We start from the raw sequence: 110,000 nt of genomic DNA, 5'->3' as shown, positions 1-110,000 counted from the left end.
TTCTGCTTAAATTCAGGTGGTCCTTGACTTATGATAATTGAGCCCAACATTTCTGTCACTAAGCAAGACAGCTGTGCGGTGAATTTTGCCCCATTCTGCAATCTTTCTTTGCCACCGTTGTTAAGTGAATCACTATGTCAGTAAGTGAATCTGGCTTGCTCATTGACTTTCCTTGTCAGGAGGTCTCAAAATCAGATCACACCACAACTGTCGTAAACACAAGTCAGTTGCCAGGCATCCAAATGTCGATGTCGTGACCACAGGGGAACGGTAGAATGGTCGCAAGTGTGGGATAGGGAAAAAAAACATGCTCCCAAGTCACTTTTTTTTTCCCCCAGGGCCATTGTAACTTCAAACGATCACTAAACGAACCGTTATAAGTCAAGGACTACCTCTATAGGTTCCCTCTTGGGTGGACCCGAGCCAATATTAAAAAACCACACAGGGTTGAAGCCGGTTCGATCTGGAGAGAGAAAGGATATCAAGAGAGCTAGGGTGGCACGTCGAGGGCTACCCACCTGCAGTGACCCACTTAACGACCAACAGACGTTTCTTTGGCCGTCGTAAATCAAGGATTGCCTCTTTTTTTTTTGCAAAAATGCACAAAAAAAACCTACAGATTAACGTTACCTTCATTCCTCTTTGCAAACTAGTGGCTTTTCCTAATAACAGGAAACCGCATCCTTGAATTCCTGAGAATCCGGTGAAAAACCTGGAGCCGTTCAATCTCGTTCGGTTCAAATCGAGGTTATTCAAAGCAGCCAATTTTCTCCAAGGGTCACCACCGTAGGCTGCCAAAAAAAAAAAAAAAAAGAAAAAAGAAAAGGACATTTTTCAAACGATTCTCATTTCTCCGCCTCCATTTCCTGCTTCAATAAAACAATACGGTGATTTATCACGACAGAAAAAAGCCAAACCCTCCAGGCTTGGTTTTTTTTTCAGCCGCAACAAAGCGTACATTGTTGAATTTTTTTTCTCTCTCCATAATTTGGATTTTTGCCTGAGAAGCAAAGAAACCTTTCGACGCCAGGCTACAAATGGGCAGGTTGTTTTTTTTTTTAAACTTCCAGCCACAATCTTATTTATTTTATCTATTTCTCGCAACTGTTCAGCTCTTGCCTCATCGACACTATCACCCATTTTTTTTTAATCAACTTTTCATTTACTCTGGAACCCTTGCGCAATATTTATCTGCTGGAGTCACTTGCCCCGTGAGGAAGGAAAATACGGGAAAGTGATCCAGATTGAGTTGGAAGGGACCTTGTAGGTCATCTAGTCCAACACCACTGGCCAAGCAGGAAACGCCACACCATTTCTGACAAATGGCAGTCCAATCTTTTCTTGAAAGTCTCAAGTGATAAAGCTCCCACAACTTCCGAGGGCAACCTTCTGTTCCATTGGTTGATGATTCTCACTGTCAGGAAATTCCTAATTATTTCTAGGTTGAATCTCTCTCCTTGTTCAATTTGCATCCATTATTCCTTGTCTGGCCTTTGGGTGCTTTAAAAAATAGCTTGACCCCCTTCCTCCTCCCTGGGGCAGCCCCTCAAGTATTGGAAGACTACTATCCTGTCTCCCCAGTCTGTTTGTTCATTAAAATCAGATTAAAGTCAGATTAACAGAGTTGGAAGGGACCTTGTAGGTCATCTAGTCCAACCCCCCACCCTCAAATGCTGGAAGACTGCCACCCTGTCTCCCCTGGTCCTTCTCTTCCCTAGACTAACCAGGCCCAGTTCCTGCAACTGTTCATCATATGTTTTAGTCTCCAGTCCCCTTATCATCCTGGTTGCTCTTCTCTGTACTTTTTCTAGAGCCTCAACATCTTTATTATAGTGTGGTGACCAAAACTGGATGCAATACTCCAGGTGTGGCTTTACTAAGGCTTTATAGAGTGGTATTATTACCTCCTTTGATCTCAATTGTATCCCTGTGTTAACTCAGTTTAGGATTGCATTAGCTTTTGGGGCAGCTGCTGCACACGGCTGGCTCCTATTTAGCTGGTTGTCCACTAAGACTCCAAGATCCTTCTCACAGTTCCTGCTATTGAGCCTGGTTTCACGCAGTCTATACGGGTACTTTTGGGTTTCTTTTTGCCTAAGTGCAAGACTTGACTTTTCTCTACACTGAATTTGATTTTGTTAGATAGAGGGCCCAGGGTTCTAATCTGTCAGGGGACTGGAAGCTAAAATATACGATGAATAGTTGCAGGAAGAGGGAAGAGAAAGACCAGGGGAGACACTGTATTCAGGGACCGTTCAAAGCTGCAACAGCACTAAATAATAATAATAATAATAATAATAATAATAATAATAATAATAATAATAATGGACCGTTCTTCACCCTTATGACCTTTGCGGCATGCCTGGAGGTTACAACGATCCAACGTGTGCAAACTGACTCATATTTATGATGGTCCCAGTGTGGTTCCGGGGGCCTTTGCCCTTGGGACATACCACCCCACCCCCCACGTCAATGGAAAAGATGGATTCACTTAGCAGTGAAACTTTCAGGAAGAGACTGGACTGCCCTCTGTCAGAAATGGGGTGGGGTCTCCTGCTTGGGCGGGGGGGTTGGGCTAGATGACCTCCTAGGTCCCTTCCTAATCTGTTAAGGATGGATCTTGTTGTCCATGGAGGTTGTGGGAGCTTCATCCCTGGAGGATTTCAAGAAGAGACTGGACTGCCCTCTGTGAGAAATCGGGGAGGGGGGGACTCCTGCTTGGGCAGGGGGCTTGGGCTAGATCAGCGGTCGCCAACCGGTAGGCTGCGGCCCTCTGGTAGGCCACGAGAAAATTTTGGTGGGCCGCAGAGAAATCTCACCCCCAAAGCAATTAATCCTGGCTGCGTGGGAACACAAGGCTGCACCGCCCACATGGCTGCGGGAACCTTCCCCGCCCACTCACTCCTTACTGGGCAAACTTGCCTGCTAAATTGCTATTTTTCCTACCATCATCTGTTTTGCTCTGCTGGGAGATTCAGATTAGATAAGAAGCAGGAAATGGTTGGATTCTTGCTTTCTAGTAATCTAGATCTTGGGCTCTGCTTTTTTTTCCCCTTAGGACTGAAGGTTCTATTATTCAGTGCAGACTCAGGGCAAGCAAATTTTATGTGGCAGACTGAGCTAGCCGATGGCAGATAGATAGATCACTGAATGATTCTGTGAGCAACTCAACCCGCCTGCCTGCTTTGCCTGATTTTGGGTCAAAGTTGCTTTTATTTTTAACAAAAAATTCAATATTTACATACATGGTTGTGTTGTGAGTTAATTTTGGGAGTTTGCTTGCAAGCAAATTTCATGTGACAGACTGAGCTAGCCAATGGCAGATAGATTTCCGAATGAATCTGTGATTCTGTGAGCAACTCAATCTGCCTGCCTGCTTTGTCTGATTTTGGGTAAAAGTTGCTCTTTTTTTATAAAAAATTCAATATTTATATAGATATTTATAATATTTACATACAAGCTATGCACAGCCAGTCACATGACCACCAAACTACACCCACAAATTAAGCCATGCCCAGAGAACCGGTTAGTGGTCCCTGGGATCTCAAATTATGAGCTTGGTGGTCCCTGAGGTCCAAAAAGTTGGTGACCCCTGGGCTAGATGACCTACAAGGTCGCTTCCGACTCTGTTAATCTAGCAATCGAACAACTGCGGCACGAAAAGTTTTAGCAATGAGGGTGGAGAAATTCACAGAAAGTTAGGGCTCCATCGGGGTTGTATGTCAAGGACTTACGTGTATTTGCCAAACTTCAATTCCTATTGAATTTAATAAGACTGAGGCTGCAAATTCTTAAAAAGCTTTCAAATGTTTTTCTTTTTTCTTTTGCAATCTAAGCTGGCTGGAATCATTGGTTTCTCTGGAAAAATTCTCCACCCAGTTCTGCAGAATGCGGTCATTGTTTTTAACCATAATCCTCTTCCTGATTTCAGATTTTAACCTCCTTTTATACACTAGAATAAGAATCGCAGAGTTGGAAGGGACCTTGGAGGTCATCTAGCCCAACCCCCTTCTCAGGCAGGCACGCCCTACTCCCCACCTACCCCTTCAGACAAACGGTTGTCCAATCTCTTCTTCAAAGCTTCCAGGGTTGTGAGCATTGACCATTGAACTTGATTTTAAGCCATTCTTCTGAGTGGCCAAAAGAACTTTCCAAAAATGAAAGCAAATTCAACCTCCAGTTTTGTTTTGTTTTTTGGGGACGGGAGTGGTACATAATGTCAACACAATTTCAGGCCGAAAAAATATCCTATCCACCCAATAAAATTGTGCAGCTCAACAAAGCTGGACAAAGAGGAACTCTCCGAAGAAGAAAGTTGGTTTAAATCCAAGTCAAACCGAGTTATGTTGGTTCAGGCTAGGCCAGTGACCTCTTGAAATTGCAGGCCAATAAAAAAAAAAATCTCTGAAAATATCTTTTTTTTCCTTCTCTTTTAATTGTCATATGCTTCTGGAAAGCTCAAGGCCGTTGCGAACAGCCCTGAACTTGTAAACCATTTCCAGGTTATAATGGCACAGAGAAAAAGGGGGACTTACTTGCACTTGCGAATCACTCACGATATCTCTACAGTCAGGGGGATCCACATTTGGGCATTTGTATTTACAATAGCCCCAGGGTCATGTGATCAGCCATTTGTGGCCATCCCAGCAGGCTGTAGGGGGAAGCTGGATTCACTTAATGAACCGTATGATTCACTTAACAACTGCACAGATTTATTTAACAATAATAGCCACACACACACACAAAGGTCATAAAATCGGGTGCGATGTGCTGAACGACTGGCATTGCTTAGCCATGGAATATTATTAACGCTCCCAGTTGTGGTTGTAAGTCGAGGACTGCTTTGCAAGCTATCTAAACAGTCAGGATTTCCTCTGTTTAAAACCCTGGAAGCTTTTTTTAAGAAGGTATTGGATGACCATCTGTCTGAAGTGGTGTAGGGTTTCCTGCCTAAGCAGGGGGTTGGACTAGAAGACCTCCAAGGTCCCTTCCAACTCTGTGATTCTATTCTGTTCTGTTCCAATCCGTTTCAGTCCAGTCCAGTCCAGTCCATATTTTATTTTATTTTATTTTATTTTATTTTATTTTATTTTATTTTATTTTATTTTATTTTATTTTATTATTTTATTTTATTTTATTATTTTATTTTATTTTATTTTATTTTATTTTTTATTTTATTTTATTTATTATTTTATTTTATTTTATTTTATTTATTATTTTATTTTATTTTATTTTATTTTATTTTATTTTATTTTATTTTATTTTATTTTATTTATTTTATTTTATTTATTTATTTTATTTTATTATTTTATTTTATTATTTTATTTATTTTATTTTATTTTTCTTTTCTTTTCTGTTCTATTCTATTCTATTCCTATTCCATTCCATATTTTCTATTCTATTCTATTCTATTCTATTCTATTCTATTCTATTCTATTCTATTTCTATTTCTATTTCTATTGTAGGAAGTTAGCACCAACCCCTTTCCTAGAAAATTGAAATACCCTAGGAAATATTAAAAAGGCAGAATATTTCCCCTAAAAAAAAGAGTAAAGTAGAAACTCAGAGAGGCAGAAGCTCAGCCCCTCCCCCCCCTTGTTAATGGGTGGTCCATTAAGGCCTGGGCCAGAATACTTTACATAACAAAGATCTCCAGGCAAAGGTATAGCAATTGCCCGAAGCCCTTTCGGTGCATCATCATCCAGCAAGGCTCAACCAAGCCTGGAACTCAGGACAGACTACAAAGTTAGCTAAGACCACCACCACCCCCGCCCCTGGAAGTCTGACAGCCAATGGGATCCACTTCTTGCACAGCAACAGGGAACACTTCTATAAGCATCTTGGTCGCCCTTTCTTGATTTTTTTCCCTTTATCTTGAAGCACGTGGTCGTCCTTTTCACTTTGGAGCTCCAAAGCTACGTGGTCCCGCTGCCCGCCATCAAACCGTCTTTCCTAACAGCCTCCAGGTTTCCAGTACCTTTTTCCCCCACTTGGAACTGAATCCGGAAAGGATATTTCTTCCAACACTATGATTCTGTAAGGGTCTCCTGATTGAACAGGGGGGTTGGACTAGATGACCTCCAAGGTGCCCTTCCAACTCTGTTAATCGATGATTCTGTAAGGGTCTCCTGCTTGAGCAAGGGATTGGACTAGATGACCTCCAAGGTCCCTTCTGTGTTAATCTATGATTCTATTCCATTCCATTCCATTTTTTCTTTTCTATTTTTCTTTTCTATTCGATTCCATTTCTCTTTCTATTCTAAATCTCTCTCTCTCTTTTTTAACCTTTCTTCCACGAATATACAAGCAGTGTGCCGGTTGGTTTACAATTTTTTTTGTGCATCCATTTCATAGTCATCAATTACAGTTACATTGCATAATAACTCATATTCTCAATCAGAAATTAAATACCCTAGTATCATTATTATTCAATCATTTGACAATAATTTTATTCATTCATATTTTGCGAGATAACTATAATTTACTTAGTATCATTTTGTAACAATTCATATAATCTTCCCAAATCTATCCTAAAAAAATTTTTATATAGTAAAAAAGAAAAAAAAGTACATTTTTATATATTTATTATTTTCTAAGATTCTAGATGTTTCATTATTGTATTTTGTTATCTAACCATTGATAAAAAAAAGGTCCCAAATTTTATAAAATTGTTTATCCTCTTGCTCTCTAATTTCAAATGTCAATCTACTGTCTAAATCTCTTAATTTGTTACTGTAAGAACGTCACAGGAATACAATGTTTGGATTTTACTCTTGTGTTTGAATTGTGACTGCGAGAACAAATAGCTCGGAGAGATTGCAAAGCTATCAGCAGCCAGGAATTCCATGACTAAAAAACCTTTGGTATGTTAGCAGGTTTTAAAATCAATACAGGCAGTCGGTCCTCAACGTACGACCAAAGAAGGAAAAGTGCAAAGTAGAGCGACGATTAAAAGCCTGGAGACAAAAACACATGAAGCATTGAGGTCATCCAATCCACCCAACACTCCAGGTTTAATCAATTCACCAGAATTAACCAGTGGAACTACCTGCTATCAGAAGTTGTAAGTGCTCCATCATTCGGGGGGTTTTAAGGAGAGATTGGACAGTCATTTGTCTGAGATTGTATAGGTTCTCCTGCTTGTGCAGGGGGCTGGACTAGAAGACCTCAAGGTCCCTTCCAGCGCTAGTCCAATTGATGATTGATTGATTGACCACAATTGAGCCAAAAGGTTCTCTTATGAAGCAAGACTATTCTTAAGTGAGTTTTATCCCATTTTATGACCTTTCTTGCCACTGCTGCTAAGTCAATCACTGCAGTTGTTAAGTGAGTCACACAGTCGTTAAGCAATTCGGCCTTCCCTCATTGACTCTGCTTGTCAGAAGGTCGCAAAACGGGGTCACGTGACCCTTGCAACCGTCATAAACAGAAGTCAGTGGCCAAGCGTCTGAATTTTGATCAAGCGTGCAACAATCGTTAAGTGTGAAACATGATCATAACTCACTGTATTCAGTGCTGTTATGATTTCCAACGGTCACTAAATGAATGGCTGTAACTCAAGGACTATTTGAAATAAGAAGATGAAGATGTTAACCAAAAACAAAGGAAATTGAGAGATTTTAAAAGAAACAGGGGGAAAAAAAACTACATTTCGGCTTGAGAAAAATGTAAAATTCTCGGATTTTACTATAGCAAATACTAATATAAAAGCGAAAGGCTCCTCATGCATCATCACAACATGTTCAGATCTTTAAAGACTATAAACTTGAAATTTGGCACATGTGTTCTTCTTAGCTTCTAGGGGTTCATCAATAGAAAGGATTTTTCCAAATGATCCTCTGAGCATTTAGAGCATTTCCTGTATTATTATTATTATTATTATTATTATTATTATTATTATTATTATTATTATTATTACCATCATTATCATTATCAAAACACTCTGATGCTAAAGAATTCTACTCCCCCTCCCCACCTGAAAAAAGGAAATCGCTTCCAAATGCAAAACACACGCAGAGGAGTTTCAGTTTCACAGCACCAAGCAGTTTTAATACAGAATAGTTGAGCTAAACCACGCCCAGGCTCCTTGTTGTCTCCTTCTTGCTCACACAGCAAATACTCTTTCAGTTTCCAAACAGCCCTCAACTCTCTCACACCCTGACAGGATGCTAGCCAGAGGTATACCGATGGATGCTGGTAGGCAGAGGCACAATTTTTTTCTCCTTATTTTCCTCGTCAAAAACTAAGCCCGCACCACATAGTTTCATAGCAAAGCACGGGTATCAAACTAGTTTGAATTAAGATGAAGATGTTAACAAGAAAGAAAGAAAGGAAGGAAGGGAGGAAAGAAGGAAGGAAGGAAGGAAGGAAGGAAGGAAGGAAGGAAGGAAGGAAGGAAGGAAGGAAAGAAAGAAAGAAAGAAAGAAAGAAAGAAAGAAAGAAAGAAAGAAAGAAAGAAAGAAAGAAAGAAGAAAGAAAGAAAGAAAGAAAGAAAGAAAGAAAGGAAATCGAGAGATTTAAAAAGAACTGGGGGGAAAAACCCTACTTTTCAGCTTGAGAAAAATGTAAAATTCTCGAGTTTTACTATAGCAAATACCAATTGTATATTATTTTGAAATAACACTGATAAGAAATGAAAGGAAATGAAGAGGGATACGTTAATGCAGGGGAAAAAATAAAATTTAACATGGTTGGGGAGAACCCCATGACCAATTTGGGGACATCCTGAACAAATGTTTCACTTAACCACACAAATATTGGGCTGCATGGCGGTCGTAAGTCGGTCGAAGAATCAGAAAAACCTTTCTTACCTTGGACGGAATTTTGCGTCAAAATTTGACGGCCGCTCCGGAGAACTGTCCAAGATTTCTGCATCGCTTTGAACTGCATTTTGGGGGCAATTTAGGGCAATTCAATAAGGAGCTGACATTCCTAAAAAGACAAAAAACATCCCAGAGGGAATTTAAAAAAAAAAAATTCTTCCAATGTTCAAATGCCAGCATTAAAATTGCAAAAAGATATTTATTTTTTTCCCCAGTGAGAACCATCAACCCATAGAACAGAAGTTGCCCTCAGAAGTTGTGGGAGCTTCATCCCTGGAGGCTTTCAAGAAGAGACTGGACTGTCCATTTCTCAGAAATGGTGGTAGGGTCTCTCCTGCTTGGGATGAAGGGGGTTGGACTAGATGACCTCCAAGGTCCCTTCCAACTCTGTTAATTCCCCCAGTGAGAACAATCAACCGATGGAACAGAAGTTGCCTTCAGAAGTTGTCATAGCTTCATCCCTGGAAGCTTTCAAGAAGAGACTCAACTGTGCTCTGTCAGAAATGGCGTAGGATCTCCTGCTTGGGTGGGGGGTTGGACTAGATGACCTACAAGGTCCCTTCCAATCCTTATGCTAACCAGGGATGACCTGCTCAGGTTATCGGTGTCGAAGTCCTGCTCCTCACATCCAAGTCGATTGCGAGTCCCTTTCCCGATACACCTGTCAATCCTCCTTTTTGGGGGACAAGGGTTTTCGGGGGGTCTTCCGACAGCCGGACGGAGGAAGGGACCATTTAGACAGAGAGAAAGCGAAACCGAGTGCTAATCCTGCTTTAGGCATGAAAGCCAGCTGGGTGACTTTGGGCCAGGGCTCTGACATTTTTGGGGGAAATAAAAGCTGCCAAGAAAACTGCCCAGACTTGTTTACCTCCGTCGCCAGGGGCCAATTCTGACTTTAGGCACATATATCTATACCTACATACGTTTGAGTTACTCATGTTATAACTGAGTTTTGCAACATTTTATAAGTCATATACCTTATCTGAGTTTTGCAAGTGTTTGTGTGTGTGTGTGTATCTCATCTGCCAACATCAGGCTTCTGATGTCTTTAAAAGCACAACTCTAATGATGTGGGAAAATACCCGAACAAAGCTGAATGCCATACATGTAAGTACCCGCGGTACTTACATGTATGGCATGTATGGCATGTAAGTACCCGCGGTATATTCTTAAGTTTTAGGCAGTGCCACATGTAACAGTCAGCTTTGTTCGGGTATTTCCATCATTATAGTTGTGCTTTTAAAGATGTAGCAGAGAATCTACATAACGTTTCGGCAGAATCTCATCTGCCATCATCAGGCTTCTGTATAGGAACATATATACAAAGCTATACAGAAGCCTGATGATGGCAGCTGAGATTCTGCCGAAACGCTGCTACAACTTTAAAAGCACAACTATAATGATGTGGGAAAATACCCGAACAAAGCTGAATACCATACATACATACATACATACATACATACAAAAATACATCTGTTTTGCAACATTTTATAACTCATAAATCTGACTTTTCCAACAATGTATGTATGCATGTGTGTGTGTGTGAGAGAGAGAGTGATAGAGAGTTTTGCAACATTTTATACCTCATATATCTGAGTTTTGCATATATTTTGCATTATACACACATACACACACACACACACATAAAATATATCTGAGTTTTGCAGCATTTTATAACTAATGCACCTGAATTTTGCAAACAAATAATTCCCTCAACACTGTTCAACTATTTACAAAGTGTACACTACTATTACAGTTAATCTTCTCACCACTCCTTATCACCCATCCCCTCCCACTTGACTGTTTCCAAGTATGATTTGATCGTTGATTGCACCCTATGACTGTCATTAAGTGTTGTACGTTGTGATTCTTGATTCTTAATGAATGTACCTTTTCTTTATGTACATTGAGAGTATTTACACCAAGACAAATTCCTTGTGTGTCCAATCACACTTGGCCAATAAAGTATTCTATTCTCTTCTATTATATATATATATATATATATATATATATATATATATATATATATATATATGTATATGTATATGTATATGTATATGTATATGTATATGTATATGTATATGTATATATATATATATATATAGACATACATACATATATATAGACATACATACATATATAGACATACATACATACATACACACACATACATATATATATATATATATATATATATATATATATATATATATATATATATATATATATAGACATACATACACATACACACATATAATATCTGAGTTTTGCAATGTTTTATATACATATATACATAAACATACATACATACATATACTGGTATATATACATATATATTGCTAAGCTCAATTGTACTGTTGTAGCACTCAAAACAGCGATAAAAAAAAATCCAGTTAGTATTCGATATGCAGCCATTCATTTAGTGGCTGTTCAAAATTAAGACGGCACTGAAAACAGTGACTCAATTACCGTTTTTCACACTCAACGACTGCTGCAGCATCCCCACTGTCCCGGGGTCGAAATTCAGACCCTCAGCAAATGACTCCTACTTACGTCGGTCGCAACGTCCCCGGGGTTAGGAGATCCCCATTTAGCAACCCTCTGACCAGCGCACCGGATTCACTTAACAACCAGGCGACTAGCTGAATGATGGCCAGGGTTCACTTAATGACAGAGGTCATAAAACGGGGCAGAAGTCATATAAGAAGACTTTCAACTGAGCAGCGTAAATGGTTGGGCTCAGTTCCGTTCCTTTATTGGAGTAGGAAACTTACTCACCTGTCTGGGGTTTCTCCTCTTCTGCTTCGCTTCCCTTAAATTGAACAGGACTCCAAGTCCCGAGAGACGTACAAGCCTGGAGGAGGGAGGGAATAGAGAGTTACAAATCCCATGCGTCGCAGCCCCTTAATGATTCAGGGCTCCCCAGCCGCTTCTCCAACGTGGCGCCTCTTTGCCCTGCCTAGGTGGACAAGACTGGCCGATCCTACAGCGGGGAGGAAGAGAAGGAGGAAGAAAGGTGCAAAGCAGCCCCCCACACACACTTTCAACCTCCCTCCCCTGCGCGATCTCTTGCGAAGCTTGGATCGGGCTGCGCGCAGGAACAAAACTCCGCCTTGCCTGGTTCTTTTTCCGCGGGCGCCCGGCGAGGGGAGGAGACACCGGACAGGAGGCTCCCCCAGACGGGCAAAGCGATCCGGAGATGCTCGCGTCCCCGGGCAGCTGCAAATCTAGCCAGCCCGCCCGCCCGCCCGCCCGTTGGCTCTGCGGTTCTGGGAGGCCCCAGAAGCCGCGACGGAGCTCCACCTGGGAAGGGCGGGCCGCCTCCGCCTCCGCCTCCGCCGCCCCCGGAGGCCCAGCCACCCGGAGTGCCTGCCCGCCCGGCCGAAAGCAGCTGGGCGCCCGATCCTGCCTCGCCCGCGCCCCAGGCAGCGCGATCCGGCAGAGGCTCAGCGGCAGATGGGAAGGAGGAGGGAGGGAGGGAGGGAGGGAGGAAGGATGGGTGCCTCCTCTTCCTCCCCTTCCCTTCTCTGCAAACCTCACTCCTCGTAGCACTGATGATGTTCCTTAGTTGGGTCGTGAAACGTCTGGAAGAAAATCACCCAGCTCAAAAAGCACCATGGATTCTATAGTCCTTTTTCTCGTCCTCCTCCTCCCAAACTCCAGTTCCTTTAAGCACTGATGCTGTTCCCTAGTTGGGTCATGAAACGTCATCAAGCAAACCTCCCAGCTCAGTGAGCACCATGGACCCTACAGTTCTTTTCTTCCTCCTCGTCCTCGTCCTCCCTTCACTCTATAAACTCCCCTCCTTCTGGCACAGATGATGTTCCCTAGTTGGGTCATGAAACGCCTGCAAAAAAATCTACCCAGCTCAGAGACCACCAAGGACCCCACAGTCCTCCTCCTCTTTCTCTTTCTTCCTTCCTCCCTTCCTTCCTCCTCCTCCTCTTCCCTGCCTTTTTGAGAGCTCATGGGAAAATTGGAGGCAGAAATTATCTTGCGGGGCATTGTGATAAAAAGTGATTTGGGTGCCTGCCAGGAAACTGCCGTTTCCCAAATCAAACATTTCACCATTGGATAAATATATACAGTAATCAAAAATGCCAAGAGAGACTTTAACCTCTTGAATAATCTGTAACTGATTTCTTCCGATTTCTCTTTGAAGTTGGCCCCTTAAGATGTTTTATTCAGTTTTATTCGTGGCAGGTGAATCCTGCTGTTGTCCTGCCTTTAAAATCCACATCGCATGTATTATTTAACAAGAGAATATTTGTAGCTCAGGGTGGAATTGTGAACTCGGTATTTAATCTATTTAGTTTTATTTTCCAAAGCCAGAACATCTGGCGTGAAAGAGAGAAAAATACAATATTCAAAATTGGTATGGTTATCTAAATAAAAGTAAGCCTTGATGTACAACCAGAATTGAGCCCAGTTGCTAAGTGAGCAAGAATTTTGCCCCGTTCCATGACTTTTCTTGCCATCGCCGCTAAGTGAATCACTGCTGTTGTTAAGTGAGTCACACAGTTGTTAAGTCAAAAGGTCGCAAAAGGGGATAAGGGATACTGCAACCATCATAAATATGAGTCAGTTTCCCAGGGTCTGAATTTGGATTCCACAACTGCGGCAATGTGTGTCGTAAGTGTGAAAAATTGCCCTTTTTTTCAGCGCCGTCGTAACTTTGAACGGTCACTGAGTGAACTGTTGCATGTCGAGGACTACCTGTAAGGAAACTTTCAATAACTATATTACAAATATAATTAAAACACAGAAGGAATTTAAAACCCTGAGTTGTTTTCTTGCAGACGTTTCATGACCCAACTAGTTAACATCATCAGTGCTGGAAATGTAATCCCCATTCCCTATGTAGCACTGATGATGTTACCCAGTTGGGTCATGAAACGTCTGCAAGAATTCCACCATGCTCAGAGGGCCCCAAGGACCCCTGAGTCCTGCACTTGTCCTCCTCGTCCTCCTCCTCCTTACAATTCTCCTCTCTTCTAGCTCTGATTATGTTACCTAGTTGGGTCATGAAACGTCTGGAAGAAAACAACTCAGTTCAGAGAGCACTCAAGACCCCAAAGTTGTCATCGTCATTGTCGTTGTTGTTGTCCTCTTCCTCCTCCTCCACAAATTCCATTCCCTTCTAGCACTGATGATGTTACCTACCGTGTTCCTCCAACAATACGGCCTCCACCAATAGGAAGACCCAGCATGTGTTCTAGGCATAAAATCAAATTAAGCCCCTTCCCCCAAATTTAGGCCTAGTTTAAAACATGCAAAATGGGGGGAAGGGCGGGGGGACTTGCCGGTAGGACCGTCCTACGGGCAGCAATTCCTCTCCACCAGCCGCTCCTAACAGGTGATCATGGCGAAGCGCAGAGAGATCCCTACTCCCGCGAAAAACCTTTGCTGCAGACCCAAGACCTTTGGCACCCGCCGCTGTTGGTTTTCCTTCTGCCCATTCCGCTGCCATGTTTGGAGCTGCCGCTTCCGTGTTTGGAGCTGCCGCTGCCATTTGGAGCTGCCACCACCGTTTGGAGCTGCCGCCGCTGTTTGGAGCTGCCCCCGCCGTTTGGAGCTGCCGCCGCTGTTTGGAGCTGCCCCCGCCGTTTGGAGCTGCCCCCGCCGGCTTGGAGCTGCCACCGCTGTTTGGAGCTGCCGTCGCTGTTTGGAGTGCTGCCGCCACGTTTGGAGCTGCCACCGCCGTTTGGAGTGCCATCCACCACATTTGGAGCTGCCGTTGCCGTTTGGAGCTGCCGCTTCCGTGTTTGGAGCACCACCGCCATTTGGAGCACCGCTGCCACTCCAAACACGGTGGCAGCTCCAAACATGGAAGCGGCAGCTCCAAACGGCGGCGGCAGCAGCTCCAAACGCAGCGGCGGCACTCCAAACAGCGGTGGCAGCTCCAAACGGCAGCGGTAGCTCCAAACACAGAAGCGGCAGCTCCAAACGTGGTGGCGGAATAGGCAGAAGGGAAAGCAACAGCGGCTGGTGGCGAGGCTGCCCGCGGGGCGCTCTAGATGAGGATGAAAGCGGGGGGAATTAAGTCACCCCCCGAAAAGACGGCCTAGCCATTTTTTCAGGGCTCCAAAAAAAAAACAAGGCCCGGCCTTATTATATGAGAAACACGGTAGTTGGGTCATGAAACATCTGCAAGAAATCCACCAAGTTCAGAGAGCACCAAGGACTCCAATTTGATCTATTTATTCAGCTACCAAATCTGTCAAATATCATGTACTGCCCATCGCAGCTGTGTGACGCTTTGTGGTTTACAAATAAACCTATAGAAAAAGTGTAAAAGCCATCTTTGACAACGCATTCCAGTAATTTGTAATGTAATCTGAAGTAACAGTTTCCGTCACTGCATTGATTTCCGTGGACCTTGCATCATACTTAATGTCAACTCATAAACTATTTCTGTGGTCTTTTTAGAGTTGCTAGCAGAAAGGGAGGAGGAGAAATGGGTTTGAAAGAGCAATGCAGCAGCTCGGAAACTGAAAGCGCATTCCATAAATAGTTTTTCAAAGATAGTAACTAGGTGACTGAAGTTTCTGCCATGCAAAATTCTAACCGAAGAGCATGATTGATGACTCTGGGCTATGGAGGTGTCCTGTTGGAGAATATGAATTACGATACACTCAGGGGGTGGGGGAAAACCAGGGTCAAGGCTGACAATGAATTCTGTGTTTCACAGTTGGCTACACCCAGGTAGTGCCAGACATGTTAACTCCCCGTTTGGAAGTTTTGGAAGTTTGGCTCTGGAGTCATGCATTAATTGAGGGTAACTGCCGGAATCCTGACATTGAAATGGTTACCCGTTTCGCCAAAAATACAACCTACCCTGAAAGTAAGTCCTAGCTTGGTTTTTTTTACACATGCACCCAATATAAGCCCTAATTAAGATCCTGCCTATTCCAGACTGGACAGGTAAAAATTAAGCTCAGGTGGGGATGCAGAGGTGGAGCTGCCCTACTATTTACCTTGGCACAGTTGTAGTCAGAGGTTAGTCAGTGGATGACATCCCCTGAAAATAAGACCTAGTGCCTTTTTTTTTTTTGGTGGCAAAAGAAAATGAAAATAAGACGGGGTCTTATTTTTGGGAAAACACTGTAATAGAGGGGGTGTGCATAAGTGCACTAGTGTGCCTATCGCCCCCATCATTGTATTTTTATTCTTTTAGTCTTGTTTCTCATTTACGTTTGACAAATTTGAATAAATATATCAATAAAATAAATACATTTGGGAGTAATGTGTGCCTGTTGGTATCTTCACGCAACTCATGGCTTTCACACACACGCACACACACACACACCACAAATTTTTTCTTGTTGCAGAAGAATAACAGCTGAATATGGCTTCTACAAGCTCAACAGGCTTCGCAGAACTACCTTTTATCATGTCATAACAGGGTAAATTATTTGAGTAGATTGTGGGTATGTGGTCGGCATAACATCTCATTTATTTATTTTATTTTGACACCTTCCTGGCATGTGTCTCCGCCATGCTTCCTTCTGCCGACCAGCCAGTAAGATTTCATGATGCCGCATGATTAGCCTCATGTCCCACCCAAACTATCATGGCTAAGTGTCAAAAAGCTGCTCATTCTTGGTTTGTTAACAGCCTCTCCCATCTTTGCAACCAGCCATCAGGGTTTTTTTATTGCAATTATGTGGTTTCTGACCTTCACCCACGGGATGGTTTTGATTGGCTAGCTTTCAGCTCAGGGTGAAGGCTGCGTTTTGGGGAAAATCAAAGTTTCATTTTTTCCCCCAGCCTGAGCACAAAGTCCAGAAGCGGTTTCCAAGTTTTTTTTTTTAAAAAAAGTAATTACGTGGTTTTGTTGTTGTTGCTGTTGTTGATCAAACCAATCAATTTAACCCTCTTTGCTAATTTCATCAATTTTTGCATCCCCACGGTGGGAATCAAAATGAGTGGGATTCTAGCAGTTTGGACTCGTTCTATAAAACCAGTTACTACGATTCTGAGCAGTTTGGAGAACCGGCGAATCATTCCCCTGGCTGGCCCTGCCTCTCCCTGCCCAGTCAGTCCTTATCGTGCATGCACGACATTTCTAACTGGGTTTTTCCCGGCCCAGTCACTCCTCAAAGTATTTCGTATTTTTTCTTTTCTCCCAACAATCAGCTGTTCTTTCCTCCCAACGATCAGCTGTTCTTTCCTCCCAATGATCAGCTGTTCTTTCCGCCCAATGATCAGCTGTTCTTTCCGCCCAACGATCAGCTGTTCTTTCCTCCTAACAATCAGCTGTTCTTTCCTCCCAACGATCAGCTGTTCTTTCCTCCTAACAATCAGCTGTTCTTTCCTCCCAACGATCAGCTGTTCTTTCCTCCCAACGATCAGCTGTTCTTTCCTCCCAACGATCAGCTGTTCTTTCCGCCCAATGATCAGCTGTTCTTTCCGCCTAACGATCAGCTGTTCTTTCCTCCTAACAATCAGCTGTTCTTTCCTCCCAACGATCAGCTGTTCTTTCCTCCTAACAATCAGCTGTTCTTTCCTCCCAACGATCAGCTGTTCTTTCCTCCCAATGATCAGCTGTTCTTTCCTCCCAACGATCAGCTGTTCTTTCCTCCCAATGATCAGCTGTTCTTTCCGCCAAACGATCAGCTGTTCTTTCCTCCTAACAATCAGCTGTTCTTTCCTCCCAACGATCAGCTGTTCTTTCCTCCCAATGATCAGCTGTTCTTTCCTCCCAACGATCAGCTGTTCTTTCCTCCCAACGATCAGCTGTTCTTTCCTCCCAACGATCAGCTGTTCTTTCCGCCCAATGATCAGCTGTTCTTTCCGCCAAACGATCAGCTGTTCTTTCCTCCTAACAATCAGCTGTTCTTTCCTCCCAACGATCAGCTGTTCTTTCCTCCCAATGATCAGCTGTTCTTTCCTCCCAACGATCAGCTGTTCTTTCCTCCCAATGATCAGCTGTTCTTTCCTCCCAACGATCAGCTGTTCTTTCCTCCCAATGATCAGCTGTTCTGACAATCAGCTGTACAGGGATCCCCTCACTGTCTTACTGCTTTCCTAAGGTCCAGGAGGCCAAAAATGGAGTGCCAGCTGGGGGGAGATTGCTGCAAAAAAAAAAAAAAGCCATGCCCACCCAGTCACATGGCCATGCCCACCTAGCCATGCTCACTTAGCCATGTCCACAGAACTGGGTAGTAAAAATATTTGCATCCCACCCCTGCGGCCTGTCCTAAAGTAAGACCAGATCGCAGGTGCAAGAAGGTGGAGGTGGTTGAAGTAAAGAGAGAGAGAGAGAGAGAGAGAGGGAGGGAGAGAAGGATGATTGGCAGATTGCAAAGCCCTTTTCACTCATAGGTCAGGTGGAATCTGTGGAACTCACCGCCACAAGATGCGCTGCTTTGCTTGTAAGGGCCTGAGAATGCAGAGAGAGGGGAAACTTCTACTCATGCATAGAGGAATGCAGATTTCCAAATGGTTAATTCCAGCCCTCCATCTATAGAGGCAGTCCTCGGTTTACGACCACGATTGGGACCGGATGAGGTTGTTAAGTGAGATTTTTCTAGCTTTTTATTTATTTTTGCTGCAGTTGTAAAGCAACATTTTTGAGAGGGGTGTGAAGAGAATCACTGCAGTTGTTAAATTTAACTAGCATTTAACTAGTCAAGCGAATCATGCTACCCTCCCCCCCATTTGCTTGTGGAAAGGTGACACAGGTAGTCCTCAACTTACGACCATGGGTGAACTCAACGTTTCTGTTGCTAAGCGAGACATTTGTTGAGTGAGTTTTGCCCCGTTTGGTGACCTCTCTTGCCACCGTTGTTAAGTAAATCCCTGCAGTCATTCAGTGAGTCACATGGCTGTTAAGTGAATCCGGCTTCCTCATTGTCAGAAGGTCACAAAAGAGGATCATGTAACCTCAGGACACTGCGACTGTCATGAATACGAGTCAGTTGCGATGATCCTAAGTGTGAAAAATAGTCCTATGTCCCTTGTTTCCATGCCATTGTAACTTCAAACAGTCACTAAATGAACGGTTGTAAGTTGAGGACTGCTTGGAAAGGGCGATCACATGACTCTGAGATGCTGCCTTCCCCCCGTGTTGTACATCCAGTTGCCAAAGAACCTGGATTGCAATCTGCGGGGATCTGCCTTGTGACGGTAATATGTGAGAGGACCGTAAGCCCCCTTCGAGAGCGCTGTCGTAATTCCAAACGGTCGCTAAATGCACTATCGTAAGTCGAGGACTGCCTGTACTAGCTTTGCTTTTCTGCGGGGAACGAGGCGATGGTCACAAGTGTGAGGACCATAAGTTCCTATCAAGAATACCGTCTCAATTTCAAATGGTTGTTAAACACATTATCGTAAGTCGAGGACTGCCAGTAGTAGCTTTTGCTTTTCTGCGGGGAATGAGTTGACCGTTATAAGTGAGAGGACCGTAACTCCCTATCCAGAGCACCGTCGCAATTCCAAACAGTCGTTTAACGCATCATTGTAAGTTGAAGACTGTCTGTACTAGCTTTGCTTTTCTGCTGGGGCGAGGTGACGGTTGCAAGTGTGAGGACCATAAGTCTCTTTTTAGAGTTCCGTCGCAATTCCAAACGATCGTTAAACTCTCCCACTTGCCTCAAACCACAAGGCAGGCGGCCCAAATAAATTCGTTAGTAATAATTAAAAAATCATCATCATCCTGGTTTGTTTCCCAACTGGAAAAAAATTACCAAGCGTCCCGCTTTAATTGAGATTTGTGTCTGGTATCTCACCCGTTTTTGGCAGTGCCGCGGACGCTCCCGGCTTTCGAAAGTTAGGCGGGACATCCCCAACCTTGGGAATCCGTACGATGGGTTCCCAACCCCATCATCCACTGCCAGTCTGACTTTTCGCTGCTTTGCCTGGAGTGGTGGTGTGTGTGTTGGAGCTCAAGGTATTCAGAAAATACGGGCAGGTGCAGAGGCAAAAAATACAAATGTGGTTGGAAAAGCTGAGATTGATTTAAAACCCAAAATATTTTGTGTTGGGGATTTTGCCCGAAATTCACAATAAAAGAAATGCATATTTTATCATACATGTATTAATTGCAGCTGGAATTATATTTGCACAAAATTGGAAAAGTGATGAGATCCCTACGGATCAGAATGTGATTAGGAAAATATTATTATTATTATTATTATTATTATTATTATTATTATTATTATTATTATTATTATTATTATTATTATCATCATCATAATTATTATTTGCAATACATTTTTTATTTTTTTGTTTCAAGTTATCACTGTGTGAATAGTGTGGTTCCGGAGTGTCTTACATTTTAAAACAAATCTGACAAGTTTTCATCTCTGATACAGTTGACCTTCTTATAAAATTTGATATTAATACACATATTTTCTTAAATTGTCAATCTTAATTATTCAATATTACGGCATGTTATTTTATGTCAATCTCTATATTCTTAATATCGCTCCTTTTACTACTGATGCTATATGAACAAGCATATCTGCAGTATTTAACAAATTGTATGATTCTAATAACAATTCACAAATTCAAATTAATGTATGTTTTTCCATTGTTTATCCCCTTTTTAATTCTTAATTGTGCCACTATTATATTTAAGCGAAAGGCCCCTCACGCATCATCACAAAATCTGCAGAACTGTGAAGTTTACAAACTTGAAATTCGGCACGTAGGTTCCTCTTAGCTTTTAGGGGCTCACTAGCCCCTCACATTTTGAAATGACCATCAGAACATAAAGAGTATTTCCTATATTATTATTATTATTGTTGTTGTTGTTGTCAACTCTGATGCCAAGGAATTCCACTACCCCTCCCCACCTGAAAACAAATCTTTTTCAAATTAAGAAAACACAAGCAGAGGAGAGGACTTTCAGTTTCACAGCACCAAACAGCTTTAGTCCAGAACAGTTGAGCTAAGCCACGCCCAGGCTCCTTGCTGTCTCCTTCTTGCTCACACAGCAAATACTGTTTCAATTTCCACACAGCCCTCAACTCTCTCACACACTGACAGGACCCTAGCCAGATGAATACCTACAGACACTGATAGGCAGAGGCAGAATTTCCCCCCCCACAAAAAGCCCGACCACATAGTTTTGTAGTAAAGCATGGATATCCAGCTAGTAATGTTGTTGATGATTGTAAGATTAGAGAATTATTATCAATGTAATGAATATTGTAAATTTTGACTGTAATGGCTTAGAGACACTTGTACACAGATGACACGAAGTTTAATGGAAGATGATATGTTCAAGTTGAAAAAATAAAAAAACTTATTAAAAAAAAATAAGTCTCCAACTTATGACTGCCGTGGCAAGCCCCAAATTTGCGTTGCTAAACCCAACCGTTGCTCAGTGAATTGGGCCCCCTTTTACAGCCTGCCTTGCCGCAGTCATTAAGTGAACGCACTGTGGTTAAATGAAACTGGATTCCTTCTTGATTTTGCCGACACCCAAGATGCCAGATTTGGATCACCACGACCGTTGGGGGTGTTATAACGGTCATAAGTGCGGGAAAAATGGCTGTAAGTCTCACTTATTTTCCATGCCACTGTCGCTTTAAATGGTCGCTAAGTGAACTCTTGCAAGTTGATCGTTATCTGTAGATTTCTCTTGGTTGGGAGAAGAATAGCATAGCATAGCATAGCATAGCATACAATAGAATAGAATAGAATAGAATAGAATAGAATAGAAAGAATAGAATAGAATAGAATAGAATAGAATAGAATAGAATAGAATAGAATAGAATAGAATAGAATAGAATTCTTCATTGGCCAAGTGTGGTTGGACACACAAGGAATTTGTCTTGGTGCAAATGCTCTCAGTGTACATAAAAGAAAAGATACATTCGTCAAGAGTCAAGGATCATCAGGTGCAACACTTAATAATAGTCATAGGGTATAATAAGCAATCAAACTAGGAAACTGCCAATATGAATCGAAAGGATACAAGCGACAAAGTTACAGTCACGCAGTCACAAGTGGGAGGGGATGGATGATAAGGAGTGATGAGAATAATAGTGATAGTAACACAGACTTAGTAAGTTGGACAGTGTTGTGGGAATTATTTGTGATGGCGTTTGGGGAAAAAATCTGTCTGTGTGTAGTTGTTCTGGTGTGCAGTGCTCTATAGCGTCGTTTTGAGGGTAGGAGTTGAAACAGTTTATGTCCAGGATGTGAGGGGTCTGTAAATATTTTCACAGCCCTCTTTTTGACTCGTGCAGTATACAGGTCCTCGATGGAAGGTAGGTTGGTAGTAATTGTTTTTTCTGCAGTCCTAATTACTCTCTGGAGTCTGTGTCTGTCCTGCTGGGTTGCAGAACCAGACCAGACAGTGATAGAGGTGCAGATGACAGACGCAATAATTCCTCTGTAGAACTGGATCAGCACCTCCTTGGGCGGTTTGAGCTTTCTGAGTTGGCGCAGTTGCTTTTTTGATGATGTTTTTGATGTTAGGTGTCCATTTTAAGTCATGTGATATAATAGAACCTAGAAATTTGAAGGTCTCTACTGTTGATACTGTCTTGTCTAGTATTGTATGAAGAGAAGGTAGAATTGTTGTGCATGATGTGCTACCCACCAACACATCAAAAGACCAGCTCAGGATCCAAAAAGATCTCGACCATTAGCGGTATGCTACTGGTTCGGACTGGTTTGACAGAACCAGTTGAGAAAAGAAGCTGGAACTGGTGATAAAACAATTTGAATCCCACCACTGATCTCAACAAAACTTGAACAACAGGCTCCTTTCCAACAAGATGAATTTTAACATGGAGAAAAGTAAAGTTTTACATTTAGGATTTAAGAAAAATCAAATGTGTAAATAGAGACTAGGAGAAACCTGGCTCGGAAAACAGTCACGGTTGAGATAGATATTGGAGCCCTAGAAGTGGACGTTCATTTAAACACAAGCTAATTTTGGTCCCCTCACATTACCAAAAAAAAGAGGTTGAGACTTTGGGAAAAGTGCAGAGAAGAGCAACTAAGAGGATTAAAGGCCTGGAGACTAAAATATATGAAGAACAGTTGCAGGATTTGGGTTTGGCTAGCCTGGAGAAAAGAAGGATTGTGGGGGGACGTGATTGTTGTAATGACGAGGCAGTTGAGGTGTTTGATCATAATCAACTGAATCATGATGAACTTTATTGGAGTCTAGTCTTGCATCTATACACATTTTTAGTAATCCTCTAACATTGGTTAACTTTGGTTTCTGCTCAACTATCGTTACTCTTTAGCATAGTAATTAACACAATTAATTATCTCTAGTTAAAGTCTAACATATGTTTACTTCCTCTCTCTAATCCTTCTTTACATTAGTGACTTTGTTTGCCTGAGTTGTATTTGCTTTGCAAACATTCTTTATCCGAGGTTTGCCATCCGAGATAGGAACATTCCTGCAATTACAGCTCTACATATCCTCGTTTTTTATTTTAAATGGAGGATTCTAAGATTTATGAATGTCTCGCAATTGTAGAGGAGTAAGAGAGGGGGAAGTAGGATGAAACAATGCGAATAAATTTGGAATACATTGAATAAAACAACAGGTTACAATTAGTACAATAATAATAATTATAACATAAAAGAAAAACTGTCTGAGCCAAGACCAATCAGGGAGCCAATTGGTTGGCCACTCAAAAGGTGAGTAATGAGCATGGATATTATTTTGAATGTATGATTGTAAATTGGCAAGCTCATCCTCAATAGTTTTATTCAGAGAATGAAAAATTCTGAGGGTGAACACTAGTAGCATATTTATCAAAAAAGAACCACATATTAGGATTCTTAAGCTGCCAACCAGTGCATATCGATCCTGTATTAGATTGATCAGAGGCATTAAAAATAGGAAAATTGTCAGGATACATATCAGGAGCTATATTAAGTCCATACAAAGAAGAACTAAGGTACCTGACAACCAATAGTAGTTAGAACAATAATTCCCTAGCTTTTTTAATATGTGCTGAGCAGCATCATAATCAGACCAATTATGAAGCCAAGTGTGTTTAGCGTGACAAAAGAAACACAGACCCCTTGTAAATTGACTAACTTTCAAGTAATGCCAATGGACAGAATTCAACTGCATAGGGGGGTGTAGAAAATAGCCAGGAGTGTGAAATAGATTGTAGTTGTGAGACAATAAATGTAGAAGGCATGATCAAGTTAGGGTTAAAAGAAATTTGACCAAATGCCATTGGGGGCTCATAGTATAAAGTAATATTTATGCCATTGGTCATAAACATGTATTGGGCATGATGAACCCACAAATTAGGGTTAAGAGGAACCACAGAAGTGTCATTTTGAGCAGAAACCCTGTTAACCATAAACAAGAAAATACAAAGTAAAATTGTAACAGAATTAGCAGTAATAATAGCAAAAACAGCAGCAACAAGATTTTCAGGAGTCTGAGGTAATGTGGCCTGTTGCAGTTGTTGTTGAGTTTGATATGTAGTAGATTTAACCTGGCCCCAAGTGATGGGTTGTGGGCGCGTTGACCTTGGAAGACAGACTTCTGTGTTCAGATGAAGATTGAAATCCGGAATTGGGTTGTGAAGGCCCTGATGCCATGCCATGCCATGGACGAACACAGCACACTGGAACCCACACTGCTTGTCGAGTAGAATGATCTTCCACGGCACCGTAACCACGACCCCAGGTGATCAGCGATGTAGGGCCTTTCCAGGTTGGATCTGGAGCTCGGCGATATTTAACCAAAGGCCTTGCTAAAGATTTAGTAGTTCGAAAATGCAAATTAACAGGTGAGTCTGCAGGAGAATCTAAAAAGGTTAAATAATTCCAAGTATATAATGCTACAGCAATGAGATTTTGAATCTTTCGCAGATGGTAAGGGCCAGACTCAGTTTGTAATTGTTTCTGAAGCAATGCCTTAAAAGTACGATGAGCTCGCTCAACTATAGCTTGACCCTGAGAGTTGTAAGGAATTCTGTGCACTAAAGTAATATTCCATTTCTGACAAAAGGTTTGAAATTCCTTACTTATATAAGCAGGGCCATTGTCAATTTTCAACTGAGAAGGCCGACCCAATACAGCAAAAGAGGATAGGCAACGAGAAATAACATCCTTTAAGGATTCATCTGCCTTCTGATTTCCTTCAGTCAAGGCATTAGTAAAAGGAGTATGACTCCAAATGTGTTCTACATACAAAGAATACAAGCGAGTTTCCAAACTATTCTTTAAAGATAAAAACAAGGATAACAAATTCTTATCCAAAGAGAGAGCACAATAAGAAAAAGGAAGAGGTTGCATAGCTAAATACACATATTGAGTATCAACAATCAAGTTAATAGGTTGGTCATTGAACAATTGTAAAGCCAAAATCACAGCAGCCGGCTCAGCACGTTGAGCTGAAGTCTGCATGGCAGTAAATTTAGAATACCATTGTTGTTGAATCTGCCAGACAACCACACCCCTTGTAGGTGATCCATTAGTAAAGACTGTAAGAGCTTTAGAAATAGGATTTCGCACAAAAAATGGAAGAAAAGGCAGGATTTAAAGTAGTAGTAACCACTATTCTAGGATCCTTGGGTAAGGAATACAACAAGTTTCCCACATATTGAGAAAAGGCTATCTGATATGATTCTGAAATCATCATCAAATGCTCATGTTCAACTTTTGTACGAGTAAAAGCTAGGCTAATGAGATCCTGTCCTGTAAGATGTAAGGCTCGTTTAATAATCAAATCCTCTAATGCTGACTGATAAGGATAAATGTTTCTAGGCGGAGTAGCTGACAAATTAATCCATTCATGAATGTTGACTGCTTGTGGAGAGGCATTAGAATAAAGACATCCTGTGGGTAAGGGTGCAGAAGGAAGAATAGTTAAACAAAGTCCTATTGTTAAGGATGTTATCCTGTCCACATATCAATGCTTAAACTTATTCAATATTTCTTGAAGGCATGTTCTTTGAAGATCAGTTAATACAACTAGATCTCCTGGTGATTGTGCACCCTTCAAAGACTGAAATAAGGGCAACATATCACCAGTTGTAATGTAGAAGAATGGGTGTGCCCAATTAATAGTGCCAAGTAATTTTTGCCACTGTACTAATGTATATGATTTCTGTACTTGTAATTCAGGAAGAATTGGAATGGAGAAATTGTGCAACATTCTATGTCCTAAGTAGGTACAAGGTTCTACCTTTTGAATTTTGTCTGAGGCTATATACAATCCCTGTTGTGCCACAATATCCATTAACTCTTTTAACAATTTAGATTCATCAAAATCTGGGGCTGCTATCAATATATCATCCATATAATGGTAGACTAAATAGGAAGGAAATTTATTCCTAAAGGGTTGAAGAGCATTATCCACGAAATATTGACAAAGTGTAGGAGAACTAAATGATATTGTTTTGTGGCATGCTATTATTAAAAACTTGGACAGTAAATGCAAATTTTTCTTTGTCTTGAGGCCGCAAAGGTATAGTAAAAAAGCAGTCTTTAAGATCAACTACCAATACTTTATAAAAATTAGGAAATAAGTTAGGATTTGGTAGACCACATTGTAAGGGACCCATGGGTTGGATATATTTATTAATTTCTTGTAAATTCTGCAAGAGGCGAAATTTCCCATTTTTCTTTTTTATAACAAAAACAGGAGTATTCCAAGGACTAGTAGAAGGTTCTATATGACCAGCAGCCAATTGTTCTTGAACCAATTGTTGTAAAGCAGCAAGTTTTTCCCTTGATAATGGCCATTGTTCCACCCAAACCAGCATAAAACAGAGACATTTAAGAGGAAGAGCCATCATCAAGAATCAAATGAGCATTAAGAAGAGAAAGGATATCATGGTTCCAAGTATTAGTATGAATATCTAAAATGTATGGTTGTAGGAAAAAAGACTTACCAGCAGATGTTTGTAACATCTGCCAAGCAGCTGTAGAACCTCCTATTCCCCACAATGAAGAAACTGTTGTTTTTGCCACTGTACTGGCCACTGTAAAGAGGAGATGACAGTAACATCAGCTCCAGTATCCAATAACCCTTGAAATGGTTATGTATTTAGGAAGAGTGTTAACAAAGGATGAGAGGAGTTCAGCTGATGAAGTAGGCCTACAGATAAAAAAGTTGATCCAAATCCTGCATCCACACGATTACCTATACCAGGAGATGGATTTTCATATAGAAGAAGAAACAATTGAACAACAGAAGGATTACAAGGAAGAACTTGAGGAAGATTCACCCAAATCTGAATCATAATGATACCAGTGTAATCTGAATCTATTACACCAGGCACAACAAAACAGCCCTTTTTGTGTGCAGAAGAACGAGGCAAAATTAATCCAACTAATCCTGAAGGAAGAGGTCCTTTAAATTGAGATGGAACTATTTTAACTTCCAAGGGAAATTTAAACTCAATTTCCTCTTGAGTGATTAAATCAGTCCCAGCGCTACCAGCTGTGGCTGGGGAGGATTGAGATAGACTGCTGGAGGAGTCAAGTAATATTTGCTTCCAATCTTCAGGAATCATTGTATAGCCATTTTTTATTCCTTCTACAAGTCTTCTTGCAAAATTTCCACTAATCCCATAGTCTGTAACTTCCTTTTTTAACTCTCTTAAGATCTGAGAAGGCAGACCCTCCCATTCTGCTACTTGCAGTCCAAGCTGTGGCCCCTGACCAGGACGATGTTGTACTGGACAAACAGACAGTAATTCTGCAAGTTCTGTTCCTGAGACAGAAGCATCCTTTCTACAATTCTCTACCATTTTTTGAAAAGAAGACTGAACAATATAGTCACGAGGCTTTTTCCCTGTATCTGCAAGAGCTGAGAGAATCGAAGACATATATTCAGGTGAAGAAGGAGGATAAATGACAGCATTAGTATAACGTGAAGGTAGAGGTATTAAAAGAGAAAGTTCATTGTGACCAAATTTTTCAATTGCATGCCTACATAAATGCCACACCTGCAAAACTTCTATTTCTGCTCTAGGTTCAGTATGCAATGTTTTCCCAATACGTTCCCAATCAGTTAATTTTAAAGAGCCCTCTTCTGGATACCATAAGCACTGAGCTGCAATCTCCTGGACCAGCCTTAAGAGATTTCTCTGTGGTACCTCAGTATTATTGTTCTTCAACAAATAGCCTAATTTATCTACATGCTTCCTTTGTTCCTCAGAAAGCGAAGACCCCATACTTACAGAAACCAAAAAATGTTGAAGAAACCACAAAGGGTTGAAGGTGCACCAAATCCTTGCCGGATGAAGTAAATGGGTTCCTGTTCAGGCGCCATTTGTTGTAATAACGAGGCAGTTGAGGTGTTTGATCATGATCAAATGAATCATGATGAACTTTATTGGAGTCTAGTCTTGCATTTATACACATTTTTAGTAATCCTCTAACATTGGTTAACTTTGGTTTCTGCTCAGCTTTCGTTACTGTTTAGCATAGTAGTTACAATTAATTATCTCTAGTTAAAGTCTAACGTATGTTTTACTTCCTCTCTCTAATCCTCCTTTACATTAGTGACTTTGTTTGCCTGAGTTGTATTTGCTTTGCAAACCTTCATTACCTGAGGTTTGCCATCCAGATAAGAACATTCCTGCAATTACAACTCTACACATGATAGCAGTCTTCCAATATTTGAGGGGCTGCCTCGAAGAAGAGGAGGAAGTCAAGCTATTCTCCAAAGCATTTGAAGGAAGGAGAAGACGCCACAGATGGAGACACTCATCAAAGAGAGAAGCAACATGGAATTAAGGAGAAACTTCCTATCAAGGAGGACAATTCGCCAATGGAACTGCTTGCCACCAGAAGTTGTGGGTGCTCCATCATTGGAGCAAGCTCCAAGGTCCCCTTCATAGCTCAATTCTATTTCTAAGGTGTACGGCGCGCTAGCCGCAGCCGAGCCTCCGTAGTCAGGGGCAGTCTATCTGAACCCAAGCAGATATGATCACCTGGCTTTCCCTTGAACGATTCGAGGCCTCCCAAAACTTCTCCTCGGGCAAAGAAACCTAAACTAAAACAAACACCAACACACCCCGTTGCCCAAGAGAATGTTGTCATCTCTTCCTTGTTACATACGCGACTTCGCAACTCCTCTTTCCTTGTCAGACAAGCGATAGGGAGGATAAGAGGATGGCGGAAGAGATCGTTCAAACTGATAAAGTTCCTTTGAATCCGAGTTTTGCTTCAGAGACCCGGGGTGATGGGTTGTTGTGGCGCGTACACAACGTCACCAAGAAGTCTTAGCCAGATTCTCCAGTTGGCACAGGTTTTATTGGTGCTCCGAAACAGAAATAAAATTCAGAGGGAAATAAAAAGTGATGGAAAACTAGGGTGGGTGTGGAAGAAGAAAGGAAAGGGAAGAAAGTGTAGGATGGAGGAGGGAAAAAAAGAATGGGGAGTGTTCCTTTTGACACAGCAAAAAATAATAACATTACGGGTCGTCCTCAACTCACACAGAGTGGAGATTTGGGGAGGGTGAAAAAGGGGCACCCCAGAGAGACCCCAGAATTCAGGGAGGGCAAAAATGCCCCCCCCTGCCCCCCGCAGCCCATTTTTGCAACCAGGGTGGTGCAGGAGGCTGAATAGGCCTTACCCAGCACGTAGACGCTCACCCAGCAACTGGGCAGAGAACTGGTTGTTAAATACTTTGAAGCTCATTCCTGGACTCAGGACTGGTTTTTCCCCAGTTTCAACCTTCCCAGCCTCGCCGGGGTCACACGATCCAAATTGAGAGACTTGGCAACTGACATGTACTTAAGATGGTTTGCAGCGTCCAGGGGCTGTTTTTTTTTTTTTTTCCCCTTTGGCCACCTTCTGACACACAATCTCAATGAGGAAGCTGGATTCACTTAACGACCGTGTTGCAAACTGAACTGCCTGAGTGATTTGCTGAACTTGTAAAACAGGGCCAAGCTCGCTGCACACGTGTCTCGCTTAATGGCAGAGCGTTTGGGGCTCGATTGTGGGCGTAAGGCAAGGAACGCCTTGTGCAACCTTCACGTTTTTACTTTTACACAATAATATACACTACATACTGTTTCTGCAGCAACAAGCTTACCCAAACTTATCAAAGTTTCATATATATATATGTGTGTGTGTGTGTGTGTGTAAGTTTAGTTTTGTTTACTTTTTTGTCCTTGCACCTCGTACAACAAAATCAAGCAGCATCTCCAGTGCACATCATGACCCTGAAAATGACACAAACCTACGTCCTTCATTCTCCACACATTGAACCGAAAAGCCACAACACTGAACAGAATCCAACAGAGCTCCTGCCCTGGGATAGAAGCTGTTTTTCAGCCTATTTGTTCTAGTTTTTATTATCCTGTACCGTCTGCCAGATGATAATAGTTCAAAACAAGGGTGCCCAGGATGAGATAAATCTTTGAGAACGTTTTGAACTTTCTTAAGGCAGCTGGGGTGATAAAACTCATCCAAAGAGGGGAGAGGGCAGCCCATGATCCTCTGGGCAATGACATTAACCCCCCCGGAATGCTTTCCTATCTGACATTAAACCCCACCACCACCACCCCCAGTGCTTTCCTATCTGCCCCTGTGCGATTGGCAAACCACACACAGGTGCAGGAAGTTAAGATACTTTCTATGATGCAGCGGTAGAAGGTCACCAGCAGTTTTCCATTCAGTTGTTGTTTTCTGAGAAGCCTCAGGTAGTCTAATCTCTGCTGGGCCCTTTTGACCAGGGCTGCAATGTGAGCCCCCCAGGTCAGGTCCTCTTTTAGGGTAACACCCAGAAACTTAAAACTGGCCACTTGCTCCCCTCGGTCTCCATTGATAAGGAAGGGCTAGATGTCTGGTCTGTTCCTTCTATAGTCCACTATCAGCTCCTTGGTCTTATTGGTGTTGAGGACCAAGTCATTGTCTCCACACCACGAAAGCAACCGGTCCACCTCATTTCGGTAGGCAGACTCATCCCCGGTTGTCCCACCACTGTTGTATCATCTGCAAATTTAGCAATAGTATTACTAGTGTGCGTGGGAATGCAGTCATGCCCCTAAAGAGTATAGAGTAAAGGACTCAACACGCAACCCTGTGGTGTACCAGTGTTAAGAATAAGGGCTGAAGAGGTATGATTACCTAATCTGACCCTCTGTGAGAGGCCAGACAGGAAACCCATACTCCAAAGGCAGATTGAATGAGACAGCCCAAGGTCCAGAAGCTTAGACACTAGTCTACGTGGAAGAATTGTGTTAAACGCAGAACTAAAATCTACAGAAAGCATCCTCACATAGCCCCCTTGCTGTTCTAGATGAGTCAGAGCAGTGTGAAGAGTGATGGCTATAGCATCCTCTGTAGATCTATTTCTTCTGTATGCAAACTGGTGTTTATCAAATGTATACGGAAGACCAGAAATTGATGGGTTTCAAAGACCAGTGATTGTGCAGGGTGCCAAGATGTCTGATTGCCTGGGCAGCGTTTATTCTTTTATACCATTTTTACAAGCAAGGAAGAGTAACGTAGATACAGCATCCAGATTGGAGAATAGATCCCATATGGGTGAAAGCTCCCAACCACATTGGTGCAACCTCCCAACCAATCCTTAGGAATAGCGGTGATGTTAGTAAAATGAGATCGCCTAAGTCCCAGACTTTCCACCTTCACCAAGATAGGGAATGAGAATGAGATCATGCAAGTAGCCAAGAGGCCCCATATAGGTTTTAAACACTGCAGTTTGCTGCTAGCACCAGCGCCATCTATAGGATCTCAGTAGCTTCTACAAGAAATGATGTGCCGGCAGACCAATTTCTCAAAGCACTTCATAATGATAGGAGTGAGTGCCACTGGTCTGTAATCGTTGAGGTTATTGATAGGGAATTTCTTTGGCACCGGAACAATGGTGGAAGCCTTCAAACAAGATGGAATAGTGGCCTGGGATAGAAACCAATTGAAGATCCTGGTAAAGACTCCAGCCAACTGATCAGCACAGTCTTTAAGCACTTGGCCAGAGATACCGTCAGGACCGGCAGCCTTTCTAGGGTCCACAGCCCTCAGAATGCTCCTCACCTCCTGTTCCTCCACAATGAGGTGGAGGCTACAATTGGCTGGTGGTTGTGTTTTATCTGTCTCTGATGTCTCCAAAGCGAGCAAAGAAATGATTTGGTTCCTCTGCCAATGAAGCATTCCCCTCAACAGGGATGACATTGGTCGGTTGATGGTTTGTAATTTGTTGAATCCCTCGCCACACCTGCCTCATGGTATAAAAATTATCCTTAATCTTCCTCTTATAATCAGTCTTGGCCTTCCAAATACCTTTCTTCAGATTAGCTCTGGCAGCACTGTATCTTGCCCCATCACTGGACCTAAAGGCCTTGGTCCTGTCACACAAGAGGCACTGGACTTCCTTGGTCATCCAGGGTTTCTGATTGGGATAAATCCTAATACGTTTATCCACAGTGATAGTATCTGTGCATATCATGTAGCATAGAACAGTTGCAACGTGCACCTCTAGGTCAGGGTGGTAAAAGATATCCCAATTTGTGTTCTCAAAACAATCCTGAAGCTGTTGGGAAGCATCTTCCGGCCAAGATTTCACTGTCTTTATTATAGGCAGAGCCCGTCTCCTAAGATGGATGTACGCTGGTGCTAAAAGCAGTGACATATGGTCTGATTGTCCCAAGTGTGGTAATTGTATAACCTTATGTTTGATGTTGGTATATACTTTGTCCAATATGTTTGCTTCTCTAACATGCTGATAGAATTTAGGGACCACTTCTTTTAAATCAGCTTGATTAAAGCCCCCCGCTATGATATGCATAGCATCAGGATACTTATTCTGCTGATTACTAACAATGTTATACAAGAATCCCAAAGCTATGGTAGTATTGGCATCAGGTGCGATATAGATTGCAGTAATCAAAACCACGCTGAATTCCCGTGGAAGATATATGGGTCTAATATATGAAAGCATGAATAGAAGAGATGATTCCACCAGACTGTAAATTATTTGGAAGCCTGCACTCACCAACAAAAAAATCTCCACACCACTAGCCAGGCAAACACCTGGGCACAAACAGATCCCCCCCCCATACCTCCAGCTCAAACACACCCCAACCAGGCACCCAGGCGAAACCTAGCTTCCTAACAAATGATAGCTGTCCATTTACTCGGAGCCAAGTTGCACTAAAAGCCTCCAATACAGGAACACAATGTTGCCAGCCAATCAAGGCACAAAAAGAGCCACAAAACAGACAGAAGATATTAGAACCCCAATCAAGCAGAACACAGCAAACTCCAAGACCAATAAACACAGACCAAGACTCCCAACCAATCAGGATGAAGAAAAAACTATTCTGGCACAGCAGTAGGCTAGCCCCAAATTTAAAACTGAAACGGCTGTGAAAGTCTGACTCACAGATGAACACAATACAGAAGCCTGATGATGGCAGATGAGACTCTGCCGAAATGTTGCTACAACTTTAAAAGCACAACTACAATGATTGGGAAAATATCTGAACAAAGCTGAATGCCATACATGTAAGTACCTGCGAAAACTTAAGAAAACAAATATACGTATGTATGTATGTATGTATGTATGTATGTATGTATATACATACATACATATATATACTGTATATATATACACACACACACACACACACAGTATATATATACTGTGTGTGTGTGTGTATATATATATGTATGTGTATGTATGTATGTGTGTGTGTATATGTGTGTGTGTGTGTGTATGTATGTATGTATATATATATATATATATATATATGGATCTTTGGTTGTTTGGGTTTTCTCCCGCGTAAGATTCGAAGTATCTAGGCAACGTTTCGATGAAGTCTCATTCATCATCTTCAGGCTTCTGTCTTCGGCTCTTGCTTCTCAGAGTGAGTCAGACTTTCACAGACGAACACAATACAGAAGCCTGATGATGGCAGATGAGATTCTGCCAAAACGTTGCTACAACTTTAAAAGCACAACTACAATGACGTGGGAAAATACCCGAACAAAGCTGAATGCCATACATGTAAGTACCCGCGAAAACTTAAGAAAACTAAGAAAGGATTTATTATTATTAGTAGTAGTAGTAGTAGTAGTATGCTCTGATGTTAAGGAGTTCGACTCCCCCTCCCCACCTGAAAAGAAATCTCTTCCAAATGCAAAACACAAGCAAAGGAGAAGAGTTTCTGTTTTAGTTTCAGAGCACCAAGCAGCTTCAGTACAGAACAGTTGAGCTAAGCCACGCCCAGGCTCCTTGCTGTCTCCTTCTTGCTCACACAGCAAATACTGTTTCAGTTTCCAAACAGCCCTCAACTCTCCCCCTCACCAACAGGATGCTAGCCAGCTGAATACCGATGGATGCTGGTAGGCAGAGGCAGAATTTTTCCCCCTTATTTTCCTCCCAAAAAACTAAGACCAGCCACATAGTTTCACAGGAAAGCATGGGTATCGAGCTATATATATATATATATATATTTCCCCATAGCAAGGACAAAATCCAGAAGCGATTTCCTAATATAAAACAAAATTAAATATATTCTCTTCTTTGGATAAAGGAACCCATTTAATCAATCTCTGCTTGTCTTTGCTGTGGGAAAAAATAAACATTTCTATTACTCATTCGTCTTTCATTTAGTCTATGGAGATTCTCAATCCTCCAGGTCCTTTTCTCCCAAAAGCAACTGGACTTTCTTGTTTTTTTTCTTGAAGACTTTTTCCTTCTTGCCTAGAAGCTTCCTCAGTTCTGAGACTCCCGATTCGTCAATTGTAAGTCGAGGACAATCCATAGCTGAAGCTTAGAACCAACTTCCAGCAGAGATAGGTGAGTTTATCATCCTTAACTAAGTTTAAACAAGCTTGGGACAAACACATGTCCATCACCTGACAAAAAATAAAATAAATACCACTACTGATAAAAAAAAAAAAAAAAACTTGCAAGGGTAGACTTGACGGAGAAAGTTTTCTATGTTTCTATATATTTATTCGCAGGAACTGTCTTTCGTAGTTTTTGACCTAGAAATATTTGAACCAAGCTGCTAAATGTTGGCAACTTATACAAAGATGTTATTTATTCTTCTTGGAACAAAGCCATAATTGGAATTATTTTATTCAGCAGCTGCAGAATATCCCACTGGATTGTTTTAACATTGGAAACAAATGCAGTTATTTCTGCTTTTTCATTTTCTTATACAGATATTTCTCACTCTCTCTCTCTCTTGATTTTTCTTATCCAAATAAAACAACAACAACAACAATAATAATCTAGAAATTAAAATTTGGAAAATTTGACAACCAAATTTTAATTTGCAGGGTAACTTTTAAAATCATGCTTAGCTGGAAATGGGTAGCTTCCGCATGCATTTTAAAAAAAGTCACTTGGTAATCTAAATCCTGATTTAGATAATTCTGTCAACTGTAGAGATGACTAAGATCTCCGGTGAAAAGCTAGAGGAGGTTTGAAGGTAGAGGAATATTGGTATATGTTGGTAAATTAGTATATTTGTAGCTCATCATCTCTCTCTCTCTCTTTCTCTCTCTGTTTATGTGTGTGTGTATGGCTATATATATATAAAATCAAATGAAATTTTGACATATGAGAATCATTTGCAGGAAGTGACTGAAACAATTTTAGAATGAGGTTTTCACAAGTAAATGAATGACTTCATAGTATGTCCTCTGCTGTACCTTATGAACTAGTGGGGTTATTACAGATTGCATTCTGGGTTTGCACAAGAGGCAAAAATATGAATTACGGTAACTAGAATTCCTCCCTCTCTCCCTTCTTCCTCTTCCTCCGCCTGCTTGCAAACCCCGATCTCTTCTAGCTCTAATGATGTTCTTAGATGGGACATGAAATGTCTGCAAGAAAGCCATCAAGCTCAGAGACCACCAAGAACCCCACATTCCTCCTCCTTTTCCTCCTCCTCCTCCCTGTAAAACCCACTCCCTCCTAGCACTGATGATGTTACTTAGTTCGCTAATAAAATGTCTGCAAGAAAGCCATCAAGCTCAGAGAGCACCAAGGACCCCACAGCTGCCACCTCCTCCTTTCTACAGAACTCCCTCCCTTCTAGCACTGATGGTGTTCCCTAGCTGGGTCATGAAATGTCTGCAAGAAACTACCAAGCTCAGAGACTACCAAGGCCTCCTTCTCCTCCCCTTCTCCTTCTTTCCACAAACCTTTCTCCCTTCTAGCACTGATGGTGTTCTCTAGCTGGGTCATGAAATGTCTGCAAGAAAACTGCCAAGCTCACTGTGAACACCCAGTGACAAATATTCTCTTCTCCAAGCATTCATGCATGTATGTGATTTCTACAACCTCCCATCTTGAGGATGTTGTGCAAAATGCAGGCCATGCCAGGGGGATAGAGAGAAAGAAAAAAGAGCCTGCCAGGGAATTGGACTGTTGTGGCCCACCAGCGACCAGCAGAGCTGGCAGCAGACTCCGACAGTGAGGAGGTTGGGGAGGAACCTGGACCAGTCCTGGAGGTTGAGGAGGGCTCGGACGAGGGCTCTGTGTGGAGGCAGAGATGGGGCTGGGGCCGTCTAACAGTCATCAGCTGCTGTCGGAGTTGGAGATCAGTGGGGAAGAAGAACAGCTGGAGCCTGTTCCCAGTGTGAGCATGCACAGAGCTGCAAGAAGAATGGAACTGCTACAGAACAAGGATCGACTCGGGAATAAAGCCACAGGTGGACAATGAATTGCCCCTCCCCAGGGATTAAAAGAGAAGCAAAAGGGGAGGGGGCTTTTACAGGAAACAATTCCTTTGTTCATTGCCGCAGTGGGAAGATCTGCCTGTGCATCTCAGGGACTCCGTGCCGAGCCCTTCCTTGTCAGCACTGTGTTTGGAAATATTTGCTTGGCAACTCTCCAAGCTAGATAAGGTCTGTGCTCCTAATTAGACCCTTGAAAGACTGTTTGCCAGGCCTTTGGCTGAAGGTGAATGCAAGAAATTCACCTTTGTTTAATAAAAGTGGTTTTGCCAGGACAAAAATTCTGCTTAGTGCTTTTTGGGGAAGACAACGACAGAACATGTGTCCTGACTTGGTGCCAAATGAGGAAAGACACACAGCCTCTTCCGTCTGCAAACCCACTTCCTTGTTCCTTCTAAAGAAAGTAGTTAAAACCAGAGGCCAGTTTGGTTCACGAAGCCAAATGTTTATTCTTATGCACGTTCTGTCATGTCATTAAACATCATCCTGGCGACGGGATCAGAAAGCCATGGAAAATTTAAGGAGCACTAGGAAAAGGAGGCAGCTGTGGCTTGGCTTCGCAGGAAAACAAGCCAGAATTATAAATGCACGTAGGAAAACAATGCAGAATTAGAAATGCGTGCAGGAAAACAATGCAGAATTAGAAACGCGTGCAGGAAAACAAGCCAGAATTAGAAACGCATGCAGGAAAACAAGCCAGAATTAGAAATGGATGCAGGAAAACAAGCCAGAATTAGAAACGCATGCAGGAAAACAATGCAGAATTAGAAATGCACGTAGGAAAACAAGCCAGAATTAGAAACGCATGCAGGAAAACAAGCCAGAATTAGAAATGCACGCAGGAAAACAAGCCCGAATTATAAATGAACGCAGGAAAACAAGCCGGAATTATAAATGCACGTAGGAAAACAATGCAGAATTAGAAACGCGTGCAGGAAAACAAGCCAGAATTATAAATGCACGTAGGAAAACAATGCAGAATTAGAAACGCATGCAGGAAAACAAGCCAGAATTAGAAATGCATGCAGGAAAACAAGCCAGAATTAGAAATGCACATAGGAAAACAATGCAGAATTAGAAACGCATGCAGGAAAACAAGCCAGAATTAGAAATGCATGCAGGAAAACAAGCCCGAATTAGAAATGCATGCAGGAAAACAAGCCCGAATTATAAATGCACGCAGGAAAACAAGCCCGAATTATAAATGCACACAGGAAAACAAGCCGGAATTATAAATGCATGCAGAAAAACAAGCCAGGATTATGCATGTAGGAAAACAAGCTGGAATTATAAATGCAGTGCAACAAAACAAGCCAGAATTATAAATGACTTCAGCAAAGTCATTTATTATTGTAATATTGTCTTCAGCAAAGTGGGGAAAAAAAGCCGGCGGGGGAATTCTGGGAGTTGAAGTCCACACGTCTTATATCAGGAGTCTCCAACCTTGGCTACTTTAAGACTTGTGGACTTCAATTCCCAGAATTCCCCAGCCATCCATGGAGGGGAACTTTCTTAATAGACGGTGGGAATGCAAGTGTAATATATCTTGACTTCGGCAAAGTGGCGGGGGAAAGAGCTGGCTGGGGGATTCTGGGAGGTGAAGTCCCTACATCTTAAAGTTGCCAAGGTTGGTGTGAAAGCAATGCATAATGTACAGAAAACCCTTGAAATCCATTTAAGTGTCTCTATCATGATTGTGTAATGCGATTGTGGGTCGTTTCGGAGAAGGGAAAACACACCTATTTTTGCTCAATTTTGGAGTAATTTACCCAAGTTTGCAAAACAAGACAACTGCAAAGTAATTTTTCGGGTTTGGGCGTTCTTAACTCTTGTCATAGTCTGGAAAGACGGGTCAACACACACACACACACACACAGAGAGAGAGAGAGAGAGAGAGAGAGAGAGAGAGAGAGAGATGAAAAAACAACAACTTGAATTTCAGCATTTCTTTGAAAGGAAAATTCGAAAGTTGCTTAAAACAGGATTTATTTTGGTAGCGGAAAAATATCAGGCGCTCTTGACATGTCTGGTTGCAAAAAGACCATTTGGTCCCCCAATTAGTTACTGCAAAATTGCTCAGTCAGCTTCCCTGAATTCACAGAAGGGATCTGCGGCTAGTCCTCGACCTACGACCGTTCGTTTAGCAGATCTAAAAGATCTAAAATAGAGAATCAGAGTTGGAAGGGACCTTGTAGGTCATCTAGTCCAACCCCCCCCCCCCAAGCGGGAGACCCTACACCAAAGCAACCAAAGTTACAATGGCACTGACAAAAAAAGGGACCTCGGATCGTGTTTCATGCTTAACGACCTTTGCCTCCTCCTGAGGGAAGCCGGATTCACTTAACGACCGGGTCGCTAAGTTAATCAACTGCAGGGATTTGCTTCACAACTGAGGCGAGAAAAGTCATAACGTTGAGGGTGGGTGGGGGAATTCCCTTTGGAGAAAAAAAGTCTCGCTTAGGAACAGGACCATTGGGCTCACTTTCGGTCGTACGTCGAGGACTAAGCTGTACAATGATATCCGTGATAGTTTTCTCCTTTGCCTCTTCTGTTGCCCTGGAGGGTTTCCCAGAAGTGGAATTTGGACATTTCTGGTGCTAAAATGCTTTTCATATCCTCGAAGACGAAAAAAAAAAAAAAAAAAAGGAGCGGGGAGCCTCGTTGAGGACTAGCAACATGCGCGGGCTGAGCGAGGCAGCGTCCTTAGATGGTCGTGCTGTTTTCTATGTTGGGGGGGTAGAGGTAAGTGTAAGGCAGCCTGAGGGTTTGGTTCCGGCTGTCGATGGCCGAGGTGATGCGCCGGAGACACTCCTGGAAACCGCTGATGAGCCGCTTTGGAGCTTCCTCCACGAAGTGCTCTTCGTCGTAGTAGCCCAGCGGTTTCTGCAGAAGCGGGAGAGAATAGACAGGAGTTGGCCAGGGCCCTCGGAGGTCATCTAGTCTAACCCACCCACCCCCAGCCCACCCCCTGTACCATTTTTCAGACAAAGGGCTGTCCAATCTCCTAGAAACCTCCCATTGTCGGAGTGTTTACCGTTTCTGGACAAAAGTTATTGAGAATAGCGGAATAGCAGAGTTGGAAGGGACCTTAGAGGCCATCTAGTCCAACCACCACCACCACCCCCACTCAAGCAGGAAGACCCTGTATCATTCTGGATAAATGGCTATCCAAACGCCTCTTAAAAAGTTCCAGTCTTAGAGCATTCACAGCTTCTGGTGGCAAGCTATTGAGAATAACGGAATAGCCATTGGAAGGGGTCATCTAGTCCAGCCCCCCACCGCTCAAGCAGGTGTACTGATACCATTTCAAACCAACAGCTGTCCAATCTCCTCTTAAAAACCTCCAGTGTTACAGCATTCACCACTTCTGGAGGAAAACTATGGAGAATAATGGAATAACAGAGTCGGAAAGTTCCTCGGAGGTCATTTAGACCAACCCCACCGTGCTCAAGCAAATTAAAGATTAAATCATTGCCATTGTTAAATGAAGGAGACCCCACACCATTTCAAACAAATTTTTCCAGTCTCTTCTAAAAGACTTCCCAATGTTGGAGCACCCATAACTTCTTGTGGCAAGCTGTTCCACTGTTTAATTGTCCTCCTTAGTTCTAGGTTGCTTCTCTCCTTGATGAGTTTCCAACCGTTGTTTTCTTTCTCCTGCCTTCAGGGGCTTTGGAGAATAACTTGACCCCTCCCCTCTCTTCTTTGGGGCAGCTCCCCACCCCCCCACGAGGTCATCTGGAAGGTTGCTCTCGTGTACATTTGAAAAAAAAAAAACGTTGAAAAACGGGAATTGCTCAAGAAGGTTGAATGCTGGCCGTGATGCAACACCCGAAAGGATGCACGTCCTGGAGAGAATGCAAAGCTCAGACCGCAAACGGTGCCTGCAATTAACCTCCCAGAAAAAGCAGAAGGACGTGTGTATGTGTGTGTGTGTGTGTGCGTGCGTGCGTGCGCGTCTGTCTGTCTGCGCCTGCTGGAGTCACCATCGCCATTCTCTTCCACCACATCTGGCCCCTGGCAGTGGCATAGTCTCAACCCTGCTTTCGTCCCCCCTGGCCTGGTCCATGGAGAGACCAAGTGGCTGTGGGGTCACGGGAGTCCGACGTGCTTCTAAGTGAGGAGAGGCAGAGGGGGGGGGGGAGAAGGTAGGGGGTGTTGAGCGCAAGGGGGGAGTAGCAAAGAGGCCGGGTGCTGAAGGGAGGGAGGGAGGGAGGAAGGGAGAAAGAAAGGAAGGAAGGAAGGAAGGAAGGAAGGAAGGAAGGAAGGAAGGAAGGAAGGCAAGAAAGAAAGAAAGAAAGAAAGAAAGAAAGAAAGAAAGAAAGAAAGAAAGAAAGAAAGAAAGAAAGAAAGAAAGAAAGAAAGAAAGAAAGAAAGAAAGAAAGAAAGGAAAAGAAAAGAAAAGAAAAAGAAAGGAAAGAAAGAAAGAAAAAGAAAGAAAGATGAAAGAGGAGGGAGGAAAAGAAAGAAAGAAAAAGAAAGAAAGATGAAAGAGGGAGGGAGGAAAAGAAAGAAAGAAAAAGAAAGAGAGACAAAGGAAGGGGGGAGGGAGGAAGGAAGGAAGAAAGGAGAAAAAGTAAGAAAAAATCAGAAAAGAAAGTACACAAGAAAAAGAAAAGAAAAGAAGAAAAGGGGGGGAAGAGAATGAAAGAAATAAAAAGAAGGAAAATGAACGAATGAACGAAAACAAGAGAGAAAATGAGAAAGGAAGAGAAAAAGAAAACAAGAGATAAAGAAAGAGGAGAGAGAAAGGAAGAGAAAGAGAAAAAAATGAAGGAAAAGAGGGAGGGACGGTAAGAAAGAAAGGAGAAATAGAAAGAAAGAAAGAAAGAAAGAAAGAAAGAAAGAAAGAAAGAAAGAAAGAAAGAAAGAAAAGAAAGACAGACCAACAGACAGACTAGACTGAAATGACTGAAAGAAACAAGAAAGAAGGAAAAAAGAAACAGAAAGAAAGACAGAAAGAAAGAAACAAGAAAGAAAGAAAGAAAGAAAGAAAGAAAGAAAGAAGACAGAAAAAAGAAATAAGAAAGAAAGACTGAAAGAAACGAAAGAAACACGAACGAAAGAAAAAAGAAACAGAAAGACAGAAAGAAAGAAACAAGAAAGACAGAAAGAAAGAAAGAAAGAAAGAAAGAAAGACTGAAAGAAACAAGAAAGAAACGAACAAGAAAGGAAGAAAGACTGAAAGAAACAAAAAAAGAAGCAAGCAAGAAAGAAAGACTGAAAGAAACAAAAAAGAAAAGAACAAGAAAGTAAGGAAGACTGAAAGAAACAAAAAAAGAAACAAGAAAGAAAGACTGAAAGAAAGAGAGAAAGAAGAAAGACTGAAAGAAAGAAAGAAAGGAAGGAAGGAAGAAAGAAAGGGAAAGAAAGAAAGAGGGAGGGAGGGAAGGGCAAGGGCGTCTCTCACCATGTCGAAGGTCTCGTTCCGCAGCACCCAGAGGACGGAGAGCACCTGGCTGGTGACGTTCATTTCCGGGATGGTGTCCAGGAACTCTTGCAGGCTGAGGGGGGCCTTCACCTGGGGAGGGGGCTTCCTCATGGACGAAGGCAGGTTGGGCATGAAAGCCCCCATTTCAAACTTGGCCCCAGGGGAGAAAGGACAAAAACGGCGTCAAACAGACTTAGCTACACCCAGGAGGAACCCAACGACAATCTCGCTTGCCTTTGAATTGTGTGTGATTTTATACACCTGCACAAAGAAAAAACAACCAAATTCCCAGAAAGGAAACGCTGCATAGGTAAAGTCCTCCATTTACAACCATTCGCTTAGAGACCGTTCCAAGTTACAACGGCGCTGGAAATAAAGGGACCGTGTTTCACGCTTGCTGTCAACTCGTAAAATATTTCTCTGGGTTTTTTTTTTTTTTAAAGAGTTGTCAACAAGAAAGGGAGGGGGAGGAAAGGGGTTTGAAAGAGCAGTGCGGCAGCTTGGAAACTGAAAATGCATTCCATAATTTTTTTTCAAAGATAGTAACTAGGTGACCGAAGTTTCTACCACGCAATGATCTAACTGGAGAGCCTGATCGATGACTCTGGGCTAGGGAGGTGTCCCATTGGAGGATATGAATTACGATACACCCAGGGGGTGGGAGGGAGAAAAACGGGGTCAAAGGTGACAATGAATTCTGTGTCTCAGGGCCGGTTGCATCCAGGCAATGCCAGCATGTTTACTCCTAATAAAGTTTGGCTCGAGACTCATGATTTAATTGGGGTAACTGGTGACCTCCTGATGGGGAACCTTAACGACGGTGGCCAGGAAGGTCGTCAAATGGGGGCGGGGGGCGGGTGGGGGGGGGCAAAACCGATTTAATCAAAGTCTCGCTTAGCTCCGGAAATGTTGGGCTCGCTTGGTTGTAAGTGGGAGACGGCCTGAATGTGGCTGAAAGAAAAGGTTTGTTCCAGAACATCCTCAGAAAAAGGGGAATGCGCGACTTCGAATAGACAGGGAGGAAAAGGAAGGAAGGAAACGAGAGAAACGAGAACGAAGGAAGGAAGGAAAAGTCACGCCGAGAAAGTTGGTTGGAGGGACCCAAAGAGCCGAGGAGAAGGAGAGCTACCAAAGGGGAAAAAGGGGTGGAGGTTTTTCCACCAGGTTGGGTCAAAAAAGGCAAGATGGCAGCCATCACGGTGCCATGCCGGGGGAGAGGGAGATAGGGAGGAAATGGGAAAAAGAAGGAAGGAAGGGAGGAGATGGAAAAAGGGAGGTAGAGAAGGGGAGGGGAGGGAGATAGGAAGGAAAGGGGAAAAGGAAAGGAAGGAGGGAGAGAGGGAAGAATAGACAAGAGGAAAGTCGGAACAGAAAGGACAAGAGGGAGGAAAGGAAAAAGGAAGGAAGGAAATGGGAATAACAATGGAGGGAGGGAAGGAGGGAGGAGGAAGGAAATGGGAATAAGAAAGGAGGGAGTGAGAAAAGAAGAAAGGAGATGGGAAAAGGGAGGGAGGGAGGGGAGGGAAGGGAATGAGAATAAGAATGGAAGGAGGGAGGAAAGAAGGGAGGGAAGGAGGAAGGAAAGAAGGGAGGGATGGAAGGAGGGAGGGAGAAGGAAATGGGAATGAAGGAGGGAGAGAGGAAAGACGGAAGGAGATGGGAAAAGGGAGGGAAGGAAGGAAGAAATAAGAATGGAGGGAGGGAGGAAAGAAGGAGGAGGAAGGAAATGGGAATAAGAAAGGAGGGAGCGAGAAAAGAAGAAAGGAGATGGGAAAAGGGAGGGAGGGAGGGTGAGGGAAGGGAATGAGAATAAGAATGGAGGAGGGAGGAAAGAAGGGAGGGAGGGAGGGAGGAAGGAAAGAAGGGAGGGATGGAAGGAGGGAGGGAGGAGGAAATGGGGATGAAGGAGGGAGAGAGGAAAGAAGGAAGGAGATGGGAAAAGGGAGGGAAGGAAGGAAGAAATAAGAATGGAGGGAGGGAGGGAGGAAAGAAGGAAGAGAGGGAGGGAGGGAGGAGGGGACAAGGAAAGAAATGGGAATAAGAAGGAGGAAGAAAAAGAAGGAAAAGGGAGGGAGGGAGGGATGAAACAATGGATCAATGGGAAACCCACAGTCAGGGGATCGTGGCCAGCCACCAATCAAATGTCTCCTCATCCAGGGAGGATCCGGCAACACCGCACCTACCTGCCCGCCATTCACCGCCGCATGGTAAGCCGAGCAGGTGAAGATCAGCATGGTCAGGTACTTGACGAGTTCCGGGATGGAAGAAATGGTGGAAGGGACGCCTGTAAAGAAAAGGGCAGCAGAAGTCCAGCTGAAATCCCCACGGACAAGGGAAGGAAGGCCAAGCCGCGATTCCCGAGGGATGGAGGGACGCATCGTGATTCCTGTGTCAACTCGTAAAGCATTCCTATGCCCGTTTTCGAGTTGCCATAAGCAGGGAGAGGGTGAGAAGCCCCCTTGAGGGAGCAGTACGGCAATTAAAACCAGAAGTACATTCCACGCTTATCTTACAAAGATTGTAGCCTAGGCTTCCAGATCTCCTGCCCTCAAATATCCTTCGTTGGAGAATCTGATTTTGACACATCCAGAGGGAGGTGGGGAAACAGGGTCACAGCGGACCGTAAATTACATCTGGCAGAGTTGGCTCGTCAATGCTGACATGTTACTCCCAATAAATCTTTTGGATTCATTTGAAGCATGGCTCGAGACTCATGGTTTAATTGGGCAATTGCTGGAACCCTGACACCCTGTGCGTTTACAGCTCAGCCCATCCCACCCGTCGTTCCAGTCATAACCCCTGTGGGATTGGATCCGGTTTTTTGACCGTTTGTATAGCGGTCATTAAGTGAAGTCACACGGTCGTGCGCCCGACAGTGTCTTGTTGGAAGAGGAAGACAAGAAAGAGGAGAACGCACAAAAAAACAGAGAAAATACTAGGCGGGTGGTTCCTTGACTTACAACTACAGGGTAATTCTTGACTTACAGCCATTCGTTTAGCAACTGTTCAAAGTTATAGCGGCACTGAAAAATGTGACTGTTTTTTGAACTTATGACAGTTATGGCATCCCCATGGTCACATGATCCAAATTCAGACACTGGAAACTGACTTATATTTATGACGGTCACAGCATCCCGAGGTCACTGTTTTTGTGACCTTCTGACAAGCAAAGTCACTGGGAGAAGACGGATTTACTAAACCACCGGGTTATTATCTTATCCACAGCAGTGCTTCACTTAACGACTGTGGTGAGAAAAGTCTCGACCCTGTAAGGGATTACGGGGTCATTAAATGAAGATATATATATATGTGTGTGTGTGTGTGTGTGTGTGTGTGTGTGTGTGTGTGTGTGTGATCTGCAGCAGGCTTCTGACGAGCAAACTCACCAGGGGAAGCCTGATTCGCTAACAACTGATTGATTCTCTTAATAGCCAAAGTATTTTGCTTGACAACCCTAGGAAACAAAAGATTTTAGAAGAGTGCACACAACTCACTTAAATGCCTTCTTTCAGGGACATCATAGTGTCTAACGGTCACTAAAGAAATGGTCGTAAGCAGGTGTGTGGTTCAAAAATGCCAACAACCAGTTCGCTGGTCAGTCGCTGGGCGGGTGTGGCCATGGTGTGTGTGTGTTAGGAATATGAGTCACCTAACAGCTATTTGGGTTAGAAATATATAAACCAGGATAAACATTTTAAAACTGTATCTTTAAGAAAATGTAAAACTGTAATTAGGTGTGGTTTCTCAAACGGCCATAAGATGGAGCCAGAAACCTGGTTTGTCTTAGTCTGAGTCTCAGAAGAGAGTGTAAGTATATCTCTGTTTCCTTCTGTTGGAAAGTATTGCCCTTGCTCCATTTCTTCAAATTGACTGATATTACTGGATTTAATGTAAGTCTGTTACTGATTTGTGTTTGATACTGGACTTTGATATTTGGATTATCCCTGGATTGAAAAACTGACTGATTTACCTGTGAATGACTTTTGGACTGCTTATTTTGGACTTTGCTTAAACCTTTCTGGAAGTAAAACCCTACATTTACTGTACAGTGTATCTGTGTACTGTGTGTGTATTATTCAAACACTTCTCTCAAATACGTCTCCCTGTATGCGCTCATTCTCCTAACGGGGAATTACCTCGACAGTGTGGCCTACTGAAACTTCCAGGAGGGTGGTTTTTCACCTTCCCCGGGCTCTGGAGGCTTCCCTGGGAGGGCAAAAACTGCCTCCCCGGGCTCGAGAGGTCCTCCGGAAGCCAAAAACAGGCCTGTTTCTGGACTTCCAGAACTTCTACAAGGGCCATTTTCCCCCCTCCCAGAGCCCCCACACTGACTCTGCACTTACCTGCATCCAAAATGGGCTGCATGGAGATTCCAGGGCCAGCCAGTCGGTTCAACTACCGGTTTAGCGAACCAGGTGTAAATTTAACAACCGGTTCGTGAGAACCGATCCAAACCAACTTAATCCCTGGTCATAAGTGGAAAATTCCCTTGTATTCTACAGAATGGAATGGAAACGACACCACCAGGAAAAGATAAAACTGAACGTTCTTCTCCTCATCCACGGGCGGAATACCTGAAGTCTCCTTGCTCAGGAACCCTTTGTCGAAGATCTCGGCCACCCAAGCCTGCAGCTCGGCGTCTCCCTGGACGGCTAAATCGCTCTTGTAGTAGAGTCCGACGATGCCTGAGACGAAGCTGGGAGGAGGGAGGAGCCATAAATGGTCTCTCCTGGCAAAGGGGGGATTAGCCCGAAGCTCCTTTTCCACACCCAACATCAACCCAACCAAGTTCATGGCTGTGGAGTCTTTGGTGCGGTCTCTGAGCTTGGCGGTTTCCTGGCAGACGTCTCATGACCAAACTAGTTAACGTCATCCCTGCTAGAAGGGAGTAGAGTTTGTGGAATAGAGGAGAAGCAGAAGGGGAAGAGGAAGAGGAGGAGGGGAAGGAAGGAAGGAAGGAAAGGAGGAGGAGGAGGAGGACTGTGGGGTCCCTGGTGGTCTCTAAGCATGGAGGTTTTCTTGCAGATGTTTCGTGACCCAACTAGGTAACGTCATCAGTGCTAGAAGAAAAGGGGGTTTGTGGAGAGGGGGAAGAGGAGGAGGAAGAGGAGGAGGAGGGAGGAGGAGGAGGAGGAGGAGGAGGAGGAGGAGGAGGAGGAGGAGGAGGTGGAGGAGGAGGAGGCAGAGACAACTGTGGGGTTCTTGGTGGTCTCTAACCTTGGCGGTTTTCTTGAAGATATTTCATTACCCAATTAGGTAACGTCATCCATGCTAGAAGGGTGTGTGATGTATGGAATAGAAAGGGAAGTGGTGGAGGTGGAGGAGTAGGAGGTGGTGGAGGAGAGACCCTGCAGTACCCCCATCGCTACCACCTTCCCCCTTCTAATACTGATGGCGTCCCCTAGCTGGGCCATGAAACGTCTGACTGAAAACCACCACGTTCGGATAGCACCAAGGACCCCACAGTCCTCCTCCTCCTCCTCCTCTCCACACTCTCTTCTAGCACTGATAACGTCCCCTAGTTGGGAACCCTCTAAAAAAACCACCAAATTCAGAGAACGTGGTTTCAACCCTGAGCTACCAAGATCCTCTTCTCTCCAACTTTTATGGTCACACGAGTTGGAGAGCCGGACCTCCGGAGGCAACTACGGAGCCGAAATCCAGACCTCTTCCTCTTGCACGATGGGACTCCAACCCACCACCCCTTGCAACCCTCGTTCATTAGGCTGAATTAGGATGGCGGGCCATCTGGGTAGCTTGCCCCCTCCCCCTTCCAAGTTTCGGGCTGACCTCTTGGGAGAAGACCAAAGGGCAGGGGGGAAGCTTGGAAGACCCCTCCCCGACTCTCTGACCAAGTTCCTTCACCTCTTTATGGCTTCCCAGATCTTCAAGCCGTCATCCCTGTAGTAGTATTGGAGTAGGCCGCCTACTCCCCGGGCTTCGATGTCGTCCGGGAGGCAGAGCTGGGTGTAAGTCAGATCATCCGTGGCTCGTTGGAGAAGCACCGCTAATCCCTGGCGCCCGGTGGCAATGGCCTGTGCAAAGAATACAGAGTAGGAAGAGTTGGAAGGGACCTCAGAGGTCCTCTAGTCCACCCTTTCAAACTGTCCAATCCCTTCTTTAAAAACATCCAGTGTTGGAGCACCCACAATTTCTGGGGGCAAGCAGGTGAATTATTCTCACTATCAGGAAATTAATTCTTAATTCCAGGTTGCTTCTCTCCTTGATGAGTTTCCACCCGTTGCTTCTTGTCCTGCCTTCAGGAGCTTTGCAGAATAGGTGGGTCCCCTTCCTCTTTATGGCAGCCCCTCAAATATTGGAAGACTGCTGTCATGTCTCCCCTAGTCCTCCTCTTTGTTAGACTAACAGAATATGGTAGTAGAGTTGGAAGGGATCTTAGAGGTCTTCTAGTCCAACCCCTGATCATCCATAGTCCTTTTTTGTATTAAACTAGATCAAGGGTCTTCCAACTCGGCAAGTTTAAGACTTGTGGACTTCAACTCCCATAATTCCTGAGCTAACCATGACTGGAGGAGGAATTCTGGGAGTTGAAGTCCACCAGTCTTCAAGCTGCCAAGCTGGAAGACCCCTGAAGTAGACATTCCCAACTCCTGCAACCATTCGTGGTATATGCTCCAGCCTCCAGGCCCCTAATCACCTTCGTTGCTCTTCTCTGCGCTCTTTCTAGAGCCTCAACGTCCTTTTCGCATCTTGGAGACCAAAACTGGGTTCTGCATTCCAAGTTGGCCTTACCAAGGCATTATAAAAGAGTATGAACCCTTCGCACGATGTCGATCCCCATTGCAGTTTGCTTACTCTCTTCTAATCCCTTCCTCTGCGATCTCTCCACTCTAGAGGCCAGGCGAAAAGCAAAGCAGGCCTGGCTGGCTGAGGGATTCTGGGGTCACACCAAGGCCTTATCAAATAGCATTAACCCTTTACGTGACCTTGGTGCTGGCCCTCTGTTAACGCAGCCTGGGGTTGGCCTTGGCTTTTTTGGCAGCTGCGGCACACATCTGGCTCATGGTTCAGGATTATTCCCATTTGGATATTTCATATCGAAGAAGAAAGCCAGGAAGGGTCCCAGGGAGGTCAAGAAAGGCAAGACTTACATATGGTTGGACTAGAAGACCTCCAAGGCCCCTTCCAACTCTGTTGTTCTATTCCTATTCTGTTCTATTTCTATATTTCTATTTCTATTCCCATTTCTATTCCTATTTTCAATTCGATTTGATTCCTATTTTCTATTCTATTTTATTTTATTCTTCTATTCTGTTTTGTTCTATTTCTATTCCCATTTCTATTCCTATTTTCAATTCTATTCTATTCCTATTCTATTCTATTTCTATTCCCATTTCTATTCCTATTTTCAATTCAATTTGATTCCTATTTTCTATTCTATTCTATTCTATTCTATTCTATTCTAGTCTAGTCTAGTCTAGTCTAGTCTAGTCTATTCCTATTCCTATTCTATTTCTATTCCCATTTCTATTCCTATTTTCAATTCGATTTGATTCCTATTTTTATTCTATTTTATTTTATTCTTCTATTCTGTTTTGTTCTATTCTATTCCTATTTTTATTCCTATTTTCTTCTATTCTTCTTCTATTCTGTTTTATTTTCTATTCTGTTCTGTTCTGTTCTATTCTTCCTATTCCTAATTCTATTCTATTCTATTCTATTCTATTCTATTCTATTCTATTCTATTCTATTCTATTCTATTCTAATCTAATATTCTACTCTACTCTACTCTACTCTACTCTACTCTACTCTACTCTACTCTACTCTACTCTGTTCCTAAAGATGAGGCCCATGGCTATATAATCCAAATTCTGCTGTATTTTTACACCATTAAGGAAGCAGAAAAGGAGTCGGAGATATTTGGTTGTGGCCGCCATCTTGACTTTTTTGACCTACTGCCTGTTGACAAGAGGCTGTCAAAAGACAGAGGTGATGTTCCCACTAACAGGCTGTCCATTTGCCCCCCATTTGCCTCTGTTGTAGCGCCTCCATACATACTAAAAGTAGTTCGACTTACAGTTATTTAGTTAATGCCCAAGAGCACTGAAAAATATTGACTTAGGACTGGTCCTCATAATTGCGACCGTCACAAGAGCCCCAATGGCCCCATGATCAAAATTTGCCTGCTTGGCAAACAGCATGTATTTACGATGGTAGCCACATCCCAGGTAGCAGTGAGATCCTACCTGTTCCACTATCGGTTCGGTGATCGGGGTGGGATTCAAATTTCTTAACAACCTGTTTTGTGAGCGTGGCCTAATTTGTGGGCATTGCTTGGTGGTCACATGACTGGGTGGGCATGGCTTGTATGTAAAATATTTTAAATATTTATGTAGATGTTGATTTTTTATTAAAAAAGAGCAACTTTTATCCAAACTCAGGCAAAGCAGACAGGCAGATTGAGTTGCTCCCAGAATCACAGATTCACTCAGAGATTTACCATTCTGCAGTCTGCTGCCTGAGTCTCTCACATAAAATTTGCTTGCAGATAAACTCATAAAATTTGCTAGCAAGCAAACCAAAAAAATTAACTCACAACACGCCATGTATGTAAATATTGGATTTTTTTATTTAAAAAGAGAGCAACTTTTACCCAAAATCAGGCAAAGCAGGCAGGCAGATTGAGTTGCTCACAGAATCACAGATTCACTCAAAGGTCTACCTTTCTGCAATCTGCTACCTGAGTCTGCACTGAAAAATAGAAGCTTCAGTCCTAAGGAAGGTTCAGTTCTGCTTTTAGATTAGCTAGAAAGCAAGAAATCCAATGATTTCCTGCTTTCTAGCTAATCTAAATCTCCCGGCACAGCAGAACCGTTGATGGGCGGGGGGCGGGGGGGAGGAAAAATAGCAACTTAACAGGCAAGTTTGATGGCGCACCTGCCAGGTAAGGAGTGAGTGGGCAGGGAGAGGAGGGGAGGGGGCAGCCAGTGGTGCAATTTGCTGCTTCTCCGAACTGCACAGAGTCATAACAACTAGTTCTATAGAACTGGTCCAACCAGGTAGAATCCCTCCCCTGCACACGCACCTAAAGCTGAAGCAGCAAAGGTGACTTGGGAGTAAGGCTGGAAGCTGATGAACCCTCCCATAAGGGATAAAAACCAGCCCTTGGGGATGTGTTCTTTGCAGGAAGCAAAGAAGTTCTTTATGCTCAGAGTTCTCGTTGAAGCCCTGCTTACTCCAGTTTGTTTTTGAAACTTCTGCCAGTGCATAGTTAATTAGTAATTAGTCTACTATTCTTTGCAACCTTGAAAGGGCTTGCTTTTGATATCAGACAATTAGGTTTAAATGTCTCTTGGCTCGGAATGCACTGAATTCCCAGCGCGGCATTAAAAAAAGGTTTACTTTTATACAGTTTGTTTAATTTGAACCAGGCTTGGGTCAGAACAACAGCTGACAGGGAGCGTGAGTGGGGCTCCATTGGCTGTGAAGGAAACTGGGGAAGGGCAAAGTCTGGCTGGGCAGAGCAGGGAGAGGTAGAGCAAGGGAGAGAGAGTTCAGAGGAAGACCCAGGCCCACCCCTTCTTCATCCTAGTGCAGGGAGGGAGGAATGGAGAAGGGAGCAACGTGGGTTGCATGGCTTATGGGGGAGGAAAGGGCCCTGATTCCCTTCCATTAGCCACACCTGGGAATGAGAGTTTAAAAGAAAGGCAGGCTGTGTGAGGCAGTGCTGGGAGAAAACATGAGTTTATCTTGTGTTGTCGTTGGCTTATCTGTGTCCCTGGCATCTTCCCAACTGTGTGAATTTTGCTGTGCCTTCAAGTCTGGAATTCTTGCTCCTGCCCTGCCAAACTACTTACTTCAGTTTGGCTTGATTGGACTTAGTTTTTGTTGACCACGTTTCGGACTTGAACCTCTGCAGCCGAAAGGAGAGTTTTTCTCCAGCCCAGAAGGTAACCAGGACATTTGGGGGCCAAGTTGGAGCTAATAAAGGGTCTACTGATTATCTACGTTACCTTTGTGCCACGCCCTTTGGGTCATCACACCCAATGCTTCCTAGCAAACCAAGTCAAGGGATTGGGGGAGAGCAGCACGGTTCACTTAACGACTGCCGCGATTCGCTTAACAGGCACGGCACGAAATTGGATGCAACTGACCTGAGGAGCTGTCTTTGCATTGCAGTACAAATGCTGGGCTCCATTGTGGTTGTAATTCAAGGACTACCTGAATTGGGTCACCCAGGATCAACGGGCTATTTTTTCTCCCCCCGTCAAAGCGCATCATGCTTGGCCCATGGAGGTCCTCTTACCTTGTCAAAAGTGCCTCCTGGACTGATCAGGAAAGTCCTGGCCAACACGTTGATGTGGATGGAGTAACGCAAGTGAGGAATCAAAAGCTGTGGCAGGAAAATAAGCGTGAAACCATGGTTACTCAAGCTAAACCACCATTGGAGGAAACTTCTCTTCCGCCCCGGCTGCAAATAGTCCAGCCCAACGCTGTGAGCACCACGGACTCAAAGCAAGAAATCCAGCGGAGGAATCCAGGAAGCCAAAGGAGCAGAAAACCAGCCCAGGAAGAATGCCAGGAATCCAGGATAATTCAAAAGTCGGCACTCGACGCTCTAGGAATTCAGGGTTTGTTCCCAACAAACGCCCCTCCCCACAGCGTCTCCTTAAGGCTCAGTCTCCTGGTGTGTCTTGTGAAAAGGGGCGGGGCGCTGTCCTCCCAAATAGTTGGGCTAACCTGTGCTGCTCCTGCCTTCTATCCACCCTTGATGCTTCGCCTTGTGAAGAGTAGTTGGGTTACCCTGCACTGTTCCCGCCTTCTCTCGACTCTCCATGCTCTTGGATCAGGAGGGGGTAGTCCCTGCTCATCACCTGAGCTCTGCTCTCATGCTTAGCCTCTTTTGGTCATCCTGCTCCCCTTCCCCCCTGCCTACAAGCCATCCCAATCCCGAAAGGCCCTGGCCTGACTGGGCGTGCTCCTCCCGTTTTCCTCCCAAGCCAACAAATCCGCCCCTCGATCTCTGTTGGCTCCAGTTCCGGGTCATCTTCCCCTGCAGATTCAGGCTCTGACAGGGGTGCGGGGAGCATGACACTCACCTTGTACAATGGGTGACACATGGGGAGGTTCCTCAGAGTGGCCACTGAAAAGACCTCGGACATCAGGTGGCTGCGGAGCAGGTGGGCGATCACCTCATGGGTGTGGAACTCGGAGTTTCGCACCCAGGTCTTGGCTAAGGTCCAGAGCCACTCCTCATCCGTGGGCAGAAAGATAGGACTTTGAGGACCGGGTTGCTGGCTGAGCTAAAGTCAAACATGGAGGAAGAAGATCTCGTTGAGACTCTTGATGGTCAAGGGTGGACATCACCTCCACCCAGGAGTGGGATTCAAAACTCGCAACTGGTCCGCAGCCTGATTGCTGGGTGGGCATGTCCATGATGGGTGTGTCCTACCGGAACTTCCGTTTTTCGCCTTTTCCAGAGTCCCTCAGGCTTCTGGGAGGGCGAAAACGGCATTCTCCAGACTCCGGAAGGCGGAAACAGGCCTGTTTTCAGACTTTTGGAATGCCTGTTTTTCTCCCTGCCAGAGCCTCCGCTCTGAAGGTGGGGCCTGCACTTACCTGCATCCAAAACGGGTTACGTGAAGGCTCCTGGGAGGGGCGGGGCAGGATGGGCAGGGCCAGCTAGTTGGTCCAATTACCGGTTCAGCGAACCAGATGTAAATTTAACCACCGGTTCGCTCGAACCGGTTCAAACCGGCTGAATCCCACCCCGGCCTCCTTGAAGGAGACCTCTTCTCCTGAACGGAGAAATGATCCGACTTAGCCTTCTGTCCCTCCTTCCGAGGTCGGTAAAACGAGGACCTGGATTGTTGGGGGCAAATGACGCTGACTCTGTAAACTGCTTAGAGAGGGCTGTGAAGCACTATAAAGCAGTATATAAGTCTAAGGGCTATTGCTTATGAAGGAAGGGAGGAAAGAAGGAAGGAAAGAATGAAGATGAGAAGGAAGGAAGGAAGATGAGAAGGAAGGAAGATGAGAAGGAAGGAAGTTGAGAAGGAAGGAAGATGAGAAGGAAGGAAGGAGGAAAGGAGGAAGGGAGGGAGGAAGGAAGGAAGGAAGGGAGGAAGGGAGGAAGGAAGATGAGAAGGAAGATGAGAAGGAAGAAAGGAAGGAAGGAAGGAAGGGAGGGAGGGAGGAAGGAAGGAAGGGAGGAAGGAAGGAGGAAAGGAGGGAGGGAGGGAGGGAGGAAGGAAGGAAGGGAGGAAGGGAGGGAGGGAGAAAGGAAGAGAGGAAGGAAGGAAGGAAGGAAGAAGGAGGAAAGGAGGGAGGGAAGCAAGCAAGCAAGCAAGCCATAGTGGGACAGTGATTAGAGTGCAGTATTGCATGTTAATTCTGCCGACTGTTAGCAGTTCAATCCTGGCTCTAGGCTGACTCAGCCTTCTATCCTTCCTTCTAAAGTAGGTAAAATGAGGAGCCAGATTGTTGGGAGCAAGAGACTGACTCTGTAAAACCGCTTAGAGAGGGCTGTGAAGGGCTGCGGAGTGGTATATAAGTTTAAGGGCAATTGCTATCACATCTATCTATCTATCTATCTATCTATCTATCTATCTATCTATATCTATCTATCTATCTATCTATCATGTATCTATCTATCTACCTATCTATCTATCATCCATCTATCTAGCTATCATCTATCTATCTATCTATCTATCTATCTATCTCTATCTATCTATCTATCTATCTATCTATCTATCTATCTATCTATTTTATCTATCATCTAATTATCTATCTACCCCTGTCTGTCTGTCTATCTATCTATCTATCTATCTATCTATCTATCTATCTATCTATCTATCTATCTATCTATCTATCTATCTATCTATCATCTATCATCTATCTGTCTATCATCTATCTATCTATCTATCTATCATCTCTCTCTCTCTCTCTCTCTATCTATCTATCTATCTATCTATCTATCTATCTATCTATCTATCTATCTATCTATTTATCTATCTATCTATTATCTATCGACCTGTCTATCATCTATCTATCTATCTATCTATCTATCATGTACCATCTCTCTGTCTCTCTGTCTCTGTCTCTCTTTCTTTCTCTTAAGAGCTCTGGTGGTGCAGTGGTTAGAAGGGAACATAGATAGGGCTGCAAAAGCCCTGTAAAATGACATATGTCTAAAGGTTAGTGCTACTGCTATTGGTAGGAGAAGCTTTGGGACGTCCTTCCAAGGATTTCTTGACCTGATTGGTTCTTGGTTGACTTACCTGGATAGCCAGGGGGAGAACTTCTCCGCTGGGTTTCTGGTGGAGCAGGCAAAGAGGAGCCGCGATATATTGCTGGTGGTTGTTTAAAAATACTGTGGGGATATTCTCCAGGATTTTGTAGTCCACCAGGTAGATGGTTCCTTTCTGCAAAAAAGAAATTAAATTAAATTAAATTAAATTCAAAATTAAACACGATTGGCCATTGGAGCAGGCCGTTCGCGAAGTCCCTGAGCGGACAATCCACCTGGAACGCTAACTAAGGGATGGTGGGGCCCTCTCTTGATGGGATTTTTTTTAAAAAAGAGGCAGAAAAAATGTTTTGTTTGCTTGTGAGTGACGTATTTCTGGGGGGGAAACATGCATTTGTGAAAGTCCACAACTAGAATTAGAATAATAGAACTGGAATTGTTATGGAATGGAATAGAATAGAAATAGAGTAGAATGCCGAATAGAACAGAAATAGAAATAGAATAGAAATAGAACAGAAGAATAGAACAGAATAGAATAGAATTCAATGCAATTTAGAATGTCATAGAATAGAAATAAGAATAGAATAGGAATTTAGAATAGAATAGAAATAGAGTAGAATGCAGAATAGAACAGAATAGGAATAGAATAGAACAGAACAGAATTCGATGCAATTTAGAATTTCATAGAATAGAAATAAGAATAGAATGGGAATTTAGAATAGAATAGCAATAGAATAGAAGGCAGAACAGAAATAGAAATAGAAACAAAATAGAATAGAATAAACAGAGTTGGAAGGGACCTTTGGAGGTCTTCTAGTCCAACCCCCTGCTCAGGCCTTTTCTTTCTTTTTTTCCCCCCTCTTCGCCCCACGCCTTTCCCTTCCCTTCTCCCTCACTTCCTTTCCCACTGTTTCCTTTTGCATGTTTGTATGTTTATATATTATAAACCCGTCTTACTCCCTAAATAAAATGAAAGAGCATCAAGGTGGGAAAGGAAGGAATCACCTTCAGTTCCTTCTCCAGGGTGGTAGATCTTCCCAAAGCGGCTGCCACCATCTCCTGGGTGACGGGGAAATTCTCCGGGATATGGGTGCATTTCTGGATTTTGATTGGGTTGATTCCGTTCAGAAACTGGTACCCAAAGAAGGCATCCTCCTTCCAGTGCTTAAACACGAACTCTGTGGAAAGGTACAAGAGAGTGAGTCGAGGATGATGAAGGGTGTGGTATAAAATGGCTTGAGAATATGAAGGAGATCCCAGCCAGAGTTTTATTCATTTATTTTATTTGGTTTGTCAATTGCTTACAAGATAACAGGTATAAGTAAAAACATAGCGATGAACACATGGATAGGTGTAAGAAAAAATAAAAATAAAATATGTGTGTTCTCTTTCAATGGGGCTCTTGCCATTGAATTAATTAAGAGCGTTTATGAAACTTGGCAATTGATGGGTGGACTTCAACTCCCAGAATTTTTTATTTATTTTATTTTTATTTATTCATTTTTGTCAATTGCTTACAAGATAATAGGTATAAGTAAAAACACAGCGACGAACACATGGATAGGTGTAAGAAAAAATAAAAATAAAATATGTGTGTTCTCTTTCAATGGGGCTCTTGCCATTGAATTAATTAAGAGTGTTTATGAAACCTGGCAATTGATGGGTGGACTTCAACTCCCAGAATTTTTTATTTATTTTATTTTTATTTATTCATTTTTGTCAATTGCTTACAAGATAACAGGTATAAGTAAAAACACAGCGATGAACACATGGATAGGTGTAAGAAAAAATAAAAATAAAATATGTGTGTTCTCTTTCAATGGGGCTCTTGCCATTGAATTAATTAAGAGTGTTTATGAAACCTGGCAATTGATGGGTGGACTTCGACTCCCAGAATTTTTTATTTATTTTATTTTTATTTATTCATTTTTGTCAATTGCTTACAAGATAATAGGTATAAGTAAAAACACAGCGACGAACACATGGATAGGTGTAAGAAAAAATAAAAATAAAATATGTGTGTTCTCTTTCAATGGGGCTCTTGCCATTGAATTAATTAAGAGCGTTTATGAAACCTGGCAATTGATGGGTGGACTTCAACTCCCAGAATTTTTTATTTATTTTATTTTATTTTTATTTATTCATTTTTGTCAATTGCTTACAAGATAATAGGTATAAGTAAAAACATAGTGATGAACACATGGATAGGTGTAAGAAAAAATAAAAATAAAATATGTGTGTTCTCTTTCAATGGAGCTCTTGCCATTGAATTAATTAAGAGTGTTTATGAAACTTGGCAATTGATGGGTGGACTTCAACTCCCAGAATTTTTTATTTATTCATTTTTGTCAATTGCTCACAAGATAATAGGAATAAGTAAAAATATAGTTATGAATACACGGATACATGTAAGAAAAATAAAAGAAACAATAGGACAGGGACGGTGGGCACATTGGTGCGCTTATGCACGCCCCCTATAGACCTCTTTGGAAAGGGGTGAGGTCAATAGTAGACAGTCTAAGGTTAAAGTTTTTGAGGTTTGGGGAAGAAACCACAGAGTCAGGTAGAGTATTCCAGACATTGACCACTCTGTTGCTGAAGTCGTATTTCCTTCAATCAAGTTTGGTAAGATTAACCTTGAGTTTCTATCTATTGTGTGCTCTTGTTGTTGTTATGGTTGAAGCTGAAGTATTCATTGACAGGTAGGACATTGCAGTGTATGATTTTATATACTATACTTAGATCGGACCGAAGGGGGCATAGTTCTAGTTTTCTAGGTCTAGAATTTCGAGTCTAGTGACATAAGGTATTCTGCAACAAGTAGAGGAGTGGAGAACTCTTCTTGTGAAATATTTCTGGACTTTCTCAACTGTGTTAATATCAGATACGTAAATGTGGGTTCCAGACTGATGAGCTGTATTCGAGTATTGGTCTGGCAACTCTTAACGTCTTTTTGGCTATGCAGTTACAGTGGGCTCTAGCACTTAGATCATTAGAGATGAGTATTCCAAGGTCCTTGACAGAGTTTGGATCATCAACAAGGTCTTGAATATTCAGCTTGTATTTTACTGTAAGATTTTAGTTTTAGGAGTAGTTTGTTGTGTACCATTGAATCAAAGGCTTTACAGAAGTCTATGTAGATTGCGTCTATTGCTTTGCCCTGATTGAGTTGTGTAGTTTTTACAGTGTAAGAGTTGCAGATTACATGATAGTTTTTTCCTGAAACCAAATTGTTTATTAGAAAGTAGGTTGTTTGTTTCTAAGTGGAGGATGATGGATTGGTTAATAATTGAGTGAATGAGTGATTCTATGCTTTCAACTCTGTCAAGTAGGGTACTCTGTTTGTTTAGCTTAGGAGAACATGATGGACATAGATAAAAGGATGTATCTGAATTTTTAACCATATCAGCTAGGCTTTTGTTTGCGTTTAAGCAGACAGGGTGGGCTAGATTGTTGCATTGGTGGCATTTGATGTAAATTTCTCTTTCATTAATGGTTTCAAGACATCTGAAACATGTGCAGGAGTCTGGGCGGTCATTGGTAGTGATATTTTTCATTTGGTTTGGAGTTTTTGGCTGGCATGGTCAACGGCAATAGTAAACAATTACAATAGCTAGTTAATGTGATAGGTAGACAGTTAATGAATGTTTGTAATTAATAAATGTTAATTAATATGTTACAGAACAAATCAAAAGTAAGGTTGTTTATTACTAAAAATCAATCAATCAATTGGTTATTCAAATCACTCTAATCAAATAATTTTGCTAAGCAACAAACAGCCTAATTTATTACAGTAATTACTAAATACAGTGGTCAATTAAATTCAATAAATCACTGATTTTACTAATCAGAATTCCCAGCCAGCTTTAAAATGGAGGGACTTCAACTCCCAGAATTCCCCATCCAGCCTGCTTTAAGATGTGTGGACTTCACCTCCCAGAATTCCCCATCCAGTGTACTTTAAGATGGGCAGATTTCATACCTTCTGCCAGAGACAATCTATACACAGTTTGAGCAAGGTTGTGTTACCTGTTTTGGGTGAATCCAGTTGTGGAAGGGGTGAATGTGTTGCTAGGAAATAAAATTAGAGCTTATGTCCATCACTGACCTGAGACAGGAGTGTGGTAGAACCAGAAGATCTTGCGAATGTCTTCCAGCTTCTCCCAGGAGTAAGGTTTGTAGAAGAAGCCTTTCATTTTGGCCTCAAATAAGCTGATGGGGAGAATGAGAAAGGTGACGTGGAGCATTTGGGTTGGAAGGAGGACCCCAAAGGAAGGGAGAGAGGGAGGGAGGGGTGATTTGGGAGACATTCGGTGTTGCATGGGAATGAAGGATGGGTGTATGGGTTGGTCTGATGGATGGCTGAATTTACACTGCTCAAAAAAATAAAGGGAACACTTAAACAACACAATGTAACTCCGAGTCAATCACACTTCTGTGAAATCAAACTGCCCACTTAGGTAGCAACACTGATTGACGATCAATTTCACCTGCTGTTGTGCAAATGGAATAGACGACAGGTGGAAAGCATAGGCAGGTAGCAAGACATCCCCCAATAAAGGAGCAGTTCTGCAGGTGGTGACCACAGGCCACTTCTCAGTTCCTATGCTTTCTGGCTGATGGTTTGGTCACTTTTGAATGCTGGTGGTGCTTTCACTCTAGTGGTAGCATGAGATGGAGTCTACAACCCACGCAAGTGGCTCAGGTAGTGCAGCTCATCCAGGATGGCACATCAATGCGAGCTGTGGCAAGAAGGTTTGCTGTGTTTGTCAGTGTAGTGTCCAGAGCATGGAGGCGCTACCAGGAGACAGGCCAGTACATCAGGAGACGTGGAGGAGGCCGTAGGAGGGCAACAACCCAGCATCAGGACCGCTACCTCCGCCTTTGTGCAAGGAGGGACAGGAGGAGCACTGCCAGAGCCCTGCAAAATGACCTCCAGAGGGCCACAAATGTGCATGTGGCTGCTCAAAGGGTCAGAAACAGACTCCATGAGGGTGGTATGAGGGCCCGACGTCCACAGGTGAGGGTTGTGCTTACAGCCCAACACCGTGCAGGATGTTTGGCATTTGCCAGAGAACATCAAGATTGGCAAATTCGCCACTGGTGCCCTGTGCTCTTCACAGATGAAAGCAGGTTCACACTGAGCACATGGGACAGACGTGACAGGGTCTGGAGATGCCGTGGAGAACGTTCTGCTGCCTGCAACATCCTCCAGCATGACCATTTTGGCAGTGGGTCAGTAATGGTATGGGGTGGCATTTCTTTAGGGGGGCGTACAGCCCTCCATGTGCTCGCCAAAGGTAGCCTGACTGCCATTAGGTACCGAGATGAGATCCTCAGACCCCTCGTGAGACCATATGCTGGTGCGGTTGGCCCTGGGTTCCTCCTAATGCACGACAATGCTAGACCTGATGTGGCTGGAGTGTGTCAGCAGTTCCTGCAAGACGAAGGCATTGATGCTATGGACTGGCTCGCCTGTTCCCCAGACCTGAATCCAATTGAGCACATCTAGGACATCATGTCTCGCTCCATCCACCAACGCCACGTTGCACCACAGACTGTCCAGGAATTGGGGGATGCTTTAGTCCAGGTGTGGGAGGAGATCCCTCAGGAGACCATCCGCCACCTCATCAGAAGCATGCCCAGGAGTTGTAGGGAGGTCATACAGGCACATGGAGGCCACGCAAACTACTGAGCCTCATTTTGACTTGTTTGAAGGACATTACATCAAAGTTGGATCAGCCTGTAGTGGTTTTTTCCACTTTAATTTTGAGTGTAACTCCAAATCCAGACCTCCATGGGTTGCTACATTTGATTTCCATTGATAATTTTTGTGTGATTTTGTTGTCAGCACATTCAGCTATGTAATGAACAAAGTATTTAATAAGAATATTTCATTCATTCAGATCTAGGATGTTTTATTTTGTGTTCCCTTTATTTTTTTTGAGCAGTGTATATAATAAACAGAGTGACTATCTATCTATCTATCTATCTATCTATCTATCTATCTATCTATCTATCTATCTATCTATCTATACTATCTGTCTATCTATCATCTATCTCTCTGTTACTTATCATCTGTCTGTGTATCATCTATCTATGTTTCATCTATCTGTCTGTCTATCTATCTATCTATCTATCTATCTATCCTATCTGTCTATCTATCATCTATCTCTCTGTTACTTATCATCTGTCTGTGTATCATCTATCTATGTTTCATCTATCTGTCTATCTATCTATCTATCTATCTATCTATCTATCTATCTATCTATCATCTATCTCTCTGTTACTTATCATCTCTCTGTGTATCATCTATCTATGTTTCATCTATCTGTCTATCTATCTATCTATCTATCTATCTATCTATCTATCTATCTATCTATCTATCATCTATCTCTCTGTTACTTATCATCTCTCTGTGTATCATCTATCTATGTTTCATCTATCTGTCTATCTATCTATCTATCTATCTATCTATCTATCTATCTATCTATCTATCTATCCGTCTATCATCTATTATCTGACTATCTATCATCTATCTCTATCTGTCATCTATCATCTATCTGTCTCTCTATCTGTCTATCCCTCCCTCCCTCCATCATCTATCTATCTATCTATCTATCTATCTATCTATCTATCTATCTATCTATCTGTCATCTATCTGTCTATCTATCTATCTGTCATCTATCTGTCTCTCTATCTGTCTATCCCTCCCTCCCTCCATCATCTATCTATCTATCTATCTATCTATCTATCTATCTATCTATCTATCTATCATCTATCTATCCGTCTATCATCTATTATCTGACTATCTATCATCTATCTATCTCTGTCATCTATCATCTGTCTGTCTCTCTCTCTCTCTATCTATCTATCTATCTATCTATCTATCTATCTATCTATCTGTCATCTATCTGTCTATCCTATTTATACATCGATAATCTCTCTCTGTCTCATAGTCCCCAAGTTGGGTTCAATTTTTAGAGACTGCACGGAGAGGAAACACTGATGTGCTGTATTTTGCCTTCTCCAGAAGGCTCCCTCCCCTCTCTAACCAGCCCTGGCTTCTCCTAGTGGTCTCCCCTCCTGCTCTCCAGCAGGCCTAACCCTGCTTGGCTACCCAGCCCAGAGGACCCTGGCTAGTGAAAACCTGGTTCCCAATACTTACGCAGTCGACCCCCGTCCAAAAAAGGCTGTTGACTTGGGGAAGGAGTATTTAATGTTGTACTCAATCGTGTTCGTGGTGTCGATGTTGGCACACCAGGGTACCTCTGGCAGGTATTCCTTCCACCTGTGCAGGGAAATTGTCCTGCGTTTGTATCTCGGCTTCTATTATTTACATTGTATTTGTAAAGTCCCAAGAATCTAGGAGAGGGCTTCTCAACCTTGGTAACTTGAAGATGGGTGGATTTCAACGTCCAGAATTCCCCAGCCTTCATGTTTTAAGAAGTATGAACTTCTACTCCCAGAATTCCCCAGCCAGCATGCTTTGAGATTGGTGGACTTCAACTCCCAGAATTCCCCAGCCAGCATGCTTTGAGATGGGTGGACTTCAACTCCCAGAATTCCCCAGCCAGCCTGCTTTAAGATGAGTGGACTTCAACTCCCAGAATTCCCCAGCCAGCATGCTTTGAGATGGGTGGACTTCAACTCCCAGAATTCCCTAGCCAGCAAGGTTTAAGATGGGTGGACTTCAACTCCCAGACTTCCCCAGCCAGCATGCTTTAAGATGGGTGGACTTCAACTCCCAGAATTCCCCAGCCAGCCTGCTTTAAGATGAATGGACTTCAACTCCCAGAATTCCCCAGCCAGCCTGCTTTAAGATGAGTGGACTTCAACTCCCAGAATTCCCCAGCCAGCCCTGCTTTAAGATGGGTGGACTTCAACTCCCAGAATTCCCCAGCCAACAATGTTTAAGATGGGTGGACTTCAACTCCCAGACTTCCCCAGCCAGCATGCTTTAAGATGGGTGGACTTCAACTCCCAGAATTCCCCAGCCAGCATGCTTTAAGATGGGTGGACTTCAACTCCCAGAATTCCCCAGCCAGCAAGGTTTAAGATGGGTGGACTTCAACTCCCAGAATTCCCCAGCCAGCAAGGTTTAAGATGGGTGGACTTCAATTCCCAGAATTCCACAGCCAGCCTGCTTTAAGATGGGTGGACTCCCACTCCCAGAATTCCCCACCCAGCATGCTTTAAGATGTGTGGACTTCGACTCCCAGAATTCCCCAGCCAGCAAGGTTTAAGATGGGGGGACTTCAACTCCCAGAATTCCCAGCCAGCAAGGTTTAAGATGAATGGACTTCAACTCCCAGAATTCCCCAGCCAGCAAGGTTTAAGATGGGTGGACTTCCACTCCCGTCTTCTTCCTGACTCACCCATATTTTCTCTGCTGTAATTGCAGCTCGTCCTGACGATGCCTCCGCTGGAGACTGTCGGTGTCGTCTGAAGGTATGTGAGCTGTCGACGAAAAAGGAAGGGAAAAAAAAAAATCAGAAGGAACAACAAGGTATTTTTTTCTCCTTTTCTCGTCTTTTTGGCCGGGAGCCAAATTCTCACGCAGTTTTCTTTAGCGAGATTTATTGAAAGGAGAAGGAAGGGCACCTGGCGGAGGGAGGCTTTTGGGCTCCCTTCCTGGGAGTCAGGATAAAGGGAGAAGCAGGCAAAGGCAGGATATGGGAGGACTTACGAGAGAGGATGTTTTGTAGTTCAGGTGTCAGGCCTCCTGCGCCACCCCTTTTGTTTAATTATGAGAGTTGGCTTGCTGTCAGGATTCCAACCATCGCCCTAATTAAATCGTGATTCTCGAGCCAAACTTCAAGAAACTTCAAAGGATTCATTAGAGGAGACATACTGGCACTGTACGAAGCCAACTCTGGCATACGCCATTTACACATCACCTGTGATACTGTTCTCCCCCCGCCCATCCCTCCTGGGTGTCTCATAAACCAGATTCTCCAATTAAGCACTTTCGCGGGCTGGGTGTCATCAATCACGTCCTCCAATTAAATATATTCACGGGCAAAAGCTCTGGTAGTTCAGTTACAATCTTTTAAAGATAAGAGTTGGAATGTACTTTCGCTTTGCTGCACTGCTATTCCAGATTTCCTTCCTTCCCCCTCTCCCCCCGTCCTGTTTTTTTTTTATTATTATGGCATCTACTAAAACAGGCCTAGGAATGTTTTATGAGTTGACATCGGGGTTGAACTGGGGGCTCCTTGGCGCTCTCTGAGCTTGCAAACGTTTCATGACCCACCTAGGTAACATCATCAGTGCTAGAAGGGAAGGGAGGAGGGCAGGGGTGGGATTCAAAAAAAATCCCAACCAACGGTTCTCTGCCTGGTTGCTGGGTGGGCGTGGCCATGGTGGGCGTGGCCTACTGGAACTTCCGGGAAGGCCGTTTTGCGCCTTCCCCAGGCTCAGGAGGCTTCCCTCGGGCCTCTGGGAGGGCGAAAATGGCCTCCCCTGGGCTCCAGAGTCCCCCCAGAAGCCTGGAAACAGGCCCATTTCTGGACTTCTGGTTCAATTCTGGGAGTTTTTCACCCTCGCAGAGCCTCCACGCGGACCCTGCACTTACCTGCATCCAAAATGGGCCACGCAGAGACTCTTGGGAGGGTGGGATGGGTGGGGCCAGCCGGTCAGTTCAGCTACTGGTTCGATGAACCAGATGTAAACGTAACATCCGGTTTTCCACAAACTGGCGCAAACCGGCTGAATCCCACGCCTGGAGAAGGAGCGGGATTGTGAGGTTCTTGGCGCTCTCTGAGTTGGACTGCTTTCTGGCAGACGTTTCACGGTCCGACTAGGTTACATTATCAGGGCTAAAAGGGAGGAGGGTTTTTCAGAAAGGAGGAGGGGGAGGAGGAGGAAGAGGAGGGACTGCGGGGTCCTTGGTGCTCTCTGAGCTGGGTGGTTTTCTTGCAGACGTTTCATGACCCAACTAGGGAACCTCATCAGTGCTACAAGGGAGTGGGGTTGGAGGAGGAGGGGGAGGAGGAAGGAAGGAAGGAAGGAAGGAAGGAAGGAAGGAAGGAAGGAAGGAAGGAAGGAAGGAAGGAAGGAAGGAAGGAAGGAAGAGGAGGAGGATTGTGGGGTCCTGGGTGCTCTCTGAGCTGGGTGGTTTTTTTGCAGACGCTTTCATGACCCAACTAGGGAATATCATCAGTGCTAGAAGGGAGTAGGGTTGGAGGAGGAGGAGGAGGAGGAGGAGGAGGAGGAGGAGGAAGGAAGGAAGGAAGGAAGGAAGGAAGGAAGGAAGGAAGGAAGGAAGGAAGGAAGGAAGGAAGGAAGGAAGGAAGGAAGGAAGGAAGGAAGGGGAAGAGGAGGAGGACTGTGGGGTCCTGGGTGCTCTCTGAGCTGGGTGGTTTTCTTGCAGACTTTTCATGACCCAACTAGGGAATCTCATCAGTGCTACAAGGGAGTGGGGTTGCAGGAGGAGGGGAGGAGGAAGGAAGGAAGGAAGGAAGGAAGGATGGAAGGAAGGAAGGAAGGAAGGAAGGAAGGAAGGAAGGAAGGAAGGAAGGGGAAGAGAAGGAGGACTGTGGGGTCCTGGGTGCTCTCTGAGCTGGGTGGTTTTCTTGCAGACGTTTCATGACCCAACTAGGCGATCAACATCAAGCCACTTGTACATTACCTGAGTGGCAAGCCCCAATCCCTTCTGGCACTGATGATGATCTGTAGTTGAGTCAACTTGTGTTGAGCAAGGTCGTAAAACGGGGCAAAGCTCACTTTTTAACAACTGCCTCCCTTAGCGACAGAACCTCGGGCCTCCATTGTGGCCATAAGTTCAGGACTAGCTGTGTTTGGGGGGGCGGGTGAGCGCAGAAGGCTACTCATGGGTCTGACTGATGTCTCCTTTTTCCAACCTCCTGGAGCTACTCACCTGTTCCTTCTCGGATGGATAGCGTAGAGTAACCCTCGAGCCACTGGTAGCAGGGGAAGTGGAAGACTTCTCCTTGAGGACTAGTCACCTGGGCAGTAGTGCAGTACCAGCTGCTCTGGGGAAAACAAGAATACGGTTCCTTCTGCAGGCGGATGAGCAGGATGGGCCCCAAATCGCGGTCGCATGGGAGGTCCACCTCGGCCACCTGTTGGGAGAAGCGAAGAGACAGGGTCGTGATGCCAAGAGGAGGAGGAGGAGGAGGAGGAGGAGGAGGAGGAGGAATGGGGCGTCACGTTACATGTGGTTGGTCCGTGGGGTTCTTGCCAGACGTTCGGTCAACACTCTCGCACAGGGGTGGCCAACCTTGGTGGCTTTAAGACTCGTGGACTTCAACTCCCAGAATTCCCCAGCCAGCTCTTTCCCTTCTCTTCCCTCATCCCCTTTACTTCTCCTCCTCCTCTTCCTCTCTCCCTTCCCCTCCTCCTTTTCCATCCCTTCTCTTCGTCCTCTTGTCTCTCCTCCTTCTCCTTCTTTTCCCTCCTCCTCCTCTCTTCTCCTCCTCCTCCTTTCCATCCTTCCTCCTTCTCCTCTTCCCCTCCTCCTCCTTTTTCATCCCTCCTCCTCTCCTCCTCTTCCTCCTTGCCCTCTCCCCTCCTCTTCTCCTCCTCCTCCACTTTCTCCTCCCCCTCTCCCTCTTCTCTTGTCCTCCTCCACTTTCTCCTCCCCCTCTCCTCTCCTCCTCCTCTTTCCATCCTTCCTCCTTCTTCTCCTCCCCCTCTCCTCCTTTTCCATCCCTCCTCTTCTTTCTTCTCTTCCTCCTCCCCTCTCCTCCTCCTTTTCCATCCCTTCTCCTCTTTTCTCCTCTTTCTTCCTTTTCCTCCTCCTCCTTTTCTATCTCTTCTCCTCCTTCCTCCTTTCTACTTCTCCTCTTCACCCTCTCCTCCTTTTCCATCCCTCCTCCTCTTCTCTCTTCTCCTCCTCTTCCTCCTTTTCCATCCCTCCTCCTCCTCTTTCCATCCTTTCTCCTCCTTCATTCTTCCTTCTCTCCTCTTCCTCCTCCTCCTCCTCCTGGAATTGAAGTCCACAAGTCTTCAAGTGGCCAAGGTTGGACACTCTGCTGTAGCAGATGGAAGATTCCCTCCCAGCCTGTCCTTATCAGTAGGGGCATCATCTTGAGAAGGTTGAATTTGGTCCTTCTCGGAGGCTGCCGCTGAGAAGACTCTCCCTGAGCCAGGAAGCAGCCTGTTCTTTCTGCGTCTTGGTGGCGTTGGGCTTCTAAAATTGGGGTGAACTCCCTTGCAGAAGGAGGCACGCTCAACCCATGGTGCCAACTCAGCTTCAGTTTTGAGGCTTCGGCTGCACCCAGGAGATCAATATCTATGTTGTGTTACCAGACAGGACTGTCAGGTCCAGGAATTTGGAAGACATGGGAAGAGAGGTTGGAGCAAATGAAAAGGTTCCGAAAAGAAAAAGTAAAAAGAAAAAGAGAGACACAATACTGTGGGGTCCTGGATGCTATCTGAACTTGGCTGTTTTATTGCAGATGTTTCATAACCCAGCTAGGAAACATCATCAGTACTAGAAGGGAGGAACAGAAGGAGGAAGAGGCCTTGTTGGGGTCCTTGAAGCTCTTTGAACCTGGTGGTTTTCTTGCAGACGTTTCATGACCCAACTAGGTAACAACATCATTGCTAGAAGGGAATGGGGTTTGTGGAGGAGGAGGAGGAGGAGGAGGACTGTGGGGTCCTTGGTGGTCTCTGAGCTTGGCTGCTTTCTTGCAGACATTTCATGACCCAACTAGGTAATACCGTCAATGCTAGGAGGGAGTGGGGTTTGCTCTCTGTTTCTATACTAATGGCTCACCCTGTTAGCGTTAGTAGTGGGAATGTTCTTTTGTGGTTTCTTCATTAGTCTGTGGTTTATTGTTTGACAGTTTGTCTGAGTTGGCAGTTCCTACTTCCTTAATTGGTGTATTGTTTACTTCTTGTTTGCTGGTCTAGCGTTAATCTTGGTGTTAATCTCGGCTCATCTGGGCATTGACAGTTAGCAAGTTGGTGTTTGGGCCCTTTTGTTTCCTTTTTAGCTTTTGGATTCTCTCTTTTCAATGGTGTGTAGATGTTGTTTATCTCTCCATGCCAGTTGATGGCTACTTTGTCTAAAGGCCAAGTTTTCAGGAATTCTCTTGCTTTTGGGGACTTGATCTAGGCTACAATGCTCACTCCCTAGCCCTAGTAAAACCATTACCGTCTTCTACCACCTCTTAGTTAACAACAGCTTAATCAGATAAGGACAACCAAGAAGTAAACACCATTTCCAGCTAGACTGACAGGAGGACCCACCTGTATAGAAACAGAGAGCAAAAGCCATTCCTTTCTAGCACTGATGATGTTCCCTAGTTGGGTCATGCAACGTCTGTAAGAAAACGAAAGTTCAGATACCACCAAGGACCCTACAGTCCTCCTCTTCCTCCTTTTCACAGACCCCATTCCCTTCTGGCACTGATGATGTTCCCTAGTTGGGCCATGAAACGTCTGCAAAAAAGCAGCCAAGCTCAAAGAGCATCAAGGACCCCACAGTCCTTTTCTTCCTCCTCCTCTCCCTCAACCCCCTCTCTTCTGGCACTGATGATGTTCCCTAGTTGGGTCATGAAATGTCTGAAAGAAAACCACTAAGCTCAGAGAGCACCAAGGACCCCAGAGTCGTCGTCTTCTTCTTCTTCTTCTTCTTCTTCTTCTTCTTCTTCTTCTTCTTCTTCTTCTTCTTCTTCTTCTTCTTCTTCTTCTTCTTCTTCTTCTTCTTCTTCTCCTTCTCCTTCTCCTTCTCCCCCTTCTCCTTCTCCTTCTTCTTCTTCTTCTCCTTCTCCCTCTCCCCCTTCTCCTTCTTCTTCTTCTTCTTCATGGAAGCCTCCTTTCCTTCTAGCATGGATGATGTTCCCTACCTGGGTCATGAAACATCTAAAGAAAGCCACCCAGCTCAGAGACCACCAAGGATCCCACAGTTCAACCCTGAGCTACAAATATCCCCTTCCAATAGAGACACAACCAGTTACATCGCGATACCTACAGGAAAGCCACAGGGGATATAGTTCGACAATGATTGCTTAGGGTCACGAACAAGAGGAGCCGAAATAATGAGGGATAACTTTCAGCCAGAGATATCTCCTTAAAATCCCACGTCCTGGACAGATATACACAACCTCAACATATTGTGGGTTTGGAAATCTTTGGAATTTTTCCAGGAGGAGTTGGACTGCCGCCTCTGGCATACTTCAGCGATTGCTCGAAATGAACCTCGTGGCTCCTTCTGAACCGACATTCTAGGACTTGGTTATTTATTTTCCAGGGATAGTTGGCTTTCCGGACCATTCCAGGCTCTGCTCCAACATCTCCAGAGGGGGGAAAACAACCTTGGTCCCACCACTCAGGTGTTCTCAGGTGTGTTCCCCTGGCTTCCTTTGGACTCCTTTTATGAGGATTCACATCAAAGGAAGCCAAAGAGATCAAAGAGCTTCCTGGTGATAGCGCGACTGAATTCCACCTCCTTGTGATGTGGTTGACTGAAGCATGACCTTGAAGCGCTTGCCCAAGTTAGCCGAGAAGAGATTGTACTCTGATGGTGGCCCCAACAGGGGGATCGCCCTCAAACTACCAGAGATCAAACTCTGAGAGTTCTCAGAACACAACGCCCAGATCACTCTCAAACTAGGAGAGCCCAAACTCTTGACAATTGTCCGAACGCAATGCCCCCAAACTGTCAAGCAACCTGGTCTCAAGACGGTTCTTCAAGACAAGGAGTCTCCAGTAGGCTACTAGTGGATCCATTGGGAACCTCAGGATCAGAGCTAGGATTCCAGAATTTGATTTCCCTTCAAGTGGAGATCAGCATCAAGTCATAAGCTGGGACACACAGGTTTTTCTGGCTTATTGATGGATGGATGGATTTGCTCATCATCAGCTTCTGACTGTGGGTAGGATTCAGAAGACAAAGAGAAAAACAAGGATGACTTATTATCCCATCGCAACCAGGTTGAGCTGTTTAAGACTATAATCCCATTTAATCGTGGTTATTGTATTCTCTTAATTGGCCAAACCAAGTCTTCAGGGTTTTGTGGAAGGCTAGTAAGATTTGGATCATCTAGGTGTCCGATAGGACACTGGTCCATAATACGGTGCCCTGACAGGGAAAGTCCACTTCCTGGTTGCAGGGAGGTTGTGTCTCTTGCTGGCTGGGGAATTCTGGGAGTTGGAGTTCACATATCTTCAAGTTGTCAAGGCTGAGGGACACCAGTCTACATCTTCCATTTCCTCAACGGATCTTTGAGGATGTACTGTGCGGACCCAACCCACATTATCTCTTGAGAGATCTTGACCAACCAGGTGGGCCATGGATCTAGAACTAGCAGGAGACAAAAATCCCATCCTTGAGCACACGTCTACTCCCACGAGATTAAGAGGATGAACTCTGAATGAGATCACACCTCAGCCACCTCCACAAAACCTCTACGGTCTCTGAAGATCTGAGCAATCATATCTGACGGATGGCTTGAAGAGTTGCCACACCAACCACAAGAACACCCAGATCCTGCCCAAAATTGACGGAATTGGCCACTCGTGATCATGAGACAGTGCTTCACAAATGGGTCCATGCTTGGACAGAGTCCCGTGTTGTCCTGTCAATTGCTTGCGGGTGACAATCACTTGTTGTAGTGTTGTGCAACAATCCAAAGGGCAGCTCCGAGAATTCTCTAAGCACTGGTTTTACTGGGAATTCTGGGAGTTGAAGTCCAACATCTGAAAATTGATCTAACACCTACATCTGCTCGCTTCATTATGGTGGAAGGAAGAATCCTAGCTGTCAATCACTTGCTAGTGACAATCTCTTGTATCTTGATTTGTTGTTGGGCAACCATCCGATGGGCAGATTTCAGCTCCCAGAATTCCCTAGACAGCACTGGTTTTACTGGAAATTCTGGGAGTTGAAAGTCCCACATCTGAAAGTTGACCAGGCTGGGAGAGCCAACTAGAACCCAAAAGAGGTCTTCTATGGAAGTCTACCATAACCTACTTAACCTGGGCCAAATAAACATCCCCTTGCGTTACTAACACAAACCAACATCTCTCAAGAGGTGCCAAAAGATATAGGGAGAATAATAGACTTCTGTTCCTCTTATGTTTTTCTCCCTAGAGGATACCATCTGCCAAGGTAACCAAAGCTATTGAGATGTTGACTCCAGGTCTAAAATCGGATTGGAATTGGTTCCAAAGCACCAGAAGGCAGGACAAGAAACAATGGATGGAAACTAATCAAGAAGAGAAGCAATCTAGAACTAAGGAGAAGCTTCCCGACCCTGGTTTGTGGTGTCTTCTTCCAGAGATCTCCAATACTAGAAGACTTTCTGGCATCCGTTCATACAGGCACGGTTGTAACCAAAGACACCATGACCTCCCCCATTCCAAGCAGCTACCAAGGTCTTCTTTGAGCCATTCCTCGGAGTATCTGGGATGGTCTGGTCAACTAGGACCTTCTCCTTGGGTTGAGAAGGTGACATGGGAACTGCCATGTTCACCAAGAGCAATCTTAGTGTTCCAATATTTGAGGGGCTGCCACGAAGAAGAAGGGGACCACTTGTTTTTCAAAGCAGCTGAGGGCAGGACAAGAAACAATGGGTGGAGAGTAACTGAGGAGACAAGCAAGCTAGAACCAAGGAGGGATGTCCTGATAGGAAGAACAATTAATCAGTGGAACAGCTTCCTTCCAGAAGTTGTGGGGGCTCCATCACTGGAGGTCTTTAAGAAGAGACTGGGCAGCCATTTTGTCTGAAATGGTCTAGGGCAGTGATGGCGAACCTTTTCCGCACCGAGTGACCAAACCCGAACACCTGTGCATGGGCGTGCAATGGAGCACTCGAAACCTGAAGGCCAACTGGTGCCCCCCACATACCTGTTTCTTGGCTGAGGTTTTTTGGGCCGTTTAGAGGCCATTTTTCAGGCCAGTGTCAGGCTGTTTTTCAGCCATTTTCAGGGCGTTTTCAGGCCATTTTCCAGGCTGTTTTTCGGGCCATTTTCAGGCTGTTTTTCCAGTCATTTTTCAGGCCATTTTCAGGTTGGTTTTTTTGGCTATTTTGGGGGTGTTTTTGGACCATTTTCAGGCCATTTTTCAGGCTGTTTTTCAGCCATTCTTGCGCTATTTTTTTAGACTGTTTTTGAGGTATTTGGGGGGCATTTTTCAGGCCATTTTCAGGTTGTTTTTGGCCATTTCTGAGCCATTTTTAAGCTGTTCTTCTGGCTGTTTTTCAGTCCATTTTCAGGCTGTTTTTCAGGCATTTTGGGGGCATTTTCCAGGCCATTTTTTCAGGCCATTTTGGGGGTGTTTTCAGGCTGTTTTTTGAGGCACTTTGGGGGCATTTTGCAGTCTATTTTCAGGTTATTTTTTGGCCAGTATTAAGCCATTTTTTTAGGCTGTTCTTCAAGCTGTTTTTTGGTCCATTTTCAGGTTGTTTTTCGGTCCATTTTCAGGCTGTTTTTCGGACCATTTTCAGGCTGTTTTTTGGGCTGTTTTTTAGAACACCAGCTGGCGATGGCAGGCAATGCCCACAGAGAGGGCTTTGCGTGCCACCTCTGGCACCTGTACCATAGGTTCACCATCAGGGCACCAGGGGGCTGGACTAGAAGACCTCAAGGTCCCTTCCAACTCTGTTATTCTGTTCACGGCAAGGGTAATATTTCCCTCAACACCAGCTTGCATCGCCCCTGTCCCAAGAGGAAAACCAGATCTAGGGCCTACCCCCTGCCCCACAGAGACACACCCCCCCCACAACCCTCCATAACCCTATCAAGTCCATGGTTGCCTAGGCCACACTCAGCTAGAGCAATTTAAAATTCTGCTTTAAGAAGCGACATAACTCTTGCCCTGGCCATTCTTCTTGGAAAGCCTGCCTCATCCGAAGACAGACTACCTCTCCCATCGTCCACAACCAGTCCTGGCAGGAGGGAAACTCTTCTTGAACACTTCTGCTCATTCCTGAGGTCCAGGTTTGCCATTCTCTTTTTTTTTTTCAGTTTTACACACACACACACACACACACACACACACACACACACACACACACGCGGCGCCTCCTCTCTTCATTCCTCTTGCTGGAATGAAACCTGGGGCTATTTGGTGCCAAGCTATTGTGTTGGTGGGCGTCGGATGGGGCAGCCTTTGGTTTTCATTCCACCTGAAATATAATCCTGGCTGAGCTGGAACGCTCAACTGCCCCTGGGAAAAAAAAATCCATCGTTTTAATCCTTTAATTAGTTTAAAAGCCTGGTGACTGACAGGGCAGTGAAAAGTTTCCAGCTCTGAACGGCAGAGATTCTAAATGGGAGGTTTATGGAGGGGGTTTTAAATTTCGTTAAAGGAAAATCCCCCAAGGCTCCGTGGAACAAATGTATAGCTGAGGTTGGGTTGGGTTAAGCTCTCGAAATGGATGCCTTTAAGAGTATAAAGAGGAGGAGGAGGAAGTGGAGAGGAGGAGGAGAAAAGGAGAAGGGATAGAAGAGAAGGAGAAGGAGAGGAAGATGGATGGAGGAGGAGGAGGAGATGGGAAGGTGATTGAGAAAAGAAGGAGAGGAGGATGGATGATGGAGGAGGAGGAGAAGGAGAGGGAGGAGGAATGGAGGAGGAGGAAAAGAGGAGAAATGGAGGAGATGAGATGAAGAAAACCAGACAGGAAGGAGGTGGAGAAAGGAGGAGGAGGAGGAGGAGGAGGAGGAGGAGGAGGAGGAGGAGGAGGAGGAGGAAAGAGGAAGGAAGGGTCTGGCTGGGGAATTCTGGGAGTTGAAGTCCATAAGTCTTAAAAGTTGCCACTGTTGGACAGCCCTAAATTATTTCGGGACCTTCAGCATTCAGACTAAGCACAGAAGCTTAACCAGGAGCCCTTAGGAAACCTTCAAAGAACTTCCTTGAAGACCATGCTGAGTAGATTCCAAGACCAGGTTTTCTGAGCTAAGCTACCCACACACACACACACTGTCAACCCAGCTAAATGTTACACATCATCTTCCAGAAGAGTAAAATAATTATGACGCCCCCCAGAATTCAACAATAAATCAGCCACACCTGGCCAAATGTTCTTTGGATCAACAATGGACGAGAGACCCAAAATCCCATCCGGATTGACTTATTCGGTAGGTTTGTGAATCAACCGTTCACCGCCACACCTCCATCTTATCCGAGTTTAGTATCAATTTATGTAATGTGATTTGAGGTGTTTCCAATTTCTAGACATTAATCCAACACCTACATTGGCTTTCTTCCTAGCTGTCAATCACTTGCTTCGTGACAATCTCTTGTAATCTGATTTGTTGTTGGGCAACCGTCTGATGGGCAGACCAGCTCCCAGAATTCCCTAGACAGCACTGGTTTTAATAATAATAATAATATTAATAATAATAATAATAAACCCAGTGTGTCCATGGTACTGGGCACACTGGGTGCTGCTGTGCCTAAAGACCTAGGCCAGCACTTGAAAACAATTGGCGCTGACAAGATCACCCTTGGTCAGCTGCAGAAGGCCACCTTACTGGGATCTGCTCGCATAATCCGCCAATACATCACACAGTCCTAAACCCTTGGGAAGGGTTCGGCTAGTGATTTGTGATACGAAACCCAGCATGGTTATCTCATCTGCTGTGTATACTGTCATTTTGCGTGCAATAATAACAACAACAATAACAACAACAACAACAATAATAATAATAATAATAATTCCTAAACGCTTGGGACGTGTTCAACTAGTGATTTGTGATACAAAACCCAGCATGGTTCTCTCATTTACTGTGTTTACTGTCATTTTGTGTGTAATAACAATAACAATACTAATACTAATAATACTAATAATAATAATTCCTAAACGCTTGGGAAGTGTTTGACTAGTGATTTGTGATACGAAACCCAGCATGGTTCTCTCATTTGCTGTGTTTACTATCATTTTGTGTGCAATAACAATAACAACAACAATAATACTAATACTAATAATAATTCCTAAATACTTGGGAATAGTGATTTGTAATCTAGAAACCCAGCGTGGTTCTCTCATTTGCTGTGTTTACTATCATTTTGTGTGCAATAACAATAACGACAACAATACTACTACTAATAATAATTCCTAAACGCTTGGGAATAGTGATTTGTGATACGAAACCCAGCATGGTTCTCTCATTTGCTGTGTTTACTGTCATTTTGTGTGCAATAACAATAACAACAACAATAATACTAATACTAATAATAATTCCTAAATACTTGGGAATAGTGATTTGTAATACGAAACCCAGCGTGGTTCTCTCATTTGCTGTGTTTACTATCATTTTGTGTGCAATAACAATAACGACAACAATACTACTACTAATAATAATTCCTAAACGCTTGGGAATAGTGATTTGTGATACGAAACCCAGCATGGTTCTCTCATTTGCTGTGTTTACTGCCATTTTGTGTGCAATAATAACAACAACAACAACAACAACAATACTAATACTACTAATAATAATAATAATTCCTAAACGCTTGGGACGTGTTTGACTAGTGATTTGTAATACGAAACCCAGCATGGTTCTCTCATTTACTGTGTTTACTGTCATTTTGTGTGTAATAACAATAACAACAACAATAACAACAATAATACTATACTACTACTACTACTAATACTACTAATAATAATAATTCCTAAACGTTTGGGAAGTGTTTGACTAGTGATTTGTGATACGAAACCCAGCATGGTTCTCTCATTTACTGTGTTTACTGTCATTTTTGTGTGTAACAACAACAACAAGAACAACAAGAACAGGAACAACAACAACAACAACAACAATAATAATAACAACAACAACAATAATAATAACAATAATAATATAAGAAAAACTTTAAATCAGTGGTTCCCAAAGAGGGCGGTACTTCCCCCTGGGGGGCGGTGGGATGCCTTGGGGCGCGCTAAGAGCCAAGGGGGCCAGCAGAGGGGCGCTAAGAGGCGCCAGGGGGGCGCTGGAGGCGGCCCCCTCGCAGGGCGCAACCCGGGGTGGGATTCCACCGTTCCATTACCGTTCTGGTAATTGGAGAGCTGATAAAACGAGCCCCTGCCTAGCTCTGCTCCTGTCCGCCCGCTCCTCCGTTCCCTGGCCAGCCAGTCCATATTACGCATACACGACATCGCACCCATGCACAACAATCGCTGACGGCCACAGGGGCGCGTTGGAGAAGCAGAGCAATCAAAGTTGGTAATTTTGCTCCAAAAAGCACCCAGACGCTGCGTGCGGCGGCTGGAGGTTTTTTTTGCAGGCACAGGGAATCAGTGCAGCGCATCGCTGCAGGCGGGATTCACCCTTCCCATCCCGGAAGGCTGCCTGCACCGAGCCGCAACAGGTCCCCACCTGGGCCGGGTCAAGCCGGCTGCAAAGAAATCTCCCGGCGGCTGACGGGATGGAGCCGCGGCGGGGCGGTTCTCCCGGCCCGCCGCTGCCTCCAGTTCACCCAGTAAGCTAAATAAGCGACGCCCAGAGCCATGGAACGAGAGAGATAGAAAGCCGGACTTCTACCCTCAAACTAGGCCACGCCCACATAAATTTGAATCCCACCCAAGGGTGAGGGGGCACCAAGGATGAGTTTGTAGCACCAAGGGGGTGGTGGACTGAAAAAGTTTGGGAACCACTGCTATATACTATATAAAGTTTGGGAACCACTGCTATATACTATATATATATATTATGCCATAATAAACATTTGACCTCTTTATATTGGTTATGGGGTAGCATTTCTGCGATTCCAGAGACCCCAAGGTTATTTCTCGCTATCACTTCGGCCAAAGAATTGAAGAAAACCTTCCCTGGGTTAATAAGGAACCAGCTACAGGAAATCCCCAACTTATGACAGTTCGTTTAGTGACCACATTTAAAATGGTGCTGAAACAAACAGACTTATGGCTGTGTTTCGCGCTCAAGACCATTGCAGCATCCCTACGTACATGTGATCCAAATTGGGACGCTTGGCAAAACCACTTCGTACTTAATGAGAGTTGAGCATGGGGAGACTGGATTCGCTTAATGACCGTGTCACTAATTGCACAACCGCAACGATTCCCTTCCCCATAGTGGCCATACAAGGGGGCAAAACTCACTTGACAAATGTCTCGCTTAGCGACAGACAATTTGGGCTCCATTCTGGTCATAAGTCGAGGAGTGCTTCTAATCCCTGAGCCCATCTGGTCAGTCCTTCTCCTTGATCTCAATACCAAGGAGGGACACGAGTTGGCCACAGTGATGGAAACGTCTTGATCATGACCTCAACCTGGATTTGAAGGTACTTCTCCTAATCCCACCCACAAATAGTAATCCAGATCCACCCCAAGGTTGAAGCTTGGTAGAAGTGAACAACGTCATAAATATTTTGGATGGATGACTGACGTGTCACTTCTGGACACTTCTGTCCAGAACTTCTGTCCAGAACTCCTTCACAGCCAGGGAGGATTCGGGAGGACAGCAAAGTTGGGAAGATGAGATAAAGTGAACCTTGCTCCCAAGAGGTTTTCCCTTGGACATGGTCGCTATCTAAGAACTTGGCGTTCCTTAAGGGACCGCACAACCCCTTGCGTCGTGTGAAAAGTATCCCAGATGCATGGTGGGTTCCACACCATCAGAGAGGGATTCAGTTTGGCCAATCCTCTTTTCCATCTCAAAGCTTCCACCTTCTACTATTTATTTAAAAGGGATGTATGTATGTATAGAGGTATGGAGTATGGAGGTATTGAAGAATGGAGTATGGAGGTATGGATCATTGGAAGTATGGAGTATGAAAATATGGAGGTATAGAGGTATGGAGTATGGTGGTATGGAGGTATGGATCTTTGGAGGTATGGAGTATGAAAATATGGAGGTATGGAATATGGAGGTATGGAATATGGAGGTATGGAGGTATGGAGGTATAGAGATATGGAATATGGAGGTATGTATGTATGAAGTATGGAGGTATGGAATATGGAGGTATTGAAGAATGGAGTATGGAGGTATGGATCTTTGGAGGTATGGAGTATGAAAATATGGAGGTATGGAATATGGAGGTATGGAATATGGAGGTATGGAATATGGTGGAATGGAGGTATGGATCTTTGGAGGTATGGAGGTATAGAGGTATGGAATATGGAAGTATTGAAGAATGGAGTATGGATCACTGGAGGTATGGAGTATGAAAATATGGAGGTATGGAATATGGAGGTATGGAGGTATAGAGATATGGAATATGGAGGTATGTATGTATGAAGTATGGAGGTATGGAATATGGAGATATTGAAGAATGGAGTATGGATGTATGGATCTTTGGAGGTATGGAGTATGAAAATATGGAGGTATGGAATATGGAGGTATGGAATATGGAGGTATGGAATATGGTGGAATGGAGGTATGGATCTTTGGAGGTATGGAGGTATAGAGGCATGGAGTATGGAAGCATTGAAGAATGGAGTATGGATCATTGGAGGTATGGAGTATGAAAATATGGAGGTATAGAGGTATGGAGTATGGTGGTATGGAGTTATGGATCTTTGGAGGTATGGAGGTATAGAGATATGGAATATGGAGGTATGTATGTATGTATGGAGTATGGAGGTATGGAATATGGAGGTATTGAAGAATGGAGTACGGAGGTATGGATCTTTGGAGGTATGGAGTATGAAAATATGGAGGTATGGAATATGGAGGTATGGAATATGGAGGTATGGAATATGGTGGAATGGAGGTATGGATCTTTGGAGGTACGGAGGTATAGAGGCATGGAGTATGGAAGCATTGAAGAATGGAGTATGGATCATTGGAGGTATGGAGTATGAAAATATGGAGGTATAGAGGTATGGAGTATGGTGGTATGGAGTTATGGATCTTTGGAGGTATGGAGGTATAGAGATATGGAATATGGAGGTATGTATGTATGTATGGAGTATGGAGGTATGGAATATGGAGGTATGCAGTATGTGGTGTGTAGGTATGTATGTATAGAGGTATGGAATATGGAGGTATGGACATGTGGAATATGAAAATATGGAGTTATGGAGTGTGGAGGTATGAAGGTATGGAGTATGGTGGTATGGAAGTATGTATGTATAGAGGTATGGAGTATGGTGGTATAGAGGTATCAAATATGGAAGTATGGAGGTATGGAGTATGAAAATAGGGAGGTATGGAGTTATAGAGGTATAGAGGTATGGAATATGGAGGTATGTATGTTATGGAGTATGGAGGTATGCAGTATGTGGTGTGTAGGTATGTAGGTATGTATGTATGTATAGAGGTATGGAATATGGAGGTATGGACATGTGGAATATGAAAATATGGAGGTATGGAGTGTGGAGGTATGGAGTATGGTGGTGTGGAAGTATGTATGTATACAGGTATGGAGTATGGTGGTATAGAGGTATGGAATATGGAGGTATAGAGTATGAAAATATGGAGGTTATGGAGTAGGGTGGTATAGAGGTATCAAATATGGAAGTATGAAGGTATGGAGTTATGGAGTATGAAAATAGGGAGATTGGAGTTATGGAGTGTGGAGATATGGAACATGGAGGTATGGAATTTATTTTATTTTATTTACTTATTTATTTGATTTGTCAATCACTTACAAGATAATAGGTATAAATATAAACATGGTTATGAATACATGAAATGGATACATATAAGAAAAATAAAAATAAACAATAGGACAGGGACGGTAGGCACATTGGTGCGCTTATGCACGCCCCCAACAGACCTCTTAGGAAAGGGGTGAGGTCAATAGTAGACAGTCTAAGGTTAAAGTTTTTGGGGTTTGGGGAAAGAAATCACAGGTAGAGTATTCCAGACATTGACCACTCTGTTGCTGAAGTCATATTTCCTGCAATCAAGTTTGGTATGAAGGTATGGAGTATGAAAATGTGGAGGTATGGAAGTATGGAGTGTGGAGGTATGGAGGTATGTTTCTGTAGAGGTATGGAGTATGGTGATATAGAGGTATGGAATATGGAGGTATGGAGTATGAAAATATGGAGGTATGGAGTGTGAAGGTATGGTGATATGGAGGTATGTATCTATAAAGGTATGGAGTATGGTGGTATAGAGGTATGGAATGTAGAGGTATGGAGTATGAAAGTATGGAGGTATGGAGTGTGGAGGTATGGAGGCATGTATGTATAGAGGTATGGAGGTATGGTGATATGGAGTATGGAGGTATGGATGGTATGTATGTATGTATGTATGTATGTATGTATATAGCATGTGTATATGTGTGTTGTGTATGTGTACAGGTAGATATATACTTTCTTTTGAGAGCCGGCAACAGAATTTCATTTTTAATGTGTGCCAGTGTGCTCACAATAGAAAAAAAAAAGACAATAAGTTTGGATTCAATCTCTATCTGGATTCAGTCCCCAGCAGTTCAGATGTTTGAGAAATGGATCTGTCAATATCTGAAGTGGAGTGTGACAGAAAGCGCCCCCCCACCCACAAATCCAGAGGTTGTTCTATTGGTCCAACCACAAACCCTCCCAGATCCATAGATGGGTCAACCCAAGTAGAGAGAGCTTCAGAAAGCTCCAAGATAACAGATGACAGATAATCAGAGTTGGAAGGGACCTTGTAGGTCATCTAGTCCAACCCCCCCCCAAGTGGGAGACCCTACACCATTTCTGACAAATGGCAGTCCAATCTCTTCTTGAAGGTCTCAAGTGATGGCGCTCACACAACTTCCGAGGGCAACTTCTGTTCCGTTGGTTGATGGTTCTCACTGTCGGAAAGTTTCTCCTTATTTCCAGGTTGAATCTCTCCTTGTTAAGTTTCCATCCATTATTCCTTGTCTGGCCTTCAAAGGTGCTTTAGAAAATAGCTTGACTCTTTTCCTCCTCGCTGGGGCAGCCCCTCAAATATTGGAAGACTGCTATCATGTCTCCCCTGGTCCCAAGTCAGTTGAAGTCTACTCAATCCTTGGTTCCTCCAAGTCCACCATTATACATCCAAACTGAACTGTGTTGTTTCTCCGTGTCGTATAATTTGTGACATTCAGAGTGACAATAAAGTTCTACGTCTAAGATCATCTCAGCCAGTTTGGCAAAGAAGAGGACTGGGAGAAGTGGTGACACCAGACCTACAATATCCTTGTCTTCTCTAGCATGATGGAAAGAAGGAACGGGGATGACCTGATATCAATATTCCAGTATTTGAGGGGCTATTCTCCAAAACACCTGAAGGAAGGACAAGAAGCAACGGATGGAAACTAATCAAGGAGAGGAGCAGCCTGGAATTCAGGAGAAACTTCCTAACAGTGAGGACAATTAACCAGTGGAACAGCTTGCCACCAGAAGTTGTGGGTGCCCTGGAGATTTTGAAGACAAGATTGGCCAACCATTTGTCTGAAATGTGTCTGAGATGGCATAGGTTCTCTTGCTTGAGCGGAGGGCTGGACTAGAAGACCTCCAAGGTCCCTTCCAACTCTATTCTATTCTGCTTTATTCTGAGATAGTATAGGGCAGGGGGGTCTTCAAACTTGACACTTTACGACTTGTGGACTTCAACTCCCAGAATTCCTCCTCCAGTCATGTTGGCTCAGGAATTCTGGGAGTTGGAGTCCACAAGTCTTAAACTTGCCAAGTTTGAAGACCCTTGGTATAGGAGGTTGACTAGGGGTTGGAATAGAAGACCTCCAAGGTGCCTCCCAACTCTGTTATTCTGTTGTCTCTCTGGACCAAAATCTATTCCAAGAAGTAAAGTATCACCTCCCAACTTCCATCTCTTGAGACTCGGACCCAAATCTTACCGATCCTTGACAGCAGGTCATCCCAAACTGGTTCAGATATTTCTTGGGGCTTTCTCCGTTGGTGCCCACCAAGGCGATGGAGATCAAATCGAAAGTCCCGGTTAAAAGGCCTTGCCCCGTAGTCACTTGAGCTTTGTAGATCACCAGTTGGCCGGGCTGGTTCTGAGAAGATCCGTTCTGGTCCATCCTGCTGATGGGATTGAGAAGGGGAAGGAGAGAAGAAGAAGGTCGCCTTTCGAGGATGAAGATGGATTGAGAAGAAATGAATCGCTTCTGAACCGGCTCTTCTCCACTTTGTGAGTTACACCCAGATGCCTCCAAGCCAACTCAGAGGATGGGCTGTCCTCCACCTCCTCCTGCTCCTCCTCCAATTCTTCCTCCTCCCCTCTTCTTCTCCTTCTCCTTCTTCTTCTTCCATAAATCTTGTCCTTCCTCTCCTCACCAGTGGGGAAACTTGGCAAGCCAAAAGAGGAAAACTAAGTTGACCACCTCTGCCTCCATGGTGGATCAGAAGAACATCAATGCATCAGCAAGGAGGTGTTGATCAGTAGAGATCCATCCAAGACAACCTACAAGGTTGAAGAAACAAACAGATCGGCGATGGCGAACCTTTTCGGCACCGAGTAACCAAACCAGAACATGCAGGCATGCGTATGCATGTGTGCGCGTCTGAGCACCAGAAACCTGAAGACCAGCTGGTGGGCACATGCATGTATTTTGGCCAATGGGTGGGGGGGCATTTTCAGGCCTTTTTTCAGGCCCTTTAGAGGGCATATTCAGGCTGCTTTTCAGCCCATTTTCAAGCCATTTTTCGGCTGTTTTCGGGCCATTTTCCAGGCCATTTTAAGGCCGTATTCAGGCCGTTTTTCAGGCCCTTTCCAGCCATTTTCATTCAATTTTTCTGGCTGTTTTCGGGCCACTTTCTAGGCCATTTTTCAGGCCATTTTCTGGGCCGTTTTTCCAGCCATTTTTCAGTCCATTTTGGGGCATTATCAGGCCATTGTCAGGCCATTTTCTAGCCATTTTTCAGTCCATTTTTGGGGCCATAATCAAGCCATTTTCAGGCCATTGTGTGGGGGCATTTCCGGGCCATTTTCAGTCCATTTTCAGGCCGCTTTCAGGCTATTTTCAAGCCATTTTTCGGCGGTTTTCAGGCCATTTTTCAGGCCGTTTAAGGCCGTATTCAGGCTGTTTTTCAGGCCTTTTTCTGGCTATTTTCACTCAATTTTTCTGGCTGTTTTGTGGCTGTTTTCGGGCCATTTTCTAGGCCATTTTTCAGGCCATTTTCTGGGCCGTTTTTCCAGCCATTTTTCAGGACATTTGGGGGGCATTATCAGGCCACTGTCAGGACATTTTCTAGCCATTTTTCAGTCCGTTTTGGGGGCCGTAATCAAGCCATTTTCAGGCCATTTTGTGGGGGCATTTCCGGGCCATTTTCAGTCCATTTTCAGGACATGTTTCTGGCCATTTTCCTGCCATTTTATGGGCTGTTTTCGGGCCATTTTTCAGGCTGTTTTAAGGCCGTATTCAGGCCATTTTTCAGGCCTTTTTCCAACTATTTTCACTCAATTTTTCTGGCTGTTTTGTGGCTGTTTTCGGGCCACTTTCTAGGCCATTTTCAGCCCATTTTCTGGGCCATTTTCAAGTCATTTTTCAGTCCGTTTTGGGGGCCATAATCAAGCCATTTTCAAGCCATTTTGGGGGGGTATTTCCGGGCCATTTTCAGGACATGTTTCCGGCCATTTTCCTGCCATTTTATGGGCTGTTTTCAGGCCATTTTTCAGGCCGTTCTTCAGTGAAGAATGCCTGTGAAGACCAGCTGGCAATGGCATACATGCCCACAGAGAGGGCTTTGTGTGCTACCCCGGGCGCACATGCCATAGATTGGCCATCGTGGAGATAGATGGGTAGGTGAAGAAGGGAATACAGGTAGTTCTCAACTTACAACTATTCACTTAGTCACTGTTCAAAGCTGAAAGTGACTCACCTTTGTGATGGGGGCAGCGTCTTGGGAATCTCCTGATATCCTTTGGCGACCTTCTGAACAGCGAAGTCAATGGATTCACTTAATGACTATGTTGGTAACTCAGTGGCAAGGAAGATCATAAAGCAGCGCAAAATTCACTTAGCAACAGAAATCTGGGCCCCCGTTTGTGGTTGTAAGTCAAGGACGACCCGTATCCATCACTAAAAAAAAAATCTGATAGGGTAGAAATTTAGGGGAGGTTAAAAAAAAGGACGACAAATCCCATTCAGCTTCGGCCGGTTGATGGGCTGCATTGCTGCTTCTCCAACCTTACAGCCATCACTTCCGTTTTGATTTGTTTTGTTGATTTATCTGTGTGATGTGCAATGCTCAGTTTAAAAAGAGCAATAAATATATTTTTTTTTTAAAAACCTGTCACAATTTAAAATAATAATCATAGATTATTGTCTTTTGGGACCCCCCCATTCTATTCCATTCCATTTTGTTTTTCTATTCTATTCTATTTTATTCTAATTCTATTCTCCATTAATTCTATTCTATTCTTTCTATTCTATTCCATTCCATTTTATTCCATTTCATTCCATTCCATTTTTCTATTTTATTCTACTCTAATTCAAATTATATTCTCTATTAATTCTATTCCATTCCATTCTATTCCATTCCATTTTTCTGTTCAATTCCATTCTATTCCATTTTTTCTATTCTATTCTCTATTAACTCTGTTCTATTGTATTCCATTCTATTCCATTCTATTCCATTTTTGTATTCCATTTCATTCTATTCTATTTTCTATTCTATTCTGTTCTATTCTATTTCATTCCATTTTTCTGTTTTATTCTATTCTGTGTTCTATTCTCTATTAATTCGATTTTACTCTATTCTGTTCCTTTCCATTTTCTATTCCATTCCATTTCATTCTATTTTATTGTATTCTCTATTAATTCTATTCTATTCTATTCTATTTCTATTTCTATTCTATTCTATTTCTGTTCTATTCTATTTCTGTTCTATTCTATTTCTATGTCATTCCATTCCATTCTAAACGTATTCTATTTTAATGTAATTATTTGCTTTCCACTTGGCTTGCCCATTGTTTTGGCTCGTCAGAAGTTCACAAAAGAGGAATCGTGTGACTCTGGGAAACTGCAACCATCATAAGTACATGCCAGTTGCCAAGCCTCTGAATTTTGATCCTGCGATCGTGGAGGATGCTGCAAGGATCAAGTGTGAAAGTTGGCCCCTCAGTTCCTTTTTTTTCCCCCTGTGCTTTAAATGATCCCTAAATGAACGGACTGCCTGTTGCTGAACAGAAGCTAGACATAATGATCTTCTCTGGCTCATTTCTGGCTCAAAGCATTGTTGCCCTCGTTCATTGTTCATGGGCAAATCATAAATAATCTTCTTTAATTGTCCATGGATTCCATATCCATTTAGCCTGTTCTGCTACCTGTCCTGAAATTGGATTTAATTTGTTTAATTGAATAATTTAATTGAGTAATAATATCAAAGAACGAATGAGCTTTTGTGGGCAACATCTAGGTCACGAGCCTTGTGTTTTTTCCCCGCCGTGCTTGGCAAAACACTGACAGGAAAACCTCTTTTCTTCCCTCTAAAAACCAACAAACAAAGCAGAAATAAATTGGTTTCTCCCTTCCATTATTCTGCTCCACCTTTGGGCAGGCAGTCCTCGCTTAGCGACCGTTCGAAGTTGCAACGGCAACGGAAAAAGCGGTGTGCCACCAGCCTTCACAGCAGCATCCCCGAGATCCTGTGGGAATCGACATTTGGGTGGCATAGATTTAAAAAAATGGATAGGAATCACGGGATCCTCCTTTCCTAGCGGCTTCCGATAATGAGGGAAGCTGGATTTGTTTAATGACCGCCTGAGTCACTGAAGAACTACAGGGATCGGCTGAAAGACCAAGACACAAACACAAGCATAATTCACTTATCAACCTCTAGGACAAAAATCCGGGTTACAAATTGTAGGTGGAATAGGATCTTGGACACCATGCTAATAGTCCCTTCCCTCAATCCATCCTTGTCTCCTGCTTGAGTGGTGGGGGGCTGGACTAGAGGACCTCTAAGGTCCCTCCCGGCTCTATTCTGATGAATCTGATTCGGACCAAGCCACGCAGAATTTCTTTGGGACAGGTCAGGAAACGGTGGTGAAGGCACCGATGCATTCTCGCCAGTCTGGCTCTCTGACTCAGCGGCCTTCCCTCTGGGAGCTGCTCAGCATGGCTGGCATAGTTTAACCTCAGAAGCATCTTCAAATTGACCAGTGACTTCAAAGGATGGGTGTTTGGATGGTTTATGGCAGTCACGTCTTCCTTCTGAGCCCGGGGCATGATCTGGTTGGGCTGGACCAAACCTGGGACCTTCTCAAAACAACAAAAAACACCTGGGAACCTACTCCAGCCTCTCAAGAAGGGGATCCTATACCATTTTAGAATTAGAATCCGGTGGCGTTTCGCTTCTCCTGAGCAGGAAGATTCTCCAAGAAGATGAGAAGTGACACGTCTTCAAAGAAATACCAGAGAGTCCGGTTGCCTCTTGGGGGGTGAAAAAGCACCTTTCGGAGTATCCACCACTTATCTTTTCCCTGGTTCATCATCCTCACAGTCAGGAAGTTTCTCCTTAAATTCCGGGTTGCCTCTCTGCTTGTTCCCATGTGTTGTTTCTTAATAGCAGCATAACTGAGTTGGAAGGGACCTTGTAGGTCATCTAGTCCAACCCCCCACCCCACCCAAGCAGAAGACCCTACACCATTTCTGACAGATGGCAGTCCAGTCTCTTCTTGAAAGCCTCCAGGGATGAAGCTCCCACAACTTCTGAGGGCAACTTCTGTTCCATGGGTTGATTGTCCTCACTGTCAGAAAGTTTTCTCCTTATTTCCAGGTTGAATCTCTCCTGGATCGGTTTCCATCCATTATTCCCTGTCTGGCCTTCAGGTGCTTTGGAAAATAGCTTGACCCCCACTCCTCCTCTCTGGGGCAGCCCCTCAAATACTCGAAGACTGCTATCATGTCCCACCTAGTCTTCTTTTCTCTAGACTAGTCAAACCCAAATATTGCAAACATTCTTCATATATTTTAGTCTCCAGGCCTTTTAATCCTCTTAGTTGCCCTTCTCTGAACTTTTTCCAAAGTCTCGGCATCTTGTGTGTGTGTAACGTGGTGACCAAAACTGGGTGCAGGATTCCAGGTGTGTGGCCTTACTAATGCTTTACAGAGTGGCACTAATCTTTCATATGATTTTGATTCTCTGCCTCTGTTTATACAACCCAGGATCGGATTTGGGTTTTTTGGCTGCTGCTACATACGCAGCTGGCTCGTTTTAAATGCCGTTTGGGGTGGGGAGGGAAATAAGTGGGAATACAGAAGAGGTTTTCCAGTGAGAGACAAAACAACATGTATAGAAAATGATAACAGATAATCAGAGTTGGAAGGGACCTTGTAGGTCATCTAGTCCAACCCCCAGCCCAAGCGGGAGACCCTACACCATTTCTGACAGATGGCAGTCCAATCTCTTCTTAAAAGCTTCCAGGGATGAAGCTCCCACAACTTCCGAGGGCAACTTCTGTTCCATGGGTTGATGGTTCTCCCTGGGGGATTAGCAGAGTTGGAAGGGACCTTGTAGGTCATCTAGTCCAACCCCCCTGTCCAAGCAGAAGACCCTATACTATTTCTGACAGATGGGCAGTCCAGTCTCTTCTTGAAAGCCTCCAGGGATGAAGCTCCCACAACTTCCGAGGGCAACTTCTGTTCCATCGGTTGAGGGTTCTCCCTGTCAGAAAGTTTCTCCTTATTTCCAGGTTGAATCTCTCCTTGTTCAGTTTCCATCCATTATTCCTTGTCTGGCCTTCGGGGGATTTGGAAAATAGCTTGAATGGACGTAACCCTCAACTTTACAACCGTACGTTCAGCAGCTGTTTGAAGCTCCGATAGCGTGGGGAAAAAACGTTTCCACCGTTAAGCATAACGGCCATCAAATGAGTTGCCACTTTATTTATTTAAGCAAATCCCTACAGATTTTTTATCAAGCCGCGCCAGCCTGAAATGCAATTAGAGCGAAGAACATTCCAACTTGGTGGTCCTTGACGTATGACCATTGGCAGGGGTGGGATTCAAAAATCCCAGCAACTGTTCACTGCCCAGTTGCTGGGTGGGTGTGGCCATGGTGGGTGTGGCCTACCGGAACTCTGGGAGGGCCGTTTTTTGCCTTCCCCAGAATCCGGAGGCTTCCCTCAGGCCTCCGGGAGGATGAAAATGGCCTCCCCTGGGCTACAGAGGCCCGCCAGAAGCCTGAAGCAGGCCCGTTTCTGGACTTCTGGAAGGCCCGTTTTCCCCCTCCCCCTCCCAGAGCCTCTGGGCGAGCCCTGCCTCAAAAATGGGCCACGTGGAGACTCCTTGGAGGGGAGGGGCTGGGTACGCGGAGCCAGGCGGTCTGTTCAAATACTGATTCGGTGAACCAGGTGCAAACTTAACAGCCAGTTCGCTCAAACTGGTCCAAACCGGTCGAATCCCACCCCGTGAGCATTGGTTTAGCGGCTGTTCAAACTTACAAAGGGCACGGCAGAAAAGTTTCAGTGCTTTAAAAAAGCCACGCCTGATTTCACAACCTTTCCCCCCTCCACACGGTTGGGAAAAAGGTCTAAAGCTCTATAAAGCCTTAGTAAGGCCACACCCAAAGCACTGCATCCCATTTTGGTCACCACACTATAAAAAGATTTGAGAGTCGTAAAAAATAGTGCAGAGAAGAAGAGCAACCAGGGTGATGAGGGGACTGGAGGCTAAAACATACGATTAATGGTTGCAGGAACTGGGCTTGGCTACTCCAGGGAAGGACCAGGGGAGACAGGATAGCAGTAGTCCAATATTTGAGGGGGTGGGGGTTGGACTAGATAACCTATCAGGTCCCTTCCAGCTCTGTTAATCGGATTAGATTTTAATGAACAAAAAGACCAGGGGAGACATCAGAACAGTCTTCCAATATTTGAAGATTTGCCACAGAGAAGAAGTGGCTATTTTCCAAATCCCCCGAAGGCCAGACAAGGAATAATGGATGGAAACTGAACAAGGAGAGATTCAACCTGGAAATAAGGAGAAACTTTCTGACAGTGAGAGAACAATCAACCGAATGAAACAGAAGTTGCCTTCAGAAGTTGTGGGAGCTTCATTCCTGGAGGCTTTCAAGAAGAGATTGGACTCTCACCTGTCAAAAATGATGTAGGGTTTCCTGCTTGGGCGGGGGGTTGGACTAGATGACCTACAAGGTCCCTTCCAACTCTGATTATCTGTCTGTCTAATGGTTGTTAAGTGTCTTTTTTTTTTCACTGTCACACCAAGCTGAACAACGATGAGGTGGCAGAGCATTCTACACATGGGCACAATTTTAGGGTCTTTTTTTTTGGTCAGAGGCAAATAAATAAATCAGGAATATCGTTTCCTCCACTGATTTTCTTTGGCTGGCTGGGAAAATTGAATGTCCGTTGCTAAGCAAGGCCATTGTTAAAGTATCTTCAGACGGTCATAAGTTGAGAACTGTGTATTTTTAAAAAGAGTTTGTATTGTCCTTAAAGCCCAGAAGGTTAAAAACAACCCAGCACTGCAGAGGAGGTGATGGTAATAGACAAATTCCTGACGCAAATGGGTTGCAAGACGGGAAGTGATCCCACGCTCCCTTGTCAAGAGAGGTCCTTGCGACAACACAGCTTGTGCAATTGTCTCGCCATTACAGGCAACTCGGCGCGCTGCGCTTGGTTGTGACACCAGCTGGGTTGCAGCAAAGCTGTGTTGGCCTGTAAAAGGGATGTTGGAAGTGTATATAAGGAGCCTCACGGGTTCTTTATGAAGAGGTGTTTTTTTTTCTCAACCTTTAAGAACTCGTGGACTTCAACTCCCACAATTCCCCAGCCAGCTATTTTTCTCTCTCACAGTTTGCTGAAGTCAAGTTATATTATGTTTACTGCATACCCACCATCTATGAAGAAAGTTACCCTCCATGGCTGGCTGGGGAATTCTGGGAGTTGAAGTCCACCCATCTTAAAGTGGCCCAGGTAGGAGACTCTGATTTAGTACTGATGGACTTCAACTCCCAAAATTCCCCAGCCAGCTCTTTTTTTTCAAGTCAAGATATATTATGTTTACTGCATACCCACCATCTATTGAGAAAGTTATCCTATATGACTGGCTGGGGAATTCTAGGAGTTGAAGTCCATAAATCTTAAAAGTGGCCAAGATTGGAGACCCCTGATTTAAGACTCGTGGACTTCAACTCCCAGAATTCCCCAGCCAGCTCTTTTTTTCACTTTGCTGAAGTCGAGATATATTACACTTACTGCATACCCACCATCTATTAAGGAAGTTGTCCTCCATGGCTGACTGGGGAATTCTGGGAGTCCACAAATCTTAAAGTTGCCAAGGTTGGGTACACCTGGCCTAAGGCAATGAATATTGTAAATAGAACCCTTTAAGTTAACTTCAATATACCTATCTGGATTGGGCAATTGGTCTCTGAGTGGTTGTCTGGCTGGGGAATTCTGGGAGTTGAAGTCCACAAGTCTCAAAGCTACCAAGGTCAATAAACACTGATTTAACCTGTACAGCTAGTCCTCGATTTATGACTGCAATTGAGCCCAGAATTTCTTTCGCTTAAATGAAACATTTGTTGAGTTTCACTCCGCTTGATGACCTTTCCTGCCACAGTTGTTAAGTGAATCACAGCAGTCATTCAGGGAGTCCCACAGTTGTTAAGCAAATCTGGCTTCCCCGCGGATATTGCTCGTCAGAGGGCTGCAAAAAGGGATCACGTGACCACTGTGACCATCATAAATACGAACCAGCTGACAGGTGTCTGAATTTTAATCATGTGATGTGTGATGATGGGGATGTTGTAGGTGTGAGTCATAAGTCACTTTTTTCAGGGATGCTGTAACTCTGAATGGTCATTAAATGGACAGTTATAAGTTGAGGACTACGTATAAGGAAATTTCCAATAACTATCCTGTTTCCCACAAAATACAACCTACCCTGAAAGTAAGTCCTAGCTTGATTTTTGCACATGCACCCAATATAAGCCCTACCCCCAAAATAAGCCCTAATGAAGATCCCGCCCACTCCAGAGTGGACGGGTAAAAATAAACTAGAATGGAGATGGGGGGGTGGAGCTGCCCTACTACTTACCTTTGGACAGGTGTAGCCAGGCCTCGCACACTCCGACACCTGCCTGGCCGGCCCATTTCTTCTGCAGCCAGCAAGGCTGGCAAGGCTCTCCTGAAGGCCTCTGGAGCTGAGAACAAAGCTCCGGATCAATCCGGAACTGTTATCAGCTGCAGAGGCCTTTGACAGTGAAAAGGAGGCCAGGGTGATATGCACAAGTGAGGATAGTCAGTGGATGACATTCCTGAAAATAAGACCTGGTGCCTTTTGTAGTGGCCAAATATACATATATATACACACATGCATATACATATATATGTATATATATTTGGCCACTACAAAAACCAGGTCTTATTTTCATATATATATATATCATATATATATATAAGAGAGGGTCTTATTTTGGGGGAAACACGGTATATAAAATATAAAAATAAAAACTCCAGGAGAAATTTAAAACGCTTAGCTGAGCTTAGTGGCTTGTCTGGACATTGTATCTTAGTTTAATCAGTGTATTTTAATTTCTATTTCCTTATCGAGGAAAGTGGTGATTATCTAAGCTTTTGAGTAAACACCGTATAATGCATTGAATATACTAGAAGTTATCCTTTCTGGAACTCCTTTGAGTTATTTTGAAAAAAAAAAATTAAACTAGTTGACTCAAAAAGAGGTTAGCGAAGTTAATTCTCCTTCAGCGGACATCTTGAAACAGAAGCAAAAAATTTCAGCAGATCCTAAACTGAGCAGGGGTGGGATAGATGACCTCTGGAGTCTTGTCCAACTCTGGGAGCCTAGGGTCAAAGAACCATTTTCCTAATGGGGGGAATTAGAAGTCACAAGAGGGTGGGTTTTTTGTGGTTTTCGAGATCACCTTTAAGAAGTTTAACTTTGTGTTTTTGCCCAAGGAAATCGGATTTTTGAATAGTCGGTGATAAAATGCTATAAATTCTAATTATGACACACACACACACACACCCAAAAAAATTCCCAACTTGAAATTCTTCCATTTTTTTTCAGCAACTTGGGATAGTTTTATTCTAGGTTAGATTTCAGATATCTAGAAGGAATCTAGGGTGGTCTTCCTAAATTTCGTGGTCTCCAGATCAGTGGCTGGCTGGTGGACACCCTGGATGGGAATTCTCAAACCTGCAACCCTAAACCTTCTGAAAGGCTGAACTAAGGATCAAGAGGACGGTCCTATTTGTTTGCCACTGCCCCCTCCCAACTCCAGGATTTATCCAAAATTCCCATTGCTAAGCGAGCTGCTTGTTAAGTGAATCACGCCATCATTAAACGAATCCAGTTTCCCCTTTGACTTTGGCTCAGGGGTCGGCAACCTGCGACTCTGGAGCCGCATGTGGCTCCTTCATCTTTTGTGGCTCCTGGTGGGTTGTTTTTTTTTTTTTTTCTATGGGAAACGGATCCAAATGGCTCTTTTGATTGTTTAGAGTTGCCGACCCCCTGGTTTGGCTCATCCGAAGCCATCTGGGAAAGGTCACAAAAGGTGATCCGATGACCCAGGAAGATGTGGCAACCATGGTCAATACATGCCAGTTGCCAAGTGCCTGAATTCTGATCATGTGACCATGGTCATAAGTGCGAGTCACTTTTTTTCAGTGCCGTTGCAACATCAAATGGTTGCTAAATGAGCAGCGGTAAGTGTAAAGGCCAAAAATATGAAGCGTTTAGACTTTCAAGAGAGACGCTGTATCTGGCCCGGGGCCAGATGGCTGGGATCCCATCAGATCCAGCCTGAGAAATGCTAATTTCTCCGCCTTTGTGGATGAGACACACACACCGGTGGCCATGTGAAAACATTCCCGTCTCCACCTGAAATTTCCTCTAGATCCACCTGCTCTTGTGAGCATGCCCGCCCTCTCATCGCCGGGTGGCTCGTGAAACATGGCGTGATCTCCTGGTGGCCATCTTTCCCCAGGGGAGAAAAATGTATGACTCATCAGCTGGGAAAAAAAGGCAGCAGAATCTGGCAAAAGAGGTGGGCGGGTCCCTGGACATTTGCTCCAGAGACCCAGCTTTCTTTGGGAATTTTAAAATATTAAACACTAAAAACACTGTAAACCATTGTTTTTCAATGTCGGTAACTTTAAGGTGGCTGGACTTCAGCTCCCAGAATTCCTCAGCCAACATGGTGCCTAGGGGATTCTGGGAGTTGAAGTCCAAGCGTCTTAAAGTTGCCAAGATTAAAAACACTGCTGTGAACCATGATTTTTCAAAGTTGGTAACTCTTGATTGGACTTCAACTCCCAGAATTCCCTAGTCAGCCATGTTGGCTGAGAAATTTTGGGAGATGAAGTCCAGCCATCTTAAAGTTGCCAAGGTTAGAAAAACACTGCCGTGAACCATGATTTTTCAAAGTTGGTACTTCAACTCCTAGAATTCCCTAGTCACCCATGTTGGCTGAAGAATTCTGGGAGATGAAGTCTAATCATCTTCAAGTTGCCAGCCAAGGTGGAAAAACACTACTGTGAACCATGGTTTTTCAACCTTGGGATGTTGAAGATGGGTGGACTTCAATTCCCAGAATTCTTCAGCCAACATGGCTGACTAGGGAATTCTGGGAGTTGGAAGTCCACCCAGTTCAAGTCTCCCCCCCATTGAAAAATACTGTTACTTGTTTTAAAAAAAACCGCAACTTAAAAATACCAATTAAGATTGAAGTTTGCAGAGAGCTCTTTTAATTTCTGCATGTCTCGCTTCTGAATATCCATAGGCAGCTGATCAATTCAGCATTAAATCTTTTCATGCAGTGTGTGGGTTCTGCAAATGATTGCTTTTGTCGCTACCTAATTTAAACATTTTTGCCATAAAAAGATATTTATGAAGGAGAATTTGGCCAGACTAAAAAGAATTTTATAACTATGTTTATACTTATACCTATTATCTTGTAAATCAATTGACAAATAAAATAAAATAAATAAATGTCGCAAAAAAAAAAAAATCAGGCCCCCACAGAGATTTGAACTCGGATTCCTGGATTCAGAGTCCTGGCGCGCAGCTTCACCGCCGTTCACTCCTCCACCATCGGAAAGGAGGTGGGGACGCCCGCCCAGCCAATGGCATCGCTGTTCATTTGCATTTCCCGTTCTTTCCTCGCTGGTCCTATTCAGGGAACAAAAGGAGAGGTTCTACGCGTGCGCGGGGTCAGGCCCGTTGCTTAGGAGAAGTGGGCGGAGTCTTTCCTTCTCGCTCCAGCTTTTACGACCCCTCCCTTTCTCCCCGGGTCGGGTTAACCCTTGAATTGCCAATCTCGACTCCAATTGCTTTTGCTTTTTCTCCTCCGTAGATAATACTTCAGATTTTTTTTCCCCCCCTCTCTCTCTCTTTCTCCTCCATCTCCATTCCGATTTTCTTTTTCACTCCTCTCCTTCTTCTCCCAAGTCCTTGGAACATCGATCTATCCGGCGATGGCAAATCCAGAAGGTTTGTTCATGCTGGCTATGTTTGCAACCCTTGCAAAAAAAAAGAAAAGAAAAAAGAATTGAGGGATGGGAAAAAAAAATTGCGAAGGAGAGATGGCAGCGGAGGAAGGGGATTGTGTGAACCGGGTAGACACTCGACGGGAGGAGGAATGCACGGCTTTAATATTAAATATTATGCATAACTCTGTATTTATATGCACAATTCCGTATTTATTTATTTATTCTGTTATAGTATGCAGTATATACTGGAGATGATGACCTTTTCAAATTTCATTGTATTTGTAGAATACAATGACAATACCGCTATTCTATTCTATTCTATTCTATTCTATTCTATTCTATTCCTTTCCTTTGAGAGCTGTCTGCCACGGAATTTCACTCTAATATATACCTATTAGTGTACATTCAAAGTGACCATAAAGTTATTATTCTATTCTATGCGTTCTCTATAGCGGTTTGCAATCCAGTCGAAAAGAGTTTCTAATCGGTGCATGCTACAACAACCCCATGAGGAAGGCTAGTCGAGATTTGTGTGGTCCTGTGTAGAAGTCAGATGGATAAGATCCTGGGTAGCGGCTGTTACAAGGGGCAGTGTGGTGGGATGCAGAAGGGAATAGTCATGATGGATGGATGGATGTGGGTGGGAGCATAAGGAAGGAAGGAAGGAGAGGAAGGAAGGAAGGAAGGAAGGAAGGAAAATTGAATGAAGAAAGGAAAAGAAAAAAAATGGAAGGAGAGGAAGGAAGGTAGGAAGGAAAGAAAGGAAGGAAGGAGAGAAAATGGAAAAAGGGGGAGGGAGAAAGAAACAGAAAGAAAGGAAGAAAAGAAAGAAAGGGAAAAGATAGGAGAGAAAGGGAAAGGGAGAAAGAAAGAAAAAGAAAAGGAAGGAGAGAAGACAGAAAAAGGGAGAGGGAGGAAAAAGACAAAGAAAAAAGGAAGGAGGGAAGGTGGGAGAGAAAGAAGGAGAAAGGAAAGAAAGAGAAAGGAAAGAAAGAAAAAGGAAAGAAAGAAAGATAAGAAAGAAAGATAAGAAAGAAAGAAAGAAAGAAAGAAAGAAAGAAAAAAGAAAAAAGACAGACAAGGCTTTTACAGGAGAGGAAAAGATGAAAGAGCAATGTTTTAATTGCTTATGTTGTCCAAACCTGACAACTTGGGCGAACTTCAACTCCCAGAATTCCCCAGCCAGCCATAGTGCCCTGTAAGGAGAGATGCAGCCATTTTTTTTTAAAAAATCCTCGTTTCTCTTCTCTTCCAGCGATGTCCAACATGGACACCGCCCGGCAGGAAGCGGCTCTCTTGTACGTGGTGCAATCTGGCGCTCTGATGATGGAGTACCTACGAGCCCGCGGGAAGCCTCTTCGGCCGCAGCCTCCCGACGTCGGTGGGCCTTCCTGCACTCCCTACGGTGGCGAGGAGGAGAGGAGGACGAAGACGAAGACCTGGCGGAGGAGAAGGAAGAGGAGGAGGAGGAGGAGGAGAGGAAAGGAGAGGAAGAGGAGGATGCCGAAGAGGAAGAGGTCTTCCTGGCCAGACAGACCTGCAGTGCCGGTTTCAGGCGCGGTGGACGCCTCCGTTCGGTGGAAAGGCGCTTCTGGGCTCGGCCACGCAGTACCGAGTGGTGGGACCGGACCGTTCTGGAGACCTGGGACCGATGGCGAGTGGTTGCAGAACTTCAGGATGTCCAAGGCGACCTTCTTGAACCTGTGTGCCCGGCTGGCTCCGGCTTTGCAGCGCCAGAAGACGCGGATGCGGATCCCGCTGAGCGTGGAGAAACGGGTGGCCATCGCCCTCTGGAAGCTGGCCACCTCTGTCTGCTACCGCGACGTCGGCAACCAATTCGGCGTGGGCAGGTCCACCGCTGGCTCAGTGGTGTTGGAGGTCTGCCGGGCCATTCAGAGGGTCTTGATGCGCTCCACGGTGAACGTAGGGAACAACCTGGCTGATATCATCCGCGGCTTTGAAGCCAGGGGGTTCCCCAACTGCGCCGGTGTGGTGGGCACCAGCCACATGCCTATCTTGTGCCCTCCTCACCAAGCATCCGAGTACGTCAACACCAAGGGCTACTACTCGATGGCCTTGCAAGCTCTGGTGGACCATCAAGGGAAGTTTACCCATCTGAGTGCAGGGTGGCCCGGCAAGACTCACGAAGCCAAGATCTTCAACAAGTCCACCTTGTTCACCAAAGGGCAGGAAGGGACGCTTTTCATGCCTGCTTCCATGGAGATCAATGGTGTATCGGTCCCTCGGGTCATCTTAGGAGGGCCAGCCTACCCTCTCCTTCCGTGGTTGATGGTGCCCTACGCTGAAGGTCTGGATGAGACCAAGGAGGCCTTCAATACCACGTTGAGCCGATGCCAGGAACCCCTGGAAGAAGCCTTCAGCCGCCTGAAGGGCCGGTGGCGCTGCCTGACGGGACGCAACGATTGTGCGGTGGAGAACCTTCCCCGCCTCATCTCGGCCTGTTGCGTCCTGCACAACATCTGTGAGGAGAAAGGAGAGGCCTACGAGGAGAAGTGGGAAATGGAGGCTAGGCAGCTGGCCGCCACCTTCGAACAGCCTCTGCAGCGGCCTGATACACGCATTAAGCCCGCCGCACGGTCAGAGAAGGTGCGGGACACGCTCTGCATGTATATCTCTGGCAAGATATGAGGAGCAGAAGGAGGCCCGGCTGCAAGGATTTTGGGGGAGTCCTGGCCTGAATTGAGACTTTGCACCCAGGGCATGGTCAGGTTGCACCCCAAAACCGCACCAAGAGTTCTGGGGAGCGTTTAGCTGGCAGACTGTGTTCTTGAAATTGATTTTGGTGTGAAGAGTTCAGAAATCTAGGGTAGGGAATCCATAGATTAATGTTTCTTAATCTTGGCTACTTTAAGATGGGTGGACTTCAACTCCCAGAATTCCCCAGCCAGCCAGCCATCTTAAAAGTGTCAGAGGTTGCTGACCTCCATGTTGGCTGGGGAATTCTGGGAGTTGAAGTCCACCCATCTTAAAAGTGTCCGAGGTTGCTGACCTCCATGTTGGCTGGGGAATTCTGGGAGTTGAAGTCCACCCATCTTAAAGTTACCAAGGTTACTAGCAGCCATATTGTCTGAGGAATTCTGGGAGTTGAAGTTCACCCATCTTAAAGTGTCTGAGGTTGCTAACAGCCATATTGTCTGTGGAATTCTGGGAACTGAAGTCCCCCTATCTTAAAGTTACCAACATGGCTGACCTCCATGTTGGCTGGGGAATTCTGGGAGTTGAAGTCCACCCATCTTAAAGTTACCAAGGTTACTAGCAGCCATATTGTCTGAGGAATTCTGGAAGTTGAAGTCCACCCATCTTAAAGTTACCAAGTTTACTAGCAGCCATATTGTCTGAGGAATTCTGGGAGTTGAAGTTCACCCATCTTAAAGTGTCTGAGGTTGCTAACAGCCATATTGTCTGTGGAATTCTGGGAACTGAAGTCCCCCTATCTTAAAGTTACCAACATGGCTGACCTCCATGTTGGCTGGGGAATTCTGGGAGTAGAAGTCCACCCATCTTAAAATTGCTGAGGTTGAGAATCACCGTCTTACGCGGACTTGTATCCTTCATGTAAATAGGGGTGAGTCATTCAAATACCACTGACACTTGTTTTGCAAAGCGGATTAACCACCCCAGTACCATTTATCTGCCTCCGCAGAGCGTCGGGGAAATGAAGCACACCCTGTATTTAATCTTTAATTCATATTAGTGGATGATTGAGGGATATGCATGGGGCTTCCTGCCCAAAATTGCAATCGGTGCACCATGGATTCCCTGGTGATGTGGATCCCAGCTCAAGCCCAGGCTTGTATCCAGGTAAACATGGTTAGCAGTCTTCTCTAGGTAGCATTGTAGCTAAGAGAAACCCCAAGAGTCAGTGAGATGGACAGGAAATAAATTTGGATGATGATGATGATGAAGAAGAAAAAGAAAGAAGAAAAAGGAGAAGCAGAAGGAGAAGAAGGAGGAGGAGGAGGAGGAGAAGAAGAGGAGGAGAAGAAGAGGAGGAGGAGGAGGAAGAAGAAGAAGAAGAAGAAGAAGAAGAAGAAGAAGAAGAAGAAGAAGAAGAAGAAGAAGAAGAAGAAGAAGAAGAAGAAGAAGAAGAAGAAGAAGAAGAAGAAGAAGAAGAAGAAGAAGAAGAAGAAGAAGACGACTCTGGGGTCCTTGGTGCTCTCTGAGCTTAGTGGTTTTCTTTCAGACATTTCATGACCCAACTAGGGAACATCATCAGTGGCAGAAGGGAATGGGGTCTGTGAAAAGGAGGAAGAGGAGGACTGTAGGGTCCTCGGTGGTCTCTGAACTTTCGTTTTCTTACAGACATTCCATGACCCAACTAGGGAACATCATCAAGTGCTAGAAAGGAATGGCTTTTTGCTCTCTGTTTCTATACAGGTGGGTCCTCCTGTCAGTCTAGCTGGAAATGGTGTTTACTTCTTGGTTGTCCTTATCTGATTAAGCTGTTGTTAACTAAGAGGTGGTAGAAGACGGTAATGGTTTTACTAGGGCTAGGGAGTGAGCATTGTAGCCTAGATCAAGTCCCCAAAAGCAAGAGAATTCCTGAAAACATGGCCTTTAGACAAACCTAGCCATCAACTGGCACGGAGAGATAAACAACATCTACACACCATTGAAAAGAGAGAATCCAAAAGCTAAAAAGGAAACAAAAGGGCCCAAACACCAACTTGCTAACTGTCAATGCCCAGATGAGCCGAGATTAACACCAAGATTAACGCTAGACCAGCAAACAAGAAGTAAACAATACACCAATTAAGGAAGTAGGAACTGCCAACTCAGACAAACTGTCAAACAATAAACCACAGACTAATGAAGAAACCACAAAAGAACATTCCCACTACTAACGCTAACAGGGTGAGCCATTAGTATAGAAACAGAGAGCAAACCCCACTCCCTCCTAGCATTGACGATATTACCTAGTTGGGTCATGAAATGTCTGCAAGAAAGCAGCCAAGCTCAGAGACCACCAAGGACCCCACAGTCCTCTTCCTCCTCCTCCTCCTCCACAAACCCCATTCTCTTCTAGCAATGATGTTGTTACCTAGTTGGGTCATGAAAGCGTCTGCAAGAAAACCACCAGGTTCAAAGAGCTTCAAGGACCCCAACAAGGCCTCTTCCTCCTCCTCTTCTTGGAAGAAAAGAGGAAGAACAACTCAACAACTGACCGGTTAATAATAATAACAATAAGAATAATATACACCCGAGACTGGAGTGAAGTTTCCTGTATGTTCCTTTAGGATGTTTTTTAAAAAAACAAACTAGCAATGTGGGGTTTTTTTTTGGTGGAGTAGAATCTTGGCAGACATTGATTCTATTTCGCCCCCTACCCCAAACTGCAGATCGGTAGCAGAGTTGGTAATTTTTTCAGAGCTGCTGGGGAGTTTGTGTGTGTGTATGTGTACATACACACATACATATACACTCACATTTAAAAAATGAGTATTATTCTTCATTGAAAGTTATTTTTGGTCAGGAAAGAGTCAAACAAAAAAGTCAGAATGTCTGCTGGAGACCCCCCTGTTATAATCCCCATTAAAAAGGGGTGGATTTCGGTCACATTGTCACGACCAGCATATTAGTTTAATTATTTCCATTTTATTTATTTATACACCGCCTTTATTCTTTTTACAAATATCTCAAAATGGCGAATGTATCCCACACACCTCCCTCCTGTTTTCTTGACATTTTAAACCCTCCCACGGGAACATCCTATTATTATTGTTGTTATATGTATGTATATATGTGGGAAAGCTCATTGAACAAATGTCTTATTTACCAACATAAATTTTGGGCTCAATCCTGGTCGTTAAGTCAAGGACGATCAGTGCTGGGCATGTTCCGTTACCACATAATTTATTTCTGGTGTTAAAATCTGCGGTTGCATTTGTACAACGCAATTAAGGTACAATATTAAGTTCATCCTCGTGCTTTAAATCATAAACCAGCCAAACAGGATAATGGAAACCACAATAAGCGAAGAAGAATTCGAAGATTATTTACTGGCGTCTCTTCTACCACAAGCTATATTTCGGTATCTCGAACCTAGTTCCATAGCAAAAGAAAGTGAGTTTTTAAAAAATGTTCTTTTTACTATTTCTCTAAGCTTGAGTTCGCGCCCGGCTCCTAAAAAATTCCAGCTGTAAAGTAAGAATCGGAGGTCAGGAGGAAATAAGCCATGTTGTGACCTCACCAAATGTAGATCCCACAAGGCTTGTGCGATGGGAAGGTTGCCGGCTGGGGTGAAAATGAAGCAACTTCTCCATGAGGACTATAAACTTGTCAAGAGAGCACAACGAAGTACTCAACAGGTGAACTATATATAATATACATACATACTAAACCCCACACACACTAGGGCACAGACCATTCACACACACATTGGTGACATTGTCGGTAATTACGGATGTGATCTTGAGATTTGGAGCGGTGCAGCAGCCTAGACGTAGAGCTCGCTTCACAATCAGGAGGCTGTGAATTTGATCTTAGGGTAGATAGAGGCAGATATTTCTCTCTCTTGGCACAATAAAGAATATATCTGCTGAACAAAACTCTGCACTGGCAACAGAAAGGGCATCCGGCCAGTAAATAGACTGCTAGCTCCATTCAGTTGCTTTGACATCACCCCGCAAGGGATTATGAGGTCGTTAAATGATCTTGAGATTTTTGCTGAGCGATGATGATGCCATTGGGTACATTTATTGGAAAACAGCAAATTGTGTGTTAGGGGTGGAAAAAATGAAAAGGCCAATATTGTAAGGTCAAGGTCATCAGCTACGTCTATGCTGGCCGGGGAATTCTGGGAGTTGACATTCACACCTTAAAAGCCACGGAAATTAAAATACACCGATTTAACCTACAGATTTCAGCAGAAACGGCCCGCAAGCGTTACTGAATGAAACCAAAGTAAATAACAAGCCACAATAAACACACAGAGTAAAATATTTGGGGATAGGGAAAACAACCTAAAAGAACATTTGAATTTTGAAACGGATCGATGGCTACGAGCAAGTGGAATCATGCATTCTCTTGCCAAGACGCACCACACGAATGAAAATTCAAGTCCAGCCAATTTTGCATTCACAGAACTCGTGAAATAAGTTTACAGACAACAAACTCGGTGCAAGAAGGGCAGACATTGGACTTTATGTTTTATTTGGTGCAAATGACTCTTTTGAGCCTTTACAACACAGTTGGCTAGCTCCATAAAAGATACAGCAACGATCCTGGATTAAAAAGTCATTTTCTTACAGGACTTTTTTTTTTAAAAAAATATCCTCAATTTATTTGTTTTTCTTGTTTATTCCCTTCACCCCTAAACATTTCAAGTCTGTCCTTTGAAAACACTTAGCAGCATAAAACAAAACTATATTAATATCAAGGATCTTCTAACAGGAACTGTGGCCCCAAAATAATATTAGAATATATTTACAAACCATACAGAACTATCAAAAAATCTATACAGAGCCCTCAATCGAGCCCGATTTTTTTAAATGGCTAAGCAAGCTAAGGGAGTTTTGCCCCATTCCACAATCTCCCTGGCCACCGTTGTTAAGCGAATCACTGCCACTGTTAAGGGAGTCCCCCAATTGTTAAGTAAATCCAGCTTCTCCATCGACTTGGCTTGTTGCAAAAAGGGGATCGCGTGACCTCGGGATGCTGCAATTGTCGTAAATACGAGTTAGTGGCCGAGCATCCAAATTTGGGTCACGTGGGGAGGCTGTGAAGAACAGCCGTAAATGCCTTCCGTTGCATTCTCATCTCTTGATGTTAATTTTTTTTTTTTCCCCAGTTCATCAGCTGGTGTGGAGTGCCGGTTTACATTGCAAAAATGTTACCCAAAAGGAGCCACCACCAAGGAAGCCCCGCTTCCCTTCACTATACTGCGGGGCATGTTTTTTTTCTGTTTGCACGAATGAATGCAACCGTTTGTTTGTTTTTTTCAAACCTCAACACATGCAGAACACTGAGAGCTCCCCAACTGGCGAGTATTGGTATCGTGTTTCCCCGAAAATAAGACCCCGTCTTATAATTTTTTTGCCACCAAAAAAAAGGCACCGGGTCTTATTTTCGGGAGATGTCATCCACTGACATCCCTAATCTTTTTTCAAAATTGGGGGGGAAGCGGGTAAAAAAATAATTATGCATTTGTTAGATGGAGAGCGATACAAATTGCACGAATAAATATTTTTTAAAAAGAACAGGCTGGAGCAGCACATAAGAGGATGCATTTGTCCTTCACATCTGTAACAGATGCATTGGTGGTTCAGTGGTAGAATTCTCGCCTGCCACGCAGGAGGCCCGGGTTCGATTCCGGCCAATGCAACTGACTTTTTTTTTTGTGGGAATCTTATTTTTCTAGCGGGGGGGTGGCGGAGGGAAATATATATATATTGCCAACAATATGGTTCCCTGAGGAATTCTGGGAGTTGAAGTCCACATGTCTGAATCGCTGGGAGTTCAAGGTGATATAGGTAGCAGGGTTTCCAAGGTTTTTTCCCCCAATCGGTGCCCTGTGAAATAAGATAAGTTGGTTCCTCCCCCCGCCCCCAAGTCCCCCAAGGCTGATTGGAGAGAGGATGCGGAAAAATTTAACCCATTGCTTTCCCAAACATCCTTTACTTACCTGCAAAATTGGTGGTATTGGGAGGGTTGTGTGCCCTGGCCCTTAAAAACCTTTAAAAACAATTTAAAAAATAATAATAATTTTTAAAAACCACGAAAGGAAACCAACCCAGCAATCATTGTTACTTGAATTCGCAGGTTATGCTTAAACCTTGATGTTGAAGCCAACATCCTGGGCATACACCGGCTGTCAACTCATAACACATTCCTATGGTCTTTTAAAGTTGCCAACAGAAATGGGGGGAAAGGGGTTTGAAAGAGCAGTGCGGCAGCTTGGAAATCAAAAGCGCATTCCATAAATGTTTTCAAAGATAGTAACTAGGTGACCGAAGTTTCTGCCACTCAATGATCTAACTGGAGAGCATGATTGGTGGCTCTGAGCTATGGACGTGTCCCATTGGAGAATATGAATTACGATATACCCAGGGGGAGGGGCAAAACCAGGGTCAAGGGTGACCATGAATTATGTGACTCAGAGTCGGCTACACCCGGGCAGTGCTGGCATGTTTACTCCTAATAAATCCTTTGGAAGTTTTGGAAGTTTGGCTCCAGACTCCTTGATTTATTTGGGGGTAACTGCCGGAATCCTGACACATGGGTTTTCTAAACCATTCCTCCAGGCTAGGATCCCACAAGGCTTTCAACCAGGCCCCCCTGCCACCTGGCTTTGAGCAAAGTGGAAATCCAAATCGCTAGTCCTTAAGAAATCTGTTCGTCGGAGAATGCTAACGGGACATAAAAGTCGGTTTTTGCTGACCGCTACGATATCTACTTATTTTTTTTTGAAGGCGCATAGAGGGGAAGGTCCAGGATATTTTCTGACCCACCCACCCCCTTAGGGCCAAGGACGCCAGAAAGGGGGGTGCAGGGACATGTTTTTGTCTGAGGCTTCCCTTTCAGGAGTGCGGGGGTCTCTTTTCTGCCTTCCCAGGTGTCCCGTGCTGCAAGAAGCCGTGCCTGAGCTGGCAAAAGTTCGGTTTGGTTGCAATGGGGAGCAGGAAACCTCGGGGGTCCCGGTGGGAGATTCCTCGGAGGAAGAACTGGGAGAAAACGTGGAAGGGGTCCAATCCGGAGGGGACGGATCCGACGTGGCAGCGAGGTAGACGTGGAGCGTCTCCCACAAGTGTCTCTGGACCGACAGGGGGCTTCGGCGGATGAAGGAGGCCAGGTGTCCGAAACACGCCCGAAACCCATGGCGTAGCAAGTCTGCAGGCCGACATCTTCGGAAGGATTCGCACCTGGAAGAGGGGAATTGCAAAGGCCGGGAGGAGGCTGGTCACGCCCAACCCAAAGCAGGGCAGCCCCTATCCGGCACCGGATCCAGAAACCGGATGCTTGCCTGGTGCGATGCCAAGAATGTTCATCCAATTGGAAGGTTTGTGGCCCTCTATCCAGGGGGCGGGCTGCTACAGGTTGCTAATTTGTTATCGTTTTTAATGACCGGTTTGGTGAACTGGTAAATCCCATCCCTGGCTGGCCCCGCCCTCCCTGCCCTGCCCCTCCCAGGTGCCCCCACGCATCCCATTTTAAATGCCAGGTAAGTGCAGGGCCCCGATGGAAGCTCAGGGAGGGTGTAAAACGGGCTTCCTGGAGGCTCCAGAAGGCTGGAACGGGCCTGTTTCTGGCCTCCAGAGGGCCTCCTGAGTCCGGGAGGCCTTTTTCGCCTCCCGGAAGCTCAAGGAAAGCCTCAGGGGCCCGGGAGGCCATTTTTGCCCTCCTGGAAGCTCAAGGAAAGCCTCAGGAGCCCGGGAGGCCATTTTCACCCTCCTGGAAGCTCAAGGAAAGCCTCAGGGGCCTGGGGTGGCCATTTTCACCCGCCTGGAAGCTCAAGGAAAGCCTCAGGAGCCCTGGGAGGCCATTTTCACCCTCCTGGAAGCTCAAGGAAAGCCTCAGGGGCCTGGGAGGCCATTTTCACCCTCCTGGAAGCTCAAGGAAAGCCTCAGGAGCCCTGGGAGGCCATTTTCGCCTCCTGGAAGCTCAAGGAAAGCCTCAGGAGCCTGGGGAGTGTGAGAAACAAGCCTCCTGGATGTTCCAGAAGGCCCGAATGGACCTGTTTCTGGCCTCCAGAGGGCCTCCGGAGCCTGGGGAGGACATTTTTCCCCTCCCAGAGGCTCTAGGAAGCCTCAGGAGCCCAGAGAAGGTGAAGACGCCCCCATGATGCAGGAGGCCGACTAGGCCACACCCACCGTGGCCAGCCCACCCAGCAACCGGGCAGAGAACCGTTGCTAAAATGTTTGAAGCCCACCCTTGCCTCCATCCCCAACTTGGCGCCTCTGGAAAAGCCCCTCTGGATTGGGAATCCAAGCCTAGAGGTAGTCCTCGACTTACAGCCGTTGGTTTGGGCGAGCATTCCAAGTGGCAAAAAGCGACTTTCGGGCCAGTCCTCAACACTTGCAACTATCGCGCTTCCCTGCAGTCGCGGGATCAAAATTGGCAACCGGCATGTACAAATACTCCTCGACTTAACGACAGTTCAGTTTAGTGGCCGTTCGAAGTGAGGACAGCATTGGAAAAAAGGGAGTTAGGACCATTTTGTCTGAAGCGGTGTAAGGGTTTCCTGCCAAAGCAGAGGGTTGGACTAGAAGAGCTTTAAGGTCCCTTCCAACTCTGTTATTCTATCCTATTCTATGACCATTTTTTCACACTTATGACTGTGGCAGCCTTTCCCATGGTCCCGTGGTTTACATTCAGATGCTTGACAACTGACTCGTATTTATGACGGTCACAGTGTCTCGGGGTCACGTGATCCGCTTTTGCAACCCATTTTTTCACACTTATGACCGTGGCAGCCTTTCCCATGGTCCCGCGGTTTACATTCGGATGCTTGACAACTGACTCGTATTTATGACGGTCACAGTGTCTCGGGGTCACGTGACCCGCTTTTGCAACCCTCAGACAAGCAAAGATGAAAGCTGGATTCACTTAACAACCGAGTCACTCACTTAACAACTGCAGGGATTCAGGAAATAACCGTGACAAAAAAGTCACTAAAAAAATGGGCCAAAACCTGAACAAAAATTTCTCTCTCAGCAACATTAATTTTGGGCTCAGTTGTGGTCGTAAGTCGAGGACTACCTGTAATGACGTCGGTCGCAGCCTCACGGGGTCACATGATCCCCTTTTGTGACCTTCAAAACCGCAAAGTCAATTGGGAAAGCCAGATTCACTTAATGTCTGTGTGACTTGCTTAACAACTGCAGAGACAAAGAAAGTTGCATGCCGGCTGGGGAATTCTGGGAGTTGAAGTTCACCCCATGTTAAAGCATGCTGGCTGGGGAATTCTGGGAGTTGAAGTTCACCCCATGTTAAAGTTTCACAGCTCAAGAGTCTTGTTTACTCCTCCTGGCCAATGAAACAGATCCTAAAAACTGAGGACCGATTGTTTTCAAAAGCTCTGTGTCCATTTTTAGAATTTAGGGAAATTTAGGGTATTGACCCCTAGTTGTCAAGAGTTCACCGCATGCATTTATTTGTTCCTTCCTTTTTTTGAAAATTTCCCTTGCTACCATTCAGCTCCCAGCCGCTTTTTCCTTCCCTCCCACCTGCCATGGAAGTGAATTTTACTTACCCTGGGGAGTTGCTGCCTTGTTCCTCTCTTGTAGGTATTCCACGGCAAGCTCCAGGATCTCCGCCTTCTCCACTTTGGGGTTCTTCAGGGTCTGTGAAGGAAAGGGGTCCGAGAAGAGAGGGCTGAAAGGGCAACGTGGAACTCCTGACGCTTCCTGTTAAGTGGATCCTCCCCAGCCAGGAGCAGTGTATCTGCATCCCCCTTGAAGATACAGAATAGAAGATAGCTCACCTGTGCTTCCTTCCAACGGAGGGAGGTGGAAGAGATGATGAAATAATGAGAGTTTGTAGGTGTGATTCTTCCCCCCGACCCCAGTCATGGCCCCTTTAAGACGGGTGGGACTTCAACTCCCAGAATTCCCCAGCCAGCCTTCCTTTCCCATGCAAATAACCAATAGAGCCACTGACCATTCCGCCATTTTAGGGATACCCCTTTAAGAGCTGGGTCATTTAGAGCAGGAGCTCCCTCTGCTGGCAGGTAAAAGAAATAGACGGATCATGCCCTTCAATGTACCAACAGATAACAGATAATCAGATTTGGAAGGGACCTTACAGGTCATCTAGTCTAACCCCCTGCCCAGGTTGTTGGAGGGGGTTCAATCAACTCTTAAGGCTGCCTCAACAAATTTGAAGACCGCAAGACTAATTTGGGCTTTTATATCTTAGTGGAGATTTAATTCTGTAATGTATTTAGATCCTGCTTTTATTGTTTTTTTTTTTAAAAATAACTCACAGCAGCAAACATACCTGATATTCTTTCCTCCTTTTTTTTCTCACAACAACCACCCTGTGAGGTGGGATGGAACCACAGTCACCCAGCTGGCTTTCACACCTAGGATGGGACTAGAACTCACCATCTCCTGGCGATCGGCCCAAAGTAATCCAGCTGGCTTTCACACTTAGGGTAGGACTAGAACTCACCATCTCCTGGCGATCGGCCCAAAGTCCCCTAGCCAGCTTCCATGCCTAATGCATGAACTAGAACTCCCAAACTCCTGATTTGTAGTCTGGGGCCTTCACCACTAAACCAAACTGGATGTCAAACCGAGATGTCCCTATATCACACTTTTTGGGGAGGGGGGTTGAGGGGGTCAAGCTTTAGGCCGTCACTTGCTGACCTGGCATTGGGTTTTCTGCAGGAGAAGAACACGCAATTCCTCCAAATTCTGATTGATACGGTCCCGGCGCCTCGTTTCTCCACCAAGGGCTTCAGCATCTGGCCACACAGAGAGAGAGAAATGGGGGTTGACCCCTGTGTGGGGTAGGCTATATGAACCCCTGCCTGCCTGGTTGCTAATGCCCATTTCCATCACAATCCCTTGTGGTGTGAGTCTGGGCCACTGAACGGAGCTGAATGTTTTACTGGCCCGATGCCCTTCCTGTCTCCAGGGTGGAGGTTTTTTTGTTCAGCGATATATTCTCAAGGTGCCCAAGAGAGAGAGAGAGAAATATCTGCCTCTAGGTAGGTTTGAACTTACAGCTTCCTGATTGGGAGAGGAGAGCTCCACCTCTAGGCCATCAAACCATTCCTATTGGTTAATTCTAAATGCACCAAAAAAAAAAAAAATTAGGTTTATTTGGCCTGGCACCTGGATTTAAGCCTGTGTGTTCTGGACCTCGAGCAGGTATGGGCAGTTGGCTGGTCCCCCACAAGGAATGGATTCACACAATCGTGCTGGGTTATGACAACACTGTGTGTGTGTGTGTGTGTTGTGTCTTCAGAGGACAATGTATAGAGATATTACTTGGAGGGTTGGGGTCAGCCCAGCTCCCATATGGCAATCCCCAATTTTCCACCAGCCAGAGTGGGATTAAATTTTAAAAAAAGGCTAGATTAGGGTTTGATATCTGATTGGCCCCTAAAATTAACTTTTTACTAAGATATTCCAGGTGTGTTTCTCAACTTTGACAACTTTAAGACATGTGGACTTCAACTCCCAGAATTCCCCAGCCAGCATAGCACAGAATTCTGGAAGCTGAAGTCTGCAGGGAAAACTATTTTAGATTAAAGTGATGGGAAAAAGTTTCTTTCTTTCTTTCTTTCTTTCTTTCTTTCTTTCTTTCTTTCTTTCTTCCTTTCTTTCTGTCTTTCTTTCTCTTTCTCTTATTTTATTATTATTTTATTATTTATTTCATCTGATTTCATTTTATTATTTGATTTCATTGTATTTCATTGCATTACTTTTCATTTCATTTTGGTTTTTAGGATTTGATTTTCATGTAACTTGATTTTATTTTACTTCTTATTTTATTTTATTATTCAGAAGTTTACATTGCCACCTGTTCACTCCTGGGTGTCTCCAGGGGTGCTTACAAGGAGATCAAACACAATATAAAAGAAATAAATAATAATAATAATAAAATAATAACAACCCCCCATCCACCTCCAAATCAGAAAATAACCAGGATGAAAAAAAAAAAACAGGCTTTCTTTAAACCATCATCGATCCCAAACTTGAGGATTGGAAAATAAAAGTTATATGCCCCAAATATATTTTGTAGGAGAGTTAAAAAGGGACGGGAAATCCATCAATCAATATCAATCAATCAATATCAAAATACAAGTATTCGCGTTCCTGAGGGATTCTCTCCCGGTCCGTTTTTTTCCTCCTCCCATCGTGGTTGGTTTAATGATTGAAGCCCCCTGCCCGTCTCGGTCTTGGCTGACCGCAGCTGAGCCCCCAGCCCCGGTTTGGAAGGCCCGGTACCTTTCTCACCCGTCCGGGCTGCGAGCTCTCGCTGGCCAGCATCCTCAGCCCGCCGACGCCGCCGACGCCTGGTCCCCGGAATGCGCCGAGTGCGGCTGCCCCGCACGCGGTCCCTTTAAGCTCTCGCCTGCCCCCCCCACTCCCCCGCGAGACCCCTCCCCACATTCCCGCAGGTGTGAAAAGGCCGGGGGGGCTCTGGACCTGCACGCCCCCTCCTTTCTTTCTCTCCCTCTCTCTTTTCTTTATTTCTCTCTTTTTCTTTTTCTCTCTTTTTTGTTTTTGTCTTCTTTTTGTCTTTCCTTCCTTCCCTCCCCTCTCTCTCTTTTCTGTTTATTTCATTCTTTTCTTCTTTCTATTTTTCTTTCCTTTCTTCCTCTTTCTTTTCCTCTTTCTGTCTTTCTTTTCTTGTTTTCGTCGTTCCTTCCTTCCTTCCCTCCTCCCTTCCTCTCTCTCTCTCCCTGCTTTCATTCTTTTGTTCTTTCTTTCTATCTTTCCTTCTCTCCCTCTTTCTCTTTCATTCTTTCATTCCGTCTGTCTTTGCTTCCCTCCTTCCCTCCCTCCCCCTCTCTCTTTCTCTTTCTTTCATTCTTTCCTTCTTTCTGTCTTTACTTCCTCCCTCCTTCCCTCCCTCAAAGAACGGGGTTGTAAAAGAGATGGGAATCCCGTTCCTATACCCTTTCTTTTCTCTCTTCCTCCTCTTCCTTTTAGCCTGCTTA

The 110,000-nt window shown here is 44.3% G+C and overlaps 4 protein-coding genes and 1 non-coding gene across 8 annotated transcripts in view; 2 read left to right on the top strand and 3 right to left on the bottom strand.

The window, feature by feature from the left end:
- The window catches only part of LOC113451309 (hydroperoxide isomerase ALOXE3-like), a 45,011-nt gene extending 32,741 nt beyond the window's left edge, over positions 1–12,270 (bottom strand). The window contains exons 1-4 of one of the 4 annotated variants that reach the window (XM_087917800.1): positions 11,940–12,270; positions 11,601–11,676; positions 8,811–8,931; positions 631–791 (exon numbers count right to left, since the gene is read on the bottom strand). In XM_087917800.1, coding sequence (XP_087773926.1) covers positions 631–791; positions 8,811–8,889 — 240 coding nt within the window. In that variant the 5' untranslated portion in view covers positions 8,890–8,931; positions 11,601–11,676; positions 11,940–12,270. Of the gene's footprint in view, positions 1–613; positions 792–8,810; positions 8,932–11,600; positions 11,677–11,939 lie in introns of all 4 variants that reach the window. The other 3 variants (XM_087917802.1, XM_087917799.1, XM_087917801.1) reach the window with 3 other exon arrangements.
- Positions 12,271–38,394: 26,124 nt separating this feature from the next.
- On the bottom strand, positions 38,395–82,017 carry LOC113451315 (polyunsaturated fatty acid lipoxygenase ALOX15B-like). The gene is made up of 14 exons (XM_026722681.2): positions 81,777–82,017; positions 65,967–66,171; positions 63,463–63,544; positions 62,253–62,375; positions 59,193–59,296; positions 56,090–56,262; positions 55,116–55,259; positions 52,935–53,138; positions 52,142–52,228; positions 47,740–47,909; positions 46,449–46,570; positions 44,058–44,158; positions 41,854–42,024; positions 38,395–39,326 (listed from the first exon to the last, which is right to left on the bottom strand). Exons 1-14 carry the CDS (start codon positions 81,960–81,962, stop codon positions 39,147–39,149), a joined length of 2,052 nt encoding a protein of 683 aa, XP_026578466.1. The 5' UTR covers positions 81,963–82,017; the 3' UTR covers positions 38,395–39,146.
- Positions 82,018–93,018: 11,001 nt separating this feature from the next.
- LOC113455028 (uncharacterized) lies at positions 93,019–99,386 on the top strand. The gene is given in 4 exon segments (XM_087917288.1): positions 93,019–93,024; positions 94,231–94,367; positions 95,622–96,015; positions 96,017–99,386. Coding segments are annotated over 4 exon segments (1,536 nt in total). The 3' UTR covers positions 97,016–99,386.
- A 3,253-nt stretch (positions 99,387–102,639) lies between these two features.
- On the top strand, positions 102,640–102,709 carry TRNAG-GCC (transfer RNA glycine (anticodon GCC)). Its single transcript has one exon. It is a non-coding gene; the product is annotated as a tRNA-Gly (tRNA).
- Positions 102,710–103,844: 1,135 nt separating this feature from the next.
- HES7 (hes family bHLH transcription factor 7) lies at positions 103,845–107,852 on the bottom strand. Its single transcript, XM_026724584.2, is given in 5 exon segments — positions 103,845–104,203; positions 104,206–104,247; positions 106,578–106,668; positions 107,695–107,766; positions 107,769–107,852. Coding segments are annotated over 5 exon segments (588 nt in total). The 5' UTR covers positions 107,793–107,852.
- Positions 107,853–110,000: the final 2,148 nt, after the last annotated feature.

The sequence above is a fragment of the Pseudonaja textilis genome, chromosome Z, assembly GCF_049901715.1.
Source record: "Pseudonaja textilis isolate UNSWEBS1 chromosome Z, rPseTex1.2, whole genome shotgun sequence".
NCBI classification, from domain to species: domain Eukaryota; kingdom Metazoa; phylum Chordata; class Lepidosauria; order Squamata; family Elapidae; genus Pseudonaja; species Pseudonaja textilis.
Note: the sequence above shows the minus strand (reverse complement) of the source record. Positions and strands in the feature narration are given on the sequence as shown.

Excerpts from the sequence above, each read along its gene's own strand:
- LOC113451315 (XM_026722681.2), bottom strand. The coding sequence starts at position 81,962 with ATGGACCAGAACGGATCTTCTCAGAACCAGCCCGGCCAACTGGTGATC. Across the intron at positions 66,172-81,776 it reads TGACCTGCTGTCAAGGATCG|GTGGCCGAGGTGGACCTCCC; the intron begins GTAAGATTTGGG and ends TTCTCCCAACAG. Across the intron at positions 46,571-47,739 it reads ATCTGGGAAGCCATAAAGAG|CTTCGTCTCAGGCATCGTCG; the intron begins GTGAAGGAACTT and ends CCCTCCTCCCAG.